At 38.6% G+C, this 108178-nt stretch overlaps 1 protein-coding gene across 5 annotated transcripts; it reads left to right on the top strand.

The window, feature by feature from the left end:
• The first annotated feature begins 27583 nt into the window (after positions 1 to 27583).
• Positions 27584 to 103827, top strand: NFATC3 (nuclear factor of activated T cells 3). Of its 5 annotated transcripts, XM_087738765.1 has the most exons (12): positions 27584 to 27946; positions 44745 to 45876; positions 57603 to 57765; positions 72637 to 72836; positions 74051 to 74223; positions 75011 to 75151; positions 77565 to 77620; positions 78255 to 78381; positions 80275 to 81327; positions 90426 to 90527; positions 100012 to 100084; positions 100298 to 103827. In XM_087738765.1, exons 1-12 carry the CDS (start codon positions 27847 to 27849, stop codon positions 100302 to 100304), a joined length of 3327 nt encoding a protein of 1108 aa, XP_087594891.1. In that variant the 5' UTR covers positions 27584 to 27846; the 3' UTR covers positions 100305 to 103827. The 5 variants fall into 5 exon arrangements, 4 of the variants coding, with proteins under 4 accessions (XP_087594891.1, XP_087594893.1, XP_087594892.1 ...); XR_015700336.1 differs by lacking the exons at positions 100012 to 100084; positions 100298 to 103827 and adding an exon at positions 87657 to 87849 and having other exon boundaries at positions 90426 to 90490; XM_087738763.1 differs by lacking the exon at positions 100012 to 100084 and having other exon boundaries at positions 27585 to 27946.
• The last annotated feature ends 4351 nt before the right edge of the window (positions 103828 to 108178 follow it).

The raw sequence follows: 108178 nt of genomic DNA, 5'->3' as shown, positions 1-108178 counted from the left end.
ATGTAGACTTTTCACATTGCTTCCTTCCAGCAATTGACTTAAAATGCAATTCAGAGCACATGTTTATGGTGAGAGATAGGTGATGCCAGTGGCAGCTGAGAATGTGTAAAATTTGATTTTATGTTGAACAGCTGAGCAGATTTCTGCAGCATGATGTCAAAAATTCACATGGAACTATAGTTGAAGATATATGCCTAAACAGAGGTTGTATGAATACCCTAGCGTGTAGATGCTTTACTACTCATCTTATGTTACAGAATATGTGCCTCAGTTTGGTTGATGGAGAGAATTGGATCATACTGGATATGTAGTTCTCTCTGAGCTAAAACAAATACCTTATTAATTCTAGTCTGTGAAGTATAGGTATTGTGTTTATATTAAATCAGATGGGTGCTAAAAGTTGGGGGGGGGGGGGGTGTTTCTGTTTTCCAATAAGTGCATGTTTTCAAATCCTTATTTAAATTATTATGTGGTCACCAATGCTTACACTTCTTAATTTGTTGTAATACTCGTATACGTTAATGAGGTTGCCTGTGCTGTAATTATGGATGGACATAGCTAGGCCAAACAGAGCACGTGAAAATGAGAGTGAGGAGTCACTCTGTTGGAATGAGCATTCAATGCTAAATATAGAAGGGCTGCAAATGGCTAGAAAGCATAACCTGTTCGACCCCCTCGATCAGTTTCAAAAAGAACTAAAGAAAAGCTGCAACTGTAAATATGTGTGTGTGCATGTCAGACTGTTTTGGTTTAATGATTTTGTTACATGCTTTCATTCCTCTTAACTCTTTTACAACTAATGTGTGACTTATCCTACTTTGATAATTCAATTCATCCTAACCAGTTCTACAGATAGGATAGTTGTATTTACTATGTATGTTCCTTTCTCAGCACTGGTTTTAAAATAATTACTTCAGTAACCAGTGCTTTCTTTCTAGAAATTGTTCTATTCACATTAGTTTTAAAGAGCAAACTACACTGGTGACTCGTCTGTACGAGTTTCTCCTGTACTTCTCTTTTCTGCTGTACCTTTCATAAACAGAAGGTGGCAGATGTTGTGGGGGGTTTTTTGTTTGGTTTTTTGGGGGGGTTTTGTTTTGTTTTAGAAAAATATGCTGACTTCTGCAGTATTTTAATGGTCCAGCCATTGCACTTCTGCATTCTTGCATAGGGTGGCAATTGAGACCACAGTTGGGTTGGAGGATATTTAGCCTCACTCTTCAGATTTTATTTTTTTTTTTTAATTTTAATGTGGTGTGAATATGATACTTGGTCAATACTAACCAAAGCTGTGCTCTATTTTAAGTATTTGCTTAGTGAAAGCGTTTCACTATTAATCATATGGGATTTGGTGAATGAACTGGGTTTTTTCTGTCACAAGGCTACAGCAAGCAAACAAAAAAGCAGTTGGGTTTTGTTTCTTGGTATGGATGCTGCAGAAACTGTTCGTAATGATACCTGCCGAAGTGCGATCCACGGGTATGGGGAGAACTGTAACTTGTCCTCCCTGTAGCCTACGTGTACTCTGCATATTAGAAATGTGAATGGGAATGCAAAGATATTTTTACTAGCCTTTTAGCATGGATGCGCTCACTGTGGGGCTACCTCCAGGGCCTTGCTGGTTGGAATGCTTTTTGGAATGTCCCGGGCTGTGAGCCCAACCCCGCCCTGGAATGTGAGGTTAAATGTTGGCGGTACAAATACAGAGTTTGAATATCTAAATCCTAGAGTTCCCCAGTACTGCAATTTCAGAAAGCTGGCAAGTGAACCATATGTCAGCTCAGCTGCTCTCTGATTCAAAGAGTAAGCATGCCTTGGGTTGCTGGGGGAGGAGGGGGAAGTAGGATGTTGTTTGGTTTGGTTTTTGCTTACCCGTTATGACCTGCAGAAGGGCATGCTTTTCAAAGACGTTAACTGGCAAGATTGCAAGAGGTGCCAAATTGGTGTTAGCTAGAAAGAAATCTTCATTCGCAAAACCGTTTTATTGCCACTTCTTTAATCAAACCTACAAGCTCAACATACTTGAGAGCTGTTGCCTTATTAAACAGGAGTCTACTTATGTTTGGACTGCAAGTCAAGAAGCTGTGTCGATGAGATGGCCTGTAAGGCTTAAGTTTCCATCTGTACCACAGTGCAGGAGGCCAGTGTTTGAGGCTTTTATTCAGAGTTTCTGATGACAAAGCTGATGAAAAACATTAAAAGCAAGACGCAAAGTCTTTGAGGAGGGAGTGCCTCGTGTATTGTTAAACAGCAGTTGCCTAGGTCAGTTAAGGAGAACTGATGAGCTTCAGAGGGAGTCCAGTCCAGTCATCCTTACTCAAAGGAGTATTAACCTCAGTGTTTTTATGAGAGGAGGCTTAAAAAATAGATATTTGTGGTGTTCACTTAGCTCCCAAATGAAACGGTGTTGTAGGAGTTAATGTGAATCTGCCTGTTAAATATCTATTAGATAAATAAATAAATACTTCTCCCTTGCCCTGGCATGGTGGGAGAATCTGTTTTCCATTTTTAGAAAGTTATTGTCTGAGTGATATCCTCTTGTGAGAGTTTAAAAAGCACTGTAATACAAATTTGACACTTTACTCATTTTAACTTAATTTTCCTTGGTAGTCTCCATACATTTGTATGCTTCAGTGTGTCATTGTGTTTGATACGAAAAAATGAGCTTCCTGTTTAACTGCCTTTAAAAATTATTGCTTGGTGATTGTAACTGAAATGGTTATAATCTATCTATAGTTGTGAACATGGATTTTTTTGTTAGTGTTCTGTTGCGTAGAGCTGGCAGAACTGGATTTGAGTACAGATCTTCAATCTGTACTTTTTAGCTGTTTTGAAACTGTATAAACATTTTAGGTTTCCTAATAAGGGTGTTTGTCGATTTGTAAAATTATCTATGCGGTGTTAGGATGCTGCATGTGCCATGCATGCCTGTATACTTGCCACTGTCTATTCTGTGCACAGGTGTTATCAAGTATTGCTAGCATTTTGTCCTAGATCTTTATGCTAAACTTCTTAAACAGAAACTGATAAAATGCTTTCCCTCATTGTGGTCTGAGAAAAGTGAGAGTTACAAAGATATCAAACTAAAAGCTAGTACTTTTTTTACTTTTTTTAATTTCAAGTGTTGGAAAACATTCTCATTTTGAGTTAGGAAAAAAAATTATGCTCTAATCACACTTCATTGGGAAGCTTCTCGGTGACTTATGTGATTCGATTCAGTGGACGCTTATTTACTTAAGAAACTAACTACTGCAATTTTGTTGAAGTTTCTCAGGCAGCAAAGACATGAATGCCATTTAGTACTTCACTGTTTCACTAGCTCTCTGAATCATTACAAAATTTAAAGGAAACTTCTTGGCCATCTATGTATCTGCTCTAGTTACATACTCATGTAAGTCCCAGGCAACAAACAATTTAAAAGCTGAAACCATTGTCGTTGTTTTCTTCTCACTGTGCTGAAAAAGAGCCAAATCCTGGACACAAGACAGAACATAAGTAAACATGTCTGGGTAGAGGTACCTATACGAACCACAAAACCCATGAGATCTTAAGAGTGTTAAAAACAATATGGGACAGTTTCACTTCAGCAGAAGCGTGCATTTATTTCCCTTGTATGGCATACAATGCTTTTTTTTTTGTAATTTTTTTCAGAAGTTAATTGAACATTGTGTTCAGATCCTTAAGTGAGAGGGAATGGCAGATGGAGTGTTCGCAGGGGCATCAGAATGATATGGGTTCAGAAAGCTGGAATATTGAGACCGCAGGATTAAGCGAGTAAATCACTGTATAGTTAGACCATGATGCCTACCTGTCATATCAGTGACATGGTAATTCTAGTTTACTGTCTTGCTGCCCTGTGACATTCTCTTATTACAGCTAATACCAGCTTTCATATTTTGCTCTGCCTGAGCATGGAAAACAGTTGTAGTACTTACTATGTTTATAGCTCTTACACTGTATAAATACTGCATTATGAATACTGAATTAACTGAGATTTAATAAATTATCTTATCTCCCATTAACTTCTGTCAGCATGCCAAATGGTTGCAATGTAGACTGTAAAATCAGTGGTAGTTTGCTCTCTAGCGTAAGTAACATGCAAGACTATGCAGTGTGACTGGAGATGTGTGCATATCCTGTAATGGCAGTGATGCTGGGGTGAAGACATAAGTAGAGCGCAAAAAAAAAAAAAAAAAAGAAAACTAGTCACTGACATCTTTCTGTACAATAGTACTGGTTCAGCATTTACCCATAGATTCAGCACTTACCCATTTTCCTCATGTTCAGCATTTAGACTCTTGTAAGTCCATAGCAGAAGGATTCTCCATTCTTTGTTAGAGACAAAATGTGTAACACACTATTTATTTAAAATGATGCCCTTACGCTACTGTGTTATGGAAGCAAACGCAGCTCAAAGTATGATGGAGGACAGAGTTTCCATTTCATTTCTTGTAGAGAAACACGCTGAAGACACAGATTTGTTCCACCCCCACGTTGTTATTTTTTTCATACATCTTAATTTAATTAAAAAAAAAAAGTTAGATGAAAAGGAGATGTTCCAGAAAGGGTTGATGTATTTCCATGAAAGGAAGAGCTAACCTCATCCTGTTAAAAAACATCTTGCATCTTCACCTATCACTGCTAGACTGTCATTATGCGTGCTATTTCCCCCTCAGCCCAGCCTGTGAATTCACCGGATCACCTGGTCGGAGAGAACATTTCGCCCACACAGTTCACTCTTCTCACTTCCCCTGTGCTTTAGAACCCCACATGCACGCTGTCATCATACCGACGTCCTATATGGCCCAACAAAACAGACAATGATGATGTTTCTCTGTGAATGCATGTATGAAAAGAGAACACTCTCCTTTACAAATTTTACAGGGTTTATGGGAGCCAAACCTGATCCTCAAGCCATGAAAACTCCCTCTGGGAAAATGAGAGGTAACATAGTAGCTGTCTTGTTTTAGGACATTCTGATCCTCTAATTATATCCTTACAAACTAGGTACTTGGGGCCAATGGAAAATGCTTCTGTTCCAAGACCAGAAGTCCCACCTAAGTCTGTAGTTTATTCCTGCTGGTGGCAAAGATAAAAGTGCCTATCAGCAAATAGGAGGGGTATTCCTCAGTTTAGTATGCAGTAATACTTTTTTTTTTTACAGTTCTAGGATCTTGGACTCCCAGAAAGCAGCTATTCTTTCTTGCATTAGTAAATTTGGTTGGCCTGTCTATAACTGTGACTTAAACCGATTTTCACTAAATACAGCTCGGCCTTTAGAGAAGAAGTTGCTTGTAACTTTTTAACATAATTTGGGATACTGACAAAAGCTAATCTTAGCTTATTGAGGCTACTTTTCACTCAGGTTGGTGTGGGTGGGAAAGAGAGGGTTTTCAAATGGTAATTCGGAAGAGTTTCTGCTCAGTTGCTTTCTTAGCCTCACAAAGCTAAAGTTAGCTTTTGTAAATACCATTCTTTCTTCCACCTCAATATTTAGAGTAGCCATATCAAGCTGGCCAGTCTTTTTATCTGAACATAAATAGTCACCATGTTAATCCCTGAATTTCCATTGCAAGACTTTCTTGCATCCCTGCGTGAACTAAAATAAATTTGGGATTCAGCTGTTACACCTGAGTTACTAGAACAGTGTTGTACAGGTGTTGACTTCCATTCAAGAAGGCATTTAGGTGGGGTGACAAAAAAAAGTATATCTGTTGTCTTCCTATCTTTGCTTGGCAATGATTGCTTCTGTAGGCAGAGATCACTAAACAGCACAAATACTTCTTCCTTGACTTCTGTAGCGCATAGCTGGTAGCGTTCAACTGGTGTCAGTGTTGGTTTTCGTTATGTTACTTCCTCACACTGTAACTGGGATCCTCAAGAGCATGCACGTATCCCTTCAGCAGGGGCATCTAGCACAGGGGTAGAGCAGACAGCTGAGAGTGGCTACCACCTTTGCTGGCCCCAGCAAAATCTGCCACCAAGTCTCAGTCAATACCTGAAGTGCTTTGCTTGACATGGCTAGAACAGCAATGTAGCAAGAATATCTCAGATGCATTATGAAGGTGAAAAACACAGCTGGATAGGGAGCCTTTTGCTTTAGCACCTGCACTCACGATAATAAGGCAGGCAGTAAGGATGCTTTAACTGAAGTGGAATGAGCTGCTGGTTACGGTCCAGTTCTTAGCATGAAACATCCTGTTGACAACCTCAGCATAAACATCAATGGCAGAAAAAGAAAAGAGCAATTAAAATATTTTTTCAGTCCTTTCAAGTACAATATCTCCAGATCCAGGGTCAGTGATATGGGCTTCTGTGGAGTTTGTACTGCTACTGTCTATGATGCAGCTGATCTCCTAAAAGAATGTAATAATTTTCATTCTTTGACACTTCTATGCAAACTAGCACAGACATTAGCAAGATGAGAAGGTACAGACCAACTGGATGTGCAGTTGTCTGATATGCTTCCTTATGATTCAAGAAATGGAACTGGGAAATGGCTGGCATATTTCTATCCAGTATACTGCCCATCTATTGACTGCTCAGTATTTTGTGGACATGTTCATAACCTTTGCATAGAAGATAAAAGCTATCAAATTTATTCTGCTAATTTGTATAGATTATTCAATTAATGAACAATATACAGTATTGAGCTTTGTCAACAACCTGTGTGTATATATATAATAAATACACCCACAGTGCATCGTGAACTGCTGTAGTTTAACATAAAACTACCACCAAGAGGATCTTCCTTGATAAGTGAGGAAGTGGCATGATCTGTCATTAGTTTCCTCCTAACGAGAAACAAGTATCTTCAACCACATCTTTAGACTCCCACGCCATTGTGGATTATCAAGATGTTAGGCTTGGTTTATTTTAAAGGTCATCATGTGAGATCTAACACACAATTTCTAAGCTATAAACAAAACATAACTCCACAAAAGGAAAATGCAGGTTATCAAAAGTGAGTGAAACTTAACACAATGTCTAAAAATAGACTCCAACATTACTTTTGTGACTTAAAAACATTAGCAATTATGCACAGGGTTTGTTTTTTTGTTGTTGTTGTGAGACGAAGTTCAGGTCTGTGTGGAATATAGTTTTATTATCTATATTATAGCAACATCTAAAATAGGCCAAGTGTTAAGAGTATATGGAGCATTTACTATGAAGAATTTACCGTCTAAGAGAACAAATATGAAAGGTAGGGCAGGCAGGATATAACTGTATACAAAGGGTGGAAGGTAGGGAGGAGCACGAAGCTGACTGACCCATTTTTCACAAGAGTAGAGGAGAAGCTGGAGTACATCTTTTTGTGCCCTCTGTGACAGACAAAGATGGATGTGGTAAAGGAGGAGGAAGCTGAGGGACTCAGAGTGGACTCGTCATTAGCAAGACATGGGAGAAAGGAAAACTTCATATAAAACAGCTTAAAGAATGTGGTGTTGGATGAACGGGTGAGAAGAAAGTTAAAATAGTCAGGGATCTGAAACTGGGGTTACATGAAGCCATACCAATGTCATAGAGTAAAATGATTTACCATCTCCCCGAGTGCTTTGATTGGTAATTTAGATATGGTTTTGAGATGCTGGACAATGTCCTGAATTCAGGTCTACCCACTGCAAACATGGGACGTAGTGACATACTTTCTTATATATGATTGTTGACAGGAGATTATTTAAAATGGAGATCAGCATTGTTTCAAGTTTTTGCTAGTTGACTATAAAGCTTTAGACTGAATTACTTATAAGGGATGAAATGCTGGGTAAATTAGATGGATTAAAGTAACATATTTTGGATCTAAGTTCTCACAAACTTAAAAGCTATTTAGGCAAGGAATTTTGCCTCAAGCCCTTCTCTGTTTGAAATTTTTAAATTGTGTGCTTACAAAGAAGGAGCTGGTATCCAGTACTTCATGGGGACTGCATGAGATTTTTCATGAAACATATTGTATTTTACTGAGATGGGAGGTGAACTGAAGAATGCCAAAAAGGGGTATTGAATGACCATCAGTTAAGGAAGTTGCTCCCTGTCCTTGAGTCTTATGGGTGTATTAGAATGACACTATGTTTGAACTATGTTGCCAGTATATTCTTGGGACTAATTATTCCTGAAACAAGTAACACACAATTCTCAGACACTCAAAGCTACTAAATAAACTACTGTAGCATTCAATTCAAATATGTTAAATGCTTTTTTTTCTTGAAAAGTGTGGAGATACAACTAAGGCAAGGGACCATGAAAGCTGACTTCACATCTATTCTAAGCTCTTTCATTGAGCTATTGAGACTCACCAGTGATTTCATGCCTTTACAGTTCCAGTTCCTCTGTTAGCATAGAGACACCGTATGTTATCAAGGCTCACGTAATAGGCTGTGGTTCAAACCAAGTTATCAAGTCCTTGCGTCCTGCTTCTTGTTGCAACCTCCATTGCTTATTACCTCCTCCACTGTGCCAGCACAGACACTTGCTTATGGTTGCTTTTATTTTTCAAGTGAATTGATTCCCTGATCTGATTTTAGAGAAGATGTATCTTTTAAACCCTAGACATTTTATTGCCTCTTGCTAGTCCACAATAGGAATCATGGCAGCTGATAAACAATCAATCAAGTGTAGAATCTAAAATTAAATACCTTGTTTTACCTCTTTTGCCCTCCCACTATTGTTTCTTGAAAACAAAGAATATTTTGAAATAATTATTGAATCCACAGCACAGGTCTAAATGTTTGTCTAGGGAATTAGTGCTTTGGAAAAGGTTTAGATTAGTGTCTGTATAGGCTGAAGGCCTCTGCCTATGATTCAGGTACAGTGTGGTCAAATCAGTTTTACAAGTGTCTTGTGAAGTCAATTCTAGAAAAGCAACGTTGGACATCTCTTCCTGACCCTGCATTGCCCTCTCAGTTCTGCAAATGCAACTATGTGTACAGCTACTTGGGTAACTGAACTGATGCAGCGTAAAAACAAGCCAGCAAAATAGAATGTTTTTGTTGGGTGGAATTTTTTGATAACCAAAGGCCACTGCCGCCAGAAGAACCGCTCGCGAAACACTTATTCTTGTCTCGGATGACTTCGAGCTAGGCTATATAGTTCCTGGCCTGTCCGGGGCCCCATAGTTCACATTGCCAGATGCTTTGGACAGTGTCTCACTCCTAAATGAAAGATGAAAATAGATACTTTTTCAATACAGAAGTGGCAGCTGTAAGTATTTAAAGGGTAGATATTGGCAACTACAAATGAACTGAAATGGAAGCTAAGTGGATTCTTGCATGGCTAACAGACAAATTCTTGTACATTCTTGTACAAAGTGAGTTGTCTTTCCTGGCAGTAAGGCGGTCAGAGTTGTTTCTTGACTGTGTAACAGATGCTGTGCCTCTTCTGTATGCACATAAGATATCAGCATTTAATATTTGGAGGGGGGTTAGTCTGCAGCAAACAAAAGTTGTGGCAATTCAAAATGTGGACAAGAGATCAAATATGTTTCATCTTGCAGTTTCTGAGTTAACTGGTTTTAATTGTAAAAGATTATTTTAAAAATAGAACTGCCAGAGGCTAAACTTTACAGATCATTAAAATATAAAGACTTTTTTCCAAATTGTCATCAGTTTCTCTCTTTAAAGAAACAGCTATACAATTGCCTACTCCTAGGATATTCCTGGGGCTTCCTAGTGAGATTTTGCTCCTTTCCTTTAAATCAAGGTATTCATTCACTTTGTTTCAGAGTATTAATAGCCATGGTAACCAACTGTCAGTGAGAACCTTGTCCAGTCCCTAGAGTAACAGGAGCCAACAAAAAGGAACGTTTTTCTTTCATTCCTTTCCTATGGTTCTCTGATCGTTTGCCACAAAAAGCAGATTCTTTTGACAGAACCAGGTTAGGGAGTGGCTCCATGTGTAGTCAGACTGGCAGATCTGAGAGGACTGGCAACTACAGCCAGTGTTCGCCTCTTAAGACAGATCATCTGCACAAGTCTGACCATGTCCTCAAGTTCAGTAATGCTCCCTCTCAGATCAAGGCAGGGAAGATGGAAACTCCATTCTCAAGGTGACTTATTATATCAGTTCTTCTTTCAAAAAAAATAAAAGCCAAGTAAATGCTCAGTTTATGGTCCATATGATTTCTGAATGATAAACTTGAAGTTCTGGTTGCTCTAGACAGGCAAACGAGCTTGATCTTCTGCTTTACTTGGCTATAAGTGAAGCCAAGGTTTGCAGAGAGGTCCTCCATACTGGACTGGTCCCAAAGAGCATAAGGGATGGAAAAATGTAAGGAGAAGGCAAAGGTTCAGAGGAAAGAATTGAAAGAAAACTTGTTCCAGCATCCACACTAACCTTTTTTCAATAGTCTTTGATGCTGCTCCTGAGAATCTATTATTTTCTAAACTAACAAGGTGATGACATCTTCTACAGTACGTCTTCCTGATGGATCCAGGTACTTTTTACAGCTTCTGAGATAGGTGACGGACAAACTAGACATTGTTATCTGTGAACCATATAACATATATCTGGGAAAGCATATAAACTTTTTGACGTTATTCACTCTTGAAGGCAGATTGGCAGAAATAATACAGTTGGCTTCAGTCTCCATGTTCCTACCACGTCTAAATAAGCCTAGATAAGAGAGAAATTCCTTTAAAAGGATTTATGCATTCTAGTTTTCATCTGACTCCTGGCTCTGTATTTTTGTCTATAGATTAAAGAACCCCAAACATGCAGGATTACCAAGAGTCATTTTTAAAGGGAAAGATTTGGGAGGGGAGGAGCAAAACAAAAAAGTCCTTCTGTTCCCTAAAACAAAAGCCTATTCTTTGGAATCTCTTTATAGAGATTCTGTATAGGGAGCATATACATTGGTCAGTATGTGAAAGGTACTCAGTCTAGTCCCACCATCCTTCAGAAAATTTACCAGGCTCTGGCAGTATCACTGGGGAGGCAGATATGACCTGTAAACAGACTAAGCGTTAGGGATTACCTCCTACCTTATGCCAAAACAAATACTGTATTATATGGAGTAGTAACTCAGCCCTGTATTCATAAAAGTGGGGAATGAGCAGCTGCTTAACAGTTCTTTTCTGAGTGTTACAGAGCCTTTAAAAATCTGTCTATGAATTTTTCCCTACAAATGCCTGTATTGTGTAATCTGGTTTGGGGATAGGCAAACGTACTGGATCTTGGAAGTTTGTCAATTTATGTGTGGTTATAAAATAGTCTGCATATTTTAATTTTTAATTTTCCAATAAACTGCAAGATTCAATAACAACAAGCTTGTTCATACAAAAGTAGTATGCAACTGCAACAGTATCTGGGGTGGGAGGGAGAAGGAGAGACCCCCTTGAAGACTAAGCACAGTGAGTTTATTATAATGTGATCTTAACTGTGAGTGACCCTTTCTAAGTGGATATCTCCTTGTCTGAATTATAGGTGGAAGTTCTTTTTTGGAAGAAAAGGGCAACATCATGTAGTTTGTGCACAGACAAACTGCCAGCTGAACTATGAGTTCTGAATACATAACATTGAGAGATATGACCCTTTAAAATTTTTGTAATTTTAGAACTGTCTCTACCACACAAGCCCTGTGTAAACAAGAGCAGTTTTGCACATTTAGTAAATGTGCTATAATATGGATTTGCAAAGAAGCAGCCAAAAGTGCATATTTGCAAGGAAGTCACTGAATTCTACTCAGACTATTTAAATGACACCTCTATGGTTTCCGTTTCAAAGAGAGTTTTGTTATTTAAAGGACAAGTTTTGTTGCCATCTTTAACTGACACCTTTTTGCTTTCCAAGAGTTCTCCTTTAATTGGCTGCCTAGATGAGTAGCAGAAACATCTTATCCTCAGACGGGATGGCTGCTGTAGTTTGATGAACACCTTTTCTCACGTCAGTGCTCCTCAATCCCCAGCTGTTCATTCATCTCTGTCACTGCCTCAGTTGTGGCAGTACAATTGTTCATGGGATTTTGTGGTAAAACAGATTAGGGAATCGATACAGGTTAAAAACAACCGCCTCTCCACACCCTTTCCACCAACCCTCCAAACAGTTGTTCAGGGGCAGCAAGGGAGAAAGAAAAGGAAGGGAACAAGGAGCCTGGAGGCAAGGCTGGTTTAAGTCAGCACTGCTGACAAAAGCAGTATTTATTGGACTATGTCCTGTAGATATTAGCTACCTGGTTGACTTGGATGTCTGTGACATTAGAAATCTGTTAAAGACTTCCCAGTAGAGCTAGTCCAAGGAAGTATAAACCATACCCGTTTGTTTCAGCAAAAGGAATACCTGATCTGTCAAAAGCGAGAATTGCTGTTATGGAAGTGATGTGCAGTTTCTCTACCTTGGTGAGGTAGAGCAGTCTGCTGGAGCTACAGCATGAAAATTTATGTGCACGTGTACGCCATAGCCTGTACCTGCAAATATGTGTATTTGTCACATAAAACTGTTGGTAAAAAAATTTCAACAAGTCTAAGTAATTTAGAAGTTCAAGTTCCATTTTCAGAACTAATACTGGAGACTACATCCCACTGACTTACAATGAAAGACTGATAAATTTCTAAGGCATTTTGGAAATGAAGTATAGTTTTTGGAAGTAACTTATCTACTGTAGACAATTTACTCTATCCATAGCTAAGACCCTAGTCCTACTGCTGTGTACAGTCAAGCTTCATTTCAAGGCATTGCCATAAGAACTTGGTGGTTGTCAGAGATATTATTCAGGTTAATTAAGAGAGGCATTTTTGATTTAGTGCTATGTAACTAAAAATCAGAAGTTGTCTTTCAATTTGAATATGTGGGGATTGTTTTAACTTATAAAATGAAAACAATGATTTCTTCTTTAACCGCGTGCAGCTTTTCAGTTTTCACCAAAATTTTACTTTACCATCCCATTGTCTCTTCTAGTAACAAGAGACAAAATCAGTTTATATAGGATAAGAGTCTCACCGTAATCTTCTATTTTTAGAACTGAACTTTCTCCCCACAACTCTTGAAGACAAAACACCACGAGTTGACTACTCTCGTCACATTCCAGCTGAGAACAGAAATAAAAGTGCCAGCAACATCACAAATAAGCCTTTTTCTCATGAGACTTACAGCACATTTTTTTCTGACAGAAAGTGTTCAGATGAATTTCCAAACTCTAGATGTTTATCTGAACTATACCCACATTTTTTAACCTTTTGTAGCTCGCTCTTATATCTGAGACTAAAAAATATATTCATCAGGGCCATGGCTTAGAACAACAATCATCCCAAACAGATAAATTGTTTGTTTTGGAGTTACTGGTATGAATTGTGGGGAGGGGGATAAATTGATGAATTTTTGTCATGAGTGCTTTAAAGATTCTCTCTTACTTGAAGTAAGTTTCAGTCCGTTTTTTCCTGATGATTTACTATTGCATATCACTTATTTCTGTTAATGATCCTTTGAAGTGATTATCCTTCTCTTTACTGCATGCAAAATGTATCTCTAAAACTAAGATTAACAAGAGAAACTCCTATAACAAATAATTCAATAGCCCTGTCTTTATCACTTGCAATAAACCTCATTATTTCTTTTTCAGACTTACTTTCTCCAAGTTTCACTATTGATCAGCCTCATCACAGGTCTTCTTCTAAAGTCACTCTACAGCAATAGATTCATAACGTTTATCCTTGAGACGGTACGTCTGTTCATTTAGGTACTTGTTCACAGTTCTTTTACTGGCATTTGTAAAGAACATTAATACAACGGCCGTGTGTTAGTGTTTCCCTTGAGCTATTGCCCTTTGTGGGCATGCACAGTGACTAGCACTGCTCTTGCACTTCTACTTCATGACACAAAGCATTTGGCAGCAGTACTAACTTAAGATACCCTTGGTCTGTGTTGCTTCTTGCAGCAACTACACCAACCCTGAACAGTTGTGCTGACGCAGCTTGTTGTGGGGCCGCACTGTGGATCAGATCAGGGAACCTACCTGGCCTGAGCAATCCTCCCCCACTCCCCTGACTGAAGCATGAAGCTGGGTCAGTTCCCTTGGTCTGGCTCACAGGGTGGTCTCACAAATGGTTGTGCCAAAACAGCTGAGCAGATGGCATGCTTCTGTGCTGCAGAAGGAAGGAAGAAACCATTAAGCTGGTATTGCCTAACACCATATTCTTATTAGTCTCAAAGTACAAACAGATGTAAATATTAAATTTATTTCCTAGTACTTGTTGTTATAACTGCAATTTACCTTAATGGCTAGGTTGCTGATTTTAAGTACAAATGAGTAAAGGAGTGGCTTTTGAGACTTAACTGTTATAATTTATCATGTAGCCTACATTAATTTATTTATTCAAATTGATTAAAATGTTGTTAGAGTAAGATCTATATTTAATACACCCAGTTGGCATTAATGGCAGTCTGACTAACTGGTGTGGATCAAAGCGTTGCTTCTTTGGCTAATTATTCTTTAATTGCTAAGTTAATGTAATCTCTGGTTTGTTATCTGGCACAGTAAAGATACATGTTTAAAACAGCAACAGAGGTCCTGCAAATGGGGTCAGGTCTGGCTCTGTTCCCTAGATTAGAGTGTGCTCTGGCATTCAGTCAAATTGACCCGATTCCAGTGATTTCTATGCTGTACCTGACTAGGGGTGGCTTTTCCTGCAAGTCTTGTAGGTCAGAAACCTGTGGCTGTGCATTTGCTGCCCTGCATTCATTCTTCATAGATTGTCCTTTGATCCAACCTGCAGATACCCCATGTTTTAAAAGCTCTTCCCCCCCCCCCGCCCCCCTACACTTTGGCATAAGGCAAGCAATTGACAATTTATGTTGAAGCAGCAGGTTCATCCTTATCAGTACCTTATTTTTTTGAAACTGGGCATGTTCAGTTGGTACAAATTACTCTTTTTTTTTTTTTTTTTTTTTTTAATGGAGATGGTGTGTAGAAGGTGCAACAACAGAGGAACAGGAAAGGGCTATATGCAAAGCCCTGTCTTTCACATGTCTGTTGTGGCCTCATTGCAAAATAGGTGCATAATGAGAGAGCTCTGGTACACGCCCATAAGATACCTCAGAGAACTGGCTCTGGGGCATAGGCAGGTGCAGAAAAATATTGTGAGTGAAGAAAACTAAGGTGATAAAGTTATGACCAAGATACAGGTTCCATCCTGATTTTCAAAGGGAGTTAAAGAAGATCACGTGTTTAAGCTGTGTGGGCTAACATGGCTTATTTTAACTGCAACTGCAAAGGGAGGGTTCACTGCTTCTCTGCGTAAGCTGTGTAGGTGGCTGGGAGAGGTAACCTCTTCACCAAACCCAGCAGCGATCAGACCAGGACATGCATCCGTAGCCTCAGAGGCAAAGGCAGCAGGCTGAAAAAAACTGCTGTTTCCGAAAGAAAGTGATTCCGTTCCCACCTTATACTGCCCCAGGCAGAAAATTAACACAGTAAAAGTGAGTGAGGTGTTTCCATCTGGTTTAGTGAGTTATATCAGTTCTCTGAGGGTCATATGAGAGAAAGCATGCAGAAACCCTCCTTTCTGTAACAGGGAAGTGTTAGACTGATGCAGCCATCTCACTGCACATTTACTCTGTTGGTTCTAGCTAACAATTTATAAGAAGTCATGCTGGGTGATTTGTGACTTTCTCCTGAAAGATGTTACTGTTCCCGTGTCAGAAGTATCAGATTTAGTGGAGTTTCATCTCTTTAATTTACTCGCTGCCATATTAGTGGAACCTAAAGCTAATTATAGTTTAAGTCCTATTTAGACTATGAACTATGGGGCTCATATAAAGATGGTTAGCCACTGACTGTTGGACAGCTGACGGTCCCAGGGGTTCTCTAGGACCTTATATCAAACATGCATGAAACTGAGCTCGCTGAGGTCCCTCCCTTGTGCCGCTCATGCTACCATATAATGAGCCAGTTCAGGGAACTGAGACAAAAAGTTGCTTTCTTTGGAGAGCTAGTTTTTAACTGGCTCAAATCCCTGAGCTGACTTACTGCACAGTGCTCGCATCAGCACAAATCACTGAGCAACTAAGGGTAGGGTGGAGGGCCAGGCTATGGCAACTGTAAATTAGGTTGGCTTAAGGTGTTACAGAAATACACCCTAAACTGACGCAGAAAAAATATAAAGACTTCCCTTTAAGAACGCTGTTTTTCTTGAGTGATTGAGCCACTACTGAGAAATGCAGAGATATTAACTACAGAGGAATTTAAATCTACACAACTCTAATTTAATTTTTAATTTTGAGTCATATTTGAGCCAGTTATGTTATAAATATTGAAGTAGATTTCCCAAAAAGAAATTATTCCCACCCTTTTGTTTAAATACCTGTCATTCTGGTGATTTTATGGGTTAATTAGTTCATCTTCTGAAATGTATTTCTGGGATATTTTCCCTTTAACTACTTCAACCCATAACCTCGTGTTCTGAGAGTTACTTAACCTTTGGTCTTGTACAGTTTACTGGCAACCATTCCTTTCCTTTTAGGATCTTTCTTATTTGTGATTCTCTTAGCAATATAAACCACATATAGCTACTATTTCGTAACATGAAGCCTCACACAGTGAACTGATGTTACATTTAATTAACAGAAGAATTTTAGATATTTCACAAAGTTATTGACACCAGAAACACAGTACATTAACATCAAATGTTTGACATAATTTACTGTAATAAGAGATTGTAATTCCAGATTAAAATCATATTAAAAAAATGGATCAAATTTATTTTCCAACTGAAGGACTGCTATAGGAAAGAGTTAACATTGCTTGGATATACTATATGAAGTTCTGTGCCTGAACAGGTTTGGATTTCTTTCAAGTTTTACTCTAACTTTTCTTGGCTTACAATTGTCTTCTACTCTAATTTTAAAGCTTAATTTTAAACTTTTACAATCAATTTTAAAACAGTCTCAGTATAATTTGTTAGGGCATTCCCAATGAGAAAAAGTCCAAGAAATCCAATGAGACTGTTTTTAATACTCTGAAGGTATATTAATACCAATGTTGAAACTATTTTTAGTTTGATCTTTTGTCTGATTCACTGGTACATACCAATTGTTTTGTACCAAGCACAGTCAGAGCCTGGTAGCCAGTTGAACTGGGTTTACAACTTTGGAAGCTGCTAGACGAATAACTTTCATGTACTGTCTTGACTGGAAAAGATTCATTTCCAGTTTATGGTCATACTGTAGCGGACACACCCCTGCCTTTGTGATAATAATTATGAACCAGTATTCTGTGATATGGATCTTTAAAATATTGACTGGGTTTGGAAGGTGCTACTGTAAAAGTTTTAAAAAGCATAAAATACACTTTTTCTTAATATAGGTAGAACTTTGAGCAAGCAGTTTCCCATTTGGTGCCTCTGGTGCTTCAGAAGGCTTTTCCTTTTCATGTTTCTTGAACAACTGTATAAACCCAGAGGATTAGAGTCTGCCTGCAGGAGAGCACCAAGAAGGGCAGCTGTTGTTCTCTTCAGCATTTTTTTTGCTGAGCAAAAGCATGTCAAAGCCATCAGGACAGCTTAATGCTACTACATGCTAAAAAAGTCATGCATTATAGTGATTGTGGGTACATACAGTCCTGCTGACTACTTCCTGCTGAATCCCTGCCCAGCAGAAACCACTTCATGGCTGATTGATTGTTTCTTCTTTTTTAATTGAGGAAAACTGGAGAAGATGTATATGTTTTAATTCAGATGGAAAACTAGGTAGCAGATTCCAGAGACCTCGCCTTTTCTTGTCTGTGAGTACATTTAGTTCAGCAAAAGGGTTTATTAAGTTAATGAAGAAATTTTCATGAAAGTACTAGCACTTCCCTGTATTTTATAATTTTGTTAGTTTATAAATATTAAAATTTTTTTTCAAAAAATAACTTAGTTCCATCCTTTTGTTTAGAAACCTGTCATTTCGGTGGTTTTATGGGTTAATTAATTCCTTTTTTCCCCTCTGTATTTATGAGGTATTTTCACTTTAACTGCTTCAACCCATAACCTCCTGCTCTAAGAGGAACTTAACCAAATGCATATTACTACTGTGCACACTATTGCTAAAACACGTTATTCCTCAGGATCTTCCCAGTGATTAAAATCTTTTTCCTTTACATGTTTCAGAAAACATTTTGGACTGTTCAGTTGCAGACCGAACAAGACTTGGAAAAGAGGCATGTTTGGTTTTATTTAAATAGGAAATAGGCTGATATCATTCTGGTATCTATTATCACTAGCTAGTGTGCCATGAACATCTATTTACAGTGACAGTGTTGCTGTCATACTACTGTAATCTTTTGAAAACCTGTCCTTTGTTGTCCTACCTTGAATTTTGGTCTGGTACCCTCTATTCCTGCTGTCTCAATGGCTGATCAGGTAAGAGTCTGTATATGTGGCACCTATTCCCATCAGTTCATTTGCTGTGGTTCTGCGGAGGGCACTATCAGTGGTGCCTACATGTAAGTGTACTGACTCATCTCTTTATATTACTCTCCTCTTATAACATCTTCCTCTTCTAGATGTTTACATTAAAACCCTTATATCTACTGACTGCCTATTTTCTTTCTTTGTAATAGGATAAAAGTTAGATGCCGTATCAGCAGTAGATACTTTACCTGGAAAAATTATCCATCTTTTTGATAATGTTTTGCTTGGCCTTTAGTCTATAAAAATAGAAACAGTAAAGGGAGACAAAACAGGCAAAACAATAGTCTTCAAGGTTTTTTTTCCTTGTAATTAGGTGAATTCCCAGTTGGAATATCTTTCTTGCTGCTTTCTTGATTTTTTTTTTTCTTTCTTAAGTGGTCATCAAACTCTTTTTCTAAATTTTCCCCCACTGTATTATCTTTATCAAAAACGTATCTTTAAAACCTCATTATGTCCCTATGAAAGAACACTTTAGTCTCGGCCATGTTCTGACTTTTTTTTTTTTTTTAGATCTTCAGGGGTTTTGCGTTCTTTTTCATCCAGATACTTGCTTCATAGCAGTCATTGCTAAAACTCTGGTTTGTTTTAGTCTTCCGTCTGTGGAAAAGGCCTTGAAGATGGTTTGCAGAAATACATGGCATCTTTTAATCTTCAGGATATTGGTTGAAGCTGTACCAAATCAGTTCTGACCAGAATCTGTTTCCAACCAATAGTTCAGCAGTGTAGTCTGCGAGTGTCAATGTAACAAAGGCATCTCCATCTCTGGTATCATTATTGCAAATGTCAGTCTTCCTACTATGGAGTGAAGATCACTGAAGTGTGTACTCACTGGAGTTCACAATGGAGGGCACAGGTTTGTTTACAATTTGCTGCCTAAACTGTGGGGTTTGTGCTGATTACTTTTCTTTGGTGTTGTCAACCCAGCATCTTTTACAAACCTTGTCTCCCTCTTGGTTTTGTTTAAGGAATGTAATTTTTCAAGGACAAAACATCATTTTGCTGTGTCTCTGCTACCTCGTGGATGTTACGTATATAGGGTATAGACATTTTCTAATTTATTTTTTGTCTTCCATTCTACTTTCTCCCTAAATAGCTTTTAACTTTGCTATAGTGCCTTTCATTTATGGATATTAAACTACTTGTTACCCATCACTTACTGACCTTATCACAGAGGTGGCCAGTTTCCATTACCTTACATTCTTTGCCTCCCAATTGTTACTACCATTCTGGATGTAACTACTATGACATTTTTGCCTAACAATGACAGAAGCTAGATGTAATTTACAAGATTAGAGAGTAGCCTACATGCTGAGCAATTTTCTAATGATACATTTTGCAATCGTTGGCTGCTTTCTGATCAATCAACAGATTGTGAACCTTGGTATCAGCAGATGCTTTATAAAAAAATCAAACTGAATAAGAACAAAAATGATTAAATTTTTCACCAGTAACCACTGCAGTCTTGAACACTTTCAATGTAAACTATGTAACATTTTAAGTGATAAAGGCACATAACATATTGTACACATAATCATATCTTCAGTCTGTCAAACCCAAGCAATTTTAATACCTCAAAAGGACATTATGCAATGAAGTACATAAGAAAAAAGATTTTTACCACTCAGAAGTCTGTATCATGCTTCAGAATGGACACATTCTTTATTTTAACGTGAATCACTGTTATTTTCATGGTTTATACAATTGTTTCAGATAAATTTCATTTTTTAATGGAAAGATAATTTATTTAAGTCTGGTAAGGACCTCATAGAATTATTTACTGATCAAATAATGTCATAATGTTGAATTTAATAAGTTTCGCCTTTTCTCTTACTGGTTTTCTTAATCTGAAAATATTTGTTCTGAAGCTTATCATTAGTTACCTCCTTGTGGCTTATTGGTATGATTTCCCCTTAACATATGGGAACACCAGGGCCTGTTCTCCAAAGGAGTAAGCAGCAGGTCAAACATTTTATTTTGCATTTGTAGGCAGATGATTTGTGCATATTCAGACATCTGTGGCCTTTTTGATAATGAAAGCAAAAGGACTGATCATATGGTTTGTTTTTGCTCACCAACTAGATGACATGAATCCTTGGGATAAGATTTCTAGTTTGAATACATGTTAAAACTCCATTTTACGTAAGCATTCATTGAAACTCTGTTGTTTTGTTCAATATAAATTAACAGCTAAACCATTCTTTATACATATCTGATTGATTAATATATAGGATCTGCAAATACAGCAAAAATAAATTAATTTTAAATGGGTGAGCCTTTACTGAGTAATATTCTTCCAGAGCTGAGTAGGATCAGTTCATTAACTGAATAGCTCATTCTCCAGCTTGGAAGAATACCGAGATAGTATTTAATCAGTTATTGCTTTCTGTGTTTTGTCTTTTGTACTTTCCATAAAAAGACTACAATCCAGTCTGACATATAAGGAGCCAGAGGAGGCAGCTAAGCCTATTCCTGGGAAGGGGTTAGGGTAGAAAGATAAGGACCGGGACCAGCAGCATAATATCAGATGACTGACTGTAGTGAGGACTGATTCTGTGACCGAATTGAACAGTTAAACCTCCCAGCCCTTGCTCTGTCAAAGAAGAATCAACCCTCTTACGTGCAGTCTGGACAGCAAGCCAGGCAGAAACTCAGTCAACTAAAAAACTGAGAAGCAAGAGCTGCTAATGAAAACTACTGCCTCTATTCCAATGCAAAGGAAAAAATAAATGTAAACCACCTGGCCGGCCCGTTTGACTTTATACTGGAATGGATCACAGCAAAAAAGACACACAAGCACCTGCCACAGCTGGGATATGGCAATCGTGTTCAACACCTGTTGCCTCTCAGCTGAAACCTGATGCATCCAAATTAAGATGTTGGGCCAGAAAGCTCATTAGGCACAGACTAAGCAAGTGGTGTGAGCATATGTGATCTAAGGGCTGCAAAATGGATCCAGTTCCACAAAGAGAAAAGGTAGAAGTCCAAGATCGAAACTACCAGGGAGCCTTTCAAGTTTTCCGCAGCATTAGAACCTATTGTTTTATGTTGGCTTACTCTGACCTGAGTTAAGGACAAAAGAGTGATTTGCACAAGGCTGACTGTCCTTCTCACTGAAGGGTGAGCCCAGCAGGCTTCATACAGAAACCTGGACATATGCATATCAAGAAAAGATTAGTAATACATTTATTCTGGTTGCTTATTATGAATTATGGTGAAAAGATGTTATGAGGGAAAATATTCTTTTGCTACACCTGAAGACAATTAATATACTGATAAAGAAACCTTAATTTGCTGATAAGCAAAGGCTATGTATAATTTGTTAAATTACAATATATAAGGAGGGATGACTTAAGCACATGAGATTGTGGTTACATCTAAGCTAATCCAAGGACATCAGATGTATATATGGAATACAGAGAAACTGGTGCACCTTAAACTGCACATGCATTACACTTGAACAAAACAGAACCATATCATAGGAGTATCATAGTACATATAGATCCTAGAATGGAATAGTTAAAGGCTCAGAGACTGGGGTTCCATTTTGCTGTAACAGTTGTGTGATGCTTCTCCTTTTCCAGTACAAAGAAAAATATTAGCCCAAATCATCTAGCCAGGCTGCTTGACTGTTCAGACACAGTGTATAAGAAATACTCCAGACTTCAGAGTCCTGACTCGGAGGCATTTGCAATCTAAGTAAAAAGAGGGACAACAGAAGTTGTATTATCCTCACCTCAGAGGGAAACTAAGGCAGTGTTTTAAGTGTCTATATAAATAGCAAATTACTTGTGCTGCTTTGAGAAAGTCTGAAAATTAGACTACAAGAACTTGGAAGCTTGGAACAGAACCTGTATTTTCTATATCCCAGTCCTGTACAAGAGGACTGTCTGCTGGCTAATGAACAGTCAAAAAGGAAAGTTAAAATACGAAAAAGTAAAATGCCACCTTAGTCTTTGTACCAAGGCTAAGAGCTTTTATGAAACCTCATTTGAGTTTCCACAAATATTTATCTTATGCAAACATTACTGTGCATTAAAGGAGTTTGTTCCTGTTTCGGTAGCAATCTCAGTTGTCACCTAATTTCACTCACAAACCGCTTTAGGCTTTGTAATAAGACTCTAAGGTATCTGTGAAAGCAATCATTTCAGAAGCAAATACTCATGCCTGGAGTGTCCTTATATATTGATATCAGTAATAATGCAGCTGATAATTTTGCTTTGCTTTCACTTGATGATCTGAGAGGAAAATACTATGAATATAAAGTCTGCGAAGAGAGCCACGCAGTTAAGCACCAGATTTCCAGACCCTCTAGTCTTTTTAACATGTGTGATGGTAACCTCGAAATGGGAGGATTCCAGCCTGCTCCGTAAAACTACAGAAATATAAAGCAGCAGCAAACGTTATGAAGTAATGTCTGCTTTACATGGCAGAATGTTAAACAAACAATAAAGCAAAGCAATGATTGTTTAATGTAAAAATATATTGAAGAAAAATATATTAAAGTGTACTAATATGACTGCAATAAGTTTAGGGGAGCGATGAAACTTCTTGGGGAAAACTGTAAAATGGTTAAATGAGACTGTGACCTCATTAAGTTTTTATGTAGGTATGTTTTTGTCAACATACACCTTGTAGGCAATCTTTTTTTTTTTTTTTTTAAACTTTGTAATCTTGCTATTACAAATGCCCCATTCATCAATGCTGAGCATAAGATCTAGATAGGAGCGTTGTAATTAAGTCATGGCATAGTGAGTCTTAAAAGGATGACTGCAGATTTTCACTGAAAACTTAAAACTTATCCAAATTCAGTCAAATCACTCCCTTTTACTCTGTCTTCTGTTACCATGTATTCTAATGCCTGAATTAGGACAAGTCCTAATTTTCCTACAAAACTTTCCAATGCTATGCAATCTACTTTTGTTTTTGTTTTCCTTTTAATTCCCCAATGGCAGAAGTTTCACATTTCACCCAGGCACTGGTAATTAGCCAAGGAAATTATTTAAAATGCCAGATGTCACATATTAAATATAAATAACCTATGACCTTGTGTGCAGAATGCAAGCCCCTTTCCTATATGACTGCTGAATTTAACTTTCTTGGACATAGCCTCTATACTGAAATAGTATCTTTCTCCTACATAACACCATTCTGCATGCTTAAAAAATGGATGTGCCTTGTTAGCTGTAAGAGACATAAAGGCTGGGATAGTTTTGTTTGTGTGCCATTTGCAAATGAGTTTAAGTGTGTAAGGATACATTCACGCTAGTCAAAAAATTTCCCTTGTTGTACTCGTGCTTCTTTCAATAGTAGCTGTAAAAGGCATAACCATAGATGCAGCCAAGGAACGCTGTCTGCTGATGCCACGAGTCTTTCTCTGTGCCTTCTCATCTGCCCTTTCTGTGCCACGCTGGTGTGTGTGGCTTCTAAACAAGTCCAGATTCAACGACAAACGGGAATGAGATCAAGCACATGAAATACAACCTTATGCGTTATATTCTTAATTCGAGGCTGTTTGGTTTATTGAATCATGCAGAACGAATGCCTGACCGTGCTTCTGCCAAAGCCTATTCTGGCTACAATTGCTCAGCTGGGTTTGATTTGCTGCCCATAGGAAGGGGGGAGGAATCCCTGTTACTCCAAGACAAATACGGATCTGGGATGTGGCTGCAGATCCAGAATTCCTCGCTATCCAGCATAAGATGATGTGTGGAAAATAAAACACAGCGCAATGTAGCCCTCAGGTTTTTGGAGCCGAAAGTCACAACACGCCTAGAAAATAGCCCCAGTTTGGAAAGGATTCAAATACCACAGGAAGCGCGTTCTTTCCTTCTCAAGGCACATGCAATAACTCCAGCTTCTGACCAGATCAAGGTGTATGCCCATCTGGATGCAATAACACAGCCTAAAAGCAGCAAGGACAGAAACCACCTATGCATATTAAATAAATGAATAAATAAAAGCACCCCTGCCTCACAAAACCACAAGTGAAATAAAGTTGCCTTCGCTACTGCCACCGTTTCATCTCTCAATAGCAAGCAAAAGCCAAATCATCCATCCGTGCCGTGGACCTCAAGCACAGAGGTTGACATAAATCCCTGGAAATTGATGTCAGCCCACGTCAGTCGTTTTAGGGCTTCTGCCAACTCACTCTCAGTCACGCCCCAATTACTCTTTAGCTGTATAGAAAGGGTTTGAAGGTGATTTTCTTTTTACAAGTTTAAGCGCAGAAAGGATGCGCATTTTGGTGCAGTAGGACAGAGACAGTACAATGAAAAACATGGCGAAGACAAGACAAAAAGAAAGGATATTGCTGGCAAGAAATGAAAGTTCTGAACTCAAAGACAGATACATCTGATTTTGATGTAACAAGCTTTATAAAGATTACTGTAAATAACAACTAATTGCTTACAATGCCACCTTACCTTCTACATATTCTGTAAATACTTATCTTGTTAGCTAGATGGTCATGACATAACCCATTACTCTATTTTAGGGTACATAGTCCTTTTTCTTTTTAATTGACAGCTGTAGGTAGGACTAAAAGCACTGCCAAATGACCTGCATGTATCATAGTTTTCTGAATGAATACTGTCTCAAACAGGGGAGAAAAGATTTGCTTTACCATTAAGGGAAAGGAACAAGACAATAATTTTTTTTTTTTTTTTAATTTAGCATACTCATTAGAAATAGACTCTGAGCATCTTATCAAAGAACTTGTTTGTGTTCGAATTTCCCTTTATGGAGAGAACAAGTTTGATTATATTTTTCTCCAGGGACATGCATAACGGATAATCCACCGGTATAGCAGAACAGGAAACTGCTACAGTTACTCCACATGCTGTAATCTGACACAACAATTAAATAATTTAACAATAAGACAAATTCTAATATATCTGCTTTGAAAATGCAAAAGATTACCCAAAAGTTTTCAACCCAGAATTAGCTGCTAAGAGCCATTTTATATATAGTATATTTTACTGAAGTGTTCGTCATAGACCTGTTTTCATTCATGAGAGTTTTTCTTAACCATGGTTAATCCAATTACATGTTCTTTTCCAGCTTGTCTTGCTACGTGACCTTGGATTTAGAGGTAGAAAGAGGCTACAGGCCAGCTGGGTGTGAGCTTCTTATAAAGGTTCGGGCTTCCTTCAGGAGAAGGAGTTGGCTACCCTAACAAGAGCATCAACCTTTGGTTTATGTATTGTAGGAACAGTAGCTGTAGTTGCTTATGCATTTTAGGTAAAGAAATAGCTAGGGGTGTGGGGGAAGTGACAATGAAAAGGACAGTGCATTAGAAGATTAAGTATAAGATAAACATATGGCTGCTTTGTACTCTGAGCACTAGAAGCAGCTTCCCATTTTCACTTGGGCAAACTCTTCCTGTCCCAAGTTCTACATAGTATTTTTTTAATATGATGCTTTCTGTTTCCACTAGAATTGCAAGGTCACAAAGTAGTTTTTCATTTAGGCTTGCTTTCTTCAGCACAGATTACTGATCTTCCTTATGAGTGCACAGATAGGTGGAATGAACTGAACTCTTTTAAAAGCCTGCTGGTCTGAGAATTGGGCATGGTAGCCCATTTCTCTTCACCTAAGCTGCCTTCTCTCACTTTCATTCACAGTCTGTAAAGAGAACGTCTAGATACAAGTGCATGCATGGGCTTACGTTATGCCTGTTTGGCTCCATCTAAACAGCAACAACACAAAAAGACCCTGCGCATAGAAACAATTTGAATTAGTTATTTATGAATCAAACAATATGATTAACAAGGTATTAACCGATTAACCTATAATTTCCACATGGCCATAGAGTCATGGCACACTAACTCTAGTTCAGTTAATTTTTCAACTAAGTAATGAAACCTGGTCCTTTAATGTTTAAAAGATATAGCAATGGTATTTCTAGTTAATATGAGTTTCACAGTCCATAACATACATAAAACTGTAAATATCACATAACTATCTATAGGCAAACGTGACTGGCTGTGAGTAGGAGTTTAGTTCTCATCAATGCCCAAGTTTCAGCACAAACCTAAAATCTTCCTAGATCACGTATATTGAGGATTAATCTTTCACTAATTCCACAGCACCCAGTGACGGTTTCATTAAGTGGCTCTGGGATTTCTTAGACTGCAAATTCCAAACCCCTCAGGCCAGTTACGGTTTCTGCGCTGCCACCCGCTGCTGGGAACAGACGCTCCTGCTATAAGGACAACTTAAATTCTGCATTTTCTTTTGCCCTTTTGTTGGTCTTTCAACCTTAACGCAAGGCAGAACAATAGGCGAGGGTACATTATTGTGCAGGCAGAGCACTCCCTAACTTCTGCGCTCTTCCTAACGACTGCTTGGCTCCCTTCGCTAACGGCATACATTGCTAAAAAGCAGCTTAGTGAGCCTCCTTGCAGTTGCTTCACCTCCACTGGTTCCACGGAGCCTGGAAGGTAAGTGGCTAACAGCTTAGAGTCCTCCAGCCAGCATTCGTTACCCAGGCTACGTTCCTCAGCTTACACCAACGCACCTAATTACCCGAGTCGTTAACTGGTGCCGCGAACACCACCTGTTTACAGGCGATTTTTTAGAAGGCTCTAACACGAACTCCGCCTCCCCCAAAGGGTTTTGCTCCTTTGCTCTCGCACGCGGCAGTTTCCGCCCTGCAGGAGGGTTCGCACGCGGAGCTCCCGACGCAGTCGCCTCCCGGCCCCGGCGGTGGCCGCCGGCAGCCGCGTCGCCCGCACCGGCCCCCGCGGACCCCGGGCCGCGGCGCCCCTGCGCGGCGGCGGCGGCGGCGGCGACGGCGGCGGCGGGGCGACACGTGGCACCCGCGCCCCGCGCGGCGGCCCCGCCCCTGCGCGCTCAGCTGGCTCCTCCGGATTGGGCGCCCGCTCCGAGCCGGCCAACCGACTACAGCCCCCGGCGGGCCTCGCGGCACCGGGGGGAGGGGGCGGCGCGAGGCGGGCTCCCCGCGCCACGTGACCTGCGGCGAGGCGTCCCTCCTCCCTCGGCGGCATCGGCGCGGGTCACGAGGCGCCGTCGGTGGCGCCGACGTCACCGCGTGAGCGAGACCAACTGTGGGAAACGCCGGCGGGGGGCGGGGCAGGCCGGCGGGGCGGGGCGGGGCCGCCCGGGGGCACGGCGCGGGGGCGGGGCCGGCGGGCGCGCGAGGCCGGGGCGGCGCCAGGCGCGGCCCGTAGTAGGCGCCCTCCCCCCCTGAGTGACAGAAGGCGCCCGGGCACGGGAGCTCGCGCTGGGGCCGGAGCCGCCGCTCGCGCCGCCGCCTCCCTGCGCGCTCCCCCCCGCCCCCCGCCGCCCCCTCCTCTCCCCTCCCTTCCCCTCCCCTCCCCTCCGTCCGCGGCGCCATCCGGTGTTATGAGGCGGCCCTGAGGGGCGGCGGCGGGGAGCGCAGCCCGGCAGGAGCCCGGCGCGGCCCGGCAGGGCGACGGGGTCTCGCTTCGCCTCGCCGGCCAAACCCATGACTACGGCAAACTGCGGCGCCACCGACGAGTTCGACTTCAGGCTGATCTTCGGGGAGGACGGGCAGCCCGGCCCCGGGCCGCCGCTGGGGCCTGCAGGTGCGCTCCTCCGCAGCCGGGTCGCGGCCGGGGCCGGGGCCGGGGCCGGGGCCGGGCCGGGGGGGGTCGGCTTCCTGTTTTCCTCCGAGTAAGGCGAGGGCGGGGAGGGGGGGCTGCCTCCTGCCCCGCCGCCGCGGGAGGGAGGCGGGAGACCGGGAGGCGGGGGGGAGCGGCGCCGCGCCGTCCCTCCTCCCTCAGCCTGCGGCCGCTTCACGGCGCCGCTCCCCTCCCCTCGCTCGCGGGACGTGGGGGCTGCGGAGGCGCCCCGGGGGCCGAGGCGGGCGATGCCGCCAGCGGGGCCGGGCCGCGGCTCTGCGGGCCTGCCGCCGCCGTCACAACTTTCTCTGGGAAAAGAAACCCAAGAGCTCGCCTGGTGCGGGAGGAGCCCCCCCGGGGCGCGGCGGCTCGGCCGGGGGAGGCCCCGGCTCTCGCCGAGGCCGGGGGCGGTTTGGGTCTGGTGAGATCGACTTCGCTGCCGGCGCCGAGCCTGGGTCGCGTCGCGGGGCCGGGGGGAGGGCGGCCGGCGGGGCTGCCGGTGCGGTGCGGTGCCGTCAGGCTGGGCATGGGGCGGCGAGCGGCAGGAGGTTGGTGGGGCTGGGCTAGAGACTTGTCGGGGGCTCTTGCGATGAAAAGTTTCAGCGTAACCGTTCCCCGCGTATAAAGCAGCATGGTTACTCCCGGGTATTCTTACAAACTTTGCGTACGTGCGTGTGTATACGTGTGGATGGGCGAAACGCTGCCTGTGGGGATGCGATGGCTCTCTGGGTCCGTATGTGCAGATACAGGCGCAGATATATACGCACATTTCAGAGTGCTTCCGTTTTATTCTGTTCTGTAGTATGGGAGCCTGAAAATGCCGTTTAAAAAAACCCTCATATTTCTTTAAACCGCAGGAAATGAAGTATTCCCTGTAAATTATGATGTGCGGAATCAATAAGAGCCAGCTGTGCAGTGCGTAACTGTACCAGAGTTCGATGGTCGCATGCTTTTTTTCTGACCTGCTTGAAATAAGTGTTGATTGGTAGTGCACTGTCTTAAGTCTAACTGGTTAGATGATAAGATAGCTCTGAAACATGACTGTATCCAGCCTAAATGATGCAGCCATGTTGTTCTGTTCTCTGACTTGGTTGTCTGCGTAAGTTGATTAGAAAAAAAAATGTTTGATACAGTCTGTATATAACCCAATGTGAACACTTGGGATTCGTTTCTTACAAAATCTCTAACTTTCTTGATGCTAAGATTTAGTTTACAGATTCCTTCAGAGAAGGGGAGATTTTTCTCTGCTTTTTTTCCAACTTAGTGGAATAGCAGATGGTGCTTTTGGGAAGGGGGCCTGAGTTGTGCTAGCCAAATAAATGCATTACAGTACCAAATGAAAACAATGGGGAATGTTAACAAATTACAACAAAAAGAATTATGACACCCCTATTTCTATTCTTTTCGCATAAAACCAGCAGTCTAAACTATGCTTCTCCGTCAATGATAGATGAAAATGAGCAAACAAGTTGCTCAGAAAACTGGAAATGCTAGTGGTACTCAATTCATTTTTATAATATTTGTATTGTGGTGGCATTTCTTAACAAGGGGTTCAGATATTACTCTGAATATAGAGAATTTTCCATGCTTGATAAGTTAAAACTATTTTTAAGGCAAATTTGAAAATGTGAGATTCAGACCGTGAACTGATTTGTTTGCTGTAGCTTTCAGTAAGAAATCCCGCATCTGCATTCATAACTCAGTAATTCCACTGCTTTGTGAAATACTGGAGATGATCTTGCCTGCTGTGCACAGATGTGGCCTTCAGGGGAAAGGGGTAGAATAGGTCTCTGCCTTCAAGTATCCTATTAAAAGGATTGCCAGAGTTTAGCTGTTAATTCTGCCCATGTGTTTTACACATGAAGAACTAAATTTCATGTAAGAGAGGACCCATATTGGGAATCTTATATTTTTCCCTTCCCCCTCTTCCAAGTATGTTAGTTAGATGAACAAAAGTCCTTAGATCTCCCTAAAGCATGTATTTCATAATCCCATGTCACTTGCTTCAGTGGTGTTGTCCATTGTGCAGCAAAGTAAGCATAAGGGTATTTTTTTTTCCTAATGTGTGCTAATAATAAAACATGTAGGTCACAGGGAAAGCTGCTTAATTTGAAATAAATAATATTAAAATTCCTAAGTCTTCCGTGATCATGGAGAACGCTTGAAAACATGTTCTCATGCTTCATGCTGTATCTGTAAAAGTTTGCAATTGGCATCCTTGCGAAAGAAATGTCTAGTACTAAGTTCTTGTGTAAAATCTACGTTAATGCTTTCTTTTATGCTGAGACTACTGTAGTGTTGTGAGGATTTTATTCTTTTAGATATGTTCATATATAAGTATGTATATTTTATCTTTAACTGTATTCTTAATCAAAAGCCAGAAACTGAACTATTCTTTCGTTTCATTTAATATACTTTTGATTTCTGAACTGCTAAGAGAATGCTAGTCCCAGGCAGTAGATTACCCTTTTTATGACATTAAAAGGACAATAAGAGAGATTAAACCAACGGGGATTCTGAGTTATTATACAGAACGATTTCAGCGGTTTGCAGGATAGTAGAACTCGCATACTTAGTTTTGTGCTAAGTGGCAGGAATTGAGACTAATGTTCTGCAGTGAGGCTTGTGTGCTTGATCTGAAAATTGTACTTCCTGCTGCAGAGGGGAATGCATGAAAGATGGTGTAAAGATGCTTGGAAGTCTGTAGTCTAATACTGCAGTCTTTGCAGCATACTTGAAATCAAAGGGATAGCCCATTTCATATAGCTTGTGAACTGAAGTAACAATTTGCTCAGGTGGTTGCTAAATAAGAGATTGTCAAAAGCTCTTCAGCTGCTTTTAAGTGGAAGTTAGGAACTAAGCACCTTCTGCAAAATCTTGCTCTCTCTTTCTCTGATAGTTCAGTGTTCTTGTCCCAAAGAAGAAAGAAATTATCACTTTGATTTTGTGGCGTTCAGTGCTCAAAATGGGTGGTACAGTTCTAGGTACTAATGAGCTTCATCTTTTTCTGACAAAATAATTCAGGCCTCCAGTGCTCAAAGGTAATGCTACAGAGCACTGTGAAGCGAACCACATCTCTTTGGTATACTCTTTCTTGCAGAACTGTTTGGTTAGTTGCAGTAGCATCTGATTGCACCTTGCTACCTTATATCAGTTGCATTTGAAATGCCTAAGTAGGCATTTGAATTACAGTATCATTCAGGTCTGGTACAGTCTACTAAAATAGATTGTCTTGTAGCTAACTTTGTCAGTTAACGGTTTTGAGGTGTCACCATGTTTCGTCTTTTTAATGAAGAGATTTTTGTGATGTAATCTGTGACACTTGAATAACTGAATTTGACTTGAACAGTTTTCTAATGATGCCTCCATCCTCTTCACCCCACCCCAGTTTTGCAATACTATTCAGTATAATTTTGGGTAGTTTGCCTAGAATATATTAGGCATTAAGCAAATAAACTGCATTCAGGTCTTCACACTACTGTTAAAAACTTTGCTGAGAATGCAATATGCTGTTTAAATGCCAAACTGTGCAAAAGGGGACGAAATACAAGTTGCTATGATTGTTTCTTTAGCTGCATTTTTATTTTAAGAGTTCATCTTCTATTTAAAAGAATGAGGTTTTACAAGGTGTGGACCTTTAAAGAACTTGGGGTATGTAGTACGAAGCTGGGAATTCGGGATCTTGTAAGGTTCTGTAACATCCAAAATTATTTGTTGTTGATATGTGAAATGGGGACTGACTTAAAAGTAGAGGCTGCAAACTGTTCAATATCCAGAAAATGAATTATTTAATTACTTAGGAAGTTCTGACAGATGAGCTATTGATACTGCTATTTAGAATCCTGTCTACAATGTTCCTGTTATTTCTATTAAGTCTTCTAAGAGCGAAGGACGGGCTGAAGTTTTGTTAGCCAGTAAAACAGAGTAAAATGTGGAATTTCACCCTAACACCCACCTTTTGTTCTTGGGTTATGAAGTAGAGGAGGAGAAATTAATATTATCTTTCAATATAAGTAATCATCCTTGGTTGATTTTAGTTTATTTGTTTTCCCAAAATATGAGTGCTTTAAAAATACTGATAAAAGTACCATCCTTGGTCTTCTGGTTCACAATATCTGTTTTATTTTCTTGGAAACTGTGAAACAAGCTGAGAAGAGGTTCTCCATATTTCCTGTGACTTAATATTTGGTTAAGTAATACTATTTAGTAATCTTGTGGCAGATGAATCTCACAATCTCTCTTACTTTTCTCCTGAAAAGTGTGGTATGAAAAGTATGAAAAATATCCCAGTTCTGTGATGAATTTAGTGACAATTCAAAACATCTTTGCAAGCTGGAGCCTCACTCTGGATAAGGACAGTATATCTGGATTTTGATCTTCAGTTTCTTTGAAAACTTCTGTATGCTTGTTCTCCTTTTGACTTTTTTTTCCTCTAGCTTAGAGCTATTAGCTTATTGGTCTGAGGCTGTTACTGAATATCAAGACCGAAATACACATTTTGCCATTGTGACTGTCAAAGTAATACCTGATCTTTTCTTTCGAAGGTTTCCGTGTCTGACCTTCTTTCTCTACGAGCATCTGCAAGCTGCTTGGGCTGCTCAGTGGTTACCTCCTGCCCATGTGTTACGTGCTCTGCAGCAATGAGGGGCGCCGAATTTTTCCTCAGTAGCTAGGCAGAGTTCTCTAGCAAAAACTGGCACTATGTATGTGTCATTTAATTTAGATATGTAGTGACAGTCTTAAAGCCAATGATTTGTACTGAAACACCACCACAATACTAGTCTTTATAGCTTTGCCTTGATCATTAACATGTAAAGTATTCTTCTTCACTTCTTAAATGTGTATTCATGATAGGTATTGCTGTCAGGGATTGTTGGCAGAGGGTAGAAAACAGCCTACGCTGTTTACAGGAGCTTGCAGTGTGCTTGAACTTTTTGTTCTTTTCCCTAAGATGGTGATTAAGGTAAGCAATACTAAGAAAGTTGAGTTGCGGTAGGAAGGAGAGTAGTCGTCTCATAATTAGACTGAGTGGAAAATTAAGGGCTGGATGCTGGCACTAATTGTGAACTTGAGGTGTGAGCTGAGGGTTGCTCTTGATGAAATTCATTTTTGTGATCACATACTTCTGATCCAGAACTGCTACAAAGTTTGCTTTCCTTAGCTGAGTAACAGAAACTCGCAAGACCTGATCTTCTGAAGTCTTTTTAAGAGACCATCTTGCACACTTGTATGGTTCCCCTGAGGTTTTATTCCTTTTTAAAGTTATTTTATTCTGTTTAGATTTGGTTGCCTATATGAATGGGTAGGAGAGAAAGTCTTTGCACAGGATGGTAACTCTGTGGTTAATATGTATCATTTGGGCCATCCCTATAAATACAGTCTCTGTGCTGGTCTGTAACCATTTGCTGTACAAAAGAGTGCTCATGTGGATTAAGACTAGGATCAACTGGTGTGACTTTAAGAAAGGAACGAATGGACAAGTTGCTTGAGTCCATTTCTGTTTTCCTCCCTTAGACCTAAATGATGCTTTTTAACAGAAATGTTTGTTTGTTTATTAGATATTGATTATTAAATGTATTGTGATGGGAACCACCACTTGAGGGAAATTTAGTTACTATCATTTTATTTTACAAGCTAGTGGATGCTGGTATCTCTGCACGTAGAAGATTGACACGCAGGGACACAATGCAAATCAGTCATAGGCTGTGGTTATATAATCTGTTGATGGAGGGGAGGAGGGAAGACCAAACAGCTGCATCTGACCAAAAATAGAGGGTCTGTGACGAGAACCTTGTGACTTCAAGAGAACTTAGACACTGAGGAAGAAACAAAGGAAAATGTGTATTAAAGTCAAATCTAGTATCAATGGAGTCAGAGCTGCCTGGCCATTAAGAGTAACAGAGTAAGATGGTAATCCTGGGAAGCTGACGTGTTTGAATATGTTGTGTTTTTTTCACAGTATGCTGGCTAAATGAAGTCTTGCCTATTTGGATAAAGCTTGACCAGGATGAGACCATCTGGAAAAATACCAAACTGTCTTGTGTGCTGTTGTGAAGCAGTTGTAGTTGCATCTGATCTAATTTCATAATTTTTATGGTTTGGCATATGGTTCTTGGATCACTACATAGTGCATCAAGAATCGCTATGTAGTGAGTCACTATGTAGTGCAGGGATTTGAAAAAGATCCCTAGTTTGACAAAATGTCACTTATTTTGTGTGTGAATTCATGGTTGCACCTCACCCTCTGTCCCCTTACCTCCCATCTGAATTATGGGCACAGTGCAAACGAAATCAAATCCTGAGAGTTGGGATGTGGGAGATGGGCAGGGTACAAAAGCATTTGTGCTAATGCTTTTAGCTTACATATTTCTGAAAATCAGAAATAAGCACTTTATTTCTTCAAAGGAAAAAGTAGCCCTCGGCTTAAAACATGACGGTATTTTTTCTTTTGTTTGTATTGTACAACTGCAAGCAGTTTATCGTATCCCACCTGAAGAGTAGCCAAATAAGTAATGTTGCTGTGAATGAGTGAGAAATGAGAGTAGCTTGGGCCTGGGTCAATAGTAAGCAGCAGTTTGGCTGTTCACAGCAATAACGTAAATACGGGAGTTGTTGCCTAAAGCTGCCCTAGTGGGCCAGGGAAGTACGTGGAGCAGACTTGGCAGTAAGCCCAGCCTGTAAAACAACATCCAAGTCCTTGCATTTGTCCAGGCATGCCATGTGGGGTTCGAATGACAGTGGAATTTAAGATGAGTGAAATGATCAGTAAGGCTAAGTAAAATTGCAAGGCAGGAGCGAGCTTATTAACAAGCCAACATTCTCTTTTACCTTTAGTACACCCATCTGTGAGTATTCTTGTGAAATACCGGTGAAATAGAACGTAAAAAAAAAAATTGTGGAACTGTTCAAAGTCATTCAGGGAAGATCAGTTTAAATCTGAAGAACTGCAGAACTAGTTGATAAGCAGGCTTTGGGGCTGTGTTGTGGCCTGCACATCTCGTGAGTTAACTGAACAGCTGAACTTAATCATTTACGTGGCTCTTCTGATTAAATGTCTCAGTGGCATTGAATGCTTACGGTTACTTGTCAGACAAAGGACGATAGGTGTAATAGAAGAGAAGATACTTTTGTGAGTTTTCTTCAGGAGGCCCAGTCATCATTTTGATGTACCTGGGGGAAGGAGAGAAGAATCAACTTCCTGGGGATCTGACTACAAACCTGTGATCTTTTCAGCAATAAATTCATGAAAATAGAACTCTTGGTTTGGGGTTGTGTTGTGTTTTGTTTTTTGTTTGTTTGTTTTAAGCAGAAACACAAACTTCATTTGAGGTTACATTTGTAGGTAGTAGAAACATGAGCAGGTACTTACAGCTAATTTATTACTCCCAGAAATATAGAATCATATTATTCATATTAATATTTAGATTAATAGCAATTGCTTGTTTAAAAAATGGCTTCTCAGACTGCATTTTGAAGCTTAGTCATCATTTCTAAACATGAGAAATATTTTTAATGTAGCAAAATTGCTGGATGGAGTTGGATTTTTCTGTTCATTTTTTAACAGGTTGGTGGAGAGGGTTGTTTTCAAAATCTTGTAAATATTCCTCTTTGGATTTACTCTTAGGTCCTTTCAAACTGAGATCTTTCCATTTTCTTATGTATGAGGTTATTCAAGATCACAGGAGGCAAATAACTTTGAATTCACTGCTTAATGAGAGTCTTCGTGTTTTAGTGGCTGCTAACTGCTGTTTAGGAACAAATGCTGGGAGAAATGCTTTTTTAATCCCAGATTTTAATTTTTTTAATGGTTTTGGTAAATAGAAAAAATGGGAAGCCCACTTAAATTCAGTGATAAGCAGCATTTGTACTATGCTGGAGAGAATGGAATTGTGAACGATTGTAGTTGGGACAAGGCACAAACTGTTACCTTCTAACTAAAGTTGTTTTAGAGAGTAACCCTTTGTGTCTTCATAGGCAAAAAGAAAGCATACTCTAAAAACAGAATGACGAGCTGCTAACACAGTCACGGTGCATTTATTAACCATTAGTGACAATGATTCACTGCTTTTGATATCGGCATAATGCGTTGTAATAATGTCTACAATGATTTATAGCTACTCGTGTATCTTAGATGCTTTCTAGTAGTTGTTCCCTAAATCAAGAACACAAAGAAGATGAGGAGATGGAGTAACTCTATGATTACAAAAAGGCTTTAACGGTGTCATTTGGGATAACTGCTCAAGTGATGAGGCCACAAGAGAATGTGTGGTTTAATCCAAAGAACCACTAAGAAAATACGTCAACATTTTGTATTTTGCATAGCTTCTTTAAATTAGGTCAGAGTCTCTGTATTTCATCAGCGTAATTTGTCAAATTTAGGTTTTTGAGAGCAGATGCTACCGTCTTTCAAATTTCCTAGCTTTTTTGGTTGGGGGCAGGAGGTTAGGCTGTTTGGGTACGGTATGTGTTGAAACCTCCACGCCTGCTGGAATAAACACAAGCTATTTAGGACTCTGTGAGGAGATGAAAGGTTTCAGTGCTTGCATGTGGCACAGTCATGAGGCATGCTAATGTGGTCTCCCTTGTATTTGGGGGAATCATTCTGAAAGTTGACGAAAAAATGGCATTCGTGCTCATCTTCAGCCTCCCCTTTCCCATTTGGCTGTTTGGTTCCTGTTACGCTTACTGTGTCAGTCTTAGCAAAGTGAATTCAAGGTGTTTCTGATTCTACATTGATGTGAGCAGCTGGGAAAGCAGAAAAGTTTCAGATTATCATTCTGGCTCATTTCAGTCCTTTGATGTACAGAGCCTTTGAGTTTTGTGCACCTGAAGTCTACATTAAAGCTGTATTATAAAATATGTTGGTGAAAAGCTGTAACATTAATGATTAGAAATACTGAATTAACTATATGGTAGGATTGCCTGCTGTGGAATGGTTTGCCTTCTGTCATATTGTAGGACAGCTGCAGAAGTACAGTGTAATTTTGCTGAGGTGTGAAGAGTTCCCAAACTAGTTTGTTCAGATAGTATCAGTACCAGTTATCAGCCTCTGTGTTGTGCTCTGTTTCATAAACAGAAAGAGGCATGCCCCCATTTCGGTCTCCCCTCCTCTTACTGCATAACCTCTCCTCACTCAAACTTCTTGCCTTGGCTTATTGCATTCCTTTTCTACCAGTTTTCACAAAGACCCTAGCCTATGTCACCGTACTCTCCTGTAAACTAAAATACGCGTTTTCCTGCACACTCCTGTCTTGTTTTGTTTGCTATGGCCCTACTTACACATTCCAATCTTGGAAACTTGGGTTCTGCTCAGTGCTTGGTCCAGGACTGGAGCAGACTGTAAACCTGGCAGTGTCTCTGTGTAGAGCAGCAGGTTGCTATCAGCAAGCTCATCGGTCTTAGAAGTTGATCAGTGGTAAAGGCATCCATGTGGGTAGTAAGGCGAGGATTTCAGTTTATAGGTACAGCATAAACCAGAACTTTGAACAACTGGAGAGCCTTTCATGGAGTCCGTTAGTTTTGCCCCCACAAAGGAAGAGTTAGGTTGTAGATGATAAATTGGCTTGCAATACCAAGAATCTAGACAATCCCTTGGCTGGCAACTACAGCACATCGTTCCCTTATTCCCTCCAATCAGTATTTGCCTAATGTCCTCACTTACCTTTACGATCAGCCTTCTTCCTGTGGGTCAGGCACAACTCACCAGTTTTGGAGTGCTCAGTCTTCTCTCAGTTCCCATGTCTACACACACAAGCTCTGGGATTTCAGGGCTGCAGTCCTTTCACAAATTCTAACAACTGATCATATAGAATAATGTACTTCGTCTTCAGAATAGTAGTGACAAATAGGCTGTTAATACAACGCGTTAGTAACTGCTGCACATATGTATTGTGTCGTTTTAAGAATCTCCCCAAAGGCCATAGTGTATTTCTTAATATCTCTGAACTACTGGGTCGTGTTAAGCTGACTTTCTGTCTAACACTGAACAACAAATGAAGCTTTGTTAAACTGGAGGGCAATAGTTTCAGTTTTGTCTACAAGGGTATTGTGCAGTAAAATACTGTGCCCTCTTGAATGACGTACCCATAGAGGAAAAAAAGGAAGCAAAGAGGAGACCGTCGAACTTACAGATTTTTTTTTTTTTAAAGCAAAAAGTAAATATTGTTCTTTTTTAACCTGTTAAGAGTATTAATGAATAATCCTTAAATACTGAACCACAAGCTCTACAAAGTCCTCATTTAAAGATATGCTTCATAATCAACCAGAAATACCAGGAGAGCTGGAGAAGGCACAGGTATAAACACTGCCTAGCACTTTCGGTTGCTATTTTCTGTTCTTGTAACTGAACTTAGAATGACTAATACTTGTTGAACCTTACAGTTACAAGCTGGATTCTTTACCTGCTTTGTACATCACTTTTTATCAACGTATCTCAAAGCACTCTGCTGTGAAAGATTATGAGAACCTATGTTTTTTAAAAAAAGGAAAAAACCTCAACTGAGGTTAACTGTATTTGCTGCAAGAGAAGTACATAATTTTCTGAAACATGCTTATGGCTTAAGCAGATGCATTTGATTTTCATGTTTATTTAGTCTGTTTTTCTTACACGCCAAATAAAATGTCATGACTGTTATTTCCCTATTTGGAACTTAATTCCGTTACTTCAGGGTGAAGCTGGGTGTACACTAAGACAGCCATCCTAGTTTAAATGCATACCAGGCTATGGCCTAAGGGTTTAGTTGCATGTTACATGTTTATTTGGTAGTGAAAACACCTGCAGTTCCTGTCCTGGTTGCTCGTTTCTCCCCATGTCCTAAAGCTTGCCACCCTGTCAGTTGTGTATATACAGGTGTTTACGTTAGCACACTGCAAATCTGATTGCCAAAATCATCTGGGTTAAAAATACCTCTCTTCTCATTTCCCCTCCCCCTTTGTGTGTGAGCATGTATGGGAGGGTAGTTACTGCTGAAAAAAACATAACATGCAGTTCCACCCTGAGAGCCAGTATGTTCTTCTTTTATTCAATGTCAATTGTAAACGTTTGATACGCTGTATTATTCTCTTGCTTAAACTGCTTAAACTAGTGCAGCTTCATTATTCTTCTGCATTTCTACTGAGGATAATGAATTCTCATCCAGACTAGAATTTAGAACAGAGCTCCCACTGTTGAGAAGATTGTTTTTCTTGCACATTTCCAGTATTCTTGCTTAACACAAGAAAATGACTGAAATGCTGATGGGCACGACAGAGCTGCCTCTAGTGTACATGATTGACAGAAGTAAAATTTATTTTTATCCTTTTTGAGTACTCTGATATGACTATGAAACGGAGCACAAAATCATTGAAGAGGGAGAACTGCTTCATAAAGTTACAGTTGTTGTAAATCATCCTTTTCTGAAAGCTTAAACTTGCACTACTGTTTTGCATGGTGCTAAACTTGGTCTATAAGGATGTGTCTTCCCCCTGCTCCGCCTTGCTACCTTAATTGCTTTCACAATTTATACTTTTTTAATACCATATTTTGTGGTTTACTAGTCAGTTATACTCCTTATGAACTAATGCTTTACTATGTTTTTTAGGAGTTTTTTGGGTTGTGTTTAAGTTGATGTTTAAGCTTGTAGGAAGTGTCTGTGGAGAACTTACAGCTTGCAATGGAAAACTGGAGTTAAATATCCAATTATAGAGCTTTAGTGTGGTAATGTACCAACAAGAGCGCTGATCGACTGTCATTTTAAGTGCACAAAAGGAAAACTATGACTATTGGGTATTTTGGGTTCTTTGTGAAGATTAAGATTCCTCTTTCATCCCAAGAAATATATGAACTGCTGCAAATCAGCAGGATAATGAAATTTAAAAATGGAGCTGCATATGCTTTTTGTTCATATTTACAGATATTTCTGTGGCATTCTTTACAATACCATCATGTTCAAAAAGAGATAATGGTAACTGTCATGACAGAACTGAAAAACAGAAGAGGTTGTTCTTTTTAAAGTTTGGGAGTGGAGACAGATTATATGACTTGCCTGAGAACGCACATGATGTCTGTGGCAATGCTCAAGTCTTCCCTCATGCTATTTAAAGGACTTGATTACTGATCCTGTTTTCGCAGTAGTATTTTTATAAGACCTAGGTCGTGTTGCACTTTCTTAGTACCTTATAACAACTCCTATTGTCTGAACCTGTTTGTTTATGGGCTTACAAACCTAGAATAATAAAGCGGTTTGGATAATTTTGGCACAGGGCTTGTGCTCAGACATTTGATAGTAATTGACCTTCCTTCTGTGGAGAAATCTGGCTCACTGCACAGCTGCACATATGCATGTGCCAGTACATCGTTGAGGAGTGAACAACTGGTGGGCAAGCATTGCTAGTCCTGAATGTGCAGACTGATATGGCAAATAGCAACCAAAATGTACTTTAGGAGCAGCTGTTCTGGATACTATTTAATTATATTCTCCAGTTAGCTTATGTTGAAGTGTAGTTAGCAGCTTAGTAAGGGATGAGCCAGCGTTGTTTTAATACTGAACAGGAGCTTCTGTAAACTAGCCTGTTTCCAGGCGGTAGCAAATGTACATGCAAAACAACAGACCTTCTGGTTCTCATTGATAAAGGATGACACAGATGCCTGATGTAAGATTGCAATGGAAGACTGCAGCTTTATATAGCTTATATGCACTGTGTGAATATAGAGCATCTGCTAACTTTTGTGATCCCTCAGTACTGAACCTGATCTCAGCAGGGTGGGGAAGAAGGCTTCACTAAATTTCTAAAGGCTCGGTGGCTTCTCCATGCATGGTAGTGTTAAAAGTCCTAATAAGTTAAAACAAAGCCGAGTTTCTTTCTATTCTAGCTATCCAGAAGACCTCTGATTGTAAAACAAATCTGTTTGACGCGGTTTTGTTCTTAGCAAACGTTGACTTCTTGTTTGTTTCTCTGTCTCCTTTTAAATGCTTACTGGAACAAATAAGCTATTAATACTACTTCTAAAACTGAAGTTAAACTTATTGGCCCATAATTCTTCAGTACTTTTTAACCTTTTATTTTGTCCAGTTTTCTTTACTCTGCATTGCTCTTAACTTTGTTAGCAATTTACTCAGTTGACTTTACTAAAGGAAAAGCATTTAACACACCTGCCTTTTCAGGGTCACGGCAGGCTTTTGATGCGAATGGCACTGCTGCTCTTGGTCTTTGTATTTTGCTGTGTCTATCCTGTCTAGCATCTTGCCCCCATGTGCTTGTGGTAGTTTTTATGCTCTACCTTACTAATCTGACCTAGTTTCTGTTTCTTGAATGCTTCTTTCTTATATTTTATGGTCAGTGAAGGCCTCATGACTTGGCCAACTTCACTGTCTTTCCTCCCCCAGTAGGACTGTTTGGATGGAATAGCTCTCCTGTTAAGTAACTAGATTTCCATAACTCTGTTTTTTTGCCTTGGGCTTCTCCATAACTCTTTTTTGCCTTGCACTGGCCTATTGTGGGACTTCCCTGAGTTTGTTTACCCTCTGCTTTTTGAAGCCCTGTATTGGATTTTTCTGAGCTATTCTCACTCCTTTCCATCTTAAGGGTTGTCAGCTGGTTTTTTTTCTTTCTTTCTTTTTTTTTCCCCTTTTCTTTCACCCAAGTTATATTCATCTTTGTATGTTTACTAGTTCCTTCAAATTGGTTAGAGAGCTCTTCCAGATTGGATTCTCTCTACAGTCTTTAATAGGGCAAAAATAATTATTGGTAAATAGTCTAGTAGAATTAATGACATGATTTTTATAGGTCTTAGTAGTGTCATCCTTTGTACGAGCAACTAACAGGTTATTTTAACACACGACTATAAGGGGTTTGTGTGTGCAAACTAAAATAAATCTACCTGTTTATTGATCATGTCTGAAAATGGTTTGGGTGATTTAGACTTCAAAATATATTGTTTCCACAGTCTTAAGCATGCTTTTGGGATTTGCTGTTCATTAAATGCATAGTTCTTACTCTAGGTTTCTAGCTTCCTGTTTTTTGAGCGTGTGCATGTATGCTGCTGGGGAGGGGTAATGGGAGCGCACGGTGCCAAACTCATTAGAAGTTGTTTGTTGTGGAGGGGGACCAAAGAAGCCTGAGTCAGAAGAGTGCTCTTCTGCCTTCTCCATCTCTTCCCCAGTTCTTCCCAGCTGGTGTTGACAATTCTGTGCTAGTCTGATCTCTCCACCTCAGCTCCATGAAACTTAAATTTTGAATGTACGTCTGCTTTTTGTAAATCCCAGAGACACTGAAAGTGGACAAATTGCCTTAAGTATTTTAAGATTTCTTGATTATTGCTGCGAGAGAAATAAGGCTCTTTGCAATGGTGAGAGTTTTAGCATGAACAATGTTTTCCTATAACATTTTTATTATTATTTCAAAATTTGTGTACCTGTAACTGTTTTATTTCTAAGTTTTGAGTAGCTGGATAATTGCTTTTACTAGGATTGCCTTTTTCCTCCCTTGTCCTACACTTCTAATACTAATATTGCGTTGGGAAACAGGGACATCTGTGATCTTGCACATGAATATACCAATAGATGTGGAAAACCTGTAACTACTGTCTGCATTTCGTGTTTTGTGATGGGGAAACAGCAAAAAGAAAGACCCCCAATTAAACTTTTAAAAAATGTTTGTTATCCTAGTGAAAGGATAAGGAAATACAGTTTTGACAGTGTTCAACGTAGTGAGCTTGTGTTAATTATTTGTATGATATACAGAATAGTCCTTCCTGATTATCCTGATCCTTTTAGTATATGCATATTTAGAAATTAGCCTATACAATTTTTCTGTGCCCTTAACACATATAATAGTAGTTAATGATATAATTATATAATATGGATAATTGTTACATATGACTATATGTAATACATATAAAATCACACAATGCTTATAAAACTACTTAATACTAGTCTTAAATGCAATCTTGTGCCTCCTTTAATAGATTACTAATAGAGCTGCTCCCCGCCCATGAACCTTCAGCCTTTTTTTTTCTTTTTTTTTAAAGTCTGAGGAACATAGTCCGTTCCTTGGTAACAGTATGCTTTCTCTCCATTTGAAAATGCTTCCTTGTTGTCTCTGAGGAGATGCTGGTTTGTTTTGTTTCTGTTTTAGTTAATTTTAAGCTGATTGCTATTAGTGAAACTGATAATAGAATTTCTTCATTAACATACTAATTTTTTTCATCATGGAAAGGCCTAAAATACGTGGCTTCCTGTCTGGATATTTTGTCTGATTGTGAGAGACTAGATTTATTTTAAGTATTAATATTCTACTGATACTCAGGACAAAAACCATTTTAAAAAAAAAAAAGACTTAATACTCAGAGGTGCAGTTAATGTCATGCAGTCTGGATTTATGGAAAATAATTGTATGAACATGATGTCACATCGTCACATTTGACACAGGAGCACTTTAGTTTGCAGAAACAAACTTCTGCATAACATTCCCCCACTACTGAAAAAAATACTTTAAAAAAAAAAAAACAAAAACAAAAAACAAACCACACACAAAGCAGTAGAAACTGTATAATTTTAATGGTGATGTTAAATGTTAGTGATGGGTCAAAAGCTCTCAAAGTGATTCAGCATTAAAACAAATTACTTGGGTGGTAGAGACAGTATCGTTAACAGATTGTGAGACTAATTTCAGTGTCTAGTGGGGATGGTCCAAGTGCATTTAATTTCATCTGCTAGGAGGTGATAGACTAGTGAACTACCTGAGGTCTCCTGCGTACTTACTTCCTGTAATTATAGAGGGAAGGCTCTATTATACAAGGGGAAAGAAACAAGAGTGGAAGCATAGTGGTTACAAAAAAAAAAAAAAAAAAAGCTCTGTTTTCTACTCTTGTTTCAGACAAATGTCTTATACTGGCAGTTAATTCAATATTGAGAAGTGGGGCGAGAAAATCTGCTTCAGTTCTGTGAGACAAAGCTGCTGACTTTGTTAACTGTACTCGCACTCCCTCTCAATTGCTTGTTTTTCTTTGGAATATTTCCTGTGTTTTGGATAAGTTAGTGAGATCTGAGAATATTTTGTTTTGCCTTTTTTATGCTGAACAACTTGTGCTCAAACTTCATGAGACTGTGCTTGAAAAATGCTGTTCTGTGGGGTGGGCACTTCCGAGTTTTCTAAGCAACCAAAAAAGATCTTTGGAATAAGATTCTGCATAATGTCTTTAATAATATTCTTTGTTAGGCCTCTTTTGAATGTTTCTAGTTGTTTATAATCTTCATTGAAGTTTGAGTCACTGTAAGATGCTTTTTAGTGTTAAAGGAGATAAATATTATATATGCAATATTCCAGGGCTTGTAAATATTGACTAGTGGGCTTGCAGAAAGTATCATAGTCCTATTCATGTCAAAAAGATTAATTTTAATGGATTATGATTAAAAATGTTTAATTGTGAATAGAATGTAGTTATAAAAGATAGTTTCAATTGAGTGTTCCAGCTTAGATCCTTTCAAGATTTTAAACCCATTTTCTGCGTGTATTATATTTTCAGCCACTGAAGATGTGTATAAACTGTGGAATCTGGTTGAAAACAAGATTTATGACAGAAAACTATGCTGTAGTCATATTTAGCTGTAAATAGGGCTGGGGAAAATTTAAGAATGAACTTTATTTTGTATGGTTAGTGTAATGGGAAGTGTCTAGGATGTTGAAAACAGGCCATACCTGGGAAACAAAGGATTTTTTAATGGCATTTTTCAAGTATTGCATTCTGACTCTGTTCCTCTTTTTTTTTTTTCCCCTTCCCCAGATCTTGAGTCAGATGACTGTGCGTCCATATACATCTTTAATGTGGACCAACCATCATCCTCTGTAAATCAGCCAATTTGTATTCCTCGCCATGGATTGCAGTCTCACTCCTCTCCTCTGTCACCACCTACAAGACTTCAGAGTCATAAGAACTATGAAGGAACTTGTGAGGCACCAGAATCCAAATATAGTCCACTAGGTGGACCCAAACCCTTTGAGTGCCCTAGTATTCAGATCACATCTATTTCACCTAACTGTCATCAAGGGATTGAAGCCAATGAAGATGAATTGCACACAAATGGAACAGAAAATGAGTATATGGAAAGGCCTTCACGGGACCATCTCTATCTTCCTCTTGAGCCATCATATAGGGAATCATCCCTTAGTCCAAGCCCTGCCAGCAGCATTTCGTCCAGAAGTTGGTTTTCAGATGCCTCCTCCTGTGAATCCATTTCCCATGTTTATGATGATGTAGACTCAGAGCTAAATGAAGCAGCCGCTCGATTTACCCTTGGCTCCCCTTTAGCATCTCCTGGTGGTTCTCCAAGAGGTCCCAGTGATGAATCTTGGCAGCAGCCATATGGATTTGGGCATGCTTTGTCACCTAGGCAGTCTCCCTGTCATTCTCCTAGAACTAGTATTACAGATGAAAATTGGCTAAGCCCTAGACCAACATCAAGGCCCTCATCAAGACCTACATCCCCCTGTGGGAAACGACGACACTCCAGTGCTGAGATTTGCTATGCTGGTTCTCTCTCTCCTCACCATTCTCCAACTCCATCACCTGGCCATTCTCCCAGAGGAAGCATAACAGAAGACACGTGGCTAAACACTTCCATCCATAACGTACAAGGCCTTAATTCTGGCCTTTCGCCATTTCAGTGTTGTACAGAGACTGATATTCCTCTAAAAACAAGAAAGACCTCAGAGGATCAGACCGCCACTTTATCCGGAAAAATAGATATCTGTCCTGAAGAACAGGGTAACTTATCGACATCCCTTGAAACTGCAGTAGATGACTGCTCTGGATCTCAGCACACCTTGAAAAAAGATTTGCCTGGAGACCAATTTCTTTCTGTTCCTTCGCACTTTACTTGGAACAAACCAAAGCCTGGTCATACTCCTATATTTCGGTAAGTGATTAGAAAGTCCTTCCGAAGGCTTCCCTCCCATTTTTCCCCTCCTATGCACCTTAAATAGACATATAAATGTGCTTATATTTCAGTGATGCATTAAGACTTCTTAAAGAAAACTTCTTGTAGGCAGGTAGATGATATAATTAGGAAAAAACAAGTTGGGACACCAAATACCCATCTTTTTCTTCTTTTAAAAATACAGTAGATGCATTGTAACATAGGATTAGTTTTATTTAAATTAAGTTTGTTTGCATACATGGACAGAGCCCAGCTGAATCAAATGTCTGCAGATTTTGTGCACACTTTGCAGTTACATCTAATCTGAGCAGTTAACATTTTAATATAGCTAAAGAAACCTGACTTACATGATTTTATAAAAAATGTGAGACCACAAAAGCGGTGGGGATTTTATTTGCTTTTGGTTTTACTTGCTTTTTTGGGCTGATTGAATTCTAGAAATAGAATGGAGAAAATAAATTTGCATGCCATACTGAAAATCATCCAGAAAGAATTGATTTCTGGGCTGTAGTTCCAAGGGTATTTCCACCATCGTGGTGCTGAGTTAACTAGCTCTTTTCCTTTTGTAGTCCTGTCATGTGCTAGCAGGGTGATTTGTGGAGGCTCGGAAGAGGAAACTAGTTGAGCTGGGGGGAAAAATTCACTCTCCTTCCCATTCTGTTGCTTTTTAGATGGAGCAGTCCTGTGATCTTTCCAACCATATAGCTTCTGGAATCACTTTGCCAGCACAATACAGTGGGTGGAGTAGAAACGAGAACTCCTTAAGCAGCATTGCTGCTGAATGGACAGATACTGTGATTACTCAGCTCAAGTTATCCATTTGATTCCTGAATCTTCTTGCTCTACTAGGTTTTAAAAATAAGGGGTAGGGAGGTACTGGCAGGAAGGAGCTGTGGGCGTTTTTTGTGTGGACATTTTGTGAGAAAGGTGCATTAGATTAATACCTGTTAAGCACAATTAGCCATATAAAATCCATATTCTAGGTTTAAGGGTCAGTGCTTCCATGCTAGTCTGTATTGATTTTAAAATACCTTTGATTAAAATAGTATCATTCTATCCACAGGCAATGCTTAAGATTTCCTCTTCAAGGATGTAGTGGATGAAACAATTCCTCTTTCCTAGGGGCGGGGCAGGGGGGAAGATAGGGTAGGATTCTCCACATATATGCTTTATTTTGAAAAAGGCAAAACTTAAATCCTAAAAGTTAATGACAAAATATACTGTTCTTCTCATTGCAAAGTCATTTTTGCAAAGCACTTGTTTTCACATTCTGTATTTTTAATTTTAGAAATAATGGCTTAGAAAATATTCATAGCTTTAACACTTTCTTCCCCCCCTACCACCTCCTCCCCCAAAGTAAGTGAAGCAAAATAAAGAAAGAAATGTTTCTGACCAGTCTTCAAAAGATGGCCTATAGAAGACTTTTTCCTGGCTCTCAGAGTTTTAAATTCTTAGCAGAAAACTGGAATTAACTATTGCCCAGTAAGCCAAGCTTACTGAAGAGGTATTCTTTTTGGGGACCTCCCTCAAAAGCGCCACTTGTTGAAAAGTGGATGCTGGCTTTCATGGCAAGATGCTAGTTTTCATGTGACTCCCCTTTCTAGTGGCTTTTTCCAAATTCAGATACCATTCTTGCAGCATTTTAATGTATTGATGTATTATTTCCTGATGACTTGTCAGATGAACAAGCCTGTTGAAAAAAAATGTTTTGGAATACTTGTTCTCATTCTCTGTTGGGTACATGAATATTCTCAGGGGTGTCCGTCTTGTGGAATGTAGAAGCACTCAGTCATCTTTTAAAGATTGCTATAGCTGACCCTTTCCACGTGTGTTTTAGGCAGAGAACTAATGGAGAAAATGCAGCTGTAACTTTTACTATTGAGTACCAAAGAAGGAAGTTACGAACACAAATGGGTGAAATAAAACCCAATACTTTCAGAATACAGTGGAACATCCTTAAAACAAATGGAAGATAAGTGAATCATAGCTCTAAGAGCTTCCCAAAGGGTGACTTCTAATGGGTACTATCAAATAGACTTCAGTGTTCTCCTGAGTTCTAATAATGAACTTTTCAGTTTTACTGCTGAACACATTCCTGTGTGTTGGTAGATCAGTGTCACACAGAAGGCTCATTTTTATTAATGCAAAACTTCTGTTAATTTTAAAACTAAGTTCTGTATAAATTCTTTAGAAGTTGTCAACTAGCTTAGATTGTTAATATCTAAATATATTTAAACAATGCTCATTCAGCCATTTTGTCATTTTTGCATAATTGTATAACCACAGATTTTAATTCCTCCGCTCCTCAGAAAGGTATTGATTTTAGTGAGTAGAAGTGATTTTTTTTTTTTTCTTTTTTCTTTAATGTCCTTCGGCATAACTGTTTATGAATGTGAAGTTTAACAGCAAAGACGCAAAGCTGCTAGCTTGAAAATTCTCTTTTACCAGATCTGAAACTACTGTGTTGAAAGATACGTTAACTGTCTTGAAGTTTTGGGGGTTTTTTGGTTTTGTTTTTTTTTTTTTTTAAATTCTGTTGCAGTCTCTCATCTGTTAATGAAAAGTGTTCAGTCTGTTACTAGAATCTTTTCATTCTAACTAAAACAACAGTAACTATTTTTCCTTAATTGTGTATTTTGGAATTGTATTATGTTTATGTAGGACAATCAGCAGCCCTAACTTCGCATTTTGTTAGCTCGCAAGCTAACATAGTTCATAAAAGGTGAGCGCTACCGAAAGGTAAAAGCACGTGAACATATAGGCATGTGGCAAGATGGGGTGCGGATCTATGGTTCTTTTGTGTGATGACCAAAATAGTTACGAAAATAGATATTCAGTTAAATCTGCTTCCTCTTGTAGTGGGGAGAACTCAGCAGAACTGAACAAAAATCCATTTTACTGCTTTCACTAAGAAGTAAAAATATTTTTTTTTAAATGTCAGAATTTATTTAGAAGCTGGCACTGAACAACTTCTCTAAATATAAAATGGGCAAACATGCAGAAGACAATAAAGACTACACCTATTCACAAGTAAACTAAATAAAACTATTAAGCTGTATACATTTACTGCCAAAAATGTAGTCTGACTATTGAATTAGTGGAAATGGCTGCATTGGCAGCTGTATCCTCTGTGAAACGTTGAATAACTTAGCAGTTGTAGCCTGTTCCACAGGTGCTATAAGAGTATGCATCTTCAGTATGTTAAAACATTTCATTCTGTTGTATAATATTTTATAATTTTGATGCTTATAAAGCAGGGGAGCTAAGTTTACTCTTACGTTTTATGAATAAAAATGAAATGCAAGAAGATCCGCTGTTTCTTAAATAGTATGACAGTGACCAAAAGAGAGCACCTCAGTTGCCATAAATGCTTAGATATTAATTGCAACTTGTATCTTTATTACAGATTATATATAGCAATATATTAATTGTAAGATAAACTACAACATATATTACAATTAAGATGCTTTTTAAGTGTCTTGATTGTGTTGTCAAGTACAAAGTAGTGCATGAAGTAAACTGGAGTATTGATTCCAAGCATATGAAGTGACTCTGACAAGCGTGCACTCAGCTGCAATAAACTGACCCCTGGTAGAAGTGGGGATAATTTGCCTCACATGTGACATGGTGTGAAATGTGCAGATAGCACCTTCTTCTCTGATTGTTATCTGAAGTTTTGTAAATCTGTAATCTAGTTCATCTGTCAAGTCCCGACTATGTTTTCTTTCCTTCTTTTATGTTCAGTAAGTGTGCGATACTTAACAAAATGTAAAAATGCTTTTGAGCATTTTAGTCATATTTCAGATTCCATCCAAACAATTTTGTTAGATGACAACTTGTTATTTGGTCACAGAAACCCATAATCTGCCAATGTGTAGCATATGAAAAATGTACGCATATTATGTGCTCTGAGTCACATTTCTGCTTCCTTGTCAAAGATAAGTCTAGACAAGAGACAAGGGACAGAACCAGTGCAACAATTCCTTTCACGTAGGTGAAAAGGAACTAGGTAGTGTCTTCTGTATCTAGGAACACTGAAGGTGTCTGTCGGTGGTGTCGTTAACCAAGTACCTTGGCAGATGAGCACTCTTTTGATGGCAGATTAAATTTGTCATTTTACAGAATATTCAGCAATGAAGTTATTTGATAATTTTATTTATTCTATTGTTATTTAAGATGCCTCTTTCTTCCACCCTCTAGCCTCCCCCCATGGAGGAAGATGGATAACAAATTGCTTTATCTGTGTGTCTCATGTTTTCCCTCCCCACCACTTGCAAAATCCCTTTCTTTTGGGGATCTTAATGTAGCGATAGTAGATCTGACCTCCCCATTTGCTTATTACCCCAACTTTTCATGAAGATGCTGAGTTTGAGTGTTTCTTGCACATCTACTGCTGGAGCTTGAGTTTTACTCACAGAAAAAACTCAAGATTTTTTTTTTTTTACTAGATCTTTTCAAAAGACCTATTTCTAGGCTTTTGCATAAAGTTATTTCAGATTCTTCTATTAATTGGATTCTCCTCTTGTTTCACTCCTTTCCCAAATTCTGTATTGGCTGTTGGAAGGGAAACATAGATGCTTCAAATTCACTTTCTTATTTATATAGCCTATGTCAGTATAGGTTATAAATAATCTAGAAGAATACCAGAGAAAGTGTTTCTTCCTAGAGTCTATTAATATTCAAATATCTAAATTTGATCTGCTTACCCACACTGAGGCACCATCTGAAAGGGGTTAGTATGCTCATGTGAATTATCTTAAGTGCGTCCTTAAGTCTTTGAAACTTTGTGAAATTTCTATTTAGTAGGTATTTAGTAAATACTTATGAAACCATGTAATATTGGGAAGCTCGTCAAGACTGATCCTTTTTATTGAAATTTTCTTGTTTAGATTCCAGTCAGCGTCCTTGAGTACAAAGCTGCTGTATGAGAAAGATGAGTAGCAAATAGTATTTTGAAGTGATATGTATACTTGTTTTACAGAAATTATATGTTCGCAGTTACAATGCATATAGCTCTTCTGTGTCTGATCCATCTCCTCTGAAACAGGTGCACAGTTGTAAGATTTCCAGAAAGTGGAAAAAAAAACAATTAGAAAGTCTGTTTTACAATAGTTTTTTAAAACTTGATCAAGGGGAATAAAAAGAGTATAGGGATGATCCAGAAACCTCTACGGAGCGATCAATATAATATAATATAATATAATATAATATAATATAATATAATATCTTTTGGTGAGGACTTGTCACTAAAAGTACAATTCATAAGGGGCCAACAACACTTATGGTGTTAACAACCGTGGTTACAATGTTCTGGAGTTAACAGCCATCACAGATGTGGCCAGCACTGATGTAGGTAACATGGGGCATTGTGTTCAAAGAGTGCTCAGTGATGATGCAATTGAGAATGGTGGGGGTTCTGTTATTTTTGCTTTTAGGTTTGTTGTTTTCTTTTCGTTTGCTTTAAACTTATGACTTTTAATATGAATGGCTAGTGGAACTGTAAGTTTTAGGTTCAGTAAAGTAGGTCTTGAGAATCTAATTTCTATCTCGAGCAAATGGGCACTTTGTAGGGTAGTAAACTTAAGTTTCTTTCTTTCTTTCTTTAACCCCTGAAGTGTTTGATGGGAACAAATGCTGGGTTTGTGTCTGGTAGATAACCAGGCAATATTAATTAATGGGCAAAAATCTTGAAATAAAACCTAATTTCTTTTGCTGTGTCTTTCCTCATGGAATTCTCAGACACTTATACATTGATTTAAAAACTACATTAAACTGATGTTTGTCTTCAGACTGCTGTGTCACAAATTTAATCTAGAGCACTGAGAAGTGACAGGATATCAAGTAGTTTCCAGTGGTGATGAACAAACAGGCTTTGATAGATGTATTTACAGTTCAGGAATCTCTTTAGTGATGGATACTTAATGGCAACTTGAGAGTATTTTACCTGCAGTTATCTGGCAGTTACTGCTGGAAACTAGGATTGCTGAAAATGTTGCTTACTCTCTCAGAAAAAAATAGTTTAAGTATAGTGGTAGATGGCTGAATACTTGAAAAAGTTGCTTCTCTTGTCTGAATCCTTCTCTTGGAAGTCTGGGGAGTAGAGAGGAACAGAATTACGTTCTATTGCTAACATAACTATTGGGACTTTGGTCTAATTTTAAGAATAAGTCTTTCAGTGTGAGAGGACTATAGGCAAACTTATTCTGCTAAGTAGTTATCTTATTTTGATAAATAGTAATAACACCAGCTATGCTATGTTAGCAAAACTTTAAAGTGAAAATATTTGCAAATCGCTGACTTTGAAGATAAAGACAGACTTAAGTGAGACAAGCAAGAGAGCTTTGTACCTCTTAGATCTTTAATAAGCTAGGCTATTGCTGTACTGTTTACACACCATTAATGAATCCAGAGAATGTCAGGTAGTGTTTAATATGGGACCTTTGTGCTGTACGTGTGATTCAGCTCTCTACTTTGTTCTGAAATGATGAAGTATAGATTTTACTTGGTAATATACTGTATCAGTACTCTAAAAGCATAGTTAACTGTGGGTCTGCTACTAGTAGAACAGTGATATTTTGAATGTAAACAGTATTTTTAAAAGTCTATGGATAAGCCACTGTGGCAAGTGGAATGGCCCCAAAATTCTTAACTCCAAAATAACTCCACTAGGAAAAATGTTGCTTTGTTCGAGGTAGTGAAGAGCAACCATAGCGGTATTTTGGCTCTACAGGCATTCTGGAAAAGGAAGGTAGTACTGGAACATAGTTACAATTTGAGATTCTTGGGCATTTGCTATGTTGCAACATTGACTTCTCACAGGATATGCTGTTGGTTAATCTCTGCAAAAAATTGGGATGAGAAAAAGATGTGGCATATCCATTGTATGGTCAGTGAGCTTTTTCCCACAGTGACAGATTTTGATATGTTGGGAGGAGCTGTAAGTGGAAAATGTTATTTTTGCTGCAACTAAGAAATAATTAAAAAATCACCCTAGGAGATCTGTGAATCTCAATCAATGAAGAAAATAAGAACTTTCACAAGCATCTTGAGGTCCTAGTGGCTATCTTTAAAAGGTTATTACTAGAATTAGTGACTACAAAGAGGCAGGAACATGTTCATACAGAGTGGCTAAAATGAATTTTTATCAGTTCCACCTGTGTTCAAAAACTTTCTAAGCAATGAGTCCAGGAGAGCATTAGACTGAAACTGAGCTAATCACACATGTGCTTCAGCTGCGGTACCAGCATTAGCATTTTGTCTGCACAGAGCCCCAGCTATTTGTCCAGTGAATAACCGGGGAAGAGTGCTACAAATGGAAGGTAACTGTTTTAAGTTTTTAACTGGATTATTTGTAGTGGCTCTCGTAAGCTTTGTTCTTCCTTCTGTCCCACTTGTACTGCTGTGGGGCCGCAGTCAAACGCAAACAAGCCATCTTGTTTCTGGGGTTTGTTTCTTCCTGAGAGAGAGGCATTGTCACTCCATGAGCTGGGCCCTGGCTTCTACAGGTCTGAATACTGAAGTCCATATGGACACATTTGGCTGTCCTTATGCTGAACATTAGGTGTTTCCTTATCAATTTGTGCAGCCTGAATCAGTTCCATTTTAGAGATGATGGTTGCAGAGGAAGAAGGTATCCATTAATATTGATAAAATTATCACTTCAGTGATAATTTTAAATGCAGTGGCTTCTGCTGAGGATGCTACTGAAGGTCCCTTCTTTACTGCTGAGTTTCCTTTAATAGCTGCTGTTCTCTGAAGCCTTTAATCTTTATGTGATAGGAGTGTGAGCTTTTGGAGGCTTGCATTAATCAGGTTATAAAACTCTCTTGGTATTACTGGAAGAACGTTTGTAGGTTTACATATTGGTACTCTTTCAACAACATGCTAAGATTTGATTTAATGAAAGTTTTAGAATGACTGTCACTCATGATTTCTGTTTCCTGACATGTGATTTGGGGCTTTACTAGTAGGTTACTGCGTTGTTAATAAGGTTTTTACTCATTTAAAGAAAAAAAAAATTAGAGAAACTTCTCTAAAAGACTAAATCACAAGCTATTGTAACAGTCATTTGGTGATGAAGTGGGTAGAATTTGGAATGAAACATGTGGAAGTGTCTACAAGTGTGTTCCTCCCCCATCAAGTCTGAAAAGTGAGGGGTTTTAAATAACAAAAGTTCTTATTTCTTTTAATCTTTTGATCTAAAATGACTTGAAAAAACCCCTGCAGTCAGCAGCTGATCTGGATTCTGGGTTCTGAATGCAAAATTACGTGGCTTTATCAATAATGCAAATGCTACTGTGCTGTGTATAAACTGGGGGAGACAGAAATCTTTGCGTAACACCAAATTTTTGCTCATTTTTGAAGTGGCTGAGCTTCTTATTCTTAAACAAGTTCCAGGTATTTTAAGAGTAATGCAGCACTAAATTTTGAACTTAAGTAAGTTCTGAACTATCAGAGGTTATTGGAGTTCAATGCACAGTTTACAACTGATAAAAAAAATAACTGTGGTGAATTAAAAGTCTAGCAGTTTTACTGCTGATCCTCACCTAATAGTGTAGACTGAACAATATTTTCTTGAGAACAGATCCTTCAGCGCAGTAAAGCTAGCAGCTTCAGACTTACTTTCCCATATGCAGCATCTAGTACAAAAATAGCATTGCTTCCTATTGAAAAGTGTTCAAAATATATGCAAATTTGTTACCTCTTGCCCCCCAAACACTGCCATGATTCTTCTGTTTTGATATTGATTTCTACATAGTGTTAAAAAAAAACAAAAACAAAACAAGAGTTTGTAGACTGTATTCTTATTGTTTTATTGTTTATTTAGTGTCCACGCTTGTGGGTTCATGTGACTTTCAGAAGGTGACAGTGCTGGCTAGGAAGTTCCCACCCTGCCTCTTTCCCACTAGTTCTGTTTGAAGAAGCTGTATAGACAACTGGGGCTCTGGTAAATTAATAGGATTCAAAAATTTACCTTTCAAAATGAAATAAAGTTAGATCACTGATCCAATTTAATGTGTATCTACAGCATTTGTCTCAAAAAAAAGCGAAAGGGTGATGTGGAAGCAGAAATACATTGAACCGATATCCTCACAGGGCAGAAAAGATGCGTGACAGTGTGCCCTAAAACTTTTTAAGATTCCACTGCTGCTGAGAAGTTGAGGGTGATGGAGACAGCAAGAAAAATATTCAGAGAGAAATATTTGAGAGAGTTGCTGGGTATCCAACATCAAACTCCAAAGGGAAACAGCTGTAACTGTCCAGCCTGCTACATCTAGAAAACATCAGTTTGATGCAGCACAGCCTCAAAGGCTATGTAATTTATTTGGAAAACTGTGTTTTGAAAGCTGTCCAGTTTTTTGATGTTTTAGGCATCTGCGCATGGGTTGTGCGCTTGCTTGCTCTCTCATGCTGATATTTTCTATTTGTTTTCAAAGAATGACAAAATCTTGAGACTTGGTTATTTTCCTGTCTCTGTGTTTGTTCTAGTATCCCAAATATTTTTTCAGGAGATAATGGGAGTCTGATACAGCTTGTGCCACATTTTTATTAGTTAATTGCAGAAGGAGTAAACCTCTCTGAGAGGCTATATGGAGAATGGTCACAAGCAACAAATACTTTTTTCTTGACAGAGTTTATTACTAAACTTTCAATAATACCTCCCAGTAATTGGTATATAGTCTGTGGTGTGCGTCTTCTACTGTTTTCTCTTAGGGACCATATCTGTTCACTGTGTATACCGACTATTTTGACATAGAATATTTGGGGGGTGGGGGTGCGGGGGAGGAAGGTTTCCAGAAATACTGAAGAAGAATTTCTCGTATGCTACATTTCTTTTTAAACTCTTCTTAGTATCTTCTAATCCTGACGTTTTCTTTCCTTTTTCAGACTGAAGACTTGAGTCCTCTTCTCCTTCAGTAGCTATAAAAGTGAATGGCAAGGTCTAGTTGATAGCCAATAGTAGCATTTAGGCAGTACGTCTTGGCCCGTGGTAAGTAGCTGGAAGGATTGGGCTTATACTGCATTCCTGTCAGTTTCCTCTTTTATTGCTGACATCACCAGTCCTCTCCTACCCAGTAAATACTATTGCTGTGGAAGGACCAGTCATCAGACCTCCTTACTGGGGGGAAAAAGAGTCTCTGCTGTACACTGAATGCTTGTGGAGATGGTTTATTGCTCACATTTCTTCCTTTCAGTAAGAAGGAAGGGAAATACTCTTGTTCCTCCCATTGCTCTCAGAAAGGTGCTTCAGGAGATAAGGCTTATATTATAATGTTCACTCTCTCCTGAAGCGCACGGTAGAGGTACTCTGCGAAGCAGCAGGTCAACAGGCTTGTAGGTTGTTCTCCTGTAGGAGGAGGCCAGCAAGTGGTGCTGTGTCTTCTCCCTCTTTTCCATGCTTAGTGACAGTGATTTTTGTAGTAAAAGGTAGATGTATGGTGCTGCAGGCTGAGCCCAAGTCCATCCAGATACTTGCTAAAGACAGAGCTTTCTTTTCTTTTTTGTTCAGTCCAAACATTATCTTCTTTCTCAACTGTGGATACGTTTTATAGGTCTTAGCTAAATTCTCTGGAAGGTATAATTTATCTATCTTGGACCTGTGGCTATTCATGTTTGTGGAAATTTGCATGGCTTTGGATTGGTGGTGGGGTTTTTCCTGACTTCCTGTAACGTAGAAAGAAATAGAATTGAGCTTTCTCAGGTGACGATACAAACCAATATTTGTCCATCTCTTTAACACCTAATTTGCTTTCCCTCTTAGTTCAAGTAAGGTAGTACATTATTATTTCAATAGAAGCTTGTTTTTATTGTAAACGTTCTTGTTTGGTACACAATGCTATAAATGTTCACTTTTAAACGTTCGTAAATTAATTTGCTCTACCAGGTAATTACTGACTTGAATCTGACTGTTCATCTTATTAAAATCCTAAGTCTCTAAATCTATGCAGGTAAAAGGGTAGGTATGAAAACATTGGTGATACCATGCGGCTTATTTCCCTTTGAGGTTCTTCCATGTTACTTCTATTACTGCATTTTGTTCTTTTTCCCTGGAGTGACTTTGCTGCTGTGTGTAAGGGTATATATAATCTGTGGATAAGCTAAGCATGTACTTTAGGTGCCTTTGTTGTCTGTTGCAGTAAGTCTTTATGATAGGACTTTATGCAGTAAGTCTTAGATAGGACTACTAGCTTTAAAGTTTTGGATCATCATGTAGTGTTCATTTTAATCATAGTTAACAAAGTGCAGTGCTTACCAGTCTTAGAAAAACAAAACCAACAAGCTGGAAGATAATAATGCAGAGAGTTAAAACTTAATGACTACAGATCGAACTTAGACTGTTCTCTCTAAACAATGTTTGAACTTGCTTGCTGATATACTTGAGGATAAAAAAATTAATATAAAGGCATTATAGAACAGCACTGGTAATGTGGGGCAGGGGGGGTCCATACAGTGCCTTTCTTTTAATCAGGTATTGGAAGGAAGAATTCCACTCTAACAACCTCAAAAGAAATACTTTATTGAAGATTTTGCACTAGCAAAATTTTGGAATTTTCAAGTAACAGTTTTAGGCTAATAGCTATTCTTATTTGGTCATCATTTGTTAGGAAAGTGACATCATTGTCTGTATTTTACAGTGAAGTTACTTTGTACTGTGGCCAAATGGCATAGTTCATTTAACCATAGTGTGCTCGTCTTGATTGCAGCACATCTTCATTGCCACCTCTTGACTGGCCTTTACCGAGTCATTATGGGCAGTGTGAACTGAAAATAGAAGTCCAACCTAAAACTCATCACAGAGCTCACTATGAAACAGAAGGAAGCAGAGGCGCAGTAAAAGCATCTACTGGAGGACACCCTGTAGTGAAGGTAGGAAGTCTGCCTTTCTTGAATAGAAGATAATTTTTTAACTACAATTATTGGTATTTACAATGCTGTGAATTGTTACCTTGTGTGAAGCTTATGGTCCTTCCTGGGTAAGATTTTCTCCCTTAAATGTAACTCCTTCAGTACAAAAGTTAGTTTTAGATGTTTAAAAATGTACAGTTTGCTACAGTTACAGTGCATGTCACATTTTTACGCTGTATGTGGTTTTATGCTTGTGAATGGAGTCACAGCGCAATAGTGTATTACTTAACATATTCAACACGAACTTTAAGGAGGAAGTGTGCATGGGGGCAGGTAAGAAAAGTCACCATAATAGATTAGTGGGAGCTATACTGAAATATGATATAGCTTCATTTGAATCAGAAATCATCTTTCTTTTGGTGTTGAGACAGCTTCTGAACACTATAAATGCCTCTTTGTTTCTGTTTTTATGAAGTTATTTCTGTGGAATAGTACCCATAAATTCTGTTAACTTTCACTGAAATGTTGGGAGTAAGTTAAACTTGACTATTCTCTTTCTTCAGCATGAACCAAAGGTTATTACTCAGTTCAATGGTAGCTATCTCCTTAAAAAGTACGGCATCACCTAGTTTCATTAGATTTGGACTGGTTACCTGTAAGGGCAAGTAAAACTTGTTTTGGTTATTTTTTTTTTTTTTTTTGACATCATTTCCATTGTCTTAACAGAATCATGCAAGCTTTATTGTCTCTTAGAACAGTTTTGATCAGTTTCAAGAAAATGCAGTAGTGCAGGCAACAGTCCTTATCCGGCTAACAGGGGGGTGATACACTGACTGTTTTGGTAACTGGTACCTGCCATTAACAGTTGCTTTGGCTGGGTTCTTTAGCTAATGCTAAATATTCCAAATGCTAATGGCATCTAAAGCGTATTATTTAAATACTCTGCAAAGACCATCCAATTATTGTTGAGCTCAGAGTTAGATGTAAGGTCCTGGTAAATTAGGCTTGGCTTTCATAAGAAAGCTTTGCCATCATATTCCCTTTGAAGGGAACGATGTGCAGGTTTGGTATTGTGGGTGTAACTGTGTGCACAAGCTGTGATGTTCTTCTCTCTGACTCTCAGTACAAGTGTGTACACAAGTATACTAACAAGTTAGTTAGGGGTAGTCACTGATGTCTCCTTTAGTATCTATGGTGCCAGCTGGCTCACGCAGCTTGAAAGGCAACCCACACTCTCATTCACTGGACACGGGGAAGATTGTGCTGAGGAGCTGTGGGACTTCTTAAGATGCCTTGATTTATCAGTTTGCCGCATCCTTGGGTGAAAGCAATGTCTCTTTACTTACTCACCTCAATCTTGCTTAATGGCCTTTATCTTAATCCCAAGTCAGATTAAGATAAAATTTAAATGTTCATTTATAAGTCAAATGAGACAATTATAAAATCTTTCTAAGACAAATGGGGGGGGGGGGGGAATTAATCTCATTACATTAAGGTTATAGCAGGGTTTGTCTTTTCCTCCAAATCCAGGATATTTTCTGTTCTTTTCCAGCAAAATGGCAGTCAGGGTTTCAGTCCTTAGTCTTTCACTGTAGCAATCTATACATTAAAAATGTATTTGGTATATTTATACTATTCCAATAGTTGGAAGTAACTCATTACTGTTTGAGACCAGATTCAAAGTGCTAATAGGATTCACATAATCAGTCCCCATTCTCTTTCTCCTACTCATACTGTAGTATAAACATGTTATTGCTTTTTCTCCTTATAGTCTATTCCTCCTCTCTGGCAAGCGAATTCTGTCATGCTCTGTAATTACATCAGTTTTGGAACAGCTCTAATGTTACACCTATATAAATAAAGATGTACCAGCAAAATTCAAGTGTCTCGGACTATCTGCTCCTTTTTCCTTGCCTAAGCAATCTCCTCCCTCCAAGCTCTTCATCTGATTAATTTCTTCTCTCAACCTGACTCCTAGTCATATTCTTTGGGCTATTTATCAAACTGTTTCTTCTCTGACGGCTTACCTTGAACTTTTTCATTCCTCCTTTTTTCCTCTTAAGACTTTGTATCTTTCCTTTCTCTCCCTCCAAAAAAGGGCTGGTTATCTGCATCCTGTCTTTTCTTTCCTTCCATTTCCGTTCTTAATCTGAGCTCTTCATCCAGCTTTCATGTTCCTTACAAAGTTGCTCAATGTTTTCCTTTCATCACAATACTATGGCCTAACCAGCTCCAGCTTTCTCCTATTGTCAAACCTACTAGATTTCTTAGCGCAGTAGAGGCAAGGGTCAAGTGCTTATCAGGGAAGTCAGTGCTGCAAATGAGAAAACTGAGGATGCCTGAACTAGGCTGGAATCTGAAAGTCAGCCGGGCACATTTCTTCATGTGGAGCATTATGTTGCTTTAGTCAGTGGAGAACAAGTAAACACAACTTTCACATGCCAAGGTGCTGGCACTGGAATTTAACACATTGTTAATGAGGACAGAGATTTTAGCTGATAAAATAAGTCTCTGCTGAGCTTTTGCAAACTGCATTCAAAAAAAATTTTTTTTTTTTTTTGGCCCTGGGTGCTTGTGTCTTGCACTAATGTTTGCGTTAAAGGAGCTTGTTTTGCTGATGTTTGAGATTTGACAAATACATGTAAGGCTTTCTTTTGCCTATAGAACTGGATGCTTCTAAGCTGCAGTACTAGATGCAAGTTAGAAAAAACAGAGCTGTAATCTATGTGATTTACATCAACGATTTTAAAAGCTATTTATTTGCATTAGACTTGTGAAATACCTTGCTATGACAAGAATTCTGCTTTGAAAATGGGGATAGTATTTATGTGTCTGACAGTCTCATGCTTAAACACATGGATTGTACTATGCCTCTCTAAATTAAAATGAATACAAATGCAAATCAATATTCTATTTTGCAATTTGGTCTCTTCCAGCTGGATTAGAAATTAATTGTTGTGCTTGATGGGAGAGAGGAAGTTGTTATGAAACAAAACATCGATCTGTATTAACTTTTTACTCACTGCTGGGAAAAACAGTATGCTAAGGGCCAAGTCTGGTGAAAGGTAAATACTAAATAACTGTGAGCAGATGAAAATGACTTTATCTAAATACAAAAGTGAAACCTTTTCCAGCACTTCCGGAAACTGGAATCTGGATTATGCAAATCCAGTTCACGATATGCATTACTGTTTGTTTCTGACTTAACTTTTCTTTTTAGTGCTCTTAGCTTTACACCAGTCACTTCCATATGTGTGATCATTGCAATAAAGTTCTCGGCATTTTCTTGTGTGAAATAACTGTATGTTAACCAGTGTCAGAGTCGAGAAAGGATGTGGGTGAATAGCATAGAACAGAATATTTCAGTTGCAAGGGACCTGCAACGATCATTAAGTTCAACTGCCACGTCTTTGGGTACCCGAAGGCCTGTGTGCTTTTGCTTGCTGCACGATTTGTTTGGCTGTTGAACGTTATTTTATAGAAAGCTAGAGTATTTCATTTCCAAACTGCGAAACCTCTGTAGTTCTGCATGTGCAGTTGATGCATTATTTAAAATAAAGATTTTAAGATAGTACATAGCTTCAAGCCATTAATCTATTAGCGCATGTCATTAATCTATTACTAATACTGTACCGTACCTGTTGCTAGGAGACTAAGCTTCTGACAAATTTGGCATCATCTGTTGTGAGTACATTTAATCAGCTTATTTCCAAACGTGAGGAAATGAAATGAGTGGAGCATCATGCTTTGCTGTGGAAGTCCATTGACTTCAAGGAAGCAAATTCTGTAATGAAATTTTCTTGTTTTCGGCTTTTTTTAATGTAAAATGTTCTAAATAGTAGATACCTGTCATTTTAGTCTCTGCTTTCTTGGGAGGATGTTCCAGCTATTCCATGTCACCTGCAACAATTTATTTTACCTTGGTAGAGAATCTGCAAGATAACGTTGACCATTTTCACAGGGAAGGAATAAATAACTTGACAGAATGGTTAGCAAGAAGAAAGGTGGCATGTTGAACTTTTATCACCCAAATTATGTGGGAATTCTGTATCGCGTTGCCAGAAGACATAGAACGCCTCTGAGCGCTGTCTACCATTCTAATTCAATAGGTTAGAGTACTTACTTTACCCATCTACGAAGCCTTTTAAACAAATAGCTGCCACATTTCATCTGACTCTAAATGAATAATAGTCATTGCTTGAATTTCCCACACTTCCCATAGGTCAAATTGTACACAATAAAAACAATGTTTACACTTAGAATTTGCTAGAATGAGATTTTACTGTTATCTAAAATAGTTAGGGTTCTTCATGAGACCTCACTTGGATAATGCTTATGATCAAAAACATAAAAGCATTTTAGAGCAGGTGGGCACATGATAAGGATCTCAAGAATGTTTTGGTTTTGTTTTTTTTTTTTTAAATGTTTGTATTTTAGCTTTCTGATCTAAAATGACTTTTTTTCTTTTTAAACAAACAAACTTGTTTTGTATACTGTGTTCCTGCTGTTCATGGCAACTTTGCAATTTCCTGAGTTTTCTTAAGTGTTTCACATTTAATGGTATCTTTTGGTAGTAAATTCCATAAGCTGTGTTGTACTCAACAAGAAGTGTTTCTTTGTTATCTTGTGTCCTGTTAATAGTGAAGAAAGTGATTTGCATGATATTCTTCTTGATAACGGTGCAATGTGATGTACTGAGGGACTGTTGAGCTAACAGCTACTTGTTAGCACCGTTCTGTATGCGCGAAGGAATATCTGTCCTGTGGCCATTTACCGCAGTGGGAAGTGGTTCTAGATGTGAACTACGATAAGGGTAGTTTATTCTAAGATTGATGATGTATCTGCAAGAGACACTGTATAGAATCCACTTGTGCCCCACGCATGTAAGACAAATTCAGGGCAGTGGTAGCTATTAAGAATTTGTCTGTACCAGAAGTGTCTTTTTGCGATACTATGAAGGGTTTAAGGATAGACTCAGTCATCAGTTCCTCTGCTGTAAGCAAAATTCTTACTGCAGTTGATGCTGCTGTAACAGAGGAGGGGAAGCATCGTGTAATCCATATGGACAACTCGGCAGTATTACAGCTGAAGAAAGGTGTAAGATCTCTTCACAGTTGATCGAAAGGCACATCAAATAATGAAGTGATAGAAAATGGTACTGCACTTCAGGAAGGGGAAGTAGGTGTTGTCTTGGTTTAACATATTTAATTTTAAAATCAGAAATTTAACTTTTTGTAATGTTATAACCTTTGCAGAATCAGAATGAAATAAAGAAACAAAAACATTCCCATGTGCTGTTAAGACTTTCTGAGCCAGTGGTTGGGATATGGCCTAATAGGTCTGAATGGAGCTTTCTTCCATGAATTTCTCCAGTTCCTATTAAAAAGCCCATTGAAGATTATGGGTCAGCACTCATTGCACCTCTGCAAGGCCACAGGGGACGACTGTGGTCAGTCTGACTTTCAGTAACTTCCCAGAACTCTCAATTTCTTAGGTTTATATAAATATATATATATTTATGGTTTATTTCAAGCTTTTCAAAATGCAGCTGTTGATAAATTCATGATAAATTGTACCAGTGGTGTTAGTCATTGTGAGTCTTTTGTTTCAAATTATGTTCATCTTCATGCCTTTGGATCTTTGTCATCCCTTGCTTTTATTCCCAGGTCATTGTTAATAGGTGTGCTGTTCAGCTTGGCAGAGTAGCCCTTCAGGTTTTAAACCAGCAGTCTTCTCAGTTCTTTAGGAAAGTAGCTGCACAGCATTTGAAAGTGAAATTCTTGTGGAGAAATACCTGAAGAAAAAACTTTGGTTCTTCAAAGCCACGTACCAGTGCCTCTGATATTGTTGTCCAAAAGGTTCCAAGTTCGTGGGTCACCTCTCCGTTGTCTCAGATGGCAAAACATTTCAAAGGCGTGGTTTGCTTTCTTCCTTTGAATGAATTTTAAAAAAAAAAGAAAAAAAAATTATTTTACTTTAGAGGTGGACTAAAATTAAATCCGTGAAAGTTCTTTTCCTTTAGGATTGTTTAGGTTTCATGGTGAATTATACTATATCTTCACTCATACAGTCTTCCAGAGTAACAGTAAAAATACCTAATTCAAGAGAACAGCTTTATTGTTCTCTTCACTTCCGTATAACGGGGCCTTCATTCTCCTCTTTGCCCTCTCCTGACCTTACACCCTTAACTTTGGGGGGTGTTCTAAGGAATACGGAAGTCGCTGAAATGCATCCAGCTGCCATGAGACTAACAAAGAAGAAATAACTAGTTACAGCATGCTTTTCATGTCAAGGTGTTGAAAAGCCTAGGAAATCTCCATTCGAAGTAAATGCTTAGCAAGTGCTTATAGTTCTTTACACAGCTGTGTCTTTCCTTCCCTGTTCTTCATGTTTGAACTGAGGATTTTTATATGGGTACTGGTGCATTTGGTGAAGCTAGAGTGGTTAATCGAGTCTTTCATTCACTGAAGTTATCCCAAATTTTTCCTCTGGCATGTCTTGTATTTCAAGACTATGCCCTGTTTTTAGGGAGGCCTATTTGTAAGTAAAAGCTTGATTTCTAATCAGCCTACTTTACCAATCCAGTAATGCCATAAGTGGTGAATTAATTGTGCAAAGGCGAAGGAGCACTAAAGTGTTGACAGAATCTTTATCTTCAATTAGCAAGCAAAGAAAAGGCCCATAGAAGATAAACCATGAGTATTAAACCCCAGTGAAAGTTTGGTTAAACATGGCAATTTCCTAAGAAATGCTGGGAGGTTTTGCAGGAAAATTGCTTTAAAATACAATTATCCCCCCCAAGTTTTAGTTCCTTTTTTATACACACACACACTCACACACACACACACACACACACACACATATATATATATATATATAAAAAAAATATTTATTTATTTATTTATTTATTTATTTATTTATTTATTTTTAGTTTTTAGTCTGAAAGAGTAGGCACGTGAAACCCTGACATCACATCTGGATTCAGTGATGCTATTAGGTATTGGATTTTTTTGTAAATAAACAAAGAGGATTTTGGGTCGGACGAACAGACTATTTCAAAGTTATACTAGTATTGTCTGATAAGCATCTGTTTCCTGTGAAGCGTATATTTTCTGTTGGGTATTTTTCTCAAGTCTTGTTACAGGTCTTGAGAAATCACATCTTGTAGATAGATAACATTTAGATTTGAATAGAGACCGGTAATACGTGGCCTGCAACAATAAATGGAAAACATAGACAGAACCCTCTTAATTTAAAAAAAGGCAGGGAGGGGAGGCAAAACTTCTAAATATTAGAGTCTAAAAAAGTCTTCTCACAAGCTTGTCGAGTGTTGCAAGCTTTCCCTTAGATCAGAGCATGGAATTGATGACGTGAGCCAGATGTGGCCCCAATATAATCTGCATGTTATCTGGAAAAATGCTACCTTTTTTTCCAGAAAACCCTCTTTTCAAGAGGTTTATGCCTCTTATTTAATGTGACCTATTTGCTTTCCTCAGCAAGCAAAAGGTTCTCACCACTGCCACAAAATTCCGAGTTTAAATCATAGAATCGTTAAGGTTGGAAAAGACCCTTAGGATCATCGATTCCAACCATTAACCTAGCACTGCCAAGTCCACCACTAAACCATGTCCCTAAGCACCACGTCTACCCATCTTTTAAATACCTCCAGGGATGGGGACTCAACCACTTCCCTGGGTGGCCTGTGCCAGTGCCTGACCACCCTTTCAGGGAAGAAGTTTTTCCTAATATCCAACCTAAACTTCCCCTGGCGCAGCTTGAGGCTGTTTCCTCTCATCCTATCGCTTGTTACTTGGGAGAAGAGACCGACCCCCACCTCACTACAGCCTCCTTTCAGGTAGTTGTAGAGAGCAATAAGGTCTCCCCTCAGCCTCCTCTTCTCCAGGCTAAACAACCCCAAATGCTGCTGTCCTCTGTGATCAAATTAATCTGTATAGTCTTTAGTGTTGCACATTTTTTAAGGATTTTCTGTACGTGCATTAAGAACATACGATTGTTTTTGTAATATAAAATACTTCCTGATGATCCAGAAATTCTCTCATTACCTTATTGTCTTTGCAGTTACTCGGTAAGAACTGTAAACCAAGTCTTGACATGCATGCGTGAGTTTACTGTATGCAGTATTGTAATACGGCTGGAACTGCTTTGGCGTGAAGCTCTTCTGGCTTATCCTGTAGTGACCTTCAGTCTTTAGCCTTCCAGCTTTAGTTTAACTTACGCATGCACTGACCTTTGCTATGGAAACGATATAGAAACACAAAAACAACTTGGCTGAGTTTCCCCTGCGAAGCAGTGGGTGGTGTATCAGTATTCTGTTACAGAGCAGGGTTTCTAGAGGTCGGTAGTGACAGTGCGCAGTAACTTACTAGCTGTCTACAGCCCACTGCTTACTACTCCTGGGAAAGTGGTATATCTTTTTTTAAAGTAGAATTAGTAACTTTTTTTTTTGTAGTGTGCAGCTCTAGGATTGCACATGAATAGAGTAAATGCTGGAAGCGATACTTGAAAGTATAGCTAGTGCTCAACCAGTAGTTTAAGTTACTGTCTTTCTGTACATGACCCACGACTGAATCTTGGGCAGGCTGATATTGGAGCGATTTATTGTAACGCATCTTAATCGCAGTGATTCTGCAGCACGTACCAGTAGGCTGTAAAATGCTGTTAATTTAAATACCTATGGTCTGTGTACAGACACTACGTTCTTTTTTGTATATATTGTGTATTGTTTACTGAGATGAACTAAAGGTACAGATACCATGGCTTCGTTAGGTATTTGAACAAAACGTAATATCTGCTCTTTCAAGTTAATTATGTCGGTATTTTCAATGAAGAACAATTAGCAATTTTTGTTTGTTTGTTTTTTACCGAATTAAATGTTCGGGCTTTTCAACATACAGAATTGTGCATAAAGCAGATGAGGTAATAAGAAAGTGTCAGCCCACTGTCAATGAAACTAAGAACAATAAACATTTTTTTTGAACGAGAACAAAACTGTATTTAAAAGGAATGCGTTTTAAATTCCAAAATATCTCATTTTTCCTGCTTTGAAGTTGACTTGGGGTCATAAGCCTCCTTCATGATTCAGAAGACAGGTATTGGATCAATAACTGCAATACAGGCTCCAGCTGTCATTTTTCTTTTGGGGGAGAGATGACACCATTCCTAGGAGACAGAAGGTAGTTCAGATTCTGTGATAACTCAGTCTCCAGTGGGGACCAAGTGTGGTGGGCAGAAAGTTCTGCTTTGCTTACTATGTAAAGGTTTTGTGTAGGGAGAGACATCCAAGGCTTACTCTTACCAGGATTATTCATATAATGGACTTCGGCATACTTTCATACTCTTCAGCAAACTGCTGAATGCACCTGCAGTTAAATAAGGTAAGAGTAGGTGGTGGGTTGACTTTGGTTGGATGCCAGGTGCCACCAAGCTGCTCTATCACTCCCCTCCTCAGCAGGATGGGGGTGGAGAAAATAAGATTAAAAAAAAACAAAACAAAACAAAAACCAAACCAAAACAACAACAACCCCCCCCCCCCCAAAAAAAAAAAAAAAAAAAAAAAAAAAAAAAACCAAACCACCCTCGTGGGTCAAGATAAAGGCAGTTTAATAAAAGCAAAGGCCATGCGCGGAATCAAAAGGAAAACAAAGATTTTTATTTTCTACTTCCCATCAGCAGGCGATGTCCAGCCACTTCCCTGGAAGCAGGGCTCGAGTATGCGTAGCGGTTGCTCCGGAAGACAAAGGTCGTAAATAATGAATCCCATCCCTCCCCTGCCCCCCTTAGCTTTTTATTGCTGAGCGGATGTCATAAGATATGGCATAGCCCTTTGGTCAGTTCGGGTCAGCTGTCCTGGCTGTGCCCCCTCCCAAGATCTTGCCCACCCCCAGCCTACTGGTGAGGGGGGGAGATGTTGGAGAGACGGCCTTGATGCTGTGCCAGCCCTGCTCAGCAGCAGCCAAAACACTGGTGGGCTTATCAACACCTTTCTAGCTACCAATGCAAAGCACAGCGCTATGAGGGCTGCTGTGGGGAAAATTAACTCCATCTCAGCCAGACCAATACAGAGTAATTTGTCCTCTGTTCTCAGGAGCAGTATGACACGGGCTGTCTTTAATTACGCGGTGCTAGGCACAGCGTGTTGGTTTTGCTGAAGGCTGTGAATGATTATGTAGTAGACATTACATGGCATCTGCAGGCGTCCTCTCCACAAGCTATTGGATCATTTTCTACCTACCCCTTGGCTCACTGGCCCCCACAGGCTCTTCTCTTTCATTATAGACACTGTAAATTTTCGATTTTACTCTTGCAGAATCCATGTCACGCGTAGAGTTGTCAGCTCAATTATTAGACAAGATTTAAGGGGAAAATGTTAATTCTAAAGCACAAATTTGTAGAATAAAGGTTGGGGTTTTTTTATCAACGTGTAGTTTTTGACAATCTCTCCAGCTACCTCGAAGTTTTAGCGAGCGCATAAGGCTGTCTCATTAGCATCCATAGCCTGTTAAGCTTACTGTCTTTTTTTGCTGTAAATACAGCTGCTGGAAACACGAGGACACTTGTGCAACCTGCTCATTGCTTGCTTAAGACTGTGATATGTTTCCTTTTTATGTGGCCCCCTGTTACTGTGATCAGGCCCTGAATTACACTCTGTAATGTGGGAGACAGGGTTGTTTTTTTCTTCCCCACCCCACCCCCCCAGCTTACTTAATTGCCACGCTTACTTGCACACATTGGTTATATTTATGGCTTTACATTGTTTTTCTTTTAAGCTGTTCTCTTTTTGTTTTAAAGCCTGAATATATGCAATAAATCATCTGTAATGCAAAGTATAAATTTATGAGGTCTCTGCTGCCTTGCCAATATGTTGCTACTCTGCCTAACCATATATATAGATATTCCAGTACCCTTAACAGGACTTCATTGCAGATCCTTTACAGCAATTCATTTGAGACAAAGCTATAGCATAAGCATCCTGTTGACATGGCGGGGGGCTTGTTGGCCTGCTTGTTTGTTTTGACAGTGGTTTACACTAGCATGGCTTTTAAGTGTGGATGAAATTTTCAGGGTTTTGTCTTGATGTTATTACAGATAATTTTTAATTATGAGATGCCTTAGTTATACGGTTCTGTATTATAACATACATAGGTTTCTTCTAAATGACTATAAAAGTATATTCTGCTGCATTATAATATTTTTTCCGTGTAGTTTCCTTGGGGCATTGGATTTCTTGTTTGTTTTCATTTAATTTAATACATAAACCTGAAGGAAAGTGACTAAAGGCGGTACTACTGTGTGGGGTCCTGTTGTCAGGTTTTTATTTTTTCTTCTGAAGCTGTAGTAACATAATTTCAAATTTCTACTTTGGTACAGCTGACGTACTGTAGTGATGCGAGACAGTCAACAAGCACACAAGCTTGTATCACAAGGGCATCATACAGAAAATGCACTTAATAACCTATTGATATTTAACTAAGCCGGTGGTGGGGTGGGCATTTTTGGTCAGACTTTCCCACCACTTTCCCCTCCCACAACATGCTTTGCAGAAACCAGGCCCTGTATGTCTTCCATAATAGCCTATCTGGGCGAGCATAGAGGGTGAACTTTGCTCAAGACTAATGGAAGCAAAACTAGCGTTAGCCACAGCTTTGAGCAATTCCAATGTAGTATATGGCCATAGAGCCTCATAGGCACTACATTGCAACTGCTGGCATGGGGTGTATTTTGCTACACTAGATTAAGCTCCTGCTCTGTGTAGGCTTCTGTAGAGGACGGTTTCTCCACTGACTGGAGGCAGATCAGCTTAGTTTTACAAGTATCCTCCCGCCCCTTTCTCTCTCTCATATCCCTAGTATCTCTAGAACTGTTGTGTACATGTCCACTGTTAAGGCAGGGGAAGATGGCTTTAATTGGCAATTAGCTTTGTCACAGTGACCCCATTTGGAAGCTATTCAAAAATTTGAATAGGTCTGGCTTGTAATTTAAATAATTCCCAGTGTTAGAGTGAACACACTTAACGAACGTCACAGGCTGTATTCCATGTGTTAAGATTTAATTTTAACTCTGAAGAAAATGGATGGTGGAGTCACAGTGTTGAGAACTTGGGACAAGATGGCTGCTATAAATCCTAAACTAATACATGTCCTTAAATTTTCTTTAAACTCCTGAAATAATTCAGACTCATAGACAATAGGAAAACTTTCATTTGGTATTTAAAACAAATATGTTTGGGAAAGATGTTGGAGTCCTGCATCAAGTATAAAAAGGAACTTACGTGGTTACATATTTAATTGATATAAGGGTCACGATGCTGCACTATCAACACAACAATAACTAAGAGTAAAGTTTGCTGCGGTCCTGCTGTATTCCTGTGGTTGTCCTGTAGGTGACTTCCGACAGATGAAGGGAGAGAAACCTGTCAGTACACTGATGGTCACGGGAGGTTCTTTGTCTCCACTGCAACATTTGTAAATGCTTGAATATCACGTTTATTTACATGGGGAGCAACTCCTGATAATCCAGACTCTCTCCACTCAATGGCTGAGGGGTTTTTTCGTTTGGTTTTGTTTGTTGGGTGTTTTTTTGCTGGATTAAGCTCTGTTTGTACGGAGAACTCCAGGGAGAACAAAAATATTTTACATATTTGACAGAACGAAAGCTTGCAAATAATAGACATACATATATAAATGTAAATAAATGAGATCATGTAAGAAATTAGTTGGAAATATGTCAATTACAAGACAGGGCATTGTATTTGATAAAAGCTGCCATGACTTTTAAAGATTGTTTGGCTTTTTTGTGGCAGATATTTTTCTTTCATTATAATGAGGGTCTGAAGGGGTAAAGATTGTTAAACCCATGAGGAGAGGTGACTTTCTGATTCAATGTTATTAAGTCGGTTTGTTCCGCTTGCCTGTGCGTGCATGAATTCTTGATGGTAGCAAGTCTACAACCACGAAGAGCAGCACGGTCTCCATTCTGCAGGACTCATCTAGAGATCTCCCAGCCCAGAAAAGCAATAGAAGCGGTAATTCTGAACTGTTTCCTTTCTTTCCTCTCCATTCACTTAAAAAAAAAAAAGTAGAAGGGGCACTTTCTCAGAGAGCAATCTCATAATGCTGTGATTGTAACAAATAATTTCTTTGATCTATTGAGCTTTTGTGTCAGCTGCTCAAGATACACATGTTGTAGCTCAATAACAGTTATATGCTGTAGCTTGTCTGTAGATGTGTATCTGCAGTATGTTTCAGGAATTATTTTAGATTGTGTGTGTGTGCTGGGTACAAAGAGGTGAAGAATAAGCCTGACTTGTTTGGGGTTTATTTGATTAAGCTTAGTTTTATTTGTCTTAGGTGGTCGAGATTTTTTGCTATTCTGCTTCTTGATCGCATTTAACCTCATTGGACAAATGGGAAGAACAGAAACTAAAATTAATGGAAAGGAAATATGACCATGCTGTTTAGTTAATGAGTATTACATCTTGGACAGAAGCATTCATGTAAGGCTGAAAGCTTTGAGAATAGGTCTTTAAAGATCTAGACTTCTGTCAGAACCCAGATTTCTGTTCTTGATTGAGAAAGCTCTAATAAAAGCGACCAGACTGGTAGGTGCTGTCATAGCCGTAACTTGAATATAGAAAACAGGCGTTCATTTGGTGTACATAAAACTTACTGCCAATAGTAGTGCATCAAGATACAAGGAATCTACAGTAGTGCTTCTGCTTTCTGGGTGTGGGTGTGCTTGGGTTTTCTGTACTGCTGACTACTGGCGTTAAATTACTCTTGTAAATAGGTTAAATTGACATGGCGTTTTGGTTTTTTAAGTGTTAGTTCTGTAAAGAGCTTGGATAATATTGTTGGGTGACCAAATAACTCTCCCTAGAGACAAAAATATTGACATGACAAAGCCACATTTAAAGAATGACTGTCTGGCCCTTCCTCCAGTTTGACAAAATGTAAATTTGCAGCATTGCTTTTTAGAAATTACGTAACTTGCAGTGTGCATCCATCTGCCAATCGCAGGAAGGCGAAGTACACTTCATGGATTTATAAGACATATTGTATAGGCTTTGCATTTAAAATTGCAGTGGCTAAAGGAAACTCGCATGTTACTGTTGGTTAAATTTGCTTCCTTAAGTCTTCTGGATAATATGTTACCAAGGTACTATCATAAAACCAGCTTTTTCTTTTAGATTTTGTTTATTTTTTTTTCCTGATGTTTCAATGTGTTTTGTGGCTAGAATTACTACTGTTAGCTCAAGCAACAGGTGGTTTTATGACAACGGAGTACATTGGTGGTTAGTCTTATATTTAAGAAAAGGAAAGATGCATGAATTAACGTTTATCAAATTTTGGTTTTTAAAACCTTTTCTTTTCCAAAAATAAACCATACTTCATTTTCTAGCTAGGAATTAAATTTTCTGTGTCCTATCATAATACATTTGCATTCACAAAACCACTTAAGTTTAATAAAACTCACTATTGCATTCCATGGTAGAAAAACTAAACTTTAAAATATTTTTAGTATTTCTAGAAACTAGGTGTATCTTAGTAAAATTGATAATTTGGCTTTGATTAAAAACAATATCAGAAATGCTCTTATAACATAGCATAGCTTGTTGTAGAAATTCTGTAGATAAAACGATTCTTTTCTCTTTGAACGGTTCAAAAGTAATAAAGATATTTTGATATCCATTTGTTCTGGTAAATGTTGTTGCTTGGTACTTGTACTGGGGGACAGATGCCTGTACTCAGTTTTCTGATTAAATACTACTCTCTGACTCTTAAGTCTTTGTACTAGTTGTGTATTTATATTGTGCACACACAAATGCAGTAAAAGTCAACTAATATTTTAATATTACATCTACTTTTTCATCAGCTCCTGGGCTATAGCGAAAAGCCAGTAAACCTTCAAATGTTCATCGGAACAGCAGATGATCGCTACTTAAGACCTCATGCGTTCTACCAGGTGCACCGAATCACTGGAAAAACAGTTGCAACAGCTAGTCAAGAGATAATAATTGCCAGCACAAAAGTTTTGGAAATACCACTTCTTCCTGAAAATAATATGTCAGCCAGGTACATCACAGCATAACTTAGCTGTTTAGTTGCTATGTGTCCTCCCCCCCCGCCCCCGTTTGTGCAAAGGTGAAAGAAAAATCTTGTAGAATAGCATATTTTCCACAAACGTGGCTCATGCTTAAGACGAACACATCTCTAAACACGCCAATGTTTAGGTAGTCAGAAGGAAAGGAGTAGAGAGACAGGGAAGCTCATAAGATTGACTGCGAGATAGATGAGTGCTTCTGGGATTGTACTTCCCCATACAATCCATCCATATATATATATATATATATGATTCCACATTTGTCGCATTGCATGTGGGCTACTGGCCGATAGAGTTTTTGTTTGATTTTACAAAGACATAAGCCTTTTTTCTACGAAAATACAGTTATACAGTTTAGTTGTTTGTTTCTTGATTGTATGGGGTGGTTTCACTCCTGATATCTTGGTAGGCCTTTTCCTTGTTTTGATTATATTTTTATTTTTAGCAGTTGCGTTATTCTGACTTTTCAGGTCTTGCCAGATAGAATGTGCTAAATAATAGTTTAATGGTTAGTTATAGCAACAATTAAACTGCTCTGTTCTAGCTGGAGGGCCAGTGAACAGAGTAAAGCACAATTGTTTATGTAGCACATGTATTTCTTATGTAGACTTCTGAAATCAGCTTAAATTTTCCTAGTCGCAGACTTCATGCTAGTTCCACTGAATGCTATGAGCCCACAATGATGTGCAAGATGCCGCTCCTCACAAGTTTACGTATATGTGTTACTTGATTAAAGTACGTCTGTGTCTCGTAAATAATCGATAACTCTGTGGAATGGTAGCAGGGATTTGATGGCTACACTTCTGTCATTCTCTAGTCCTTCCTAAGGCAGAACTAAATGTAGGTCTCCTGCTCCTTGTAAATGATGTTTACTATGTTAAATAACTTACTTCAAAGGGTAAACAATGTGCAGTAACAGATAATCTTTTAAAGGTTCAAAAAAGCAGCAGCTAGGTATTTACAGGACAAAAAGGTTTCAACAGAGTACTTGCTGCCATTTTTGACGCTAGCAGATCTTTTAATCTCAGACATTTAAAATAACATTTTAAAATAGCGTAACATGGGGAAAAAATAGAACGCGCTTCATTCTTTAACAAAAGAAAGGCTTACAGAGTGTACTTTGGCAATAGTTTGATTCATTTTCTTCCATTTCTCTTCTGATCTATCCGTCCTCCCCTATCTCCAGTATCGATTGTGCTGGTATTTTGAAACTTCGCAATTCAGATATAGAGCTCCGTAAAGGAGAGACAGATATTGGAAGAAAGAATACCAGAGTGCGACTTGTGTTTCGTGTTCACATCCCACAACCTAGTGGAAAAGTCTTATCTCTGCAGACTGCTTCCATACCTGTTGAATGCTGTAAGATTGCTTTAACTATACATAATTTATACTGATGTTTTCTGCATGTGTCAGTGGTGGTGTCATTCTGACAATATTTATTGTCAGAATTATATATAACAAGTGTGTGTAAAAAGCATTACGTGTAAAGAGCTAAATTACCAAAAAATAATATATCGTCATTTAAAGCTGGTACTTGCTAAATGGCAGCCTGAAGGTTTGGAGGAGAAACAATGTTTTAGGCTTTAAACCTAATACTGCAGCCACACAGCTAGCAGCTTCAGTGGGTCCTGTATATGAGCGGAGGCAGCTGATATATCTCAGTGAAAATAAATATTCATTTCAGAAACAACTAATAACATTTCATTTACAAGAGTCTATACTATTCCTTGTCTTTATACAGTATTATCTAATGAACAGCTGAACTTTTAGAGAGTTCATTTGTTAAACGCTGGCACTAAGGAATCAAAAGATGACCTTAGACAATCTGAATTTCTCTTAGAATTTGTTTTGTCTATAAAATACTGCAGTATTTTTTAAACCAATATTCCTAAACAAAAAATTTAATTTGCTGTAACAGTAGAGACCATTGGGATTCATGGCTTCTTCATGTTTCTTTTCTATAATTATATAATTTCAACGTAATTTTAAAAACAAAGATAAATCATACACAAATACGATTTATATATGTAAATAGAAGGTCGTTTTAGTTTGAACCCTGAGATTCTTCAAGTCAGCATCATAAAAGAAACATCACTATGATTAAAACTGTGAATAACAATTCTTTCCTTCATTTTTTTTTTTAAAGCTCAGCGATCTGCTCAAGAACTTCCTCAGATTGAGAAGTACAGCATCAATAGTTGCTCAGTAAATGGAGGCCATGAAATGGTGGTGACAGGATCCAATTTTCTTCCAGAATCCAAAATTATATTTTTTGAAAAAGGACAAGGTAAATACTTCTTTTTCTTGGAGAAAAAAAAAAAACAAACAAACAGAAACACTACCTGAGCTTGATTTTAGGAAGTAAGGATGTTTTAAAAAGTAAAAAAAAAAAGTTAAGTCACAAGTAGTAATCTGAAAGTTCAGTTTGGGCACTGATCTGTATGCTGGTTGGCAATTATTAATGAAATAGTACTTCTGATTCAGGAAGACAATTAGAAGCTAACTAGATTTGAATTGTGTGTATTTGAAAGATGCTGTTGACAGATCATACCATGTATTTTCTCCTTCTTATTATTAAAAAATGAAAACGGGAACTAATGGAAATGTAACATGACATCAGTGACAAATAGTACATCTGATCTAATCATTGCATAGAAACTGACTTGCTCCTAAGCTAACGAAAGAAATATTAGTTAGAAAACACAACTGATTTTTTTCCATATATTTGCCTAAGATGTTCTATAGAAGTTACTATTGAGGGATGCATTTTTTTTAAAAGTCTCTGGCTCAGATTTGGTGTGCCGTGTATGCTTCAGCTGTGGCTGTGCCTAATTTGCATCTGTAAACAGGCAAGAGTACATGTAGGTAAAATACTGGCAATAAGCAGTGGCATGAACAACAGCAACCTTTTGTATGTGTCTTAAACATTTGTGTGCCTGACAAGCTGGTCAAGTATTTAATTGCCAAGAAATCAGAAATGGTAGAGTCACTTGTATTACATGGTTCTCATTCTGTAGAATCCAAGTTCAGTCTTCTAGGCAACACTTACTCATGAGTGAGAACTGCAGCGGGCTTACGCTTGTATATTAGCAAAGTAGAGTTAAAAATTCTGTTGCAGGCATGCATTTCAGTTAAGGTGTACTAAAGATGTGATGTTTCCTTCATGCAGTGAAATCTGTAAAAAAATTTAACTGCTTCCTACTGATCTCATGAAAAGAAACAAATTATTCTTTGGGAGGGTAGTAGATTAAATTTTTCAGTCTAATATATAGGAAACAGAATCTCAAAGTAAGCAAGAAACTTGCAGGTTTTGGATGAATATTTCTAAAACATCTTTCTTTAAATGTAAGTACAGGTTTGAAAGCTTCCCCCCGCCCCAGCCCCATGTTCTTCCTCTCTATCGCTTTCATAATGATGCGATTCCATAAACTAGAGAATTTAACACCAAAAGAACCCTATCAAATACTTCCCATTTTTAGTTCGCTACAACCAGATAGAATGAATGTTTTGCAAGTTTTCTTTGGTTTTGTTTTGTATTGTACGCAAGTGCGCAAACACACGCGCACGCTCAGGTACCTACTTGCGTGTTATTACTCAAAGATGTTCAGTTACTCAGCATTCCTTCCTGGTTCTGTAGCTCTTTTGGATATACATCTCCATCTTAATATTTCTTAGACTAAAATGCAGGAAAAATAGTTGCAAATTTAGGACTAGCTGTCTTAATAATCCATAGAGTTCCTTTTCTTCCCTGATTGTCCCTTTAATATAGAGAGCATAAAATTTGAACAACTTAAATTATCATTGCTGTCACTTGAATACTTGATTTGATCTTTTGGGAAAACAGTAGCAAAAGTAAAACGTTAAAAATAAAAGTTTGCAACCAAGTCCAATTCTTCTACATCTTATTATTTCCTTAAATATTTAAGTAAAAGAGTTGGGGTTTTTTTATTAGCAAATACAACATAAGTGGGGGTTTTATGTAATAATGTATTTTGACGCACAACTCGAACACCTTTTAAAGAAGTACTGCTGCTAGGCAATAGGTTCCCTGATAAACTGTACAAAACCCAATAACAGAGCGAACCGCGTGTTGGATTAAGGATAATGGGTCATGCCAGGTCAGAGCAGAGAGAGGTTCACCAAGGTGATTTACTTCCCTCACAACACAGACAACTTGCCTGGGATTTGAACTACAGGGTCTTTCAGTTCCAGGGAGGGTGTGCGTTTTAAATGTATAACCTGTGGGTGTGTGCATGAAGAGCTGGCGTATGTTCTCTCTCACATGGTGACTTACGGGTTAGGTCATCAGCATGTTTGTTTGAATAATCAGAAGAGTTAATAGTAAATTTAACTGCCTTTCAAAAACACTTTTAGAAAAATGGGGGAAAATCCCTCTGTACGCTTGTAGTACACACTGCCTTCTTTGGAATTAAATCTAACCGTATGCAATCTGCAGGTTCTGTTAAAATGCAAAATCCTGCACAACAGTCAACTTACGGACCATGTTTGCAGTGTTGAAACTCCTAAAGCATCTCTATGCTTTATGCTTTGTTTACAATATATCTCTGTCACTTGAATGGCCTCTATGACTGAAAATAAATGCAGTTTTACATTAAGTATTTAAGTATTTTTAAGATTAAGTATTTAAGTGTTTCAGAAAATGCTTTTTGCTTGAATTATTTGTAAATTTCTCTCAACAGATGGACGACCTCAGTGGGAGGTAGAAGGGAAAATAATTAGGGAAAAGTGTCAAGGGGTGAGAAACAATTTTTCTTACTTCAGAAAGCTTTCTGTTTTAAAACGAGAAACTAGACATCTTCATTTTTGTTCTGAAATTTAGTCTTCATTTAGTAAAGTAAGTAAATCACTGGCTGATTCAGACAGACAACTGGAGACTTCTAAATTGGTTTAATACTATAAAGTAGCCATTAAGATGATGCTTTGAAGGACTGGAAATAGTACGCTTGTTGTGAAAGCAATGAAAAGAGAAATTGAAAATTGAAAAAAGAAAACCAAAGATGATTTTGCTAAGATGACAAATAATCTCCAGTGCGTTAAAATTTTTCTTAAAAGCTTAATGATCCAAAATGCAATTCTTTGACTGCTAGAGGGTTTTTTATGCTCTGGCAGATAAACAAAGCATCCTTTAGATGACGTGTCTATTTAATGAACAGCATTACCTTCAGAACACTTGTGTTTAAGAGAAGAAAAAAGTCTCGAAATAAAAGTTTGCTTCTAGTACAGTTGCACTATGTAATATGCATAAACTTGAACTTTACCAATTTCAAAATATCAGTTTGCTTTAGTTTTGCAATAAGTTTTTCTGTAATTAAGAGCAGTTTCATTTGCATTTGATATGTAAAACTTCTTTTGTTTCAACTTTCATATAGGCAAACATCATACTTGAAGTTCCTCCATACCATAACAAAACCATTACAGCTGCAGTTCAGGTGCAGTTTTATCTCTGCAATGGCAAGAGGAAAAAAAGCCAGTCTCAACGTTTTACCTACACACCAGGTATTAAATAAAAAAAATTGCATTTTATTTTGTTTGTTAAAGTAGACATTTGAAAGTAATTCAGACAGTCTTGTACCTTTGACAGGTAGATAAGACTAGCTTTGAATTGTTTGTAAAACAATTAACTTAAGCTTGTCTAACTAAAAAGCTGAAATTTAGAGCAATAAGCTACAGTGCTATGATTACAGGTGGGTATTCCTTCATTACACTTTTTACAGAATAATTTGTATTCTACTTTTCTTTTGAGAATGATGGTGAATCTCAGAAGCTGCTCTTCTAAATAACCCTAGCGATGACATGGAGGATAGTGAGATCATAGAAGAACAGGTTTTACGCACTTTTTCCCCCACTCAAATGTCAAAAAAAAACCAAAAAACAAACAAAAAACAAACGAAAAAAACCACCCCCAAAAAAACCAACCAGGTTTTGATACAAGGAAGATAAAAAGATACATTTTTTCCCCCCTGTGAACGCATTGCAGCATGTTGAGAGAAAATAGTTTGTAACTTAGCCAGAAGCAAAATCTGCACATTTTAACTGTATGTGTAGTTAAAACATCTTAATCCCTTCCATTTGGTGTGAGAAAGTGGTTACTACTAGATATGCAATGCCTACTCCTTTGCCTGCCACTTACTTTCTTTTCTTTTAAGAAATTCGTACCCATTTAGAGTAGTCAGAATTCACAAGGTACCAGTGATGGCGCTAGACCCTTTAGTACTGCTCGGAGGACTTGAAGTCAGGTATCTGAAGAAATCTTTAAAGTTGGATATGGATATTAATATAAACTTCTTAAAGCTAATGTGTATGCTGACAAAGCGTACTACCATTAGTTTACACGATTTAAAATAAGTTTTGCTCACTTGTGCTCTAAAAGTACCTACTTCGTGCCTTCATGCGTAATTTAAGCAATGTTACCTAGGTATTTGGTACACTAAGTACACATTAATAGTGTTATCAGATTTATGTGATATTTTTCAACCATTCTTAAGAATATCAGCTCCTAAGATAGTTACAAGACACAAACAATTTTTTTTGTTTGAGAAACCCATGTTTAAATTATTTCAATGGTGGAATGAAGTAATGACACTGCTTACATAAGAAGTAAGTTTAATTATAACGGCAGCTATTGTTGCACAAACGTTTTAAAATCCATTTTATCTATAAATATGTATGTTACTTTAAATGTGGTATATAAAGTAGTACTTGAGCAGTTAAAAGTGTTAGCATTTTTCTACTATTTGTGCTTAAAATCAATGTATTTTCATGAGCCTACCAGTAGCTTAAAAAACCCAAACCTGTAACTGAAAGCGTGTCAGTTTGTAACTCTCTGTATTATCAGAACGATTGTTGTCATCATTGAAATTGGGGGGTATGCTGAAAGGGCTGCTGTAATTAAAACAACACGCACTACTCGGACTAGTTTAACTGTGTTGCCAAAGTTCAGCTGTCATCTTGATCAGAGGCTAAGGAAAGTTTGAAGCCAGCTAAAAATTTCATTCCCCTTTTTCTAGTGCCTGATACTGAACTCTTGGCTGCCTGTTTTCAGTGGAGCCCAGCAGCAACTGCCCCCACACAGCTCTGAGGAGCTGCATCCTTTGGATGTACTGGACTTTCTCTGGCTGGGTTGCAAATGTCTTTAAAAACATCCATTGTATAGGAGGGTATTTTAGAAGGGAAGATAACTGCCTTCGAATAAATGCTAAGAGAGTTCTTCTGGCTTTTAAGGGTTAATATAGCAGGCATAAAGTAAAAAAAAAAAAAGCAGAGCGAAAGGAGGAAAATTAGAGCGAGGGCATTAACAATACTGTTGTGGCTGTTAAACAGCAATTACCGTGTATTTATCACAGGATACAAATGGGTTGGATTTGTAATACAGTGTTTTACTTTTTCTAGTTATAATGAAGCAAGAGCACAGAGATGAGGTGGATTTGTCTGCTGTTCCATCTTTGGCCCTGCCTCACACAAGCAATGTCCAGGGCCTGCATTCTATCCGAACTCAATTGCCTTCACCAGAGCAAGGGCATCCACATGACAATTTACTGTCTACATCGCCCAGGAGCCTCGTGTGTCCAGTTCAACCACCGTACACAGCCATGGTGACCTCAGCAGTACCCCACCTGCCACATATGCAAGGTAGAAACCTTAGTCCCAGCGAAGAGTGTCATGTTTTGCCTCCTGCTGTGGTTCAGTCTTTTCAGGTAACATCAGCACCTCCTGTGAGGCCTTCTTACCAGCCTATGCAGTCTAACGATGTATACAACGGACAGTCTGGTCTTCCTGTGAACTCTGCCTCCAGCCAAGGATTTGATACTATTTCATTTCAGCAAGACACAGCTGTACCTCATTTGATAAATCTTAGCTGCCAAGCTCTACCACCAATGCAGTTTCATTCTTCAAATCCAGGTTCTGTGTCAACACCAAGTGCAGCAGGGCACCCGCTAGCACACCCCGCTCATTCAGGACAGTCGTCTGCTCACCTACCGTCGATGGGATACCACTGCCCAAGCGCTGGGCAGGGCTCCATCCCTTCTGCAATGGGTCAATCCCTTGGGCAGTCTTCTCCGCAGCTGCAGCAAGTCCCATACCATTCTACAAATCCAGCATCCGCTTCATCCCCATCCCCAACAGCTTCCCACCCTTTGGTCCATTCACCGCTGTCTGGGCCTTCTTCACCCCAGCTACAACCTATGCCTTATCAATCTCCTAGCTCAGGACCTGCCTCATCTCCCCCACCAACCACTGTAAGTCACTCGGGACAGCACTCCCCTCAAGCACGTAGTCCAGCATTGGGAGGTCTTAATGCAGCGTCATCCCTAGTACACCATCCCGTATGCGATTCATCTCCATTTTCACCAGATGGGGCAGCTATTAACATTAAACCAGAACCTGAAGATCGAGAATTGAATTTTCAAACAATAGGACTACAAGACATCACACTAGATGACGGTAAGCGGACATAACATTTTAATGCTGGGATACAATCTACATTAAACTGCAAAGTGGGCGTGGGAGGGTTCTGTTGTTTTGTTTAGAACACAGTCCTCTTCACAGATTTGTATCATCAAAATGGAGTCGTATTTTTGTGTCCAAAGCAATGACTTATTTAAAACTAATGATATCAGCTGTAAATTGGTAGTTTATACGGTTCAAGTACTTTAGTCTAATTTGCCCACAGCCTTTGTTTTTGTCGTAAAACAGGGCTTGAGGATTAACTCCTACATGTTGACACCTTATCTACAAGGAATTAATTTGAAGCCTTTTCCGATTGTCTTGTTGGTATGCTTCAGTGAAAGTCACAATAACATACCTATCTAAGTTACATAAATGTAGTTTAGAGTCTCGTTTCTTGGAGTTGTCCCAGTTTTGTATGGCAGGCTAGTTTTTTGAAAATAGATCACACGCGTTTTGGCACTGTCTTAGCCTCTTCACAGACATTCTGTAGATACGCTGTCGTCATTCAGCACCTCTGCTCACAGTAGCTGTTTGCTTTCTCCTTACCACTCTGGCTACCTTTTTGAGAAAGTCACTTGTTTGTTTAACATAAACAGAACAAGGACATTCTAGGGCTAAAGGCCAGGCTGTAACGTTCTCTACTTTAAATACTTGGACAGTGTTAATTTACAAAACTGGTCCAACCAAGTGAAAAGACAGAGAGATCAGATCGTAACCATCAGACTATTTGAGGCATCGATGCAAAGCAATTTAAAGGACATGTCACGTTAATAAGACTGGAAGAACAGAAGGCCTGGCCTTAAGAGGTGTGTGAAAGGTGTTTGGTATTGATGATGGGAATCTTACTAGTATCTCGTTTCTACAATAGCCTTAACCGTTGTGGTGTGGTGTTTTGGTTTTTCTTTTTGTTTGCTTTTTTTTTTCATCGTCCTTAGTAATTATTTAATTCCATCAGTAGTAGTGTAAAGACTTAAGTGTAGGCCATCTGTTAAATATCCATGTCAGTCCCAATGCCTTGCATAAACGGAGCTTTGCTATTGTTACCTCCAGTCAGTAGTAAGAAAATTAGTAAGAAATGCCTTTAAAAACACAGCATACTAGGAAGAAAATGAGAGAAACTGATAATTTAGTTGGGCTTTCAGTTAAATGGCCACCCTAATTAAACAAAGCTCTCTTTTTAGAAACACTGTTTATCCATCAACTTAACTTTATTTAGAAAGGAAGGAAGAGACTGATTCTATCAAGGACTTGCTGAGGGGAGAAGAGCAAGGCTTTATGGAACAGAACGCAACAAAAAATAGCAAAACATAGCGTCTTCTACTTCTGTACTAGAGGAGCGAGAAAGAAATCTAATGTTTCAAGAAGTGTCATGTTCATGTTAGAACCTACCTTTTTTTCATCCTTCTTCCCTCCACACCCAGAAAAAAAGATGTAGAAATAAATAAAATACAACTAAATACCGTCGTTAAACTTTTCACGATATAAGCAGAAGTGTTTAGCATTTACGAGCATATTGGCAGTTTGTTTATACTTGTTCAGAAATTAAAATGAATGCACAGTAAAAAGAAAGCAAATTTTTCCCCTATATCACACATATTAGCTGCTTTTAGAAACTATTTCCATTGCTTAACACAGTGAAATTACCGAGTTGTTTCTGTGCTGAGAAGGACATCAAGTCACAAGAAAAGCTGCAAGAGCCACACTTAAAGCGTGGCCACTTGCTAATAGTTTAGAGAAGTCTAATCAATATACATATGAGTCAAATGGCCACAGCTTTATTAATTTATTTTTTTAAATAATGCTTGCTATAGAAGTTTAAAGAAGGTCTGATAACTGGTGATTAAACTATACACTTCCTATATGGACAATTGAACAGGGTTTTAAATGCTAAACTAGCACTTGGCAGCAACAATACGTTTGCAAGCATAGAGATTACCTTCATTTCAGTTTCATGTTACCACCATTCGATGATTGCTGGGGGGGTTGGGTTTGGGTGTTGGGTTTGTTTTTTTTTAATTTCCAATCTGCAAATACAAATCAGGTGTCTAGCCTGAACCCTGCTGTTCCAAAAACCTTGAAGGACATAGTGACAAGAAACAAGCTGCTCAGTTCTCTCAACATGAGTAAATACTTCCTCTGCTTAATCAGCTTTAAATAAAAACCATGTTTAGACAGGAACACTTTTTTTTTTATAATGTATCTAACATATTACTGTGATTTACAAAAAATAATCTCAAAATTTTTCTTTTGTGTTTAATTGAATTTTAGTTTCCGTACAAATAGAGCTAGACACAAATAGCAAATCAGTTATTCTACATTAATGTTACAACAATTAAGGAAAAAAAAATCCAAACATAATTGCATACATAAATGAATGTTGACACAGGATGTTCTCCCAGCTAATATATCAAAGCTGAAAGCTACATTTAATTGGAAAATAGGTTTTTAAGGGTTACCAATTAAGGTGAATAAACCTCTCAAAATAAAACACTAAGGTAAAGCCAATTGAAAATTTTATAAATCATGTCTGGGATTACTGACCTTAAATATTTAAGTCGGTAGTCTTAAAAAAAGTAAACAAAAAAACTAAAAAAAAAAACAAACCACCCTGACTCCATAAATAATCTTCTTTCATTTAAGTAACATGCACTATTTCAAAATTAGGATAGTAGATATTTTCTTTGCCAAGAAAATAAAATATTTTAAGACATTTTAACAAAGTTTGAGTGTAGTATGGAAGTGCTACCTCATGATAAAATTAGTCCAGGAATTACTAAACTGTTTAGTTTGACAGAGTATGATTTAAAATTCTTTAAAAAAAAAAAAAAAACAAACAAAAACAACCACACCCCACACCCCCCAAAAAAACAAAACAAAACACCCACCACCCCACCTACAGAAGTGGCAGTCTGGATAGCAGTTACATAAATTCCTTTAAGCAAGACTCCTAAAAGTGAATCTTACTGCCTCTTCAGCCAACATTCAGGCTTTTTCTTCAAAACACACCAAAAAAGCCCAAATCCACGACTTGATACAGAACGACAAAGCTGTTTCATCCATCAGTGCTCAAGCCAAGAGCATCTGGCTTAGTCTCGATCCAGCATCTCCTGGAAGGTGCAACACATCTGAATTCACCATTTATAGCTTCTCTGCAAAGTCAAATATGCTTGCCAGTGACCAGAATGGAGTATCTTTTTAAAGTTTGTTGTATTCCTTTGCCCTTTAGCAGTTAGAGCAAGCTGGGCTCTCTTCAGACTATGAGTGAAAAAGGATGACATAATTTAAAGGCAGATCCTCTACCTGAGTGTCCGAATAAAGTACACTTCTACCCCCCTCCTTTTTTTTCCCCTACTGAAGTTTGTGTGGCTCTTTGTTTTCTTGTTTTTCAACAGGATCTGACCGATGTCTGTCTTTAGGCTTTCCTAATCTCCGCCTTGAATTTGATCTTCTGTTTGGCTTCCCCTCTTCCCATCCTTGCTCCCTACAGGAACCACTTTCTAATTCACTTGAAGAAACAAGAGATCAAAATGCATGAGGACACCTAGATTCACCTGATATTACAGAAAGCATTTGAAACATAACACAATTTCAAAGTAATTTGTACTGTATGCTGCTGCTTAAAAGGTGTTCTGAAAAACAGTACTTCTTGCTGCTTAGGTCTTTGCAATAGTCAATCCGCACAAGCTGGTAAACTTTTGGACGGGAGCTATGCAAAAGCAGCTTCTTGCTCTTTATTGGTCCCCTCTGCTTCCCCCCCTTGCCCCCCGGTACACTGGACCTTCTTTTTGCCTTAACATCTTTCAGCAAGTCTGCCCAACTCCCCAGGCTAACAGTTCCCTGTGCAGACAGCACGGAAGATTTAGGGCTGCAAACAAGGCAGCTGAAATGACAAGAAACAGGCGGTTGATCATTTCTGTCTTTTCCCATATCCATCATCCGTACTGTGCTGTTGTATACTCATCTATTAAAGGTCCCATTTCTTCCCCACTTGGAAAAAAAAGCAAGCTAGTAAAAGTTAGACTCCATCTAGTTGTATGATGAGGCCTTGTTAATTGTTTTTCCCCACTCCGTTTTTAAAAAGTGCTCCTAGTGTGGTGGTTTACATACCCCGCTGTCAGGTTTTAGATTTAATTCTATTCTAATACTGTTGATGTAAAATTTAATCTCTTGTGGTTTGCAGTTTAGGAGTGAGTTTACCTTGGATTTCATGGCTTTCTACAGTGATGAGGTTTCTAACATGTACAAATGTATTTAACCGTTTTTAAGGTATTATGTTAGGCTGTATTCAGCAAATCAGGATGACCTTCTACTAATCCTCTTAGATTTTGTTACTCATTGCATCTCCATTACATAAAGCTGGAGATTAAAAAATCCAGTATGTGGATTTACTATAAATCATAACTAGAAATCCTCTAACCGTTTTGTGTACATAAAGCAATAAGTCTGCTTTGTCAGACACATTCCATGTAGAATTCTAAGCCATTTGCATTCACTCATTTTAATAGTTCTGTGATAACTCTCTAGTTGATAAATTCTCTTGCTGGGAAGCTTAGAGATTATTCTGATCTTTGCTAGCAAATCTGTACGTCTTTACAGGTAGCTTTTTACTGTAGCTTCAGCTTAACTTCAGGAGAATCACAGCAGTAACTAGTAAAAAAATACTGGAGAATGACTGTACTTCGTATTTCTCTCTATATTTAAAACTTGTGCATTAACAGGTCATTCTTAATTAAGGCAGCATCCTGACAAACAGAGCACTGAAGGTCTACAGAAACAAAAAATACTGAATGCTAGAGTCTAGCTTAGTATGGAGGAAAGCAGCTCAGAAACCTGTCTTCTTGCTGGTGCAGCTCAAACTTGAGATGTTCTTGAGATATACATCTCAAAGTCAAGGTTTTTTTACTGTCTCCTAAGCATGGAACAAAATGCTGCATCTTGCAGCAAGCATGCCTGAGGTGGATTTGTGTAACAAGACCTCTAGCCTACGTTGTACATGGAACTCTCAGAATATTCCTGTTGATAAAAGGATTCCGAAAATTATACTAGTATAAATTGTTTAGTAAGGTTGTGTTCAAACTCCTCCTTTCTTAGTATTCTGTATGTTAAATATATCGTCAAGCAGTATGGAGATAGCAATAAAAAGCAGTTTACCATTCTAATTCTTCTCATAAGCTTATGAGCTCCTGCAGTGAGGTGTTGAGGTTGAATAAGGTGATAAGGCAGAACCTGGAATGTATTGAAAGAGAATGGGAATCTACTTATAGAAACGGGTGTTAGGAATGAAATAGAGAAAGATCTAGACTGAGCAGTAGATTAAAAGGAAAAGGTTGGAACAGTGAGGAAAGGTGAAGAGAATGTTACTCAACTGGGGCTCTCAACAGTTAAAGGATGCTATGACCGTATCTTCTTGTGGATTCATTCACTGTGTTCATAAAATCTGTGCCAGCAAGGCATCTGTTGAGAAGACCCATGGGTGATAAATCCTTCAGGTATCTATGACCAGCTAATGTATGAAACTTCCTGTTTGCCTCCGAGAGCCACAGAACACCTTGTAACTAGTTCAAAGTAAGCTCAACTAGTTGCACCACTGCAAAAAGATGGCCATTTAAGAATTAGAAGAGGTTAGAAACTTAGTCTGTGAATGTCAGTGGTATGTCTACATCATGGTGCAGATGCTTGCAGCAGTAGCGGAACTGAAAGGAGTTAGGCATGCCCTTGTGACGCTGGCAAAAACACGCTTAGACACTTTTGCACTGCTTTCCGCTGCGCAGCATGTGTTCTTCAGCTCCGAGGTTCACGCTTAATACTTACTGTGTTAGGCTCCTCCATCTTCTTGCGTGAGAGAGGGGGGTAATCATATGGCTTAAATGAGTTGGTTTCACTGTGATACATAAATGCAGAGTGTGACATCATAACCGTGACATGAACAGGGATATTTATTTGTTACTGTACCAAATAACTGCAGAGCTTCTGCTGTGACTCTGCAGGCACATTTAGCCTGTGTATATAGCTGTAAACATAATGTGCACAGGAAAACTGTACTCCTCCTAACATTTCATACAGCCTTATTTTATCAGATAATAACAAAAAAAAGTACTTCTTAGCGAAGTTGGCATTGCACCTGAAATTACTAAAAGTAAGCCTGTCTTATGGCTTGAAGCGGTGACTTGCAAGGCAACCCACCATGTCCTTGTTAGTTTGCCATTGCAAACGTGGCCCGCCATATGACTGGTTTTGATCACAAACCAACAAAATCAGCTGGCTGCTCCGCAGCAGAGAAGACTGAGGGTTAATTATAGCCTGGCAGCTTTTTTTTTTTTCAGGGAAAGTTGACACTGTACTACTTGCTGGTCATGTGGAGTCAAAACCAGGCTAAATATACTGCACTACCCGACGTGACGTAGCTGCAGGGATTCTTCGCATAAATGCAGCTGATAGAGTTCTATCTGGAGCTGGCGAAAGAAGGCCTATATCCGAGGACGTGTGTGCTGCAGTCTATCTGAAACAGTCTTTGAGGTTTACTGATCCTCATTACCTCTGTAAATAGAGCAATTCACTCATCTGGCCTCTAAAACACAGATTCCTATGCGGATGCAGCAATACTGCCAAACCTAGGCGGTTGATGTGATCTGCCATACAATTACATCAAACTTTTTTGCAAAGCATATTAAAAAACCCCACTCTGTGCTACTTACTCTAGCGACACTGTGAACAATCGTGCGTTCCAGAATATTTTTGGGAGCTACTTTTCTAAAACCAATACATCTTCTTGTTTAAGTCCCATTGCCCACACATCGTACTTCAGTTCAGTAGTAGTAAAGGAAAGAATACAGAGGCTAAACTTTTAATCGGATAGTGCTACAAAAAATTAAGTTGCTTGACTCCTATAGGGAGAGATCCTGAAAACCAAATGGTGTAACTCCAGCAGCATTTTGGTCTGCCTGTATCTGTAATAGAACTCTTAATTTTAAGCTGACTTACTGCTTTGACCCAAATCTGGTGCAGATAATTGAGGGTTTAAAATTTTTCTTAAAATTTCTTTACCTAAGGGAGGAGCCAAGACAAAGAGGTCGTTCATAAAAGTATGAATTTTTGATCAGTTAAATAGATAGACCTACAGGATGTTGGTTTTGTTGATTTCTATTGAAATTTAATATTTTCATTTTAGTGCTGTATTCTTTGGGTACAAAACACATTTCAGCATTGCTTAAGGAAGTAAAAACCTTTCTGAAATGTTTATGAAATTATGAGGTAGAAAGGTATTTTTAATGTATGTTTATCTGGTACCTCAATTTCTATCTAACTTCAGCGTGCGTTGAACAAAATCTTTATGCTATATTACACACTTTAAAAGGCTGCTGCTTTATTTACCACGTTTCACAAACGACAAATATTGCGTGCCTGAGGCACGTGCATGCTTCATTCCAGAAGGTGCTGGCTGGAGACGTGTTACGTGTGCTACGTATGACATGTTTTGTCAGGGATTTATAAAAGCAAAACCTCAGTACTGTCAGCAGCTTTGTTAGGGCATGCAAGAGCCTCAGAATCCCTTTATCTGTGAAATTAATTAGAAAAATTGCTCAGAATCCTATTTCTCTGCTAAAGTGACAGGTAATCCTTACTGTATAAGCTATGCAGACTTTATGCTGCAGAGACTGTTGCTTAGAAGAGCTAATTAACTCCACTGTTGTCTCTGGAGGCTTTTTGTCAGTGTGTTTGTTGTCTGCTCCTTCGAAAGCCTGAGCGTTAAAGACGATTGCCCATAAAAGTTAATTTGTTTCATCCCAAGGTAGTTTCCTGCCCATCTCCCTGGATTCATTAGATCTTTATTTAAATGTCACTTTCTTGCTTGTTCTACCATAGTTGGTGGGAAAAATGTTCTCTTCTTAGTCTCCTATTATTTGACAAGAATTTGTCCTTCATTTACTCCTTTCCTTCAAAATGGCAGTGGACATTTTCATTGAAACCCAGATAATGCTTTCCACTCCCTGTTTAAATACATGTAACTTTATGCTTTAAACAATTAAGCATAAGAAGTCATCCAAAGAAGTAACTTGAACTGCTTGAATTTCAGGAGGAAGTAAGCATAGACTCTTTCATTCTCCCAGGAGTCTTCCCTAAGCAGGGCTTAGAAATCATGCTGGCGAAGCAAATGTGTGGCTCCATCCAGAAGACACAAATTAGCCAGATTCCAGAGCAATTTTCTTAATTGTATTAAAGCCTAATTTACTAAACTTGCAGCTCTGTCTTGGGCAGGAAAAAAAGAAAACAAACCCAACCCAGTATACTGGTGTAAGGTCTCTGCATAGTCACTAATCGCAACTGAATAACCACGCACTTGTTGGTTAAAGTAATAAATACACTATTCTACATTCATTTTTCCTCCAGGAAAACCAGTTCCATGGAATACAGTTCTCTGCTTCCTCCTTGGTTTCTCACATTGCCTTGGTCTGATAGAGCCACCTCTACCAAGATAATACTTAGGTTTCTGACACTTCAAACTGCGTGTGGCCTGGCTGCAGATCAGTACCTTGGGCAAAACGTTCAGATAGCCTGACAAGTAAAGGCGAAGCTAACAGCTGTTTACAGCAACAGTTTCCTTTGTTTAAAGGATAGGAAAAATAAAAATAAAGGTTTTATTTACTAGTACTCTTTTGCCTACCTTGTTCAGTGGCGGTGCTGTCAAGGGGCATAAGCACTTTTATTTTGACCACAGTAAGTAAAGCAGATTGAGAAAATTGCAGGAGGAACGGTCTCAACTAACACAAATACTAAAATGAAATTTATGTAGTATAAAATTCATGATGATACAACTAAGCAGACATCCAAAAATATTAACCATTACCTTTATGGCTCTGGCTGCTAACTGAAAAGTATCTAAATATACAAGATAAGTGATATTGGTTTTAATAGGCACTCTGATAATTTATAAGTAGTTACTTATGTCAACATATGTAGTAGTTGTGAATGAAACTGGATATTTGAAGTTAGTGCTATTAAAAGAAAACTGAAAGTCACTTCCTGGTTGAGTGAACTGTAACTTCTTGGTTTAGTCCAGTCAGTAGTTATGTCTGTCTTCTTCTCTGACACAGACAGTTTTATCTCTGACCTGGAATACCAGCCATCAGGTTCAACACAGAAATGGACTCAACATTCAGCACTCATGTCCAACTCCTATGTGGAAAATCTAGAGGGTGAGTCTGCTTACTGAACTGCTTCAATGTTTGAAATTGGAGCACGAAGGAAAGGGGAAAGTGTTTTAATAGTCTTAACATCTACAAGTGAAAAGCGCTATGTAATACTGAAGTATTGCTATAACTGGACACCTGTGTATTCTGAAATAGTTGGAAATTCAGAAGTTGTGAACCAGGTGTACACTCATTCAGTAAAAACCTCCACTTCAAGTACATATAGCTGCCACAGAACTTCCTGAGTGCTGTAGGATCTAGTCAAACAACAGAAGAGGATATGAAAATCTTAAGCCAAATACGGGCAAGGTTGTAGAGTGGCCAGATCAGTTAACTGTGGGAAATTTAAAATGTTTCTCCTTTTTTAAGAAGATGAAACAATGTCAATTTAAATAGATGGAATACAGTGGCATGCACTACAAATCTAAGTATTAGGAATACAGATTCATAAATAGATTTCTAGTTGAATGCGCACTGTAATTGGGAAAGATCGACTGGATTTATTTTAAGATGCTTTGAGCTTCTTTGTTTCACATATAAACAAGATAATTATGCACTATGACTCTTTTAAATAGTAACAATATTAGAAATTGAAGCATGGTATATTGGTCGTGTTTGTCTTTATACTCATCCTTCTTAACTGTTTTTCATTTTATTACAAACATGCCTAAAATGCCAAAGAACTATGCTGTGCCTTTTTTAAATATATGTACACAAACATACATATAAACACATATAACACATTTTACTTCCCCTTAGATTTTTAAAGGGGAACGCCTGTAAGTGTACAGTAGATTTGGGATTGTTAGCAGTAAAGTAGCCAAGCTCTGTGCATAGTCTTAATAAAACTCTCACACAATTAGCGTGTAGACTGATCTTAAGTTTGCCCATGAAACTAAAATAAATCACGATGTTGGTCTTTTACCATCTTTCAAAAAACTTAGTTCTGCTTTCCTTACATATCAAAATGTTGTTAGTAAGGTAAGTAGCTACTATTCAGAATGGCAAAACTAGGGAAAGAACTCTCTACACTAAGTTGACGTTTCTCTATCGTGAAACAGCAAATCGGTTAGTAAAATGCCAGTTATGGCTTAGATTATTTCTGTGTTCTAGACTATGTCCTGTGCAACTCAGAATCTGGTAGGTATAGAATAATTGTTGAAGAGCAGGAGTTCTTGAAAAATGAAAACTCAATTTAATAATAAAATAACCCCCAAATACCAGTATCATCAACTAAAGAGTGGCGCACAGGTTGGCAAACCCCAAACTTAATTATTTGAGAAATGTACGCTGACAGGTCCTTTTAAAAAGGGCACACAAACAGAAAACTGGACCCAGAGAGAAGTATGCTTACACACAAACGCTAGCACCTGAGAAATACAATTGAGAAATACGGCATTTTTTAAAATTAAAATAATGGGTATTTTAGGTATTTGCTGTAAGAAAAGTAGTGTGGTACTAATGCAAGAGATGTTGACTCAGGAAAGTTAGTAGAATGGTTCTGTGCCTTGAAGAATGCTTAGTGTCAAATCAGACAAGCTAACTGTACCAACTAGTAGTACGGAATGCTTACAGATTTAACGTTCGGGCTTAAACTAGGAAGAGTATAGCTTCTAAATTATACTGCTGAACAGGAGAGCAACCGTAACTATAGTGTGCTGCGGGAGTTCAGACAATCTGCAAAGGCAGGAAATACACTAATGGAATACTTGAGTCATCCTTTATAGAATGGGTAAGCGTGATGACTGCTTCACGGAGCACTAAGTCATGAGAAGAACCCACAAGGGGAAACATCTCTTTATTTGGTCCAAAGGAGCATACAGGAACTGCTTCAAAAAAAAGTAAAAATTAACAAATCTTTCTTTGTTTTGTAGCAGTTTCAGCATTACAGGCTGTGACAAACTTCAAAAGGGGAACTATAGGAAAACAATAAAACTTACTTAAGAAAAAATAGGTGGTCAAAAGGGTAAAGTAGTTGCAAGCAGTCTGCAAACTATTTATGAAGGTTCAAATTCAAGGGTACAACTACTCTGCAGTGAGAGACGCTACAAGCTGCTTCCAAATGCAGAAAACAGAAAAGACCATGAAAATTATTAGGTTAAATGTGAAACCTGACCAACAGATGACAAATCAGGAACACAGTTAAAGTTAGATTAACGACCTTAGGAAGTGTTTTATGTCGATGCTCATAGTTGAGGAACTAGAGATTCTCATGCCAAAGTCCTTTGAAAAAGGGACATGTTGCAGGACTCAAGTTGAAGTATCAGTAAAAACATTTCAGAACAAACAGATAAACAGACAGTGACAACTCACCTCAACTAGATGACATGCCAGACAACAGCTCTGAAAGAGTAAGCAACAGTTGAACTCCTAACTGTAATGTATAACCTCTTGCTTAAATCTGATTCGGAGCCAGGGGACTGGAAGTTGGTAAATGTGATGCTGCTGCTGCTCAGCTATTCAGAATAGTGAAAAAACTGTCTAGAAACATCTATGGGAAGACCTTGTGATTAAAGAAAATCAGTTAGTTAAAGGAGTGGAAATTATGGTACAGGAAGGCAAAAAAACCTTCCCTAATTCCATATATAGAGTAACAAGCTGCCTGAACTATTCTCATTTAAAGCTGTCTTGAATTTAAAATGGACAATTCTATGAAAACTTGCTCGGTAGTGTTAAAAGTAGTCTTAAAAGGGTGAATAAATGTTAGGAATATTTAGGAAGCCAGCAGAGCATGAACAAATGCTACTGTATAGATCTGTATGTGCCTACATCTTGTCCCTGAAGTCACAAAAGGATTCGATGTATACATGCTGTTTTGTGGGGTATTTCGGTTAAGGACAGGTAGCGTGACCAAAGATTTGGAACAGAAGTTACTTGGAATCAGCTAGGGCTCTCCAGCCAGAAAAACGAATGACAAGAATATGCTAAGGATAATAAAATGAATGGGTGGTACGGAAAAGGTAATGGAAAATACTTCTTGGGAGAGAAAATAATAAAAGTGTCCACTAAGCAATCATGCAGCAAGTTCAACACATATAAAAAGCTTTGCTATAGCTATACGTAGTTAACCTTTGGAACTGTCTCAGAATGTTGCGGATGACAGAATTTTGCACAGACCTTAGAGACCCTGGGGAGAAAAATCCAAATGGGACCATTCAGCACAAAAGATACTGTCTCTGGCTCAGGAATTCTCTAGGACAAACACATTTTGGAGGCTGATGGAACATCCTGGGGAAGCATCATGGTGTTTTCCCTAGGTCTCTACTATTGCCCATTACATACCTAATGATTTGTGATCTGAACTGGTTTACCTGTAGTTCTCTATGGAGGTTTTCAGGCAGTATTTTTGACCTACAAAAACCTAAAATGCTTTGTAACTGCCTGTTAGAGAGATTCTCTTGTCCTGTAGAAAGTATAGATGCTGATTATAGATTACCAGCTTCCTGCAAGGGAAAAGAGGTCGCTTGCACTATTCCCGGAAAGGCCTTTAGGTTCAGGAATTGCTTATATTTTCCTTTGTGCTCTAGTACAAAATATTCATCTCTTAGCCTTCACAGAGATAGGGGGAATTAAGTACAGAGCTGTTTAGAAGCATGCTAGAATGCGGTTGGCATTTGATTTTAAAAGGTAATGCCTTTACTTCTCATGTTAGAACTTCAAACACCTGTCTATCTTGGAGATCATGCTACATCTAAATGTGTCTTTATTCTAATTTAAAATATTCAGTAAGGTGGTACAGGTATACAAGTTGACTGACAAATTATGGATCGGTCTCACACTGAGAGAATAAATTAAGGTGACATTGTAGAATTGATTAAACAAGCCAGTGGGGAAGAAAGCATAGATCTTAAAAACATATCAAAGCACCAGTTCCTCTTTTAAGAACTTGTTACTCTAAATTCGTAATTTAAAAAAAAATAATTATTCAAAGCAGTCAGCAACTTATTAAAAGCCCCAGCTTTCATGATGTTGTCAGGCTTCATAACACAAGAGCTTTGTTCTATTCAAATCAGCTAACAGGGGTAACTTTTTGTAGGTGACAGTTTCTCCGGAGAGGCTGGTCAGTCCTGCTCACAGGACGCATCTCTATTGGAACAGCTGATAAGATTACTACCCCTAGCTGTATGTGTCACTCGCTGCACAAATGGCCGAGCTGTTCAACCTAATTTTAGTTTATCTTCAAACTCTGGATTGCGAATTGCAAGAGTTTTAAGAGATCTTCACGAACAGTCTGGCTGTTCATGCAGCAACCAGCTGGAGCAATAACTTTATCAGCTGTCCCAGTGCAAGGCTTCAGTGACCAAGAGGCAAAGCCCTCAGCCTAAAAGATAAGGGCAGGGGGTGGGGGGAAGAGGCCTCTAAGGAGCTGTGGCCCAGTTTTCTGTCAGTCTCAGTGGCTCGGCTGTCTTTCATGTGTGCAGTCAGCAGGGACTTAAAAAGGCAAACAGAACACTCTGTGAAATCAAAACAGTGGGAACAACCCAGTCAAACAGAATAGTTCTACAAGCTTGACAGCAAATCCAAAACTCAGAGCTAGTTGTCTTCTACTTGGTTCTGCTGGTATTGATGTTAGTATGCTGCTTAATTTTTTTCAAAAGTTATGGGGGCTTGAGCCTCCATATGACTTTCAGTGCTTTTGCAATGCAGCACGGAGGGGGAAGAACAAAACAAAACAAACCACAAAAATCTTTGCAATACAATACTACAGTATCGCCAGTATTGACAGGTCCGATCTAATCTGTCTGTAGCAGAAGGTTTTCTCCCCACCATGTTAAATTCTGTTCTGTACAATCTATTTTTAACTATCAGTATAAATTTACCAGCCAGCTTACACTATGTATAAATACTAGGGAAGAAAAAGATGAAACTATGCAAATAAAGTAACAGCTGAAATTCTGAAATCTGGGATAACTGCCAAAGAGGTCAATTAAATAGACATTGGAAAGTTGTTCAAATCATTTCCATTTCACAGCCTGATTTAAAAAAAAAAAAATGCTGTATTCCCTTTTGATCCGTGCCATATCTGACTAACAAGTTTTCAAAATGCAGTTATCACTTTTGTATCTGCTATACATTTCCGTACAGTGTAGTGTGTGCCACCCCTCACTCTCTTGATCTGGTCCAGTCGTTATTTCAAGATTAGCAACCTGGATTGTTAGCACATAAAACATTTGATAACACTTTTGATGCTGTCCACTCAATTGACACTGATCCTCCAAAACAATTTTAGGTTGTACTCAACTAAATGAGTACTAAATATTAGCTACATCTCTGTAATTATTGAGTATGTAAAATATTGCTGGTTCCTCATCTCTTGACAGTAGAGGTCTAGCCGTCGGAACACCTGGCACCAAACATACCAAACAGGCAGTGATTTAATGGGGGGGCAGGGAAGAAGGTAGTAGGCTGAAAGAGTCACGGTCCTACTCACAGAACTGTTCACCTCCATCTTAAGTCTCATGAAATTGCCTCTCTTCAAAGAGGCAACAGAAGTATAAAATACACAACACAAATGAGCCTGGCAGACAGACCATAGAGAACCTTAACAACATACTCGAGATCGGTATCACTGAGTCCTGAACAAGCTCTGCAGCCTTCCCCTGGAAACTTTTGCTGAAGAAAGGAAGGAAATTGTATTTAAGAAAAAAAAAAGTGCATGTATTAAAAAAGCCATGCATCTTGGTTTCCCGGTATTTAGTTACTAACTGGATGGCTTTTAAGGTTAAGCAACAGGGCATATGAAATCTTTCTAGGACAGCATAGCCCATGCAGCCCATAGTCGAAAATAGGAAAGGTGGAATAAAGTGTTCTTCTGGAAGTACAGAAAAGTTGTGTTCTTTCATTTGTAAAGCATCATCAGTGGAGCCTGAACTCTGTCCTTTCTCAGGACTGTCGAAATTGACTTCCTCTCCCAGTTTGTCACCTAAGATCTTGGATTTTGCTAGACAACATTCTAGAAAACCTGTGTTTATGCTCATTAATTGAGTTTTCAGTTTTAATCACAGACCACTAAATGTTCTGTGATTAACCCCGTGTGGAGGAAGGTAATGTGTCATGCATTCAAACACTAACCTTTGGATTTCTGTTTTAGCCTTTAAACAAACACGATTTTCTCCATCACAAATTAATACAAAAAGGAAAACGCCATATGATTTCACCGCCAGTCTTGTACATTTCTATGTAGGATTTTAACTCTTCTTACTGACTACATGACTTACATTTTAAACTTCTTTAATTTATTGCACTCCACCTTCATATAAAGCCAAACGCTTCCCAATTTAGGTATATGCAAGCATCTCATTATTTGCTGCCTTAAAGCTAAGTTGTACATCTCTTTGCTGAGCTGTTCCAAAGGACTTCCAGGCTGCCTAATTTTGGTAAATATTCATTATGGCTTCTTTACAATGTTTTTTTCAGCCTTTAAAAGACCAGCCTTCTCTAGAAAAGCTGCTTTCCTGGTTTAAATGCCCATTTCTCTATCTGCTAGCCTGCATGCTAGATCGGTACTCCCCACTGTCCCCATTCATCCCTTCCGCCGCTCACAAGCGTGCTGGGCACAGCCAGTCAGGCAGCAGGCCCAGGCCTCACTTAGCCCGTTACCGCGTCGCTCCCGATAACGCCCTGCCCAGTTGTCTCAAACCTGGCAGCCAGACTATTGCAGCGCAAAAGGTTAGAGCACTTTGATCTCAGCTGCTGGCTTCTGCAGGCTGTGCTTTCTTTGAAGCATTTTTACCATCATCTGTATATAATCTAAATCAACATATAGTCTTCCAGAGCCTATGGGCTTCCCCCAGCCGTTTGTGGCTTACAGATTTCCAGACAGCTGAAATGGGCACTCTTGGGAAGTATAAAATAGGAAGATGTGTTAGTCAGGAGGCTCTGGTCTGTGAAAAAGTGAAAATATGCCTCTGCCAGACACAGCAGAAAAAGGATTCTGGCCTTTTATTTAGGCCTGCGTGGTGCTCTGACAAAACGCCGATTTAGATACTTGTTAGTTAAACAAAACAACCAGCCAAACAAAAAAAACCCCACACTCACTTGCATACTGGTTGGGTTTAAAAATGAGCAATCCTAACAAAGTTACTGTGGCAAGTAAAACTACTCCACTAGAATTTGCTGTTGGGAAGAAGACAAGGTACTGCCTTCCCCTTAGAAGTAGTAGGTGTTTCTCATGTAAATCCATATAAACCAGATAAATCTGTATTGGCCGCATGCTAAAAATGTTGCCAAAAGAAGTTCTCCAACAGCAAAATGAAAGGTATGACAGAGCTATCGCACTGAGCTATGAAACAGCTGCTTGTAAACAAATCGATGATGATTTAAAAAAAAAAACAAAACCACAACACAAACCAACCTGTAACTTCAATGTAACACTCTACGTAATGAATTATGCAGAACTTTGGCAAATAAAACACCACATGACCAGCTATTGTATTCACAGTGTCATGTGATTTAAGGGAAATTTAATGCCACGTGGCTACATGCTGTTCAGTCAAGCACCTTTGCCTGTGGGAACTACAAAACGTTGCAAGAGTATAGACCAGTTTGTTCTGATGTTGCCGGTACAGATATATATCATCTATCAAAACTTCAAGGAAGTAACAGTCTAATAATTTCAAAATATAAAAAGGTATTTAGCTATGTTGCTTTTTATCCTACCGCTCATCAAAGTTTTAGTAGTACTGAACAGCTGCAATATTTGATTTGCACAAAGCAACTGTTCAGTAGCGTACAGTAGATAATAGCTGTGAGAGGTCCTGTAATTAGAGCAAGCTAATGAGTGCCCTGACAGAAACTGGTGGAGCATAGTTCTTATAAGTGAACATCTAAATTTTGTTGGTTTTTTTTTTTAAAAAAAAAAAGTCTTGTTTTTTTAACAGCTGTTTACTTATGCATTGTGTTGGCATAATAAAAATACTTGGCAAAGTATCCTACCTGCAGTCACACAATTTTCAGTGTCATAGTGCCAGTTAAGTTCATAGAATGAAAGATTTTTCTGAAGCCCAGTAAACTGCAAGTCTTGTAATGCTCCAGGGAATTGGTTATTACATAGCTCATCTGAACTGTTTTAACCTTTGGGCTGCCGTAATGTGTATTTTTAACAAACTGTCCTTGCATTCATGCAAGAGAATACCATTGCCATTGATTGACTTTTAGATAACAAATACCTCTTCCATGGTTACATACGGGTATATGACATAAGGTGGTTTTAAAGCTTTCCTAAGTAAAGTAAAAGAATATAGACAAAACTTGTTTTCAGACGTGGATTTTATATACGTTATACATACTTCAGAGCATTCACAATATTACTACATTTTCTTTCAGACCCACTTACGCTACTGCTGCAGCAAAAGGCAATGCTCAGACTGTTGAACACTCTCTAAACATCAAGAGCAATTTACACTACCTGTAGATTGATTTTGTTACGCTTCTACCAGACAGGAATGCTTAGTAGGAAGCTAAATTCTGCTACGGAAAATTCAGGAAGCACTAAGAAGGGTGGTGAGGTATATCAATATTGTTCTGTAAAGTTTCCCAATGGAGAACAAAAGAGCAAAAGCCTGGGTTCCAAATCTGTGAAGATTTTCAATAGAAGCAGCTTACTAACAAAACAGAACGTTCTTATTTTTACTAGGAATGGTCCTTACTCAACAAAAGGATCCCACTAAATGCCTGTTTATAGAAGGTCCAAACAAACTCACGTCAGAGGCTTTGCTTTTATTACTATAATTCAGCATATGCAAAGTCTTGCTGAATAAGAGATACCTACTGCCACTCAGTTATGGAAAACAACACGACTGACTGCCTCTTCTAACTATTAAACAATAATTTATATTCTGGTAAACTAATATTTATCTAAATTTTTTTGTTACTATTTAATGTGATATTTTTCATCTCCACTTAGAATATTATTCAGCGTTCTTAGTTAAACTTACCATTGCCCATTTTGTAAGATGGACATTTATATCACTGCATTTACACTTATCCATTAAAATAATCATTTTTGTCATCTTCCAAACTCAAGTGTGCTGCAATCAATTATCTAGGCTTCAGAGTAACGCTCCAAAATTGTCATTTGTTGATAACTTAAGTGCTGCTTTGTCATATTCACAGTGGTGTCCCTCACTTCTAAGTAGTAATAGTTGACTAACCTTTGCTGAATTTGACACACACACAGACACACAAACTGATGGGACTTGTGTATTAGTCAATCTTAATTCTTCACTATAGCAAAGTTGACTGATAACTAAGGAAGATTTTGTTACTGCAGTTTCAGAAATGCAAGTATTCAGAAAACTGGCCGATTAAATAGGTATATAGTATTAAGAAGAATATTCTATTAATCCAAATCCAAGTTCTGAGGAAGTTCTGTAAGTAGCTTGAAGGAGCCAAGAGTTATTAGAGTTATTTGTTGTGCCTGTAACACTCTTGAACAGAAAGAGTTCTGTGGGGAAATCTGTACTAAACTGACCTATGCTGTGCCTTTCAGTTACCTGGTTGTCATGCGTATGTATGCGCTTGTTTTCTTCAAGTGTTTTAGGGATTCTCCAACATGGATCATGGTAAGTACAAAGCGTAATACTAAGAGAAACTAGAACTTTTCCAACCCCCTTGCTCAACTGTTACTGAAGTTAGGTTCCTCATTCATCCTCTGTTACTTAACTGCATCAAGGCTTAGCACTGAAATGTTTCTTTTTTAAAAGGGATACACTGATGAGTTCTGCCTTTTGGAAAGCAGGAAAACCGTCACTTTTTAATTTTTTTTTTTTTTATAGTGAATGAGATCATAGGAAGAGATATGTCACAGATCTCGGTGTCACATGGAACAACAGTGGCCAGCCAGTCTGCACGTACGTGTCCTGGATCTCTGGAGACAAGAATATCTGATGGAATCCAGTAATGGATAAGCTTACAACTAAACATCCATGAAAACTTCACAGTTTCTCTGAGTATTTCTTCACCCTCTTCCTCTTTAGACTTACTGTGCTTCCAACTCTGTGGCCTTTATGAACTGGAACAGTGGATCCTTGCAAAGCCCTTTTAGTGGGTTACATTTTTGATGTAGAGACAGAGCATTTTAATTATAGTTCCTCAGATGCTGTAAAGAGACTTCTTAAAATGGACACACAGAATCTACACCAGATATTTTAACTGTTTTAAAGTTACAAACAAGCTTTGCTTTTTGCATTTAAATAGAATACTTTTATATTGTAAGTGCTTCAGATGTGTGGAGATGTTAGTTTGCTCTTATAATATTCACAGTACTGAATGTGGAAAAAGATTTAATACACATCCTTCAGTGTGCTGCTTTCCCTTAGAGATAGTATAGTTTGTAACTGATGATTTGTAACACCTTTTGGTCATTTTGGAAAGCCTTTAAAGCTTCTATTGTTTAATTTTTTTTTAATATGATCTTCCAGTGGCAAATCATACCTGTCATCTGAAGCCAATGCCATGGAAGCCATTGTGTATACCAATACCGTAGTGTTTTCTTTCTTAGATTCATAGGAAGCAAAGCCAAATGTAGATCTGCACTTGTTTATAAACTGAAAACGTTACTTGATAGGCTGCAAAAAGACCATTCCATCATGAAAGTGTTGGGATAGAAATGACATTCCAAAATCTAACTTTTGTAACTTTGTGGATAATCTTCCTGTTCTTTATTAGCACAGGCTCTTTCTCGAAATAGCTTTTTCTTAGAAAGTTACATTTGTAATCAAATTTGAGCAGTAGGATTTTAGATTAAAGAACAGCAACATCAAAGCCATGTTAGATACAGGAGAAATTTTAATATTTGCCGAGGATCTAAGTGTTCCTGTTATCCCTACAGAATGTGGTTTTGAAATCACCAAGTCAGTGGCATTCAAGTTTTCCATGCAATAAATCATTTGATCACGTCTGTATCTTTTATATGCTGTATGCCTGACCATGCCACTTGGAAGTCCTAAGGAGATGACAATTACAGTTCCTTAAATTTAGGCTGTTTATAAATGTCAGTTTGCTAAAAAGTAATTTACTGTGAATTAGTGATTAGGTAGTATAATTTGCCCATGTTTAACTGTAAATGTGTGAAGCAGAAGCTACCAAAGAAACACACAAGATGCAAAGCAGCAGTAAACTTGCTGCTGTGCTCAAAGGATGCATTTCCCTTACCCACATAACCCGATACATTTGAAACAATCTGTTTACATAGTTATTAAAAATCTCAGGCCTCTATGATTAGAAACCTAGGAGAGGATCTGAAACCGCCTGCTTAGGCCACAAACATTTCCCTCCCCCAGAAGACACTGTCGTTTACAAAGCTTTCTGATGTGGAACCTACAGGGTACAACAGTCACAGCAAAGTAAGATCAGAAATACACTGAACCTCAAAACGTTTAAGATATTAGCTTTAGTTCCTCATTTGGGTGAGCCGTGATGCTCTAACAAAAATTAAGAGTGAATACAGTGAAAAATTTTGAATTATAGAAAGTGTGTTTGCATTGAAACTAGTTCAGATAATTGTGGACATTTTAGTGCTTTAACACACGTGGGGCACATGCCTCTTTCTGTAGAAAATGACTGTAGCCTCTTAAAGTTACAATAAAATGGTCTTAAAGTGGATACCCTTACTGAATTAATACCTGTAAGAGTAAGCACAGATTCTACTGATGCTGCGTTTTGGCAGACAGTCATGGGGAAGGCTTCCCATTGAGCCTTTTGCAGGCAAAACATTACACCTAAATTTAAGTCAGCGCCCAAGCAGTACCATTAAAGTAGCTATAATTGCATCTTTGTAATAGCCGAATCGTGAACTTTTTAAAAGACCATACATTAAGTGGGTGAATTTATAACTCTTTATCTTGTACTTCCTTTTAAGAGTGCAGCCTAAGGCTACTATCTTGATGTTTCGTAGTTCTTTCAAACAACTTAATGCAAGGCCACTACGTGCGTCCTGGGAATCTTAAGCATCCTTTTTGTGAATGTATTGTTCAGTGGTGCAAATCTTTAAATTCGCAGAAAAAAATTGGCAGGGCTGTAATCCGAAAAGTGCGATATTGTAATTGTCCCTCAGCAATGGTGCTTTACTCTGTCCTCTACTCATTTACGTTAAAGATCCTAGAAAAGGATTCACATGCTCAGAAATACACCTACTTAGGTGTTTAACACCTTAAAAAAACCAAACAAAACCACACAACACTGTAAACTATGTAATTGTCTTCAGACTGTGTGCTGGTGGCAAGGCATGTTCCAGTTTTCATTCATGTATTGGGTCTTTTGCATAAACCATTGTTTGTAGGAGAATTCTAACTTGAAAGCTTTTCATACTGTATGGGATTTATGCTCCTTTATCCTACTGGTACAGACTCTCCTTGCAAGTTCTCCAAGTAGCTGGAATTCACACTGTACCTAAAATATAGGAGCCCAAACAATCCAGAGTTGCTATGCACTAAATTTTCTGATGCCTTTAAATACCTTGATGCCTGTAGACATAGAGACGCTTTCCTATTTAAAAATGAAATAAAAAAAAAAAATATAGCTTTGGATACTAAAGCAGTTTTGTATTTGCCTTGTAAAAGCTTCAATACAAGGGTCTTAATTTTATTTTAGCTTGTGTGATAACTTAGGTAAAGACTGTTAATCTTGTATAATTTTAGTGATATAAAAAGCACACAATCTCTATTGGACTATGCAAATTGAATTAAACAACAGAACCTGGCAACTGTTGATCTTTTGTTGGCATCCCCTTCCTTGCCCTTAAGTCCTTTCTTCTCCCCGAGTACTTTTCCAAAACTTTTTAATAGTTTAGATTATCCTGAAGGAAAGCCTTAATGATGAGGTAGCTTTTCTATAAGGAGGGTCAAAGATCAATGTTAAAAACAAAAAATTAAGGGGTAGTATCTTAATCTGGGGGAGGAGGAGGGGGTGATTTCTGAAATTACCATGAACTAGCAATCTGAATTTCTGTAGTAAAACTTTCCTGTTACCAGGGGAACTGCCATCCTTTTTAAACCAAAGAATGAAAATAACATGACAGTTTTGTTCTGGTACAAACAAAGCTTTGAAACTCTATTTTTGATACTCGTAACGGATGTCATTCCTTGAGGTTCCGAAATCATTCAAATTGAAGTTTTATATTTAAAATGTGGGACAATAAAGATTAAGTTCTAGATGTTTACAGAGCCTTGTATTGTAATTTCATGTACATTTTGTATTTTAAACATTTTTGTAAGTTATGATTGCAGTGCTACTTGCAGAAATAAAGGGAAGAACTTGCATTTAGGCTCTTAAATCATAGTGTTCAAATAAATAAAAAGAATGCAAATGTGTTGTCATTTATTTAAAATGCAGACCCAAACGCAGAGTGGGAAGAAACTCCCTATTTGCAAGGCAGTGGTAAACAGCTACGCTCAGTTGTGACATATGAAATGACGGACATTTAATATTCCTCCTAGAAGAGTGGCGGTTTTGAAGCAATACGATAAGAGTTTGGGGCTCAACTTAGAGCCAGCAACAGTGAGCCTATGCATACGTAATGAATGATCGGCAGCGCTGACAGAGTATCAGCCTGCACAATAGCTAGTGGTTTCCTATTTGCAAGTATCATTGCTTCAATTAGACGATCACAAGATTATTTTGAGAAATTACTATTCAGGGAGTGCAAAATAAAGAGTAATTTCCATTCCTGAAAGGATGTTATCATAGGCAAGATGCAGTTAAACTGTTTCAGACATAGGTGTAAAATTCCTACAAAGTCTACGTTATTTGCGGAATCTTGGCTGATCAAGCAGTACTCGGGGAAATGCTGTTGGGAATGGTACAGTAGATTCAGGCCTTAAAAATCTTTTCAGTAGCTCTGATACCAATGAGATACAGATTTTTATCTTCCTTGCAGTTCTGTTACAGGATCTTTTATTTCTCTGTGGAATCCCTGGGCGTATTAAGGTACGCAAGTGTTCCAAACTCAATGTTGAAGCAAAAGCTCTGGCCTTTGGTTAGCAATGCACACCTGCCCGAGAGAGAAGAGGAGCAGCGATCACAGAGTGATCTCCTACTCACATTGCACGGCGAGAACACGGGCCAGTTTAGGATTAGCCTCTTATTTAGAGTACATGTCCTGACTGATTACCTTCACCAATGTTTTTTATCTATAAATATAGCAGAAAGGGGTAGCTACAGTGCCAGTAACTGAATGCGAAGTAATTATATCTGAGTTTTACTAAAAATAGCACAAGGAGTTTGAAAGCTGTTCCACATGTTTTCTAGTATGATTACGCAGCGTATAATTAGCATATACCAACACTAGTAATAATCCGTGGATTGACTGCGTATACTTTACTGTCAATTCAAGTCGTCTTTCAGATGCAAATAGGCTGAAGGCTGATTCACCAGGATTGATAGACTAAGAGAGATGGCAGGATATGCCGTCACGCCAGGGCATTTAAATCCGAGCACGGCTAACCCTGAGCACTCAACGCTGACACCCATATCTGTTCTATTGCAGAGAGGAGACTTTATTTCAGGCATTGTGAAAACATCACTTCTACCTTGCAGAACACTGGGTTCGTAATTTCAGGTAATCGGAGAGAAGGAATGTCTTGTTAAAGTCAGTTCCTTTGGAAGAGTAACGAGAAGTTTCTGTTCATTTAGGACCCAAACCCAAAGGAAGTGCTGGCAGAAATCAAGGCCTTTTCATTCTCTTATTGTAGCTAGTATTTCCGTACAATATTCCACAGTGCTACTTGTGCTATCTGCTTCCCTCTGCTTGTTTCCAGGCTTCTATCCCGCTCCCTGCCACCTCTCCCAGCCCAACCCAAAGTACCACTGCATGCTTTGAATCCAATGCTTACTCCACTGGAGTGAATTAGGTGAGGCTTGAGATCTTTTCTAAACGATACCCTCACCTTCTCCCCTCCCCCCGCCCCGCCCTTGGCTTTAATTAATTTACAAGAATAATATTCAGGAACTACCCACTGCTGTAGTGATTAAAGTATTAAGGTATGTGAAAGGCCATTAAGAGCATACTCAGTCCAACATGGAAAAGAAAAAGGATTTCTAATATACTTAAACTCATGCACGGTTTTGCATACAGACTTGTCTGGTCACGGAAGTTAACACAGAACTTTATTCTGCCTACTAAAAAGGACAACATTTATCATTCTTAGCACACAAAAAGCATTGTCATTTGCTGAGATTCTCTACGAAATGAAGATTCTCTATTATTTTACAATAGCCTACTGTTACCTGTTACCAGTAACACCTCCTTCATGTAAAAGAGAATAGAAGGAAAAAAAATTAACCAGACTTTAAGATAAAGAAGCAATAAAAATAGGATACTTGCTTTGCAAAGGCTTGTATGTACCATGAATTTTGTTTTAGAAAAGACTGATCTGCTAGAGAAGTCAAGCTATACAAGTTCTCCGAGCTGTTTCTGCAAATTCAGAGTGAAGCTTTTGTTGGTGTATTATTATTAAAGTTTATTATCTTTAAATATTGTCTGGAAACTGGGAAGGAAAAAAAAAAAAAAAAAGAACCCAAACTTATCTCTTCCTTACTGTCATTGTTGTGACATCTGCTGGTAAGAGCTGGAAGAGTGTTCGTAGTCTGTGCTTCCTCCCATTACAAGGGCTCTCCCTCCAACAAGAAAAAAAGTCATTCTATGACATTTCTCATTTGACACCTTTATGCATAAAAATACCTAGTTAAGTGTTGCTGCAATCGATGTATATCACAAAGAAATGCATACAGTCACAGATACAAAAAGCTTGAATAGCTCATGCCTAAATAAGCCAAACAGAAGCCACACCAAGCTGCCTGTGCATAGCTTAGCCTGTTAGCAAGCTATGTTAACTTCTGTGCACATTTAATAATTTAGTCCTGACCTCTTAATACACTGCAGAAAGAGTTAAAGCTTCCATAAAGAAACACCTGGAACATCTCTCAGAAACCCAGTCGCATATACATGGTGATAATGAAACGCAAGCATTTAAGAGGAGAGTAATAAAACTGGGCGCGCAAATAAGCAAAGAACAACAACAACAACAACAACAACAAAAGAACCTCAGAGTCACTGTTTGTTTTTTCAGCAAAGCCACGTTTTGGTGCAAGATCATTACTTAACAAGCCCAATATTATTAAAAGTAGTTTTTGTGACATCTGGAAAACACACATAGATCTTTCTCAGATCAGCCATTTGATGCCTGAGGGCCTCAGCCCTTGCAGATTTATTTCAAAAGACAATGTTACCATTCAACATTTCTTACAGAAAGATTCACTGTGACAAAGCAAATAAAAAAGACAAATATATTGACGATAAACACTTCTGCACATAGGAGCTGTGTTACCTATAAAGATAAAAGGGACCCAATGAAAGTATAAAAAGTTGGGTCTGGAAGAAATCAAAAAGATGTACAGCGTGGGAAATTCCTGAGGGGTGGACAGACTGATTTCTCTAGGTGAGAGGGTGGGGAGCATGGGGTAAAGGGCCTGAAAATGATATAGGCAAGACAGTCTGAAAGTAATGAAGAGCCGTTCGGATCAAAGAGGTCCTGCCCCTTGCCAAGAGGTAACTCTGATAGTTCATATTGCAAATAATTGTGTGTCCAAAGAAGGGCAATGAGGCTGGTGAAGGGTCTGGAGCACAAGTCTTATGAGGAGCGGCTGAGGGAGCTGGGGTTGTTTAGTCTGGAGAAGAGGAGGCTGAGGGGAGACCTTATTGCTCTCTACAACTACCTGAAAGGAGGTTGCAGCCAGGTAGGGGTTGGTCTCTTCTCCCAAGTAGTGAGTGACAGGACGAGAGGAAATGGCCTCAAGCTGCACCAGGGGAGGTTTACGTTGGATATTAGGAAAAACACTACTGAAAGGGTAGTCAGGCACTGGCACAGGCTGCCCAGGGAAGTGGTTGAGTCCCCATCCCTGGGGATATTTAAAAGACGGGTAGATGTGGTGCTTAGGGACATGGTTTAGTGGTGGACTTAGCAGTGCTAGGTTAATGGTTGGACTTGATGATCTTAAGGGTCTTTTCCAACCTAAACGATTCTATGACTCTATAACTGACAGTGAGTATTTGAACCCCCGATGCTGTTTGTTGAGTGTTTGCTTCCCCCCCCCCCCCCCAGTCTTAATAATCAGACTTCACTTTTGTTTCTAGTATCAATGCAGCTCCATCCTCCCACCCACTCATACTCTTTCCTATCTACCTGACCTCTAGTATATGAGAAACACTACTGCCAGTCTGCTTTTTTTTTTCCTGTAATTTTTGATCAATGCGTCATAGTTTTCAAAGAAAGTGATGCACCTAAAGAGGACAGACATCCATGAAAATATTGCTTGGGAATGCAGTGTTGGATAGTCAGTGGTATCACATGAAATAAGTTGGAGGGAAAAGGGAGCAACTGCTTTCAGACGTTCTTGTGTCAGTGGAATGAGAAATGACTGATGACTTGGAAAGGTCCTTCTTTTAATAAGAAGCAGAGAAGACAAGGAAGCAGACTGATGAAAATCTTGTCAGTTGGGAAAGCGAGTGTTTCTAAGAAAACAGGTAGTTTTAAAAAACAATAAGCACCTCTACACCTTAACAACTGTAGCATCTAGTACCAAACATACAGGTTCCCAAGCCAAACTTCTTACCATACTAGATCTTCTGCAACTAGCAAGAGTAAAGCTAGCATAGCACT

This window comes from Nipponia nippon, unplaced genomic scaffold (genome assembly GCF_047370975.1).
Source record: "Nipponia nippon isolate SJK-2023a ecotype South Korea unplaced genomic scaffold, ASM4737097v1 scaffold_7, whole genome shotgun sequence".
In the NCBI taxonomy this organism is placed as follows: Eukaryota; Metazoa; Chordata; class Aves; order Pelecaniformes; family Threskiornithidae; genus Nipponia; species Nipponia nippon.
Note: the sequence above shows the minus strand (reverse complement) of the source record. Positions and strands in the feature narration are given on the sequence as shown.

What these genes read in the sequence shown, in the direction of transcription:
- NFATC3 (XM_087738763.1), top strand. Translation starts at nt 27,847, where the DNA reads ATGACTACGGCAAACTGCGGCGCCACCGACGAGTTCGACTTCAGGCTG. An exon ending in GCCGCCGCTGGGGCCTGCAG is followed by an intron (nt 27,947 to 44,744) that starts GTGCGCTCCTCC and finishes CCCCTTCCCCAG; the next exon opens with ATCTTGAGTCAGATGACTGT. An exon ending in ATTTTTTGAAAAAGGACAAG is followed by an intron (nt 75,152 to 77,564) that starts GTAAATACTTCT and finishes TTCTCTCAACAG; the next exon opens with ATGGACGACCTCAGTGGGAG.